We start from the raw sequence: 142,441 nt of genomic DNA, 5'->3' as shown, positions 1-142,441 counted from the left end.
CTAGCTTTGTGAAGCACTCACTTGATTTCAAATCATGCCGTTTTCAAGCAGTCACATTGACAAGACAAATGCAGTTTGTGGCCTTATCAAGATGACTTAAACCACTAAAAGAAAAAAAGGCAACTCATTTCCCTCCCAAGGTTTGTGTCACTTCTAAAAACCCAGTCCACCGCAGTTTAGACTCCTTTAATCTCAGTCCATTTTGATGATGGTGGCTAAAATGACTAGCCTAGAACTTAAATGCTGGACCATCTAATCTCATGTTTTCTTTGCTATTACCCCTACTGTCTGCTTGCTTTTCTCATTTTCAACTATACTCTGCTTAATGAGGCAGCCTAGCCTTTGGTGAAAGGTAGAAGAGCCAGTGGGATCCTGGCACAGGGAAGGTAGTTCATGGACATTTTAGCAAGAGTAGGATATATTAGCTGCCACAGCAAATGCACATTATGATGGGCTAACTGCAGCGTTTTAGGGCAAATGAACCACCCAGTTACTGGAACATCACTTGTTCCCAGGTCAGAACCATGGAGAGGAAAGAGCACATTGGCACAATGGAAAAGCGGCTCACAATCCACAGCTGCTCATGGGCAAAGACAGGGACCCAAATGCCACCCAGCTTCTCTGCACACTTGCCCACTGCGCAGTCAGTGTCCCTGACTCCACAGAGGAGCCAAATTTGCTGGAGAAGCTTTTCTGATTGTAAGAGTCGGTGCAAAGCAGTCCCTGTGAGGTGTCTGTCTGTCTGGCAGGCAAGGCCAAGGGTGGGTGCTCACCTGTGCTGTTTTCCTGCAGAGCAGGAAGCTCCATACAAGCTTTCCTGGAGCTTGCCCTTCTAGAAATCCACTTCTAAAACCTGTAGCACCTGGGTGGTGGAATGAAAAACCTCTCAATTGCTTCCATAAATGATCCAGTAAATGTAAATATTCTGGGTGGACTATTGGAAGTTTCTTTTTTAGGCTCAGCTCTAAAGCCTGGGAGGAGCAGCATGGGAATGGTGTTTTTATTCCCCCTCTCCCAGTTAACAAGTCTGCATGTGTGCACATACATCCAAGAGAAAGGGTGCATTCCTACCCATCTTTGGTGCTGAGGGACTTAAAACATTTGTCCAAAGCTTACATTTGACACATTTAGAGAACATAAGAATAGACTCTTAGCACATGCAATATTTCCCCCCACAAAAGGGAAGGGGGGAGGAGAACAATGTGGGCAGTTGGGATTGTTAGGGTTGGATTATTTTGCATCTTTTGTAAAACTGTAATTTTAACAGTGCCTTATTCCTAATAGATGCTGGCACTTGGGACACACACACACAATAAAAGACAGAACTAGGGAGTGTCAGATGGGTACATCCATAACACAGAGATCATTAATCATCATAAAGGAAGCTGTATTGGGAATGACACAGCTGTGTCAGAATTGGAAACAGTTCAAATATTCAACCACTAAAGCAATTTCCCTTCCACCACCTCCTGCCTTCCCTCCTTGCCAATGGTGCTGCCCAAGAATAGCTGCCTACACCGAGGCCTGTCACTGCCCCATTTGCTTTTGGCATTGTCACGTCCAAGGAGTTTAGCATGGTCACGCTTTTCACTGCAATCATGTTTTCCATGGGGTATGTGAATGCCAGTTATTTTGCTTTAAATGCACTTTAAAAAAAAAAAAAAGAAATCAAATCAAAGCTCCAGACTGTTTCAAATACATAGGGGAAGACAGTGCATATGTGGTTGAACCCAGTTGACTTTATCTCCAGTTCCAATGTACTCCATGCAGTGTGTATGTATAGAACAATGTGTATGCATACAAACACATGTCAACCTTAAAAATCAGCAGACTAACCTTTCTCCTTAAGCTCATGAAACCACATGCTACACAAACACAGCAGCAGCAGAGGAATTATGGTTGGGCTCTTGAAACAGATCACAAAAAATAAAAACAAATACTTGGTCCTTTCTGTACGTTCAATAATTACAGAAGGAATTGGGTTGTAACCAGAATAAAAAGGAACGGTGCTAAATGAATGAATGGGCAAAAAAAAAGAAAGAAAAACAAAAACTCAGCCCAATAACACAGTTAGACTTTTATGCTAATTTACACATTGGGTTGGTTAGGATTTTTTTTTGTTTGTTTATATGAAAATAAAATTGCATCTAAACTAAACTACCACAAAGATAACAACAAAACAACAAAGCAAGCAAACAAAAATGCATCCTGCCCTGAAGAAGCGCTTATTTATGGAGGATGTTAGAAATCTCAAAACTCTTGGCCTTGCTCTCACATACCACATGTTCAATCAGTCCTTTTTTTAAAATGTCTGAAACTGAAAAAAAAAAAAAAAAAGAAAAAAAAGGAAAAAAAAAAACTTTTTGAAGCACCTTATGTGGCTTCCCATTCCAGGAGTGGGAGCTGCCTTTTTTTCTTTGAGCACCTTACTGATGTGTTAATGCTATCTGCTGTCTTTTTGTTCCCCGTGGGCCGAGTGGCTGCTGTGAGCACGGGCAGGGCCGGGGCCGGGGGTGCTGCCATCCGCATTCCCATTGCTCGCGGTGCTGGCTGGGACCTGGGCGGAAATTTCTCAGATGGTCTTTGCTTTGTGGCGTGGATGGGAGCTAAATGGTGGAGGGGAGAGCACACGCTCTTGTGTGCGGATGTAAAAGGTAAAAATTGGACATTTTCTTCACGAGGCCAAAGGAATTCCCAGCAGACAACAGATGCCGAGTGAATGGGAAACTGCAGCCAGGTCTAAATCCTAAAGTCTTTATGCAGGCAATCAGTGACAGTGACCTCGGGCACTGTCCTGCCAAGGTGGAGACTTCAGGATTTGGCTGCAGCTGGCCGAGGTCCCCACGCAGGACATGGCTCTGCCCGTGTGATGAGACAGCCACCCACCTGCACAGCCCTGCACGCACCGCTGTGCACACACACACACACCCCCCACAGCTGTACAGGCATCTCTCCAGAAACATGGTTTGTGACAATGTGAAGAGCAGGTCGAAAGTTTTGAGGGGTTAAGTTCCTTTTTTTTCTCTCATTATACTCTGTAAATGGTATGTCAGTTATCAAAAACAAGCAAATAGAAAATTGTTTAAAAAAAATTACCTTGCATACGCCTTTTCTATCAAGTGCTTTAAAATATAGAATAAATACACACATCCTGCCAGTTTTTTCTTACAGTGAGAGTATCCTTACCTGCCATTTAATATTAGCCTCGTATTTTTCTCACGTATATTTACCTGTGACTTGTATTTGTTATTTAAAACAGGAAAAAAAATAAAAAAAGAAAATTAACTGTAGCGCTTCATTATACTATATTATTATTATTATTATTGTGACATTTTGGAATACTGTGAAGTTTTATCTCTTGCATATACTTTATACGGAAGTATTACGCCTTAAAAAAATACGGAAATAAATTTTACAAGGTTTCTGTTTTGTGTGGAAGAGTAATTGATGTTGCTAAGAATGATGTTTGTTTTTTTGTTTTTGTTTTTTTTAATGTTACCAGCACTTTTTTTGTAAGTTTCACTTTCTGAGGTATTGTACAAGTTCACACTGTTTGTGAAGTTTGAATATGAAGGAATAATTAAAAAAAAAGACAAAAGAATGTGGCAGGTGTCTTTGTGTGTTTCTTTGTCTGTGGAGAACATGGAAGGCGGATGGCAAGTGTCCTTTGGATTTCTCTTAGCTCTGAAGGGGCATGGCAGGAGTCCTGCTGGCCCCTGTCTGCAGGGTCAGCCACAAACATTGCCACGCTGGGATCATTGTCAGGGCTGAACATCAACAGTAGCTGATGTTGGGGCTACATGCCTGACAGTCTGGGGTTCTGGTGTCCAAGATACTGCTCAGAGATAAAATCACAGACTTTGCATTCTTCTGATTTTTAGCAGTTCTGCACCAAGTCTGTGAATGCAGGATATTCCACTGCCAGCCCACTCAGTACCAGAAATGTATTCTGCTGGTTAGTTCAGGCCCTGAAAGAGCAAAGGGCTCCTTTGGAGCAGTGGGATCCACAATCACTTTAAGGGGTCTCATGTGCCCTGGATTTCCACTTCTTGACAATGACTAGTCCTCAGTCTTCCAGTTTCAATATGTTTCTCTCCTTTCTATCACTGCAGCAAGTGCATTTTTAAGAAGTTACAGCAAAAGTGATGGGTGATGTGAAAACCAGGGCACAGACATTGCCAAGCTTGGGCTGCTGAGGCTGAGAATGATTACTGTTACACAAACCAGAACTGAAAATGCAGCTGAATGCCTTCTCGCTTCCCAAACACTGCTCCCACTTAATCCAAACCATGCTGGATCCAGAAAAGCCCCTAATTTTGTTTCCAGGTCATATACTACAAACAGTTAGGTTTACCTTAGGATAACCAGCTTTGTGCTTGGAGCAGAGACCCCTGAGAGGAGACCACAGTACCCTCTATTAGCTCTTTCTCCCTGTGAAAATTAAGACCAAATTTGGCCTTTTGTTTCCTGCAATGATCTTCTTCAATTTCCATAATAGATGAAGAACAACTCTTGCAACAGTCCTCTGACCCATGAGTGTTAGAAGGGAAAGGATCCTCTCCCTTGGGAGAAACCATGTTGGATAAACTGTTGCATGAACAGCTACAAGGGAAGTTTTAGCATGGAACTAAAATGCTGTTTGTCAGCCCCCATTAACAGAAATACCAAGTTAGCAGATGTCTAAGTCCTCACACCTCCCTCTGAGTCACGAGGGCAAATGCATGAAAATAAACTCTGGATACCAAGGTTTGCTGGGCCACAGGGGTCACAAGCCACAGCCTTCCTAGGCATGTCCCCTGTGTGTCCCTGGCAGTGATCACCCTGGGAGGGCTGAGACATCAAGAACTTGGGCTCAGTCCTACCTGAGCTCCTACCTGAGAGACCTTGCTGTCACCTTCATTTGTGACAGACCTGGGAGGAGCCAGAGAGGCCCAGGTACAACTCGTGCTAGAACAACAGGGCTGATCTCACGTTCACACACTGTCCCCTGTCAGCTTCACCTTCCTCCCTCTTCACCAAACCAGCCCAATTTTGTGGCAGTGTCTCCACTACTGACCAGAGTTTCAGTGAGTTTGGGAGATGGGTTGGTGTGACCACACCAAGGGTCTTACTATATCAGGAGGAGGTTTGGGATGGGAACTCAGCGTAACAGTAGGAAGGAAACGGAGCAGAAGTGATGTGGGTTGTGTCTCTATCCCAACCCCACAGGCTGGAGTGCTCCTTAGTGGTGTCACACAGTCCATGAGGGAGAAGCTCCTACAGGAAACCTATCACCACTCAAGGAAGAAATAGTCTCCCAGACTGTACCTTCCCATTTTGGTGAGGGAGAGATTGCTCCCCTGTGGCTTCTCTGTGGGACAGGGACAATGCAGCTGGATATTCCAGCACACTTAGACACACGAGATAAGCCTAAAATAAGAATCCCGACATGACCCTCTCCTCAGAATCATACCTGCAGTAGTAGCTGAGAGTGGGAAAACTGGGAAAATGCCTAGAAATAGGCTTCTGGAGAGCCACTGCATGTCCTCAGCAAACACTTAGAAGGATGTAAAACATCTCACATGGACACTTATGGGCATGCACATGTGGACATTCATTTCTGCCATCACAGAGAGGTTTCCCCAGGGGACCCTGAGTCATGGCCTCAGCTCAGCCCTCTTGGGGACTTGGATCTCACACCCCAGATTGTATCTGACAATGCAGTTGAACACAGAAGCACAGCATTAGTGTGGGTTCAATACCATCCTTCAGAGTTGCTAAGGTCAGCAACTTTTGGCCAGGAGACATTTATTTTAGTGTGAAATGCAAAACCAAGAGCCTGCTGACAGGGCTTAACTCCAGTTGTCTGTGAAGAGCTGGGATGGCAAGGTGCCACTCCAGGGAGAGCAGCCATGACTTGGGTGTGTTCAGCCAGGGTCTGGGCTGGTTCCTTGTCCCAGCCTGGGATGCTGGGTCTGCACCAGTTGTCCTCAGCATGTAAGAGCCACGAGGCTGCATGGGCTCCTCACCTCACCATGCACTTCACTCAGTCAGAGGCAGGTGGCAGATATTAGTGAGCCCTATATCCTTGTGTATTTCTTGATTTTAATAATCAGAGATGGGCTGGGCTGTGGCCAGAGCTCTCCCTTACCTGCTGAATGAAACAGTAGCCTGAATCTACCAGCAGTGCATATACTCCCTCTCCAGACTGCAAGAATGTCAAAGGAAGTGCAGGACCATTTTCCTAAGCTAAACACGGTCCCAAGTGCACTCCTTGCAGGCCTTTCCCTCAACCTTTGAGCTCCTTGAAGCCATGGAAATGGGCAGTGGATGTTATTTGTAGTGGCAGCATCTATTCTTGAAACCTCAGTTCCCCATGTGTGCCTGACACCAGGCATGGCTTGACAGCACCAGCCATGTGCAGGCCTCTCTGTGCAGATGCCTCCATGCAGGCTGCTCCATGCAGGCCTCTCTGTGCAGGCTGCTCCATGCAGGCTTCTCCATGCAGGCCGCTCCATGCAGGCCTCTCTGTGCAGGCCGCTCCATGCAGTCCCCTCCATGCAGGCTGCTCCATGCAGGCCTCTCTGTGCAGGCCGCTCCATGCAGGCTTCTCCATGCAGGCCGCTCCATGCAGGCCTCTCTGTGCAGATGCCTCCATGCAGGCTGCCTCATGCAGGCCTGTGTGCCCAGGCACATGCAGAAGGGATGGATGGCTCATGAAATGCAAGGGCTGTACACCCAGCCATAATAATGATAAGGCATGATAAGGCAGGGGCCATGACAAAGAACCCCCTCCAGAGTCGCCATAAGCAGCCAAGAGCCTTTCCCAGCCCACCAGCAGGGAGGTAAAGCTGCATTACAGCTGGCAGAGAGAGCTGAGCTCTGTCAAGATCAGTCTTAAGTTGCTGTTGTTGTTTTTTCTAAAGACCCCTCGTTGCAAGAATCAATAGATAAATTGCCCACACAGGAAAAATATTATTCCTAATAATGTACAATTGTTTACAATATTAAGAAAGAAATATGCAAGATCCATACCTAGAGATTTGTGGCACAATGCTCAGGCTACAGCACCACTCCCAAATCAGGATTTTCAGGAATGCATATTTAAAGCTTCACACTTGCATATCTCAGAGTACAGAAAACTGAACATAATTATTTTTTTTAAAAAGAAGAGGAAACTCATATTTTTTTGGACCAACATTCTCACAAAACTAGAAATGCCTCCTTGTGCCGAAACAAGGATGAATAATCCCCATAGAAAAATGTGGAAAGTGCAAGTAATTTTTATTAAACCTGCCACTTTTTCTAAGTGCTGATTAAAAAAATTAAATTAAATTACAGTCAAATTTCATTAAAAATAGCTTGGTTTTTTCAGGAGGGCTGCAGTCCTAATGTTCCTAGTGGATACCCATGGGATGCAGAACAGTTGCAAACAGTAGCTCTGATTTCTGGAGCCCACACTGATTTATGAAGTGCTGCAAGGCCAGGTCCATGGGGATGATTCTGTGACTCTACCATAGCTCTGTTTCAAAGGAGACAAAACATCCACACAGCTCCTCAGAGCTGAACTCAAACCCCTTTTGAAAGTGGGATGTAGCTGGTTTTGCCTTGCTTGTCATTGCTTTCCTGCAATTTTCCTTGGCTGACCTATTCACTGGTGAGTCTGTGCACTGAAACCCAGGGCTGAAGCACAGTAGGAGAACGAGGTATCATTTCACAAAGGAACAAAAAATGTGATTTCCTTCAGGAGACACATGAGGATGCCTTTACACAACTGTATAGAGAGAGACCAAACAAATATTGCCATCAGTGCCCCCAGCGCACATCTTTTTGAGGATCAGACATATTCCCTGTGGCCCTGGTGGTCAGGTTGACTATGCTTCAAGGCCTTGGCATAGGTGCTTCCTTTAGTAATGATCATTATCCTCATCATCATCAGTGACAACTCTGCGACTCTCATACAAACACTCTGCAATGTATCCTATTGGAATATGAATCCCAATATAACCAGTTAGATGGTGCCTGGGCCAGTTCTGACCCTCGCTGCTGGGCCAAAGGCAGCACTGTGGTGTTTTACCCCAGAGATACCTTGGCTGCTGGAGAGTGCAGCGGGGCACAAGACGCAAGTCCAGGCTTGTCAGGACTCCGTTTACCTCAGGAGAGAGAGCTTCTGGCGATGGTGAAGATAAGAAAGGGAGTGGATTCTGCTGGAGGGTTATATCCAGATGTTTATTCCACGGGTACAGAGGTCTGAGCTGGGGCAATTCCTCCAACAGAATCGAGGCCGCATGGTCTCATTAACCTTTAAAGCTCAGGGCAGGGGAAGGGGAGGGGACAGGTGAGCCACCAACCAGGTGAAGGGGCAGGGTCTCAAGGGACTAGGGACACCTATACGGGCCAATGTCCCCCAGGCCTGAGGGACCAATCACACGACGTCTTGCCGGTATGTTAGCCTGATTGACAGGGCACACTCAGCGAGGGGGAAGGGATAGGCACACCTGGGAAGGGACCGGAAGTTTAAAACAGGACATTGCAACACACCGCAACAGTATCTTGCAGACCAAGTCATTACATAATAAGGAAGACATAAATATCATTAATCCAAGGAATTCAGAGTATCTGTAGAAACTCAGCTGTACCAAAAAAGCTCTCTATGCCTTACAAACCAGCAGACAAGGGGCTCCTTACCCACATCCACTCCACTATGGGCTTCAAACTCAAATGTGGGTGGAGAAAAGTATTCAGCTCACATAGCCCTTCGTGCCATTAGAAAATTGTAGGCAACATTTTAGCACCTCTTGCACCTAGGGACTGTCCTTGTAGCACAGCACTGATGAACCTCTCTCCAAAGCATGGCTGAGCCTTTCCCCAGTTTTAAATTCCCTGGCTGTTTCACAGGGACTTCACGCCAGGCTTTTCTGCCCTAACCAGAAGAAATGCATGATAACAGCACTGACAGTATTGCTGACCACAGTCCCATCTCTCTCATCTTGTCTCATTAAAATAAGCAAGCAAAGAAGAATCCTGCTATTCAGACAGATTCTATTTTCCATATAGCCACATTGTCCATCATCAATTAGCCTGATGAATAAGGCACAGCCAGCTGTCTGGAAAAGACTAAAAACAAAGCAATCAAAGGAAAGAAAACAAACAATAAAACAACAGGAGCCAAACTTCCCCAGACAACAGCACAGCCCTCCTTTTTGTTTATTGCATGATTTTGAGGGCCTGTAGCATTAAGGGATGGACTGAGTGATAAAATCAACTTGCCCCCACTGCAGATGAACTGCAGCATTTCAGACAAACCCCAGGATTTCTCTCTCCCTGTCTGAACCCCAGGAAAGCCATCAGAACCCTCCTAGGACCACACCTGGACGAGCAAGCATGGAGGTGCTGGTCACACACCAGCACAGCCCCCTTGGCAGGAGCAGCCAGGCCACTCTGCCACCAAGCCATGAAAGTAACAAGCAATAGTTCTCACAATTCCCACTGCAGCAGACATGGCTATCATAGGAAAATATTTTAAAAACTGTTGCCTGAAATAAGCATAAACAAGCACGCCACCGACCTGCAGTCAGCTGCATCTGTCTGCAAATGCTTTTCTAGGCTCCAGTTTAGCAGTTACAGGGAGGGAGACAACCCCTCCTGTATTCCCTGTGGTGGCAATAAGCTGTAAGGAAATCACTCTGATGTTTTCCTGGGGAAGGAATAGTGGAGAAGCATCTGCAAGCTCATGTCTTTAATGATGATAGGAGGAAGAAAGTCTCTCAGCCCAACAGATCCTCATGCTCTGAAATTTAGGACCTGCCACCCCATGTCACAAAGCTCTGGATTTTGTGGCACCTCAATGCCCACCGCAGCTCCCAGCAAGGGCAGCTCTGCAACCCACTGGAGTTCAGCCTTCCCCAGGGATTTGGGCAGCAGTTGCTTTGCCTTTGCCGAAGTCCTGGCCCTATCAAGCTGGCAAGGCACCTCTAAAGTTTTCAGCTTCTTGTGTTTTCTTGGGCCTTGAAATTCCCTCAAAGCTTTATAGAAAAAAAGCTGTTAGCACGTCTCTGCTAAGTCAGTCACAATCTGAGCCTGAACACCTGTGGCAGCCCTTCCCAAGGCCTGTGCTTTGAGTCCTCCATGGAAAGGCTTGCTCCAGGTTGCCCAAGGGCAGCTTTTCCAGACTTTCAGGGAGTGACAACTGCTTTGCAGGATGGGCTTGCCAGCTGGGAGTTGTCCAACATCAGTCAAATTATATTTTTTCTTCACTCCAATTCTCAGTCTACATATCCTTTGATGCATTCACCCCTTCATGCTGCCAAATAAGCTCCAGGACAGGAGTTTGGGCAAAGCCATGACAGGGGCTCCTTTGGTCCTGACAGCAAATGCAGCTTGTGCTGCTCACACCTCTCACCACCTCCTTCTCCAGGCTTACCAGAGCCAAAACTTCACGTGCTAATAATCTTCCTGCTCTTAATTTTTTATCTCTAGCCTGCACAAGCTCCTTATAAAACCAGACAGTCTTGCCTCCAAGGGGATTTACAATCCAGCACACTGAGGTCAACAGCTTGACTTCAGAGCTGCTTTTGACTTCCAGGATGCTCCGTGGCCTTCACAAGCTGTGGTGTGACGGCTCAGGGCTGAGGTCTCCTAAGTGCCCCTTGGCTCAGAACTGCATTAGGAGCCTGAGCTGACCATAAATACAGGCTGCTGAGTTCACAATCTCATGCATAAAAGGAACTTCAATTCCTTTAAGTCCTGTTTCCTCTCCCTACGTTTTAGATGACAACCACCTGAATCCATATATTTTCCCACCCACGCTTTTTCATCAGACATTTCTTTGGTCAATTTTCAATCTGTTTACATGGCTTTTGGGAAGATATTTTAATGACTGTGTTTTATCACAGTGCCCAGGCTTATTTGGGTTTATGTCTTTGGACAGTCTCCAAAGGACTTCATTCAAGTGACTTAATTAGTAACCATTAATAAAATGTATAAACAGCTGCTTAGGAGAAAATCAGATCACAAGCCCAAGTATTTTAATAAGGCCATTAGTCTGCAATTATATGTGAGACAGAAAAGTGTTATGAAACCACCCTGCACCAGCCTGGAGTGATGTCTAAATAAACATCAGAAAAATTTAGGTGCTGGCATCCTCCTAAGTTCCTGGCACTGATGGCGGTACTGCAAAGCTGCTGCTCTTCTTGGTGCCCTCTGCACCTTCTCTCTCTTGAGTGTCTGGAGTTAGGATGTGTGCAGGGCCTCAAGTATTGCAAGCACACATTTGTCAGCTACATGAACGGTTCATAAGCCATTGGCCCTGTGAGGCCTGATCTCCAAAGCATTCCTCTAAAAAATATGACTGAGTATGCTTTGGAGAAGACTCTTTGGGAAAGGCCACCAAGAAATACCTCTCTTTTTGCACCTACTCTCAAACTATTCTCCAGCCAAAACAGCTATAGACCTATCTGGCAAGCCTATGAGAGTGGTCTTCATTTGATGTGCATGTTGAACTCAGAGCTTTAATTCCCCAGTTGCCCACTTGATGTATGTGCTGGTTGGAGGTCTGGTGAAAGCCATCAGCTTTCTCTTCCAGCAAAAAACCCAACAGGGCAGCAGCAAAGTGCCATGAGTTCATGGGGCAAGCTTGAGCCCCTGTTGTGGCAAAGTCCAGCCTCACATGCAGCCCCATCCCAGACAGGACCAAAGCACCAGCACCTCTTCCTGATGGCAACAGAAATGGGTCAGCAGCTTCTGCATGGCAGCATCCCATTTTCCCCCTTTGGAGGAGCGTCTCCTGAACCTAACATATATTTGTTATCTTTATCAACTACATCTCCGGTGGTTTCTAAAAGTTTGAGGTGAATTCTCTAAAGTAATATCTCCCCTTTTCTGTCATTACAAATCCGTGTCAGCAAATGACAGGAGACCACCCCTCACTCCTATGCACCAAAGCATGTATTTCCTTTACTGCAAATGTCCTTAGTGCTTGAAATAATTTAAACTTTCCCTCTAATAAGCTGACATACTTTCAGAATCTGTAGGGAAGCATACCGACAGCAAGAACTTTTATGGAAATATTTGGGATCCCAAGGAAGGCCCAGGCAAGAAATTAATTACCGTGCTTGGCCTCCAGTGACAAGCACTGACCCATCAAGACGCAAGTAGCTGGCAAGCAGGACAAGTAAGGGCAGTTTAGTTCTTTCCAGCCCTTTCCAGAATGAAGAACAGTGGTGCACCAGTGCTGCAATAAACTCTGGACATTTAGAAGTTTCATAGCCTTTAATTTTACTGAAGGAACAGCTCATGTGAAAAAAAAAAAAAAAGGGAAAAAAAAAAACACCCAAGAAATAAAGCACTGAGGTTACAGCCAGGCTTCTACTCTGGCATAGAGTAGGAACCTTGTTGAGCCCTGGTGTGACAGTCCCAGGCTGGGCTGCAGGACACCCCACGGCCTCCCAGCCCAGCTGTGCCCCAGGTCTCCTCACAGCTGCAGATGGTGGGACAGCTGTGACACTGGTGTGAAGGAGCTCTGACCCCTCCCAGAAGGCACACTGGAACAAACTCAGACACAGACACCTCTAATGAGGGACTGAGAAGATTAATGTTCTGCATTGAAAGAGAAAAGGTTAGAGAAACAACTAGTTCTCTCACTGCATTTGGTGTCTTGCCTGACTTTTTGGGATATATTTATAGTAAATCTATGTTGGAGCTTTTTTCCTGCGTATCTGAAAGTTTCCTTCCTTTGACTAACACATTCATTCCATCAGTGCAAACCTGCTCCATGCAAACACACTATAGCTAGTCCACATCTCACTTGAACAGTAACATAAACACAAGGCAACAGGGCAGGCATTGAGAAGCATTAATATCATTTTGTTTCTCTCCTATGCCAAAGGCAAAACCACACGAAACTAGCATTTTCATTTCCTTTATTCTGCCTTTTGGAGTGAAACTGTAATCACCCTACTCCAGAGCAGGAATTTAAACTGGGGCTTCAGCTTAGGGAACTAGATGATCTTTAAGGTCCCTTCCAACCATTCTATGATTTTATGGCCGCCTGGGAGGCTGGCTGATCTGCAGGCTGCTGGACAAAGTCAAGTGGACAAACCTGTGGGATGAGCAGCACCTGAAATGCTTTTCAGGCCCTACATTTTATAGAGGGGGCTGGTTCTGAAAGCACCAAAAAAGCTTGAGGTTATGTCCGCCAGAGACCAACCACAGGGAAAGTTTGTGAGTAGCCAGACCAGCACAGGATCCTGAATTATGGGACAAGCTGGTTTTGACTAGGGTACCATTAATTTTCTCCACAGTAGCTGGTATGGAACTGTATTTTGGATTTGTGCTGGAAACAGTGTTGCTAACACTGGATGCTTAAATTATTGCTGGGCAGCTCTTACACAGAGTTGAGGCCTTTCCTGCCTCTCTCACTGCCCCACCATTGAGTGGGCTCGGAGAAGACACAGCTGGGACAGCTCATCCCAAGTGACCACAGGGATGTTCCGGACCACATTTCATCATGCTCAGCATACAGTGCCAGAGGAAGGAGGAGGCAGGGGAGCCATTAAGAATCATGGTGTTCATCTTCCCAAAACATGTGAGGGATCCCTGTTTTCCTGGGGATTACTGATTACTTGCCTGGCCATGGGGAGTGGTGAATTAATCCCTTGTTTTGCTTTGCTTGCATATGCAGCATTTGCATTACCTATCAAACTGTCTTTATCTCAACCCATGAGTTTTCTTGCTGTTTTTTCTTCTGATTCTTTCCCTATTCCACTGGAGGGAAGAGAGTGAATGGCTGTATGGGATTTACTTTAGGCTGGGGATGAGCCACAACACAGCAGTGAATAAAAGACCCCTAACCATAGTCCAGTCATGACCTCTTAAGAGCTGTGCATACAGAGCCCATTCCTGATTATGCCTCTCTTTAGGGATATTCAGTGGCATTAATCTTCCCTCATAAGAAGACAGTGAAATTAAAAGGGAAAACACTCAGCACTGACAAAGATTGTTTTTTAAACACCATCATTATCCTGTGTGAGTCACTGCCACACCATTATCATTGCTACCAAGAAGGTAGATATTGATTTTTAAAAAAAAATACATGGTGTTTATATGAGTCAGAAGACTGTACACAGCTGTGTTAGACAGAGAAACCAGTGCAAGATACCTCTTTCTTTCCTTGGGGCAATGGTCATGAGCAGGATTAGGAACCTCTTCTGTAATTCTGCATTTTCTGAGTTGCCCCTCTTGCTGAGCCACAGGGGTGCTCACTGTGCTCCCACCCAAAGGACTGGGGTTTGCTCTAGGGCAGCTGCCAGGATACAGCAGAGGCTGTTCCTGGGAGCACAGCCCTTGTGTGGGGCCAGGCTGCTCAGAGCTTCCCAGTGTCCCAGGCTGTCCATGGGCTGTGAGGCCAGGCTGCTCAGACCCTCCCAGTGTCCTGGTTTGCAGCCACCTGGTTTGCTGCAGATTTTTTCACCACCACCAGGACGAGGCAGAGGCACTGCTCTAAGAGGGAATGGGGAGATGCTGCTCTAGGGCCACCCTCTGCTGTGGGATACAATCCAGCCTTGCCACTGGCAGGAGGGATAAAGACAGGAGATTGTATCAAACACCAGGGAGTACCTGCTACGTGGAAAATCTCTTTTCAAATACATTTCCAGAGCCATTGTGCATCCGTTCTCACTCTGAGCAGCAACACTTTGACTCCTTATATCCCACAGACAGGCCTGTGGGCTGTCATCACTGCTCTGTGCCACCACCCCATGTGCCCTGTGACAGCCTTCTGGGCTCCCCATCTCCCTTGCCACCAGCAGGAACAAAATCTCTGCCACTCTAGCTGCAGTCATCCTTTACTGTAGGTCTTGCTTGTATACTGGGAAATAGGTTCCTCTTACTCCAGGTATGCTCAGTGCCCAGCTCAGGATGGTGCTCATCTCAGCTGGCTCTCCTGGGAGCTGAAATAATCCAAGTGATCTGTCCTGCTTCTGCACAGGAGTCAGCAGGGCCCACAGACCCTCAGGGCTGGTCAGAGCACTCAGTCCCCAAACCTGCTCATGAGCTGTTAGCTGTATGTGCAACCTCAGCTCTGGGTTGGGACACATATGACTAAGCCCTCCCCAAGAAGAAGAGTGGCTCCTTCTGCAGGAATTCCTTGACAAATTTTGAGTATGAGCTCTAAATCATAGGAGATTTCAATTTTAAGGAGCAGAGTTTCAACAAAGGAATTTTGTTCCCCTGTGTTCTAGTTCCAGTTTAACACTTCTGAAAATGTTCAGCAGGAATCAGGCCACTGGCATGGAAAGTTGCTATGTGCAGCATAATTAAAAGGAATGAAGAAGAAGGTCATACCTTCTGCAGTACTGTTGGGCAAATCAGCAGTAAGTGCAGGAGGAGGACAGTGAAAGTATTACAGGTTTTCAGATGTTTGAAAGAATATCTGTCCTTCATCAGATCTAGCAAGCCAGATGTTCTGGGCTCTTGGCTTTCGGGCATTTTCCATGGTGAGATATTCTTTCACAAAACCTCTTTATTCCTCTTCACCAGACACCAGCCACAAGGAACCACTCCATGGCCCCAAGGAGCTGTGATGGCCCAGCTACCATGGCACCACAGCCCTGGGCCCACAGTACTCGCTCCACCACCAAGTCCTGGCCCCAAAGTTGAAATTAACTGTACACAGGAATTTCTGATTTCTGGCTTTCAGAGGCTTGGCTTAATAGAAATAAATAAATTAGCCTGGAGCAACATAACACTTGTGTGACTGCAAGTGCACTGCAGATGACTCTGATGAAGCTGTTGTTTGCTTCTTCAGGAAAAAGCATTTAGTGTGAGGTTTTAAAACCTGAGCAGCATGTAAATGGCAGTGAGACAGGAAGATGCTATTCTGAGAGACACCTTACACTGCTATGTGTATTCTAGTGAGCTCCAGGGATGCAGGGGAGAAAACCAGGGAAGGCAGCAGCACTTCTCAACATTTTCTGTCCCAGCAGACAGCCCAGAATAGAGGCTGGCATTGAAAAGTTCACAAGAAACTATAGGTAAAGCACAGTTCACTTTGATGAGTTACACTCAGGGCAGGTACTTGAGGGGGTGGAGGAAAGAAAGGGGAGGTCTGGAGGAGATAAGACTTCAAGGCAGACAGAAAGCAGAGAGACTTCGGTTCACAGCCAAGGAAATGCATAAATGCTGCATCCACCCCAACAATTTTCACTTGATATCACTTCATGGTTTGTCTGTATATAGCAGTTGAAAGCTATAATGAAGAGTACCAGAATGCAGCCTAATTTCTTGGCTCACTGTTGGGGCTATAATTTTGTCGGCCTTGCCCCAGCTCAGCATTACAGCGCTTTGAAGTAAAAATGGTTGAGACCTTTTTAGCTTCATTGCTCTTTGAAGGAAACATGACTTTGAACCATCTCAATCACACTGTAGAGAAAACTTTGAGCCTAGTGACCAAAGTCCGACAGGGGGAGCAGCAGCAAACCTAAAGAGGATGACATTACTCCAAGCCCCACACAAACCAGCCGCATGAGGAAGAAAAAGGCAGCGGCTCAGGCTTCTGGAGCAACAATTTCTGAAAAAAAGTGGAAATGGAATCTTCTGCTGTCTTTCTTAAAACAGAAACTAAATCTCCTGGAGTGTTCTTGCACTACTCATGGGTCATGCCTCCAGGCTAGAAAGTCAAAATTTGGCAGAGGCAACATTTTTGAGTGAGACTTAAGTGCTTGGTGTGTGTTGTGAGATACACAAGCATCTCGGTCAGAGGCAATTAAGACTGTCCAAGTCCATTTAGGAAGCTTTGTGTCTCCCCAGTGAGCATCCTCCCCAGGGACACAGAGGTCTGCTGCTCAGTCACACCACAGCTGGAAAAGGAGAGGTGGCCAGTGCCACTGCCTGGTGAGAGCAGTCTGTGGGGTGACAACACTGCCACACAAAGTGAGAGGTAACTCTGGGTGGACACTGGGCCAGAGGCCAGTGAGTAACAGGAGGGAGCCACAAACACCCCTTTCAACTCACCTGCATGCACATGTGTGCACACAGCCTCTTGCCTCAGACAGAAAAAGAAGTTTAAAGATGTGAGGTGAGATGAGCATATTCCTATCACCAGCTGTGAGAACATCCCTGAGCCAGATAGCCAGGTTGGAGCAGGAATCTCAGATGTTCAATAAAAAGCATCAGTATTGATGATGCCAAGACCACAGAAGCCCTTCGGGATAGAAGTGGTGGGAGGGAAGAAGAGGGACACGGACACCACAGAAGGAGCTGATGCTGCAGCAGACTGTTGCTAAGGAGGGATCCTGTTTGCTGAGGATCCTCAGGCTAAGGCGGTGGGAAGAAATGGGGGAAGGAAGGGCACTGGCTTGAGAAGATAATAGAGCATTAGCATTTGGGTTTAGCTTGTAGAACACCTCCTCCTGTCCAAACTGAGCCGCTGTTCCCACAACCAGCCTTGCCTCCAGGGCACTTTGCTCCTTTCCAGCAGAGCTGTCCTGTGCCAAAGGAAAAGAACACTCCCTTCCCTGCTCCCAGAGGTGTCTGTGGCAGGTGCTGAACCATAACCAGCCTCTCTGAGATGTAGGGCCACCTTTACAACCCCAGCTACTGAAGGGCTGTGCCTCACGAGAGGGGACAGCAAGAGCCCCAGCAGCACAGTTCTTCACAGAGCAGGCAAGATCATTTTCTGGGGAAGGAAGGAGGGACAGAGATAATGACAGCCCTGCTGCTCCACATGGCTTCTTGGCATGAAAATATGAATGGGTTGCTCCAAAAATCATAAGGGCACTTTTGAAAATTGATGCCCTTTTTCTCACATGGATATTTTTTTCTCTCTTGTCTCCTGAAACTGCTTCACCTGGATGAGCCCCTTGGACTCCCTGGGCATGGTGCAGTGTGAAGATTGTGGGGAGACACCACAAGCTGAGGCATGATATTATGATCCTCTGGCCCCCTCCACAGCCCTTCCTCTGTCAGATATCCCTGCAGAAGTTGCCCTCATCACTTAAAAACCCTCATCTCCCCTCCTCATGAGCAGCAGCAATTGCCCAATACTGATGCAGAAGAAAACGGTGGCAGGATCCTTCCTTCCAGTGACACGCTGCAAAACTTGTGTTCTAACATGACCAAAATTTAATTAAAGCAAAACAGAACCAAACCAGTAATTTTAGAGAGGAATTTGGCAGGATGCTGGCTTTATTCAGTCAGCCTGCTTTATGGGATACAGTGCCTGAAGTCACAATTCTGCCAGATAGAGGGAGCTCCTCTAAACCAGATCATGCCTGAGGTAAAGCAGAAGGACTTGGACCTGAAAGTCCCAGTCTAATACCTAACCAGCAGATGAGAGAGTTATTATGCTACCACCCACCCTTGGAGTCAGAATGTTTTGCTGTATAAAATCCATTGCAGATGTGATTTGCATGGCAAAAAATTCCCTGTGGACCAAACCCACATCTCTGTGGGCTGTGCAGGTTTGGGATGTGCAGCCTTTTTCCATACTGCTGGCAGAGGGGACAGGGAAGGTAAAGGCTGGGCAGAAGGGAATCAATATCAGCAGGATCTGAATCTCACATGAACCTTAACTGACGTGAGCTGCGGTAGCTTCTCCGAGGAGTCTGTACTGATGCTGCAAGCTGCTGTGCACAGATAATCCTGAAGCTGACTGAGCTCCATTTTGGCCACCACTGTGAAAACAGGTGAGTTTTGTAAAAAATGTAAAGCTACTGAGGCCAAGCAGGCATATCCTGCTTAGATGGAATGGGTATGAATTAAAGTTTTGTTGGAAGTTTGCAAGTTGTGCCAGCCAAAAAGGTTCTGTTTATTTCGCATCCAGCAGGTAAGGTTATTTTCATGTCAGTGTAGGATAACTCAGCTTGCCAAGAGTATGCAGGAGGTGTCTAGTCCAGCATCCTGCTCCAAACAGGGTCAGCCATGATGTCAAATTAGGGCTTTATGCAGTCAGATATTGAAAAACCCCATGGATACAGAGTATTTTAACAATACTGTCATGAGGGCACCCTGGCTTGCAGGAAGTAGGATGAAGGATTTATTCCACCTGAGTGGCACATTTTAGACACTGCACCTCAAATACTGGCTGTAGTGACAGCAACTGTGGTGTGAAATCACAATAAATACAACTTGCAAACAATCCTTTAAGCTGCAGGAGTGGAGGGCATAGCAACCCAGCCAGAGATGGCGAAGTGAAGAGTGAGAAGCTCAGGAATCAGCATTAGTAGGGAAGGACAGACAGGTTTGGGGACTGGACAGGATGCTGAGACTGTGGCTGGAAACCAAAGGCAGAAACACGAACACAGACTGGAGAGAGGAACAAGGGAACAAGAGTGCACAAACCCTCACTGGACAAACAGTACAGAGGAATGTCAGGACTGATAGCCAAGAGGTGGGGAAATATTGAGAGGGAACACTGGCATTTATCCAAGTTATTTGAAATTTTTACCAAAGATGATTGAAAAGGAGAATTAAGGAGTTGCTCTTGGAGGTGAATGCAAAGAAACAGGCTGGGAATTAATCAGGTTTGGGAACTAAGGCACCTCTCCCCTCTCTGCACATGGGACAGAAAGCCTGTGAAGGGGTGGGAGAACCAGGAGTTTCAGCAATGCCTGTTGGCATATTCTTTCATTTGGAGGTTCTAACAACTTGCTACTGACCTGTTTCTCTGCCTTGCTCCAGTGACACCATGATGTGACAACCAAGGCCTGCAACATGTCCAGTGTTTAACATGGGCAAATATACACCACACACTTGATTTTGGGGTAGGGAGGAGAGAATTTTATGAGAGAGACATTGCACTAACTACTGTATTAAAGAAGTTGTACTGTTAATAAAACCCACTGAAAATATCACAATCTAGATTGCTTATGCAATTTTAATTCAGCCTTGCCTCTGTGTGTGGTGCAATCTAGTCTAAATTAAATGATCACAAAGATTATTATCTTGCTCCACAACACCTCTACTGCAAAGCAGACACAAGAAAGTCATTAAGTCCCTTCCCCAAAGAGCTTCCAGTTTTGGGAAAACCTGACAAGGGGGTGTGAAGGGAGCCATTCCAGGAAGGAGGTGGGAAGGGAGTACTTAGGATAATGAACTTCAGTAGAACAGAAGCATTTACAACTAGATTATTTTTGGAGAATTACATTTGGACAAGAGAAGCTTCCATGAACACCTTGTAGAAGCCTTCCAGTGTCTAAAGGGGCCTACAAGGGAGATGGGGACAGGCTTTTTACAAGGGCACCTAGTGGCAGGACAAGGAGGAATGGCTTTACCCTGAAAGAGGGTAGGTTTAGATTAGACATTAGGAAGATATTGTAAGGAACTGGAACAGGTTGCCCAGGAAAGCTGTGAATGACCCATCCCTGGAAGTGTTCAAGATTGTTGATCTTGAAGATTGAGTGTTAAGGTCTCTCCAACCCAAACCAGTCTATGATTTTGTGAGTGTATAATTTTTTTCTTCCTGGAGTCGGAGTAATATTAAGAAAGTAGATAAAAATAATTAAAAGCAAGAAACAAGTTTCACAAGGGAGACATAACTAGGGGATCCACTGACACACAAGGCGAGGCAAAGGGAAAGTTTCAGCACTGGAAGATAAAAATATGAGGCAAAACAATGGTGATCTTGTGGTTATAGCAGTGCATTCCCCCTACTGCATCTCTCTTGCCTTCTAGGAGGGCCAGGCAGTGTCTCTTTATCGATCTGTGGTTAGCTGCTACATCAAACAGCTGCCAGCAGCAAGGCCCCATCACCCTAGAGCCAGTGTGAGCACTTTGCCAGCCACACTCCTTTGGGAATTGCCCACAAACAAACTGCATTTAAAAACTGCTAAAAGGAAGTTAAAATGCCTCCATCTCCCTGCCAGGCCCCCTGTGAGGAGTCACGCTCACTGGGCGTCTGACTCGCACAGCCCTCGCCAGTCAGGACGAGCATCACAGTGTGTGCTTTCCTCTCCAGCTTTAACCACACAAGTGTGGCTGTGTTGGACTCTTTCCAAGCTCACAGCCAAAAAGCCTCTGCTGGACATGGGTAGGAGGACTTCCCCCCTTCCTGGACTGCCCCAGACACCGCCAGCGAGTGCATTTCCCCAAAAGAGAGCAGTATGGTTCAGCTGGTGGCAGAAGTTCGACTGTACAAATGTAAGCACGGTAAACGTAGTCCATGTCACACCGTTTGGGGGCTCCCAAGGGAATGAAGGGGCTGGAGAGCCCTTCACGGGTCATTTGGTCTCACAGCCTTGCAGCTATATCCTCCAGCAGGACACGTGCATGTGTGGCCCTAGGGAATGGGCAGTGACTCATCACACTCCTCCAGTGCCATCAACAGCCATGGGGCAGTCACAGCCTTGGGTAAAGGCAGTGGCGCTGATTAGTCCCATCAAAGCCTGCAGAGGCACTTTCTCCATCCCCAGCCAGGCTAAAGAAGGTATTCTCACCCCTCACACCTGATGGGTATGAGGGCTTTCTACAGCACCTCTCCCTTGTACCACTCTCATACCACTCCCACAAATAGCTTAGCCTGCAAAGCTGCAGGCAGGAGAGATGGTCCAGGAAGTCCAAGTCTCAACGCATCATTTTGAAGTAAATTCTTAAAAGTAGGTAGATAAGCTCTGCTCTTCTCTTTTCCTTGCCCACATACAAGCCAGCCTGTGGCCACTCTGACTTGTGGGTGCATAAAGAGGAAGGGCACTTTGTCTTCTCCTGCTAGAGCCACAGGTCCTAGGTGCAGTGAAGGGAAACCTCAGCCCTGCTGCTGAGCCTCCTGTACCCTCCTGACAACTCCCTGCAAGCCCCATTTGCTGTGCCAGAGTGGGTGGTGGGCACAACCCAACCTCAAGAGAGAAGATCCACTGGCATCACACGTACCCCCGTGACCACAGTCTGAGGAGAACTGTGCCTCAGAAGATTCCATCTCAGACCTCAAAGGAAGCCACATCGCAGAGATGTGGCAGGGTTTGCAGCTGTGCCCTGGCCATTCGTGCTGTGCCTACTGGCAGTGGTCCCTGGAGAAGGATGCTTCCCAATATTAGTCTCCTTTCCAACTTCCTCTTCACTTACCCACACTCCTTCATCTCAGATTTAGGGCAGTTTATTTAAAGAGATATATTTTTTAAACCTCCCCCTTCTTAAAATCATCTCTGCCTTGATAATTTTTTTCAACTGTTTGTTTTTTTGTTTTTGCTTTTTTTTTTAAGCGACAACTTTCTGTGTGCTGGGCAAGCAGCCCCGGCCGAGGCATCTCCCCGCGCTCGGCCCAGCACCGGCGCCCCGGGCCCCCAGCTCCCCGCTTCGCCTCCCGGCAGGAGCAGCTCCATCCCTCAGCCAAGCACGCCCTTGCTGCGGACCCCGGCGCCAAAACTCGCCCAGACGCCTTCCGCCGCCCCTTGGGCAGAAGGGCAACCTGCCGGCCACCTGAGGCGGGCACGGCCCGGCCCCGGCCGGGCCCGTGGGGTCCCGGGGCAGGGGGCGGGCGGGAGGAGGTGGCCAGCCCGGTCCCGCCCCGCGGCTCCGCGCCGGGAAGGCGGCGGGAGGCAGCGGGTCGGGCCGGGAGTCGGCGGGACCGGGGACCTGGAGCGGGACCGAGCTCTGCTCGGCGGCGGCACGGCCCGCGGGCCGGGGGTAAGTCCTGGCTGCTGCCTCCCGCTCCCCTCCCGCCCGGCGCCGGCAGCCTCCTTTCCCGCAGCTCCCCGCCGCCCTCCCTGCCCGCTTTTCCCCAGCCCCCCGGGCACACGGCATGGCCGGGGCACACGGCAGCCGGGCCCGGGGTACCGCGGGGAGCGGCGCAGCTCCTGCTGCCCCTCGGGTGCGGGAGCCGCGGAACAGCGGGAGCGGAGCAGCACCCGCGGCTGGAGACGAAGCCAAAGCCACCGCCACAGCTGGAGCCCCCGCTCGGACCCCGAACCCTTTCCCGCACCCGGATCTGCCGTGCGGGCCGGGACAGGCACCCGGACCCCTCCGAAGCGGAGATCCGCGGGAGGAGCGTCCCTTTCCCCCCCTTTCCCCTCCTTCGGCTCTTCCCCACGGCTGCGACCCTTGTCCCCATGGCAGGTCGTCACCCCGTTAGCCGGTGGGTGTCCTGCCACCCCTCTCTCTGTGAGGGTATCCAGGTACGCTGGTAGGTGCCTGCACTGGCAGCACCCTGGCCAGGTGTGGAGTGAGCAGGACTGGCGGGTGGGGGGGGAATTGAGGACAGTCCAGGGATGAGGGACCTGGCAGGGCTGGGAGGGATCTCAGTAGGGAAGACTGACTTTGGGGTGAGAGTCAAAAATAGTGCTTGTGAATATAGGAAACAGAAGACAAGACAGGAAAACCACAGCCAAACTGTGTGTTGGGATGCCTTACGCCTTCTGGTTATGTATATAATTGGTGAGGTTTTGTTTATTCCCTGTTCTGGCCTTGCTTATCACCTAGGCAGCGGCTTTTTCCTGCACTACAGTACTAGCCTTTCCTGGCTCCAGACAATACAGAATTCCCAGAGTGGGAACTGTGTCTGTGCAAGGGACACAGTAAAATGAATCCTGTCTTTGGGTGGCTGCAGCTCAACTGTTTTATGAACAGTCCTGGACCCAGCAGCAGCGCTCATGCTACAAGAGAGCTACGTGATCCAGTGGAAAGCTTAACTTCTTTGTCAGGGTCAGGCAGAAGAAAGATAGAGGAGACAAGCACAAGCCACAAGAGATTGTTTCACCCCTGTTCTGAGGGATCTGTGTTTACAAGACATGGGGAAGTTCAGTTTCCATCTCATTCAACCCTTGCCCTCTCCCAGCTACAAATCATCAGGGGAAAGTAGCAACAGTTTTAAGGATGAGTTTATGCCAAGGGGTTGGAGCAATTTATACCCATTGTGCATCACAGATGCTGCTATTCTAGGGGTGAGGTGAAACAGAGTAATATTTATACCACTGGTATTGCAATGTTTTGTCCTTGCTTTTCGTACCTGTCATACTGATGAGTTCAGCAACAGGAGCAGTAGCAAAGGAAAAAGAAGATACAAGCCATTAAATGTCATGGAACAACCTCGGTACAGCAGCTTTCATATTTCTGGAAAAAGATCCTCCTCTTAAATCAAGGAAGGGTAGGTTACTGAAAACAGACTTGAATCTATTGTAAGAAAAAGAAATGCAGAGCACTCTGCAAGCATCCTCCCATTATTTCATCCCAAACATCAAGCTGGTTGGCTTTTCAGCACAGGAAGCATATCTTCTGGCCAGGCATGGAAAACAGAGCACCGTATGGATGGAATGGGAACAGCACCAGCAGTCAACCCTTTACAAGGCAGGCAGGGGTTGGGACATGCTACAGGAGAAGAGGAATTCTGGAGGTGGTGCTTGCTTTGCTGCCAGTCTGCCAAGCACTTGAGTGTGTGAACTTATTGAAGACATTTTTTGATGAGAGAAAGAAGGGGATACTTCCCAGAAGAAAATATATAAGTTCCAAATTTTGGCCAAGCCCTAGCATGTTTGGGTAGCTGTGTTGGGTCTTGCACATAATTTCAAATTGTTGTCTTTCAGGCTGCACTCTTGCCCAGCTGACTTATACTGTGCTGTGACTTTGGTGTTTTTCAAAACCATTGCCCACTTTCCATACAGCTGCATTGGTTGGTAAGATCCATCTTTCACATGCACACAGGAGGTGAAATCTTGTATTCTTCTCTTGGCTTAGATTCAGTGAAGAACGGAAAGGAAGTCTTTAAGCAAAGCTCTGCCTGTATATGAGCAGAAAAAATACCTTTCTGATTGGCTTGGAGAAGAATTCATACAGAAAGTATAAAAATCATCCCAGTACCCACAGGGGGTTCTGTTTTCCACAGTCATTACAGAGCTGTGATTTTCAGTCCTTTCTTTCTCTTTGCAGTGGCAGCCCCATGGCCCTCTTCACCAGAGCCAGCAGCCATCCTAATGCAACAGACCCCATTCCCTGTGGGGCAAACAGCACCACAGAGCCTGGGCTGCCCCATTCACACGCCTACTACGCCCTCTGCTACTGCATCTTGATTCTGGCCATCATCTTTGGGAATGTGCTGGTGTGCCTGGCTGTGCTGAGGGAACGCACCTTGCAAACCACGACCAACTACCTCGTGGTGAGCCTGGCAGTGGCAGATTTGCTGGTGGCTACTTTGGTGATGCCATGGATGGTGTACTTGGAGGTGAGTACCTCTCAGGAATGATCAGCAGAATTTACCCACACCACTGCATGTGTGCTCATGTTCCTAATGAAGGCTGTAGCAGCATTTAGACTGATCTGTGGGGAACAGTCCTGGAGCTGTCCTGCAGGCTGTGTACTGCTTGGGTGTGCTGCATGGAGTTATTAAAAAAAGGTATAAGAGTGTGTGCGTGTGTGTGTGTGGGAAGCCATCCCAGAAAGATAGAGTTAGACTCTTCAGTTTGATTGCAACTAAAAAATATTATTAAAAGTCAAGTTTTATTTGAGACTGGAATAGTCTATCAGCTCAAGTGCATTCCAATCCTTAATGAAATCACATCATGCTTTGCTTTAGAAAACACTTGGCACTCACTCTTGCTGTGGACAGGGTGGGACTGAGGCACATCTGTGGAGCAGCCTCTGCCCCATACAAAGCCTTGCTCATGATTTGTGAGCACAACAGTAGGTCCATTTCCTAGTTGTGTTTGTAGACCCATTCAAGACTAATTTCCGTCTGAGGAGCTTGGATAATCAAAGCAGCTGATGCAAGAGTCATCCAGACAACAAAGAAAAGAACTCATACACATCCCAAACCAAACTACCAATCCTAGCATTGCACAGGACTTCTTATAAAACTGGGCTGTAGGACTCCAGGAAAACTAAGATTTAAAAAACAGTCCAAAAAGCCCCAAAGTTTTTCAATATTTGCTGCTATTTATGGATCAGCAATGCCGTCAATGAAGCAGAGATGGCATCATGCTTCAATACACCATGAGCCTGGAAATTGCCAAAAAATCATTTAGTCCCTAAAACTGGGTAGAATACCTATTCATCTACTGAAGGTTTGCCAAACCAGACTTCAGAACTGGCCCTTATTTATGGAAAAGCTTAAGGTGGATAAATGCCTCAGATTTAAATGCTGCTTGTGAAGTGAGTGCTTTACACTCCATTTTTAGTCATCAGTGGCCATGAAATGTGTTATTTTATCAATCATGCAAACCAGAACTGTCTCTTTCTGAGAAATCTTTTGGGAAGGCTGTGACAGAGCAGCAACAGGAACATTTTATAGCCTCAAAATCCTCATCTCAAGGAGGTTTCTGCTCAGAAGTGCTATTTAGCAGTGTCTAGCAATCTTCTGGGGGCCAACATGTAGGTCTGGCACACCAATATTGCTGCCCTCTTCTTTACTGATCTCTGCTGCTGTGGCTGCTGAAGCTCACCAAGGTTTCCAGCACAGTGGCATCAGGGTACCCTCCCCACTGGGGTTTGAGGGCATTAAACACCATCATGCCATGTAGTCATTGCATAGATGGAGGAGGACATGCGGCAGCATGGCTGGGAACACCCTCCTCAGGCTTCTCACAGCATCCAGTTCTACCTCCAAAGGGGAAGAAAGCTTCAGGAGAAGGTTGTCACTGAGGTCTAGTCTGCTGAGTCTGTTGGGGAGTCACACTGTCCCTCACCTTGTCTCTCACAGGAGCAGTGAGACCTAAGCTGCTCTGTGCGCTCCAGGAGCTCTGCTGGACTGGTGTCAGAGGGAGGACAGGGCTGTGAGCAGTGCTGACCACACGAGTGCTCTCTGTACTGTGCAGACCCATGAGCAGCCATCTCACAGCTGCAGGAGCCAGCAGCAGCCCCGGGCAGCTCTCAAGCACAAAACCCTGCAGGGAGCCTGCTTAGATGCACCACTGCTTTCATGCCTGCCATTTCCTGATGCAACTTGGTTTCCTACTTTCCTATCCGTGTGCTCCTCAATGCAGCATCACCATTCGTATCTGAATTGTGGAGATTCTGTTCTTTATTTTAAGAATTCAGGAGAATTCTTGAAATAAGCATAAGTTTAAAAAAATAATCTTTGGGCATTCATTAACTGGAAAGCTTCTTATAGAGTTCGGAAGTTAAAAATAATAACACCACAATTTTGTAGATAAAGCAGACTGGTCGTCAAGGAAGATTAGGTGAAAACCTGACCTGAATAGTCTATAGGGATCTTGAGCACCGTGTTTGATAAGCCAGATTTCACCCTGGACACTTCTGCTGCATAAACTCTGAGTGGTAATGAGAGATTGTATCAGCTCATCTCTCTGTAGTTTGCTCTCATCAGCTGTAAGAGATTAATATTTGACCATCCACCTCACCCAGGCAGATATGAGGATTCATTCAATTAATACCTGGGATACCTTTTGAGATTCCTGGACAAAAAGCACCAGAGGGATAAAGGAGAAGTACCCTGCCAGCACATGAAAACCAGGAATGCAGACTAGCAGGTTCTTGCTGTTGTAGCAAAGATGATTAGAACAGAGCAATAAAAGGAAGATCAGAAATAGAATTTTTAAAATGTTGAACAAGGCATATAATAAAAAGGCTTTTCTTCACTGTTAAATTCTGGAATAAATTCTGGGTTCATATACCCCACAGGTAAATATTAACTACTTCACCAACTCCAGCAGAGCTACTCCCCATTTCAGAAGTGGCAGGTGGAAGTGAGAATGGGTTTTAAGCCCAGACATTTTGATCTGTCAAGCATCCTCTTACACAAGCTGCAGGGGGGGTGGTGTGATGTGATAGCATCATCCTGAGAGGGCTCACTTCTGAGCCATCCCCAACAGCACCTTCTTCAGTTTTAATGGTTCCCATTCTTGACCTCAGCATTTTAACATGCTCAGGACCTTGGAAACTCCCTCAGTTAAGTGCTTGTTCATCTCCTGGGTTAGCGGCAGCTGGCTTTCTTGTGAACACCTACCACTGGCTTGGTGAAATATTCTTCAGACTCCACAGCTCATAAAGAAACTGCATTGCTTTTTACCTCAAAGTGCAGAAACATCATGTACTGGGTCCCACTGCAAAGGCTTCCAGCAATTTTTAATGTGTTTTGAGGTGGTCAAGCAGATCTCAAAATATGAAACTAAAGTAAAACCAGTGTAGTGTTTCTTAGGAAGCTGAACCTACCTGTTAAGGTCCTAATCTCAGATGGACAGCCTTCAGACTGCATGTCTTGTAGCTCATCTGTGTAGAAAAGCTCAATAGTTTTGGTTTGACTTTTTCCTCTTTACTTACTTTTTTATAAGAAAACAGGAGCAGCTCCATTATCAAGAGAACTGGAAAAGAAAGCACAGTTCCCTTCTGCATTCTGCAAGCCAATTCCCATTTCCCTCCCCTGCATTCATTCAGGCTCAGAGGGTCTAATAGAAGACTGACTCATTCAATACCTGATTTCTTAAATGTAGCAGCTGGGTCCAGCAGAGAACACCCAAAAGGCACAGCTCACCTCAGCAAGTTTTTGTGCCCATGTGTGGGAGTGCTGCCACTATCAAATAATTTACATTTCTCGGGATTATTTCTTAAACAATTCTCACAGAGTGCATTTTGTGTTTGTACAAGTGCTTTTCTCTGCAGAGGGCTGCCTCTTTCCTAGGCACCAACACTTGCAGGGCTGACCCACTGGCTGAGAAGCCAAGCTTACTTGTGGCACCCTCTCCAGTATGGCTGGGATACTTCTTTTTGAATGGGTTTTGAAGAGTTCCTAGGATGGATCCTACGCAGACTTATCAAGCAACTGGCTCCACTGTATCACTGTCCCTGTAGTCAGAAAAGTAACCTTCATAACCAGTTTGCACCTTTCTTCCAGCTCATTCCTGTTGCCTCTTGTCCTCCCACAGCATTACTGCTGTCATTGCTGTGAAAAACCCAGCTCCATCTTCTTCAACCTTTTCAATATCCTCCCACTGCACCAGAGGGCTGTTAGTCTCCCACCCCTCAAAGCCATCACTTTTCCAGACTGAAAAAGTCCTGCTCCCTTAGCTGATCCTCACAGCTGCCCCGGCCCCTGTGGATTGTTTTCGTGGCTCTCCTCTGGACTCACTCCTGTTAATCAATGTTTTTCCTCTACTGATGCCTCAAAACCAGGTGCAGTATTCCAGATGTTGTCTAAATGTGAGCAGAGAGACCAGAAACTAGGGGCAGTTTCTGATTGCTTCCCAGGAGCCAGATGAAACAACAGGATCTACAGGGCTGAAGGCTAAAATCCAGGCTCTCTCCCAAGCATGGACTTTCCCCCTTTTTTCTCTCCTGCTCCCCCATTCGGCACAGGACTGGGTTTGTTTGCAGCTGAACAAGGAAGCAGCCTGCCCTCCATCTCCTACAAGGAGTGGGCACTGAGGCAGACCACATCCCTCAGAATCAGGCTGTCATCCCAATCCCAAGGACAGCAGGGCCACACAGTGCTTGGAACATGCTTGTCAATCAAAAAGGTCATTGTCAAGAACTTGGTGCCTGCTCCAAAACCCACTTCTCTCCATTGCTAAGATTGAGCTTAGGCTGTGGCTGAGCTTTCACAACTACACACTTCAGATTAAAAATTCAGAACAACCAGAACAGCTTGGTAACAACTCAGACCCCTTTATCTGAGTAGCTTGTGAGTTTGCATTCAGATCTAATAATCAAAATCTATAACTGAGATATGAATTCAAATAAGGTATTTGAGAAGCCTCAGTCTCAGATCTCGGTTTCATACATAAATGCAAAAAATTTGCAGCACTTTTCCAGCTCGCTGCCTGCAAGAGCACTCTGGCAGCTAAGCTGAGAAAGACTTTCAGCCCTTAGATTTTCTCAGATAATCATTAATCAAAGGATAAATACAGTGATAGCAAATTTAAATCAGTTTTTCATGCTAGGCCTTGAGAGAAGGGATAGCTGCTGTTTCTTCTCCCTGCCTCCCTCTGTAAGAGCATGTAAAGGATTGAAATTAAAGTGAGGCTCCTTCTCCACGACCTACTGCTGTGTTGTCTTGCACACAACACTGGTGCCTCAGTTTTCCTCTGCCCATCACTGTGGAACTCCTCCAAGCTGCTGAGATACCTGGAGGAGAGCAGCTTCTCACACATAACTTGTCAGGACCTGGTGCAGGGCAAGGCTGACAGTTTTGTGTCACTGGTGCAGGTGACCGGAGGGGTCTGGACGTTCAGCCGCATCTGCTGCGATATCTTCGTCACCATGGATGTAATGATGTGCACAGCCAGCATTCTGAACCTCTGTGCCATCAGCATTGACAGGTGAGACACGGCAGCATCCAGGGGACGGCTTGGATAAGGGGGTCAGCCCTGTGCCCCAGTGGGGCAGGGACCAAGAAGTGGGGTGAGCACAGACAGCGTCGGTGTCCTCAGGACAGCAAACCCCTGAAGGTCTGTCCCTGCCACCACTGCTGTTAATGTGGCTCTGCAAGAGGAGGCCTGCACTGGAGGGCAAGGAAACACAAGCAATAAAACATCCCCAGTAGATAGTCAACCACATCCTCAGGCTTCTTAAAGGCAGGAACCACAATTGGTTATCCAGCTCCCACTGAGTGTCAAATAGGATTTCTCCTTCTGGAGATCTCAGTCATGAAGCTTTAATAAACAAAATCCTGCCATATTCACAGACAGTGATGAAGATTATTGCTGTGTAATCTTGAGCTTTGCTCTGGTTTTCTGCATTTTAAAACTGAGCCTATTTTAAGCAATGCTGAGGGCTGGGAGCCAAAACCTTGTCACATGTGATCCTACTGGGACCAAGGAATGAGAGAAGGGAAAAATACTGCATGCTGTACCTTTGTAATGTGTAGTTCAAGGATAATAATGCAAGGCAGCTCTCAGTGCTGCTTTGGTCCGGTGTTCCTCCATGGGAATCTGTATCCGCATTTCAGTTTGGCTGTCTGCAGGACACAGCCCCCAGGCTCTCCTAAAGATGAGACTCCTGTACCTTCCAAATCCTTGCCCTGCTGAGCTGCATCTCCTGGAGAACCCCAGCAACTGAAGGTCCTTGACAACCTGCCCCCAGGCAACCCTCTGCCTGTCAGGGTAACACCAGACCAGGCAGCTGAGACAGAGTTTAGTAGTTTGTGGTTACTCCAGAGTGCTCTTTCACAGCAGTGCCCATATAACTCTAGGGCCTTGAGGGTCGGGGATTTCCTGGGTTTCTTGATCCATCTGGTAGCCCAAACCTTGTAGCTTTGCATGCTGTGAGTTCTGCTGAGCGTTTCTCTGCACTGCTGCCAACTGACTCTGATTTCCTCTGTTCCTCCCCCCAATGTCCCACTTACCATTTCTACAAATTGCTGATCCCATCATCTGATTTTCTCTACTTTCCTCTTCTCCACCACATTCACCATCATGTTCCCTGTGCTGCATTCACTTCTCCTTTTAAAAACCTGTTCCTTTCCCTCCCTCCTTCCTTCCTCTCCTCTTCCCGGAGCTGGTTTGGTCTGCAGATACACGGCAGTGGTGAAACCAGTTCAGTACCAGTACAGCACTGGGCAGAGCTCCTGCAGGAGAGTCTCTCTCATGATTGTGATAGTTTGGATGCTGGCATTTGCAGTGTCATGCCCTCTCCTCTTTGGCTTCAATACTACAGGTAGGTGATATCCTGAACAATGGCATGCAGGAGGGGTTGGCAGTGGAGCTGCCCTGTATATGGCCAGGTCATTTAACATGGGTCTGCAGATTTGCCAAGTTACAGGAAATTTTAAGGAACTGAAAACCACACTATGAAAGGGGAGAAAAATCCGCACATACTCAAGTCTATAAACTTGCCATTTGCTCAGGTAGACAGTGACTGTCACTCTAAAGGGCAAACCTGCCTGCTCTGCTGCCAAATCAGTGCCCATCAAGGTGTCCAGGTCTTCAGATTCCCATCAAACAATCACTTTGAGCACACAGAGCAAAACGTGCAGCACATACAGCGCACACAGACACACACAGACACAGACACACACACACACATATTTCATGGCATCTTGCTGATATCCACAGGTTCAGAAGCACAGTTTCAACTCTGATACAGAGCACATTTCTAAACAGGAAGGATTGCATATTAGCACTGCTTGTCAGAGACCTCCTTCCTATCCAGCTGGCTGCCTGCTTCCTTAACTAATCCTTTGAGGAGGGCAAACAACCTAGCCCCCACCTTGGAAGCAGGTTGGTCTTTTTTCTTTCCCTTAGCTAGGGCAGCACAGTCTCCCTGGAGGCAGAGGAGCAGGGGAGCCTTCCTTCCCACTGAGTCACAGGCAGAAGCTTCTGCCCCCATCCATCCTCTCTGGAGTGCTTGAGGCAGGAAAGGGATGGGAGTGGGAAATTCTGCTGCCCCCTCTGCCTGGTTCTGACAGATAGGAGTGAATGCACACTCTGCATCTAGACAGCTCAGAGGCCATCAAAGGAATAGGAGAAAGGGTGGGAATAGACATGAGAGAACAGCTGTTGGCCAGAAAAGCAGGCAGATGCATGCTTGCCAATGCTTGTTGGCCCTGTGTTGGGTTCATTTTAAGCATCGCTTAGGTAATTGGGTAAGACAGAGCATACTCTGCACTCCTTAGACTGCCTTTGCCCCCAGCCACCTTTTGTCTTGCTTTGCCAACACACCAGAGCCTCCTTGTACTAAACTGAAATCAGCTCAGCCACTCCTCTCTCTCTCTTCTCCTCCCCAGGGGATCCCAGTGTGTGTTCCATATCCAACCCTAGTTTCGTCATCTACTCCTCTTTGGTGTCCTTCTACCTCCCGTTCATGGTGACCCTGCTGCTCTATGTGCGAATTTACCTCGTCCTCAGACAGAGGCAGAAGAAGCGAACCCTCACCCGGCAGGGCAGCCAGAGCTCCAGCACCAAACCGTGCTATGCACACCAAGTAAGAGCCACATGAACCCACTAGGAGTGGTCAAAAAGGAGAGGAATGCATCATCTCTTCTCCTCAAAGGGTTGAAACGCAGAACAGAAAGCATAAGGAGGGACCTGACATGTTTTCATCCCATCCCTTGCTCATACACTATGATATTTGAGGCACAGAAGCTCCAGTTAAATCCTTTTCAGACCCCTAGAAAGAGGATATTCCCTGTGTACTGCCCTGTAGAACTGGCAAGTAGAAGAGAGCACAACCTACTTCAGTATTTCTTCAGAGCAGGGTTTTCTCAGCCATGCATAAGTCTTCATTTTTTGCGTAATTTCTTCATTTATTGATTTTAATGTCTTCATTTATTGATTTTTGCTCTATGAAGCTTCACTGTCAGGGCTTCACAGGCTTTAACATCTGTTATTAAAATAAAAAACCCTCTTCATCTGACAGACTTAAGAGGTCAAAATACTCATGGTGCATGCAACATTTGTTCCACTGACCTTTCTAGATGAAATATCTGCAACCATGGGAACCAAACAGTTTGAAAGGAATTACCTGGTCATGCATATCCACTCCTTTTACCCATTTTTGCACAGTGAAGCTACAGTAAAAGGGTGGGGATGCTAAGGGGAGCAGGGCCAACACAAAGATACAGATGGAAGGTTAGCAGAGCAGGTATTCCTTCTCTTGCTGTTCTCATGCTTCTCCTTGGTGGGATGGAGGCAAAGTGTTGCCAGCTGCTGGTTAACCCCCAGGTCAGTGCAGAGGACATGGTGCAATATAAAAGGCAAGTGAGGCTAAGGATAACTCCTACAACTTCCCTCATCATCCTCTGGCCCAACGAGCAGTTTGGATGGTTTCCAGATCCTCTGTGGCATCATCTTTTGCAGGAACACATGGAGAGGCAAGCTTTGCCAAACACATGCCAAGGCACCTTTTCCCCCTGTCTCTCGCTCAAATGCGCAGGCCAGGAGGTGTCCACAAAAAGGAGGCTGCTCGCTGTGTTCGGCCTGCAGCAGTACCGGAGCTTCTGCCACGAGGCATCCCTCACCAGGGCACAAGGGACTGCCCAGCCCAGCCACTGGGAGGAGAGGAGGAGGAGCACGAAGGCAGCAGTGCAGGTGCGGAGGCTCAGCAATGGTGGAACCATCAGCAGCTTGAGGCTGGCCCAGCAGCAGCCCCGGCTGATCCAGCTGCGGGAGAGGAAGGCTACGCAAATGCTGGCAATTGTCCTGGGTGAGTGAGAGCCATTCTGCCTATGGGGTGCAAGGGGTGGTGGTTTGGGACTTCCAGGAGCCTCCTAATACAGAACCTCCTAATATAATATTGAGATTTTTAAAATAATGCGAGCTGGGCCTTGGCTTCAGCTGTTACTGCTTCACAAACTCAGGATAGACAGTAGTGGAACATTTAGGAATCTAGAATAATGCTCCCAGATGTTGAGAGCCATGTATGTTAGTGTTTTATTTACTATGTTTTGTTACCCTTGTTTAAAATCAGTGGCCAACAAGCCGTGCTAGAGGGAGCAACAGCTAATACCTTTGCTTTTCCTTTTCCTTTGTTTTACTATTGCAAGGCTGGAACAATCCTAAGTTTCCATACATGCAGAAGCTCTTAAATCTGATTACAGAAAGGGAAACTGAATCAAGGAGCTACAGAGGAACCCAGGACACTGCTGTCCCTGTCACCTGCTGTGGTCACCAGATGCACTGTTCCCCCCCCCATTAACTCAGTAGTAGCAGGAAAATAAAGCAGCCCTCATCCTAACTGATTAAAGCAGCTGAGGCTTTCCCTCAAAGTTGTGGCCACTTGCTTTTGTCTGTCATCAGACCACTTCTGAAGCCCCATACATTCACAAACCTGGTCCCAAGGAGCCCAAACTTTTGCCATATCTCTCTATGTCAGGAATAAACGTGGCCTTCAGTGTTTGTGAAATACAGAAACAGTGAGGGGCTGGAGGGAGAGGTCACCCGTGCAGGCCCCTTTCCAAATAGTTGCTGCTCTAAACTCACGATTGTTTTCTGCCTCTCTCTAAACCCAGGGGCATTCATAGTCTGCTGGCTGCCCTTCTTCTTGATTCACATCCTCAATGCCCACTGCCCATCCTGCCACGTGCCTCCAGGGCTCTACAGTGCCAGCACCTGGCTCGGGTACGTCAACAGTGCCCTCAACCCCATCATCTACACAACCTTCAACACTGACTTCCGCAAAGCCTTCCTCAAGATCCTGTGCTGCTGACTGTGGGGCTGCACCGCTCTGCAGCAGCGCCCTGGGAGGAGAAGCAGCCAGGGACAAGGCAGTGAGTCCCTCAGTGCTGGACACAGCCCTGGGTGTGCAGCACATCAGCCAGCACAGGGCACCGCTGCTGGGCGCTGACAGGCTTGCAGGGCACACGCGACCCAAACGCAGATGGCATCCCTCAGCTCTGCTGCCTACGTGCTGGAAATGCATTTGCCCTCCCACAGCTGCAACCTCAGCCTGCAGAAGGCACCCAGCTCATGCACAGCAGTCCTAATAAGAGGACAGAATTTGAATTCTTTGATAAGGATCCTGATCTCTTCAGTCAGGAGCCAAGAGTGAAAATTGGACAACGAAACTTAGAAAAGGAGCACTGATGGAAGAATAACAACTTTCCTGTTGTTTCCATCAAAAGGTTTGCCTGTAAAACTGGGTCAGTCTAAGTGCTTGAGAAAATCGCCCTAGTTGCAAATGAAATCTTCCTTTGTGCTGCCAGCTTGTATTTTACTGCTGCTTGCAAGGTAGAGAGGTGCTGCTCTCCCTCTGGTAGGTCAGCTCCCATGACAAGTGCAGCATTACCCCAGGGTCCCCTCTCCTCCCGACCCAAGGACCAATGATAGATTGGCCATTACTTAACTACCACACACCCCAGTGATCTACAGGGGCCACCAAGAGAGACAGGCTCTTGATAGCTGCCATAGATTCAAACCTGTTTTTTCAGCTGGTTGCATGCACCCTGTCTCCAGACTTGTTCACAGTCTTCACCTGTGCTCCTCTCCTGACAGGAGCACTGCTAGATTTGGGGTTTGTACCACCTGGCTGCTGCAATAACTCCAGTTACAGCCCATATCTGTGGGAGAGCTGTTTCATAACATTCCTCCCAGTAAGAAGGGACATTTGCCTTGGGATCAGCTCCAGGACTCTCCCTGATGCCCCTTGCCAATACTCTTGTCATCACACATGGCATCTGTATATCCCAGCATCCAGGAGCTGGCCAAATACGGCCTGGCCATGGTCTCCTTTCCTAGCAGTATTCTACAAAGCCATCTCCAGTTCCTGGATGAAAAAACCAGAAAGTCCTGAGGTACCGTAAGCTGGTGTCGTGTCGGGGCATTCTAATGCTCTTCCCCTCATATAGACAAACCTGGCATGGGCCAGAGAGCCTCAGCTTGGTTCTCCCATTTTGCTCCCTTGCTGTACTGGATCAGAGGCTTCAGCTCCCACTGCCAGGACTTGGCTTAGTTGTGCTGTCAGCCATGCTCGTTTGGTAGCTTTGGGCATAACTCTGTGTGCTGCTCCTGCCTGTGTCCATGCCACAGCTTCTCCATCTGGGAGGGCCTTCCTTTCCTTCCTAATATGAGGCCAAGGCCATTTTTCTCTGCCTCCAGAGCACATGCCAGAGCTCTAGCTGCTGCTTTGATTTGTCTGGGTTTTGGGAGGAGGATCTTGTGGAGAGCATGTGTCATTTGCCTGGGCAGGTGCCCTCCATACTGCATTGTAACTGCCTTAACCCAATAAAACACAAGTGTAATTGGAAGTTTTGGTATCTTCATGATTAATGTACCTCCTTCCATAAGCCTTTTGTTATCTGTAGCCCTCTTAACGCTTTCCCTGTAAAAAAAACTTATCATCCACCCGGACACCTGCAAGAAGTCTTCATTATTACTTGCATTTTCCTTGCAACTGGGAAAGAAATCAAAGGCTTCTGTAAGCACTTCCAGCAGATGAAATACAGTCAGTTAGTTTCTGGAATTACAGTCAGTTAGTTTCCCAGCTACACCAGGCAGACGTGCAGTAGTGTTACTCCATCTGCTCAAAGATGCTGGATAGCACAGGAGGCACTCAGCACACAGGATGGAGGAGGTATGAATCAAGTGAACCGACCTGTGGACAGATTGCCACTGAAGTAATTCTCATTAAGATGCTTCATAACAGAGATTACCAGTCCAGTTGCTTTAAATAACAATTGTCAGAAAGGAGGAAATTAAAAGATCTTTAAAAGGATGACTGGGTCCCTTTTAAAATCTGGCCTGGCATCTCTCAGGGGTCAGCTTGATCTTACTTGAATTTGAAGCAGTTCTTCAAGGAGTGATCCCCAAGATGATTTAGGATAGAGGTAAGAACAGGAGGTGTGGCAGAAAACTAAGCAGCATTTTTGTGTCCACACAGCTATAAGGGATGGGGAAAATTCTGTATCTAAACATATGGTCCTTTCTTTACTAAGATCTGAACTACCAGATCACAGAACTGACTAGGGACAAAAAAAAAAAAAAAAAATACAGCACAAAACCCTCACACAATTACAAAAACTCAACTCAGAACCAAAACAATCTGCCTCCTCCCTCAAGTGCTGCTTGAGCACCATGCCCAGTTTTCCTCTGTCAATACAATCATAGGTGATCCTATAGAAAATGCCAAGGAACAGAAGCAATTACAGGCACAAGCAGTTGATGCCTCTCCAGCAAGCCAGAGAGATTGCTGAGGGCCCCCCTAAGACACACCCCCACTCATTATTTACAGCAGAGTAATCTGCATTCTTCTTCTCCAACTGCTCCATGTCTCCTACTAACCTTAAGTTTCTACATTTTCCTCCTTGGTGTTTTGTTTTCCCTGACTCCGCACCTGGCTGGGAGAGGTGAGCTGTGACGCTGTGCTCTGCGTTCTGTGGGGACTCATTTACATGCTGATATTCCCATTAGAAGAGCCTTGGGATAACGCAGAAGCCTCCTCTCCTGCAGAGAGGAGAGGGGAGCTCGGAGGCAGCCCCAGGTGCTGTGGCAGCTGGGCTGGGCAGGTGCAGATGCAGGGCTGGGCAGGTGCAGATGCAGAGCTGGGCAGGGCGCAGATGCAGAGCTGGGCAGGGCACAGATGCAGGGCTGGGCAGGTGCAGATGCAGGGCTGGGCAGGGTGCGTATGATGCAGGGCTGGGCAGGTGCAGATGCAGCACTGCAGGGTGCGGATGCAGGGCTGGGCAGGTGCAGGTGCAGCACTGCAGGGTGCAGGTGCAGCACTGCAGGGCGCAGATGCAGGGCTGGGCAGGTGCAGATGCAGCACTGCAGGGCACAGATGCAGGGCTGGGCAGGTGCAGGTGCAGCACTGCAGGGTGGGCTCACCTCCACCCCGCCCCAGCGGCAGCTGCAGTGGGGCACCTCAGGGCCCTGTGCTGCAGGACATTTGTGAACGAGAGCAGCCAGGAAGCAGCTCCACCGTGGCTGAGGAGAGTTAAGACCCTTTGGAGATGAAGGAGAGCCGGCAACACTCACTGGGAAGAGCAGCCCCACCCCTCACAAGGTACAAGGCAGCCATCCAAGTGCTGCCTGTCTAGACACATTTACAGCACGCCTGAGAAATGGACTGGAAAACACCATTTATCCCCTGCATCCACCATCTCCCAGCTCACAGAGCCATGGGCTGTGGCTCAGCTGCAGGAACCCAGATCAATGAGACACTGAGCCCACATATCCCTCAGTTTACTATTCCACTGTACCTGGGACTCCCCATTTGTGACAGATGTGCCACACGTTGCATGTGTTAAACTTCAGGTCTAGGACCAAAAATGCAGGTTACCCAAGTTACTAAAATCCTAAATGGTACCAGACACTGAACTGGAGCCATCCAGAGTTAAAACTAAAAGCTCTAATGTTGAGTTTTACACTGTAAAATACAAACAGAGAAGAAACCATGAAACATTCCACCTTGTCAGAGGCACAACAGGCACCAGACCATACAAGAATCTTTAAGCAGAAGAGCACAAAGGTCCATGGGGCAGAAGATAAAACAATGTTCCATGAGAAAAAAGCTGAGTTCCTGGAAAGGCAAGGAATTTATGGAGGAGGTAGGTTTCACCTATGGTCAAAGACCAGAGATCTGCAGGTGATACTGCTCAGTGAGTTTTCTGCAGGTACCTTGCTGCAGCTGTTGGACATGTTTTAACAGTCCCAGCTGCAGATATTAAAATCCACATTTGCCAGACTACAAGGACAAAGCAAAGCCTTGCAGAAAAATCTCAGTTCTCCAGGTAACCCTCCTTAGTTCTCTCCTTAACCCTCCTTAGGGGCTGGGCTGGCCTGGCCAGATACTCAGCCGAGCTCAGCTGGACCCCACTGTGGGGCTAAGCACAGGGAGCTTCCCCCTTGGGAAGGCAAGGGAGTTCACCTGGAGTCTGCCTCTCTGAGGGGAATTGGAGTGGCAGGGGGTTCTCTGTTCCCAGCTGGGGCCAGCACAACCTACTCAGGATGGCAGCTCCCCTGGAAGACAGAGCTTGGCTGCAGCTTATTGCTGTTGTGATGTTTTCTGAAGAATGTCTAATCAATGCCAGCATTTCAAGGCAGGATCAACAGTCTGCAGGCTGCTGATATGGTGACACTCAGAACTACAAATAGGAATTGTGGACAACCCAGAGGACAGCAGTAGCAATATGATTAGTTTCAGCTAAGTGTGTGATGATTTGGTCACAAAGGGACAGACCCTGGCTGTCAAATACACCTGGCTCATCTAACAAGAAGAATGGGCTCATCAGTTCTTTCTCTGACCAATGCAAGTATCCCAAATCTGCATGAGCCTTTGAATGAGCCACTGAAGTGTGTTTTTCCTTATCTAATGATAATAATGAATTCATATTGACATAACAATGTCATCTCCTGGCAGTATTTTGACACCTGTCCTTCTGCCTTATGAGCAAAGGAAGGCTCAGAAGACTGTAGGAATTTCAAGGTGTGAGGGATTCAAAACTGTATTTCTTCAAAGTGAGCATCAGCTAAGTACCTCTTGCTGAATGACATTGAACAGGATGTAGAAGGTGCATCCCAGACCAATACTGCCTTTCAATCTCAAAAGCCACTGATCCAGTTATTCTCTGTTACTCCCCACATAGTCAATCTTAACACATAGCAGTGACCTTTCTTGTTATGCCTTCATGGCATCACTCATGCCACCTTTCCTTGGTTCCTTACTGCCTCAATTGTCAGATCAGGAGCCCACCAGCTCTGATGCCAACCATACCTTTCTTCAACAGGGATAGATTTTCTCTGAGGCCCAGGCCAGGAATTCTCCTGAGCTTCCTTTGTGATTCTGGGAGTAAATCTCTTCCTGCCAGACACTGGTCTCATCCCTGAATGCCTCTGCAAATGTGAGGCAAAGAAAACCCCTGGGGCCAAAGAAGAAAATGAACATAATTAAAAATTAATTAATTTAAGCATCTCCGTGAGACAAGCATTAGGCTTGTTGTATCTTTGGTGATGTAGGGAACACCTTTCTGGCTTCCTGCCCTGGGGACTCCTGTCAGTTTTAATAAGTTTTACTGCACAGCTGTGAGCATGGCAAATTGAACAGCCCAAATAAAGACCACTTTTCACCGGACAGAAGCAAAACTACATTTCTTTCTGCCATCCCATGTCAGGGCAGAAGGGCTGTGGTGCAGGTGGACTGCTCACCTTGCTCTGCCTTAGGTGAGAGGCAGCAGCACTTCTGTCTCTCTGTGGGGATGAGGTCAAGGGACGTGAGCAGATGGTTGTTGCTACAGGACTCCCTTGAATATTTGAGATGGCACTGGCTGTGGGCAACAGGGGAGCCAGGTACCAGATTTGAGTCCAGCACTAGGTACCTCTGTCAGCCTCAGCTCTGAAGGCCACCAGCATTGCTCCGTGGCCTTCTGCCTTTTTGCATCCATTGCTGACTTCCCTGAACCACAACAGAATGCTTCTTCCTCCTCAAGATGTGCACAAAACAAGGGATGGAAAAAGGCACATACCAGTGGCTTCTGCAACTTGATGTTGGCAGTGCTACCCACAGACATACTGCTCAGCTCCTACTCCTTTTTTTTGCTGGCCTTGCCAAATCCTAATCATCCTGTTTGCCTATGTTCCTTCCTTCCAGACGCTCCATCTCCTGTTCCCTTTCTTGAAGAGGCTGCATCCCTTTAAAGGCTTCGGCTTCCTGCCAGTCTGTTCTCTCATCCCAGTTCAGCTTTGTCTGAGGAAAGCATCTGGCTTTCCTAAGGGCTGGTTTCTTCAGCTGTTTTTCAGCACACAGTACCACTGAAGTTGACATTACTTTGTAGATGGCTCCATTCTGGCCCAGGAAGGGCAGTATAAAAGAGTTCAAGACAGATTTGTAGACTCTGCTGACTTCTTGCAGGATGCTGACTGCATCAAACCTCCCCTGATTGCCTCATCAAGAGGCAAACCAGATGTTCTCCTGTGGAAGGAGGGAGCTGTGAGGACAAAGCCTTGCTACAAAGCCACCTTTGTGTCATGCATTGCAACACATCCAGGAGCTCAAGAGCAGAACTCTGGCCAAAGGGCCTTGGAACCCTCCTTTCTTTGTGGAAGTTTGTGCTGGGCCATTGCATATAAGTGCCATAGTTTTTAGGTCTTTTCTTGATCAGCACCCTGCAAATCAATAAACTCTGCAGGTATGGGCAGTAAGATACACTTGTCCTGCAGAGCCTCTGCATGAACCACTGCCATTGCCTCTCCCAGTGCATTGGCCACTCCCTTGAGCCAGAAAATGCTTTACACAGTAGCAGAAGCATAGGGAAGACAGAAAGCTGGTTGATCCTGAGCTGTCTGGCAGATGCAAATGCCTTTATTTACAATTCCTTTACCTTTGGTCCTCACTTAACAGATTCCTAGATTTTCATGCTTTAGAGGCTTAAAATAATCATGGTTAACCACATAACCCCTTCTCATCCAAAACTGCTTCCCAAAGAGCTCTGCAAGATGTTCAGACACACAGAGAGCTGAGAACAGAGCAGGCTTTCTCCAAAGATTTTGCAATGATGGGCAGTAAGCAAGGCCAGGAGCTGGAGGAGCTGTGTCAGCACGACAGAGCATCCCACTGTGTTGCTCCTTCACGTGACCAATGGAATTGAAACATACAGACAACAGATGGAGACTTAGCCAGGCAGTTCATCATCACCTCATTGTGAGGCAGGAAAGGTGTTGCTTTTCCAAGTCAATATGTTCCCAGGGAGGAGACTGTGTACTGTGACAGACACCGGTCACATTGGCAACAGCAACAGGGAAGCAAGAACATTTTAGTGCACCATTTTTGTCCCAGCACCAACTTTACCAGTCTAGATCCAACTTCTTAAAGGGATTTAAATTCATTCTCTTTTTGTTTGAAAAGTCCTGTCATGCCTACAGAATGTGCATAAGAAAGGATGCTAACATGCTTGAACATCTTTAAAAGTCCAAAGGAGTGCTGCATTACCAGAAAGAGATGAGGTCCCTAGTGAATTATATAGATCACTCCAGAGAATTACAAATAAAACCATTGAACTGGCCTGCACCATCATCTGTTTCATGCATGCCTTCCACATCACAGAGGAAACAGCTCTGAAATCACTGAGAGAACGGCTTAAACATTTTATTGGAGCCCTTTGTCTGCCACCTCACGTTGTGAATCAAAAACCAACAGGGTTTGGGATGAAGAAAAAATAAAGCTACTCAATGCTTAAAAGCACCTCTGAAACACACCTGGAACTAAATTTTCTATGCACATAAATCCCATGATCTGAAAACCCGCTGGACCTTATAGATGTAGAAATAAATTGAACACCCTGCCGAAACATTTCCAGTCTTGGGCAGCTCCTGTGATCCTGCGGAGCCACAGAGGAGCAGGCTTAGAAATTCAGAGAAGGCTGAATATACACTGTGTGTGTCTTGGACACTGTCCTAGTGATTTACAGGATGGGGTGGATAAACAGTGGGGGGCAGAGGGGGGAATTAGAACCCTGAAGGAAAGAAGACTGTTTTGTAATAAGACAATTTGATTTTTTTCCTTAATACACTTCAAAGCATACCTTTGAAACTGCTGAAGAGTCTGCAACATTAAAATAGCTCTGGAAGAAGGAAGTTACTGAGCAGAATACTGATGAAGTGGTCAGAAAGACACAGGCCTTAACATGAGGCCCTGACAGTTATTCTCATCAGCGTGAAAGGTTTTTCTTTATTAAGGGGAAGATTACACTAAAGGTTGCTAAGGAAAAGATATTCAAGGGTCTAATGTTTTTATAACACACCATCTCTTTTGTATTCTGCTCTGCTCTTTTATATTCTGCCCTTTGGGGATGGATGGCAGTCAAAGATGCTTTTGCAGTCTTCTGTGCTTAGTGAAGTTAATTTAGCACAGACATTTTTCCACTCCTTATTAATTTCAATTTTCACTTCTCCACGGGAAGTTTAGCTTTCTTCATGCAGTTTTCATCCCCATATTAGGGCAAGAATTCTGTTTTTGAAAGAAATTAAGATCTCTGCCTGGAAATAGATTTTAAAACTTTCTAAGTTAGCATGAAAAATGTTGCTGATTTTTTACGGTGTGAACTAAAGGGACTGATATGTTGAGAAGTTGTATAAATCCAACCCATTGAGATGGTTTCAGAGTTAGTGACGTTTGTGTTTGTTAGATACTGAAAGATGTAGCTGGTCAAATTCTGCCCAGTATGAAATGGTTTACTTTGTGCAGCCATGGTGCCCAGGTGCACACACATAAAAGCTAAGCAGAGAACTGTAACAGGAAAGCGTAATGGGTAGGACTGGGAGAAAACCATAACACAGCAGTATGGAAGGACTGGGAAGTCAGAAGACTAGAAGGGCTGTTGAGAATAGCACGTTACTGGCACTCAGTTCAGCAGGCCACTAAGATCCCAGTACAGCTAATGTTTATCTCCTGAGGACATCCAGGCTGGGGGATAAAGAAAAACTATTAAACCCAAATGATTCACAGAGACTTGAGTGATCACAAGTAGCCCCCAAAAGATATAAACAGCAATTCCAAAACTAGCAGTAAGGTTACCAACCTAAGAAGTATGCAGGAAATGTGAGGAGGACACAACCACCTGCACCCCTTGTCCTGTGTGTCATCACAGAGCATCCATGACTGACCTGTTGGATAAACCATCCTGGTGCCCGAGGGCTGGGCTGACTCGGGCGTTTCAGTGATTCCCTATGTGGATACAGGAGTGTCAGTGAATGAGAAGTTTCAAAATCTGTCCCCTCCCAAAAGATTCTCCACAGGCACTTGCAACGTTGTAGAAACAGGCACTGCAGAAACAAGCATTGCAAGGTCCACTACCACTGCATTTCTCTTGAAAGAAACATAAACCATTTTTATTTCATTAGAATTCTTGTCCTTTAAGTTAGGCAGACCTTCTACCTCACACTGTATACCCAGGACACCACCTCTAAGTTTCCCAGTGCTGTATCAATTTTATCAACCACAAAGTACTACTTGGAGTGAGGATGGTAATTCTGTATTTTGTCATTTCTGTGGCTGAATCATTCTCTGTAATCTGTCTGAAGACAACAGCAGAGCAGCATTTGCACCATTTCTTTAGGATCCTGTGGAACAGAAGCGTAGTTACTGCAACAGAGTGCCTAAAGCTGGAATGGTATAAAGGATTATGACAACCTTGTGTAGTTGCCCAAAGGGACAGGAAAACTAAAAACCCCTTATTCTCTATGGTAAAGTCATTCTGACAGGAGGTATTATAATCTTAAAGTATTGCAGAAATTGTGAAGAGCAAACTACAGATTAATCCTTAATGGCTTTAAGGCCATGAAGTGTAGTATTTTTTCAAGTGTAATTAAGGCAGCAGAGTCCTTATGGGGAGAAGGACAGGCAGCTCTCTTCAACACTTCCAAGTCTATTATGACATTCTTTTGAAATTTTTTCTTTCCAAATTACTTGGAAACCTGCTCCATGACAGGATACTCCCAGATAATGTCCTCCATCAGCCTGCTAGGTCAAGTTTTCAGGAGATACCTTCTTGAGTTCAAACTCTCTGGTACACCACCTCTGTCACACATTGAGGAGCCAGTGAAACAAACAATAAATGTATTTTATTGTTGCTTTGAAATATAAAACTATTAAATCCATGATTCCACAGTGAGGGACAGTAAAAAACCGCAACTGAGCAAGAGGAATGTAACATAACTAAGTCATACTCTGAAACAAGGACCCACCAGAATGTTTTCTGAAAGTCCTTTCTTATGACACTTCCCTTCCACAACTCCATTGCACAGTGACATTTGTGCAGGCTGCTCTGTGACCAGTGCTAGGGTGGCTGGAAAGGATGATACAGACATTGTCACCCATGTGCTAACACAGGAGTGAAATCTGAAAAAAGTGCACAGAATTAAAAAAAAAAAAAAAAGCCCTACAGCAGGACATGGATTAAACACTTTCTTTTCTCTCAGGCTCTAATGTTACTCAATGGGACCCCTTTGGCAGGGGTGGTCAAGGCCAGGCCGAGGTGGCAGACTTCTTCCAGGCCCAGGGAACATTCTGGACTGCGGGTGGCCTGAGAGAGGAGCACACACACAGTCCCTTGTGCCACAAGACACAGCAGCACTTCCAGTCAGCTCATTACAGGGACACAGATGCTGGCAATGGTTACAAGGACAGTATTTAAAGACTGAGGTGGGATTTCTTACTAAGGGCATACATGATGAGAGACTAGGACACCACTAGTTTTTTCTAGAAAAATAATTACTGCAGAGTATGGAACAAGAGTCCCAAGCAGCTGCTGAGTCTCCATGCAGCTGGATTAATTTCAAGTATATGCCCTGCTTTATCTGCACATGGGAAACCAACAGTGAGTATCTGAAAACAAACCATCCACACTGGTCTTACTGGTGAATCGTCTAGGCCCTTCCAGCCACCAAGAATGCACCAAGCCAATTAACCAGAAGAGGCGTTTGAACAAGATCATCCTTCCCCACCAGGAAGAGAAATCTCCTTCACACATCTCCTTCAGGTCCCTCCAGGAAGGAAAAAAGGCATTTTAAAGGCATTTTACTATGCCAGGTCCAGGTGATACAGTCCCACAGGACGAGGCTGCAGCCTGCAGGCCCCGCTGTCCTCTCTGCGCTCACTGTCTCTGCAGCGCCTGCCTGAAGACAAGCTCCTTGAGCTGCTCCAGCTTCCTGTCCCTCAAGGCCTCCCGAACAGCACTGAAGAAGCCAAAGTAGTGCTGCAAGTTGTGCATCATGAGCAAGACACCGGCCAGCAGCTCGTTGGTCACCAGCAGGTGATGCACGTAGGCACGGGTGTGCCTCTGACAGCAGTAACAGCTGCATCCTTCCAGCACAGGGCCAAAATCATCGTGGTACCTATGGAACAAGCAATGGTGGGTAACGTCACAGCCAAGAAGAGCCATCCAAGCAGTAAAGAGTTCCCCTGTAACCACCTGGCCTTTTGCAGGGATCTAAGCCTTAAAGTCCTGAGGTCCTTAATCCAGATTTGCTGACAACTCAGACCAGCACCACGGGCACAAAGGACATCAGGTATCAGAGGTGGTTTGGGTTGGAGGGGACCTTAAAGATCACGTAACTCCCACACCTTCCATGGTGGGGCCATGGCTGCTGAAAGCCCCAGGCCTTCTCATGCCAGAACTCACCTCAGAACCCAAAGGCCATACATTTAAGCCAGAATAACTCTGACTACATCACAGTTAACAGCAGAGAGGCCCCATCTGTGCCTTCCCTAGCAGAAAAGCTGCAGTGCAAGACAGCTATCACACAGTGTATGAAGGGGAAAGGCACCAAAACCACAGATTTAGAAATCCCACTATTCACAGAACAGTATTCCACTCCACTGTGAGATGCACCATTTCACAGGGAGAGCAAACACCACTGTCTACTCAGACAGCCTGGAAGTAGCTGTGACAAAGAGAAGGAAGGACAAGTGGTAACAATGGCCCAAGTTTTTGTGAAGTATCCAGAAATGGCAGAACTGCTCTGCAGCTGCCCAAACTGAGTCAGAGAGTAGAGGGTCTCCATAGTTTAAATAAAATCTAGTATCTCAAGACAACACAAGCTAGATGCGGAAGAACAAAGTGATTCCCAGACCACCTTTGTGAACCTATGGTCTTCCAGCTGAGACATAATTATGACCACATTTGCTGAATAAATGATCAGAAAACCCCTGGCTCTAGGTCAGGCAAAAGACAGAGCTTTCAGAGCTAGGCTGTTGCCTGATAACAAGCCAGAATGCTTGTCCAACACTATCTGCTCAGTGTCCAGAATTACTCTCCTCAACAGCTTCATGTTTTATGAAGTCTCTCATCCAGCTGCTGACCAGCTGCAAAAAAATACAGAGGACTGAAGTATCATATTTAGTCACACAGCTGCAGGTACCCTCCTCACAAACTCACATACTTTTTATCCTTCAGAGATATCTCAAATGGTGTCATTTCTGGGTCAGCTTTGGATACTTCCTCCTGGTCTTCTCGAGCACCATTCTTCTCCAGGTCCTGGATCCCATTTTGTGTTAAAACTGATGAAATTTAAAAAACAACAGCCTTAGAACAGAAAGCAAGAGCAGAGCAAGGGTAGCAACCTTACAGAATATATTTCTGCTGCTTCCTTGCCAGCTGAAAACTCCTGCCACAAGTTTCCACCTCTCTTTTCTAGAAAGCAGGTATTTTACTTTAATTGCTGTAGGTTAGTTAACACAAATACACTTTTAGATGATCAAAACAGCAAGAGACAAGTGAAAACTAATCAACTAGAACAAATCAAAAGTTAGAGCTGAAACAACAGTATAACTTTTTGCTGCTCTACTGAGCTGAATTCTTTAGAAAATGTCAAAAGTATTTTGTCTGAACTGCATGCTGAACAGAATGCTATCACCTGAACAAATGGATTTTATTGAGATTTTGTTAGAGTAGACAGACAACTCATCTGCATTCAATCATTCTACTTTCCATGCTGTGATAATCCAGGGATTTAGATGCCTCTTGGTTTGTTTTTAAAAAAAAAAAATGGAATCAAAAGAGGCTGGTAGCACTAATTCAGAAGAGGTGGGTCACATCTGCCTTTGCAGCATCTATCTGAAAAATAAAGAATTATCCCATGATTTTATAGGTTTGCTTTTTTGAGTTTGTTCTTAAGGAGAAGGAGATGTATCTTGAAATACCAATATTAATGTTTGCATAATCCATGCCTACCGTGTTTAAAACAGACATGGGACAAAACCACTGCCATTACCCAGAGCCTCATAATTTAAGAATAAAGACAAGATAAAGAACAACAAACAAAGAAAAGGGTTAAAAAAAAAAAACAGCCAGCATGAAGAAACAAGGTGTTCTGTTCTATTCAGCTGGCTCTGAATTATCCAGGCATGAAAAGCCACTAGGTGCTACCCAAGAGAAAAAATGTGAAATGTTTCCCTGTATTAAAAACATTTAATAGGCCAAAACAAAACGGCTGCTGGAAACACATTTGATAGGTGCTTTAATGGGTGATACACATTCCCATCTCACAGTATAATGAACAGAGCATTTTGGTTTTGATATAAACCTATGAATGCAAGGACAGAGAGGAAAACTGCCCAAATAAATGGGAAACTTCTGACAGCTAGAAAAAAGAACAAAAATATATTACTACAACAGACACATAATAATTTAATGCTAGAGATCACTTAATAGGTCCAGCCTTCACTGCTAACAGTAACATAAAATTTGCCAATGGTGTCAAACTAAAACCCCTCTATTCAGGAGGTGTTTAAGAAATATTTAATCATCATACTTTGGCTAATGAGACATTCAGAATCCTCAAGTTTTACTCAACAGATATCACACCAAAGCACCCTGCCTTCAAAAGCAACATGTGGTAGTGGAATCCCAGGTTTTCCAGTGGTCACTGCACTTATTTCAGGAACAAAGCCCTCAAATACAGATTGCTCCCAAGTATGAATTATGCTTACCACAATACAAAATGCTAAAAGTGTAACAACCATCAGGAAGCCTACCTGTTGCTTCAGGATCTGGATGGCAGTTGTAACTGAAAACCAAGGCACAGCCTCGCTCCGTCACTTGGAAGGGAAAGAAGCTCTCAAAAATGTCCACTCCCCTTTCAATGCACTCAAGCACCTCATCTGGCTTGCCTACACCATGAATGATTCTGTAGAAGACACACAGGAAGAAAAATCTACAATATTCTGAGTAGAAGCAAGCAGGTACCTGAAGGAAAAGACCTCCATGCCATGTGCAGCACATGTAGCTTATCTCTGCAACTGCTAACAGTCATCACTCAGAATTCCATGTGCTTCTGCTTCCCCACCTCCCGCATGCCCAGTACCCAACAGGCTTTTCATTATTTGCCCTTTGGAAGACAGGCAAAAATCCCTCATTTACTGTGGAAAAACCCCATTCTGTTCATTGTGTTTGAGGTGATTTGTATGTGATTTTTTTTCACATACACATAAATACCATTAGATTCATAACATCTGTGCCATAGAACAGATATTTTCCTTAATCATGTTTGTGACCCAATGAGCTACTAATTCCCAGACACATGGACCCTTTTGCTTGTTAGCTGCTTAAAAAGAGTCTCAACAGAGACAGCAGTAGATGGCTAGTCAAAGATACAATTCCTTCAGGTGACAGACACATCCTATAGCACTTGGAAAACTGCCTGGGAGAGAACATACTAATGAAAAACATTGTTAGAAAGAGAAAACATCCTTGCTTTAGTCTTCCCTTCTCTTTACACTCTAACTGCTCAAATGATTTACCCAAGAACGTGGGCTGTAACATCCTCTGAGACATGGCATTAAGAGCCAGGCTCTTCCTGGATTGCCATCAGTGGTAATAGAGATCCTGCTGGCAGCCAAATTTAGTTGGCAGCTTCACCGAGGGTGGGTGAAGTGTAAGAGAGTAGAGCAGTGCCTGCTCTCCTACAGGTGCATAGGCTGCAAGCAGTAGAAGTTAATGTAGGGCAATGAGCTAAACAGATAATTAGGAAAATACACATGGGCTGATAAATGAAGTCACAAGGTGCCATTTTTAGTCACTTTTCTAAGTACTCCAATTAAATTGATGAGCACAGATAAGGAGAGAAATTTACAGCCATGAGTGTTTTATGTTCAGGTTCCCATGACAGGGAGAAAATGAAACGCAAAAGTCAAAACAGTAGCTCTGCGTATATGATCAAAGCCTTGTTGAAACTCATCTCTGCACAGGTAAGGACAAGCATTTGTTCTTGCAAGGGTTCCTATGCTATTGGAAAGGAAAACAAATTTTATCAAGTGACTTCAGCCCCTTTAGGTGCATGAAAGGATTTTTTATAAAGAGTACACTCATAAGATCATTTTACAATCACACAAAAAGCAGCTACTTCTTGAGTGAAGCACAAAAACTGCTTGTCTTCTAGAGCATTTCATGCTGGGGTAGAACAGAGATGAAGAACAACCTCTCCAGCCAGAATGGCAAGGATGATTCAGGAGCAATGGCTGCCTGAAATTCACGTGAGGTACCTCCAAGACCCCCGGGGCTAACCAGCTCTCTTCCTACCAAGAGGTCAGAAACACCTGTCTTAACAAGACAAGCAAACTATCTGATAGATGAGGCAGATGCATGGGTAGACACTGAGGTTAGCTGAGCAGATTGGACTCTAATGCTCCCAGGGGATCTTTTAAGTAGCTCAACCAGACAGAATAGCAACAACACAGCAAGCCTCCTAATTGTCAGGAAAATTCAAACCCCAGGCACCCCTGAGCAAGAACAAGCTACAGCATCAGACACAGTGCTCTTGCACTTAATTTCCTTTTAAACACCATTAGGTCAGAGCAATGCTCTGCAAGCAGAGGGAAGCAGGAACACAGTGGGGCCTCAGTCATTCTCTTCAGGAAATGATGAAAAAAGCAACCATATTATTTCTGTATCAGTTGCTCTGGTAAGAACAATCCAGCGAGCTCAAACCAATAAAGAAACTCCTACACTTCTGAACCACTAGCAAATATTAGCACACATTTTCACATTTTCGGTTACTTTAAGTCAGCTATAAGGATTAACAAAGCTGCCACTCCTGTCCAGTCCTTGGCATGGGTCTGATGGGCACAGCTAACAACTCAGATAGGCAGTGAACCCCAGACTGTCCAAGAAGAGAATAGCACTGCTCTGGGCCAGCCTGTACCACCCTGGTAGCACACAGGCTCAGTGCCTCACGTACTAGGACAGAACTGGCTACCAAGATTGTGTAGCCAGCACTGGCTGGTTCTGCCAGCATCCCTCTCTGCCATCTGCCAGTTCAGACCAGAGACAACTGGAAAAATGACACTTTTACTGAGAAGAAGTCCCTGTAAAAGACCTTGATAATAATGTTTTTGTTTGAGATGAACTTCAAGTAAACCATGGCCTCCAAATGCAAGTAACCCTGATATATCCTACCCGTAACTTTTCCTAAAAACTTTTCCTCAAACCCACAGTATGAGCAAAGCCGGGTGCCAGCTGCAGCTAAAATCTGAAACAAGTGTTGAAGACTGCAGCTTGACAATGGTAAAATTTATGCAGCCTGGCACACATAAAGCTGTGCAATACAGTGATTATTTCCTACAGAGAAACTGCACAGCAGCCTGTAGATGCTCCTCATAATAGAACAGATGGATTTCTTGGGATGTTGCCCACACAACTTACCTTGGTTTATGCTCTGGCAGCTCTGCTGTGACAGAAGCTATCAGTTTCAACTTGGTCTCCTTGGCCATGGCACTTCCCTGGAAGCCATCTAGCAGAAAGCCACCCACAGGCCGCTTGGCAGTCTCCCTGGCTGATCTGAGCCTCTCTTCCAAGACATCTCCGCCTTCAATTGCCCCAAACATTACACTTCCTTGTAGTTCCTGTCCCAGGAGAAAGCTACAAGTGTTAGAGCATGCTCTGCCAAAGACATGAAAGGCATCTCACAGCCCAGACTTCAGATGCCTGCTGCTTAAGCCCCACATTCCCAGGAAATTGCCAGAGCCATGGGGTTTCATCTCGTGCAAGACTATTCCCCACACAAGTCCATGTGGCAGAAATGAGACTAGCAGAGGCAAGGTTCTGCTCCTTGCCTTGACACTAACTCACTGAGAGTTCTGATGCCACTCTTCCCACCTCCCTACAGAAGGCAATAAGCACACATCATTTTTGTACATGGCTTTTTATGGATAGGGGTCTCAGCAATGCATGTGTCAGTGCAAAATACAAAGCAGGTGCCATTATCCTGGTTCTCACAGACACCAGAGGTCACAGGGAATTCCTTTTCAGGAGACCCACACACTAACTCCTGTCACCTGTTTTCTCTTGTAGTGCAGACTCAAATAGTATGTCTCCTATCACTAAGAGGGAGGAAAGTTTCAAATCTGCTGGAAGAAATAAAGAATAGCACTTACTAATTCTCCCTCACTTGGAACCAAGGGGACTTCAGAGCATAAAGATGGGTTTTCTTAATCTGAACAAGAAGATCCCACTTTGCCAATACATCTAATAATAAGGTAAGTGAAAGAAATGCATCACAACCCAAAATCAGAAAGAAAAATCTTAAAATGTAGTTCTCCTCAACAAGTAGAGATCAGGGGTGATCCTGGTGCAGAAGACAATTTACTAAAGGAAGGAAGGAAAACTCACTGTGCTACTGGTTATACCCACTCTGGACTGTAAGCTGGGCATTCTCTGATTTACAAGTGACCCAACTTCCTACTACAATTTCCTGGGGCTGGTCCAGGACACAGCATGGACCAAGAAGCACTTGCAGTGATATTGCCTCAGTATCTTGGGGAGCTTACCGGTGATTTTTCTTGCAGCTGAAGGCATATATCCAAGAAGGAAAGTGACCTATCCACAGACTTCTTGGCTCTTTTTCTGCCAGCTTCCCCAGAAATGGTGTCTCCATCACAGATGCACTGGAACCAGTCTGGCTGGATGGCCCGCTGGATGTCCATGAACTTGGAAGCTGTCACCTCCATGCGCCCTGAGCTGCCCCACAGGGAGACCGTCTGCGCAGGGACAACAGGGACCAACAGCAGTTGCAAATGACTGCAAGGGTGTCTTAAGGGTGAGAGGAGAGAAGGAACTGGTCTGGTGACACACCAGCTACTGGAATGATAGCTCATTAGACAAGTTCCCCTGGAGCACGGCTCAGATAATCAGCTGCACTTGGCACAATGAATGAAAGGAGATAAATGACTGAACTGAAACTTCTACGATACTCTTTGGTGAAACCATCCCACTCAACACTAAGTTCTCCATATTTAAAAATCCAAAATAGAGCAGCTGGGCCCTCATCACACAAATTAGTGGCAGAATTGGGGGAAGAAAAAGCTTGAATTACCACCAAACTTGTTGTCAAGTAAGTAAAAGCTTATAAAAAGCAGCAAAGGCTGCAATGGCAAATACAACTTGCTAGTTTTCTGTACAAAATGCAAACCCCAGAAACTACTTTCTCTTCTGAGCACTGAAGTCACACAACACATGTGAATGTGTATAATGTGAATGTGAACACATGTGAATGTTTGCATTTATATAAACCATGCAGTCTGGGAAGAATACAAAAGCTTGTTAAACACTCAGTCTTAGAACCCCATGTTATTTTAGGTCCCAAATCCAGCAACTCTAGAAGGCTCTGAAATACCCAAACCAAGTCAATGTAAGGAATGGCTCATGAGGATTTCACACACGATCTTCCCTGTCTCTTCACATGCCTCCCATCATGCCAGCACACATGGGACCCCATCTTCCATCACTACTCCGTGACACCTTCAAAAGAATTTACAGCAAGACAAAAGCATGTGGACAGGGAGGGTATCTTACCTGAACGCCTAGCATATGTCACCATTCAATTTACTAAGCATTCAGATTCATAAAATGTTCACACTTTAGCCTATTTTGGAGAATCTGTGAGTGCAGCTTGGCCACTGCTTTGGTTGTATTATTGTTAGGCTTGTGAAACTGCTGCTCCAAAACTTTAAAGGGGTATTCAAGTAGGTTAAGTCAAGGGCTTGAGCCCTTCGGAAGTCAGCTCTTTTCATCTGCAATTCTGTTCATGCCGTTTAAAATGAGAAGGGATTTTCAGCCATCAGGAACAGCATATAGCTTGGAGTGTTATGGGCACTTTTTGGGGCCTGAGGGTATAAACACAAACTCCTAGCCTGTGCCAGACAGATTAAGCAGTGCAGTTCTCATGTATACTAATTTGCAAATTGAATTTCATCAGCAGATGCAAAAAATATGAGCAGAAGCCCTTTTTTTCTTCTGGGCTGGTCCCCACAAGTATACTGCACAAGTATACCACGTGCCTGTTGTCCATCCATCCATCCTGATTACTTCTGGCCTTATCAGCCAATTTCACCAAATTTGAATAAAACCAGAAGCCCCCAAAGCAATAAAATGTTTTGCAAATTTCCAACTAAAAAAAAAAAAGCACAACTCCAAAAGGAGTTCCAAAATTTGCATCTACAGAATAACTGAAACACAGCAGCTGTATGTTTTTCTGCAGCAGCATGATGTTCAGACAGTACCTGCTGACTCTTACTATGACAGCATCAAGGAACAGCTGGTGAAGGCAGGCAGAGGAAAGTCAGAGCTGTCTGAGCCAAAGGGCAGAGTGTAATCACATCTAGTTACCTTCATTCTGTTCTCGAGAGGAAAAAAGCTGCTTTAATAAATAAAATAGCCATGCAGCTTAGAGAGCTGAGCATTATCCTGTGATTATTTAAATCCAGCCAGTGCTAGGCTTTCTAGCACAGAGCTTTCTGTCCCATGGCTTTCAAAAAGCTTTCATAAGTATTTGTCAGCACAGATCCAGCTGCAGGAGGCCTTACAACAAGGTGACAGATATCTTCACCAGCTTATTTAAAAAACCCAAAAAACCTCTGAATCAAACTCCCAACACCCAGGTTTAGATTGCTGCTCTCACCTCAAAGCTGCACAACAGTGGGACAAGCTTCAGGTAATTCCTTCCCTGCAGAGGGACAGGGCTCAGCCTGGATCCCAGCAGCAAGGAATACACACTGACAGCTGTCTGGCAGGAGTTATCCTCCATCACTCAGTGACCTTCCACCAAACAGCCCATGGGACTGATGTGTGTGAGCAGGTGCCAGGAGCTCCAGCATGGAGCTGTGTCAGGCAGCAGGCAGTGTGTGGATTTCACAGCAGTGTGTGCCTGTGGGGTGGAACAGGCAAATGCCTGCAACTATGCACTCCTGGATTGCTGAGCCACCCTCCTGCAAAAATTCTGATGTCCTTCCCCTTTGTGGGCCTGTAGCAGGCTGTATCTAAATAAACACATGGCTTCAGATTTACTGCTTATCAGTGGCATAAGCACAAGCTTGTACAGCAAACATGCCAAAACACAGATATTTTCTTTTACCGCCATTTAAACCACAACAGCATGGTAGCCCAAAGTTCTCCTTTCTACCTGAATTGCCATTTAACTGCTCAGGAACCATCCAGGGAACATGCTGTCAATAAGAACATGTAAAGCTTCATCTAGTTGGAGGTATGAACATGTAAATGACAATCCTCTTTGTGCAAAGATTTATTTTGCTTATCTTATGGCTATCTGAGCACACCCACAAAGATGAAGGGAGGATTGGCAGATTTCTTTTGGGAACTTTAGGTGGACCCTTTCAAGTCTTTACAGCTACTGTACCTTGTTAGTGTTGTAGCCAGAGGGGCAGGGAGTGACTGGGTCATGAAGGGAGCAGTAGATCACAGCATCTGGCATACCTGAAAACAGAGAGACAGGTCCAGAGCAGAGTTTCACGAACCACAGCAAAGCTAAAACAAAGATGTGGCTTGCAGATCTGCAAAAGGGAACAGGGTATTGTCCCCCACACAAATACATCCATTCTGACAAAGAAAATACTGTTCATCTATCTCTCAGCACCAAAGAAGACAGATTTCTTCCCCAGCTTTATTAACTGCCTGGAGAAGAGTGCAGCAGCAGCAGCACAAACCATGAAACAACTTTTTGGTTCTGCAGCCTGCATAGCTGCTTTGGGATTTATTTACATTACTTCTTGATTAATACTCTACCAATTAAAATTTTCCAGATCCAACAGCTGACTCACTTGGCTCTCAACTGATAACTGCTGGAGACACCTGACACTTGACACAACCCAAACTAGCAACAATCCCAGGCCTAGAACTTTTAAGGAAGGACAAAGTAGAATCATAGAATGGTTTGGCTTGGAAGGGACCTGAGCGATCATGCCTCATGGGCAGGGACACCTTGCACTAGACCATGCTGCTCAAAGCCCATCCAACCTGGCCTGGAACATTTCCAGGCATGGGACATGCACAACTTCTTTGAGCAACTTGAGTGGCTCACCACCCTCACAAGAGTGAGAACAGGAGAGTTAGAGAATGTTTCAACTACACAAATGAGAAATTTATCATCCCTGCTGGACTGGAGGTTTCAAATGTCAGAGAGCTAGACAGTATGCCTCCATGACATACAGCCTCCTCTTCAGAGACAGTCACTGAAACTGGTAAAGCCTCCAGGAAGTTCCAGACAAATACATTTCTCAATTTTTCTTGAAGAAGTAAGTTGCTCCAAAGAGGTATGGTTTATTGAAATTTGGGTGCAAACTTCCTTTGGAAAACCACCCCATAATTTTTTTTTATACATAATGAAATGTATGTCCCAAAATTTTATGTGCTTTTTAAAAAACTAAAACAAAAAAAACAAGCCTAGGCAACTCATTTTTTTTCTTGTAAAATGTGCTAGATTCCATACACAAAGAACTGCCGGTAATTTATAGAAATTACAGACACATCATTACTCTGTTACTTGATTGAAGGATTTTTTGCCATAGTAGTGACAACATACAATTTCAAGTCTTCCTTAGTGCCACTTTGATTGAGAAAATCCCTAAATGTGCAAAGCCTACATCTTTCTGCCTACCATACTACCTGAACATGCTCTAGTGGGATCCACCTGCATCATCTCTCAGATATACAAGCAAGTACTTGTACTTTACCCATAAATTTTGCAGCTCCTTCTTTATACTCTTCTAGGACATCATGAATTTCTGCCCTGCAATCCAGATAGAGGAACACATTAACTAAGCAGACAACTGTCTAGAGAGATTGGTGGTTTCATAACTAAGGGTTTTTTCCCATACTTATGCATTGTCTGACACTGAGCTGGTATTTGCCATCCAGCTGTCAGGAAGTGAAGCAGGGCCAGATGGAATGAAATGCCAGAGTCACAGAGTTCTAGAATCACAGCTCACAACCTGGGGCACTCATAATTCTGTGGCAAAAAAGGAAAGCTTTCACCTGCACTGACCAGGGACCACTGACTTGAGGGAGAGCATGAAGCTATACTGTGATTTTCTGGGGACCATCACTAACGTGTTCACATCATTCAACAGCTGCACAAGCTTTACCATGTTATCTTTCCTTTTGGTTGCAATTTAACTAGTTTTGAGAGTTACTTGCTGCTCCAGTTTTACATTAAATATCTTCAGGTATGGGGTACCTACCACCTCTCTGGGCAACCTGGTCCAGTATTTCACCACCCTCATTACAAGAGATACCCTCTTATAGTTTAAACCCATTACTACTAATCCTACCACAGCAGGCTCTGTTAAAAATCTATTCCCATCTGTCCTATAATCCCCCTTTAGGTATCAGAAGCCTGGTAAAAGGTCTCACTGGAGCCTTCTCTCCTGCAGGCTGAACACCCCCAATCTCTCTGCCTATTGTTACAGGAATGATGCTCCAGCCCTCTGAGCATCTTTGTGGTGCTCCACAGGACCTGGTCCAACAGGCCCACATCCTTCCCATGGTGCGGGCTCCAGAGCTGGATGCAGCACTCTCGGTGGGGTGTCAGTAAAGCAGAGGGGCAGAATCCTCCCTCTCGCCCTGCTGCCCACCTCAGAACGATGACTGTGAAGTCACCACGATAGGTATGGCCTAAAGACGCTAAAAATCAGGCAGCCCTGCAGCTCCCTTCCCCTCACCTTTGCCACCCCGCTCCCGCACCGCCCTGGTTTGGGCAAGCGGGCCCGGTACTCACATGGCGGGCAGGGCGATGTGCGCCACGCCGGGCACGCCGCGCACCTCCCGCAGCGTGTCGTGGCTGAGGTGCGGCGCCGCGCCCGTCCGCGTGTACAGCAGGCAGCCGGGCAGCGCCAGCGCGCCGGCCCCGCCGCGGCCCAGCCCCGCCAGCGAGCCCAGCCGCCCGCCGCCCGCACCGAGCAGCTTCAGCCTCATCCCCGTCCCGCGGCGCCGGCGAGGGACGCCGGGCTAGGGGACGCGGAGAACGCGGGGAAAGCGGGGAACGCGGGGAAACCGGGGAAGGCACGGAACGCGGGCCGCCCCTTCCCGCCCCAGCCCCGGCCGAGCGTCATCAGCGGGCGCCGGCGGGCGGGCTCCGCCCTTCCGTTGCCATGGCCGAGAGGGGCTGGCGGCGGGCGGCGGTGCCCGGCGTGGCCATGGCCCTCTCGGGGCAGCGGCCGGGGCCGCACCGCGGGCAGCGCCTCCCGCAGGTAACGGGGCACGGCGGGGGAGCGCGGCCCGCTCGCCTCAGCGGCGCCGGGGACGGGACGCTTCCCTGGGATCCCGTTTCCTTGGGATCGCGGGCAGTCAGCACGGCAGGGTCAGGATCACGGATGAGGTTGCCCAGGGCCGTGCGGTTTGCCGGCGGGTGGGAAAGCTGCGCTGGGCTCGAGCGAAAGGCGCTGAAGCTGGCATTGCGAAACTAGGGTTCAGGAGGAGGCACGGGAGCTTGGAACGCTGTGGTTTTCCTTAGTCCCTGCCGAGGTTTGGGTAGCTTGGAACAATGGGTCAAGGCTGAATAACTTGCACAGTGACACTCAGGATCAGGTTAGACGGGGCTCTGAGTAACCTGAGGTGGTTGAAGATCACGAAATCATTAAGGTTGGAAAAGACCTCTAAGATCCTTGAGTCCAACCATTAATTCAGCACCATCGAGTTGACCACCAAATCATGACCCTAAGTGTCACATACACAGGTTGTTTGAACACTTCCAGGGATGGTCACTCAGCCTCTTTCCTGGGCGGCCTGTTTCAATGCGTGATCTCCCTTTCAGTGAGGAGATTTCCCCTAATATCCAATCTAAATATCCCATTACAAAACTTGAAGCTATTCCCCGTTATCCCGTCACTTGTTACCTGGGAGGACAGACCGACCCCCACCTAGCTACATCCTCCTTTTAGGTGGTTGTAGAGAGTGACAGGTTTACTCCTGAGCCTCCATTTCTTCACACTAAACAATCCCAGTTCCCTCAACTGCTCCTCTAGGCTCTTCAGCAACTTTGACTTCTGAATAGACACCTCAGTGTCTTTCCTGCATTTAGGGACCCAGAACTGGACACGGGACTCAAGGCAGCCTCACCAGTGCTGAGTATAGAGGGACAATCCCTGCCCTGGTCCTGCTGGCCACACTATTGCTGATACAGGCCAGGATGCCATTGGCCTTCGTGGCCACCTGGGCACACTGCTGGCTTGTGTTCAGCTGCTGTCACCAGCACCCACAGGTCCTTTTCTGCCAGGCAGCTTTCCAGCCACTCTTCCCTCACCCTGTGGTGCTGCCTGGGGTAGTTGTGACCCCTGTGCAGGACCTGGCCCTTGACCTTGTTGAACTTCAGTTGGCCTTGGCCCATCAATCCAGCCTGTCCAGACCCTTCTGCAGAGCCTTCCTGCCCTCAAGTAGAGCAGCATTCCAATCCAACTTGGTGTTATCAAAAATGTCCCTGCTCCTGTCAGGGAGGCTGGACTATATGACCTGTAAAGGTACCTTCTAATCCAAACTCTATGAAGAATAAGGTGTTGCTATGCATAAAACAACACAAAAAAACTTTTTGTTGAGGAGTGCTGCAGGTTTTTTGGGCAAGTAATAAGAGCTTTATCCCAAAGCACCGTGTCCTGCACCTGCAACCACCTGACATCAAAGAAAATGAATTCTAGGGTGAAGTTCTGTTTGTTTTGCTTCCTTGGGCACACCCATGCTCTCAACCTTCAGCCTGCTTCTTCGGGCAGGTAGGAGTGTCTATCTGCTTCCTCAGGCAGTATCCTGGGCTTCTGGCAGCAGCACAGAGGGAAGGAGCTTGGAAATCTGGACTGTCTGGTGCACAGGTGTTACTTGTGAAAACACAGTGACACGTCAGGGCCATTAGCATTTCAGAAAGATGAATATGGGACAGGTATTCTCTCAGCCTGGCTATGACAAAAAGTTGATATCAAATTTCATAGTTGCTTGTTGCTGGGCACTAGCTCAGCAAGTCTCCATCCAGCCCCCAGGGACTGGGTGTTTCTATTCTCTCTGTGTTCTCCAGTCTCTGTGTTTGGCACTAATTGCCAAATGACTGTTTATTGCCTAATGACTTCTAAGTCCAGTTTATGCAATCAAGCAGTTGTAGAAATGCATTTCAGAAACAATCTATTCTTTTATAACATGCTTTTATGTTACATTCCTGCTGATGTTTGCTCTCTGGAGGAAAAATGTGGATATAGGAAGTGTAAAAATGAATATCCTTAGAAATGTTTTCCTTTCTTTAATTTAAGAGAGTGGACCGAACCTCTGAGTATGCTGTCTCTGAAGCTTTTTCCCTTCAAAAGTCAAGGTGTCCACAGAGGCCTTGGGGTCCTGTGACAAGTTTGGAAACTGCAGAACGGCTGCAAGTTCATCGTGAGGCCTGTGAGGAAGGTGAGGTGAAGTTCTGCTTGCCACAAGATGTCTAAAATAAATTGTTCTTGATCTGGCTTTGCAGTTCTGACCTGAACAGGCTCTTGCAAAACTTGAGTTCACAAGAAACAGTTGATAGTAAGATGTCTTTCATCTAATGGAGAAAGGCATAAGAAGGATCAGTTGCTGGAGTTCAAGGCAGATCTTAAAGGGCATTCCTGAGAGAAGGATAAACTCTCTGTCTCCTGGAGATACCAGGGCAAGACAAGGATAAGAACTGCCCCTGAAGATACACTGTATGGTCAAAGCCAAGTTAGTGTGCTGCAGGAAACCAGGTGAAATCACCTGACATATTATAATAGCAGATTAGTTCTGGAAATGGGGTTGCTCTGTGTAAATTTCACATTTATGAATAACTGTGTGGTTTTGTTTTGATTCCCATGCAAAATTTTCCTTACTAGTTACCTGAATAAATATTTCTTTTGTAAAGCCTGCAGCCAAAAGTGCTTGCTGAAGTTTGAAAGTAAACCTGTGGTAGGTTTAAAAAGCAAAAAGGAGAGAGATTATTACCCATCAGTGCTAAAGTATGTCTGCAGCGTAAAAAGCTGATAGGAGACAGTATTTTAAAAACTGAGTTAACCATTCTTTTAAGAATCAAAAGTGAGCATTACAGAACAACATGATGACACATCTTAAGAGCGTCCACTTCAGTCCAGGAAGTGAGCTTTTTTACTTGTAAGCATCAAGGGTTCAGCTAACAGCATGGAATACACTTACCTGCTTACAGTGCCCTGTCTGAATGCATTATACAGCCAATGGCTCCAAAGGAGCTGTCTTTGCTGTGGTGAAGAGCCTTGTCTTTCTTTTGGTGGAAAGGTTGCTTGCTTTCCTCATGTGTCTTTGTTATTTTTGTTTGCCCTTTTCTGCTAGGATTTTCTTTTTATAGCTACCAGTCCCTCAGAATCGTTCCTAACTCAAATGAAATTCTTTTACCTGGAATCCATTGTTACAATACTTAATAGTAACTACACAAAGCTAACTTTGTAAAGAGAAGTGCCAGAAGATTTTTACTCTAGTTACAAGAAGATCACAAATCCCAGTGAAAAAAGTAACCCTTCCCCAAGTGGCAAGTTTTCTGCTCTTCTTTCTGTTATCAGATATATTTCCCTGTTCCTGATCTGGCTGGAGAGATTATGAAAGAGAGTAAAAGTGATTTGAAGGAGAACAAACATTAGATTTATGTTTTCTTCAAAAACTCACAATTTTCAAAGAAAATTTGAAAAAGGCTTTATTGCCTTACAAATACAAGGGAGCATCTTCCCTGTGTGTTAGGAGTGGATATGAGGAGCAGCTGCTTGCTCCTGTCCCTCGACTGTGGATCTCACACTGTGCCATGACTCCTGCTGGAGCGAGTGGCTGCTGAGGTCCCGGCTCTTTGCCCATCCTCACCACACAGATGGCTGAGGATGGTTCTGCTTTTCATGGGGCTGCTCCTGATGCCTTGCAGTTTACAGCCCTGTGTCCTGCTTCAGGTGCAGCTTGGCCACCCATGCAGCAAGGCCAGCTGGTTTGTTTTAAGCAGCAGACCCATGAGCTGACCTTGCTTTTGAGAAGAAATTCTGAAAAATTATTTTTTTCATTTTTCTGCAGAAAAGAATGGAGATGCAAACAGTCCATTGCAGGACTTCATACCCAGTTGTTCATTAGGCATTTGAGCTCACTGAGGAGTACCACATCCATCATGAGTGCATTCCTGTAGCTGCAGTCTTAACCCTGAGTCCCAGGTGAAGTTTGCCACCTGATAGACTTGTAATTAGACTCACCAGTTGTTTCTGTGGTACTTGCAAAGGGTTAACCTGTACACATGAAGCAAAAGTTTGTCCAAACTTTTGGTTCTTTTGAATTTAGCATATGACAGCCTTGGCTGCACATGTGGAAACCATCTAAGTGTCTGCAAGTAGAACATATGAAAGCTGTCTAAATTATGAATTACCTCATGTGAATTCCATCTCCTTGATAAATGCTAGAAAGTAATCACAAGTGATCTAAATGCCTGCGGAATCATAGTAAAAATGAGATGGAGAAGAATTAATTTGTGATATACGTGACAGGGAAAACATTTGCCACCTTCTCTTCCTGTTCTTTTACATATCAAGAAGATAAGAACAGAACTATTAGCTTTATCCCATTTCCTGTTGCAGATCTGGTTTCAGTCATTCCTAGAATACTATCCCAGACTATTGCTAGTTTACACTTAGCCATATGGTTTTTTTAAGTAAGTGAAGTCATCAGTCTCTTTCTTCATGGTAGCCCAGGAGCTGCTCAGTAACTGGATGAAGTCCCAACTGCAACTGGAGCTGAGCAATGAGGAAGTTGACTGTGTCCTTCAGGAAGAGCCTTGTGCAGCCCCTCCAAAGTATGAGCACTTTGATGGTGAGAGCACTGCAGAGCAGGTCCTGGTTTCCTCTGTGAGGCTGTGCTGGGGAAGGAGGTCAGGTGTCTCCACAGGGGCCCAGCTGGGTAACAATTAGCATTGCCTCCATGATTGCAGAAGGCTGATCAGTCACTTTATTCTACCATACTATATTATACTTACCGAGAAGCTCGTGACCCTTACAGACAGTCCCATACGGATTTCACCTAATTGGTCAATCCCCCCAATCACCATCCAGTGTCCAATTAACAAATCACCCTTTGGTAAACAATCTCCATAACACATTCCACATGTGCACAACAACAGGTGCAGCAGGTGGAGATAAGACTTGTTTCTCCTTCTTTTCCCTCATCTTCTCATGGCCTTCCCCAGGAAGATGCCTGGGCAAGTTGTCTGTTGCTCTCTGTGGCCAGAGAGCTGCTGCCACAGTCAGGTCTTATGGTTTGTCTGAAAGGCTGAAAGGTAACAGTTGTTTGAGGCCAGGACAGTAGAAACAAGACTAAATGTGATGATTTTTTCCCCCAGATCTTTGCAGCATCTTGCTGTAGGATATGTGCTGCATAGATGTGACTCATAAACATTCAATGTCTCCCTTTGTAGAAGAGATTTCTTTTTTCTTTTGTGAACAGGTATTTTTGAGGCCTGTCAAGTTTATACAGCCATTTGAGATGCGCAGAGGCAAGACTGTAAAAAATGGATGAAACATTGTTACTGCTCTAGCCTGTTCAGTGGGAGACTGATTAAGACTCTGGGGATAAATGGAGTGCAGTCAGTGTGTCTGCGTTCATCAGAAATGCATTCACAGTCTGGGGAAGTGATCCCTTTAATTACATTAGGCTTTGTGATCTGAGACAGAAGGGTTTATTCATTTCAGACTAGCCTGAGATAATCTGAATTTCTCATTTCAGACTTGTGCAGCTATCTGGAATGTGAAATGGAAAGTTCCTCTGTCCAGAAATACCTCCAGCATCTTTTGCAGAGTGAAGCTGTAAACTGTGGGATAGCGAAACATCTTAGACTTGAAGAGATCAAAGAAAAAAACAAACTTGCAGATCCACGAATAATCATGGAGCTCAGACACAAGCAGGTGAGCAGGCAAGGCAGCTCAGTTAAAAGGAATAAGGTGGAGGATTATAGGATTAGAGTAAATGCTCAGTGATATCTCCCCAGTATTCTCTCAGAGCCTGCAATAATCTCTGGCTTGGAAGCAACTACCCAAAGATACTCTTCCAGAGTTCAGCTGAAACTTTACTGCATTTCCATGTGCACATCGGCCATTCAGCAGTAGCTTGCATAGTCAGCTTTCACTAAAACTGTTCAGGTTTTCCCCCTTTTTCTGAAGACTGACAGGAAGAGCTGCCACAGCTGTCAGATCTGAGTTTGCTCCCATTAAGGAGTATTGATTTAATTTCACTCTCTCACATGGAGTGTTTTTCTGGTCAAGAACAATTCTCTCCAGTCAGCGCCTGCTACAGATAAGGTTTCTTGCTTAATGTGAAAGGTGGATTGTGACCCACCCTGGCAGTGTTCAGTGAACTTCAAATTCTTCAGCCTTTGGTGTTTGCTTTGACTTTTGCCAATTTTCTCCTGCCCAGGTGAAAGAAAACCGAATAAGGCATCAGAAGGCTTTAGAGCTTCAGAGACAAGAAGAGTCCCTGAAGAAAGCAATTCTGTCTGAGGCCAGGCTCCAAGCACAGGAGGAGGAGAGAAGGAAGGCCCTGCAGGCTAAGAAGGAGGAAGAGGAGATCCAGAGGGAAATAGTGAAGCTGAGAAAGGAAATGGCTGAGAAGAAGTGCACTGTGGCAAAAGTTTGGAGAATGTAAGGCAGGGTGTGGAGAGATGAAAACCACTTATAAGGTCCTTTTGTTAAATATAAGAGTAGTGGTGATTCCTAACAAAACAGCTGTTGCTGACTTTGAACTCTCCCAAAACCTTTTAGTCCTCTGTTACCAACCTCAGTGGCAGTTTTTCATGAGTGGGAAGGTGTGCTAAGGATAGTGTTATCCTCCCCTCGGCCATTATTACAGTATATGCACTGAATCACAGAGTAGCAGTGTGTTTGCACCACTGTGCATTCTCTCCATCAACATTGTGGCTACATTTAGTCTTGTCAGCATCTAATGCCACATGAAAGCCAGTACACAGAAAAAAATAAAAGAATAAAGTCTAGGCCTTGCAATACTTTCCCTACTATGAGAGAATAAAGAGCATTCTTGGCTGAAAATTCTGCAGAGACATTATTTTTTTCTTCTGCTCAGCTTGGATTCTCACAGAGATGTCCCTTTTAGGGATGCCATTTATTTACTTAGGCAGCCCTGATATCCTAAATCTTCTTATACAAATGCTTTAATGAAATATTTACTGGAATCATTTACTATTTTCTTCTGCCTTCTATGTTTAGGAAATGCACTGGACTGTTTAATCTCTGGGACCCCAAACCGATTCAGAGGTGGTTTTTAAGGAGGCTGAGTTAAAATAATCAGCAAATTTCTAAGCTGTAGAGGTGGTTCTCTTAAAATTGGCCAAAAAGAGAAGGTGTTAGATTGTATATCATGATATTAGATCTGTGTGTTTGTTCACTTTGCAGGGAGGGGAAGAAACAAGAAAAAACTCAGAAGCTGTCAGTGCACGAGGTGGCTGCTGTGTCACCACCCCTGAAGAGAGAAGAGCAAGAAGAGGAGAAACAGAGGAAAACTCAGGAGTTGCTTCGCAGGATTCACGCCAGTAAGCAGAGAGTGAGCATCACCCTTCTTTATCTGAGACTCTGAGCTACCTGCCTTGTCTACCATTTGCAAACCTGAAGTAAAAAGTCCTGGTTATACAGAATTTTCTACTTTTTCAAAGACTTCCTGATACCAGGAAAGTAGGGCCAAAAGTGTGTTACAAGACTATGAGCAAGAAATCCTGAGGTGCTGACCCCACTGGGCCTGTGCCTCAAGTGTATTCAGTGGGATGTTTCACTTAGAATTGTGGAAAAGACAGGGCTCTCAAGACAGATAAGACCATAAAGACTTCTGCAGTCAAGAAAGAAAGACATATACAGAGAAGGAAGTGAAGTGAGATTTATTTTCCCTCAAGGAGGGAAATAACAGGGGAAAGTGGCAGAAAAAAGGCCTGAGAAGCCCTTATTGTGTGCGTGGGAAGACATTTTAAAGATTGCCTTGCACACTCTAATTCAGAAGCAGGGAAAGGAAAGAGAAATGCTGCAACCTGGGATGAATTTTGAGCAGTGGCTCTGAGAGTTGATGCATGCCAGTACATCCACAGTAACAGGTTCCTCAAGGATCCCTTCCACTGGGTGCAGTAGGATATTCTGTGTTACTGCAATAGCTCTTTTGATGCAAACAGACTTAAATAATTCCTAGTAGGAACCCCTTTGTTTCACCTTCATTATTCTGATACAGTGGTCAGCTCTGGGTTAAATGTGTATCAAATATTCACTACCAAAGAGTGATCTTTTAGTACTGAATAATTTTTTATTATCTCAGCAGTCTTAGCAAAGGAAATAAATTTCCTGAGTGCAGGTGTGAATGCCATCCATCCCATAATGTTTTTAATGAATAGAGCAGTCATCATTGTTGATGTCTATATATCTACATCTAGGGGTTTTTTTCAGCAGATTTTATATTATATAGATTTTATGGTGATTCTCCTCACAGCTCAATCCATCTGTCCATCTGCTGAATTTGGGCTTGGCTGCTGTTTAGCAGTACACAACCTCTCTCCAGCACAATCTAAGCTGTGAAGATAAGCCTGAATGAAACCACAGAACAATTCAGGATTGGCATAATGTAAGAAGACACAGCTTGGCTGAGCTAAGCAATAGTGACATTTTGATTACTTTCCTAAAGCACAAAGAAACAGCTAATGCATTGACTTTTTGTAAGTCTCCATTTGAAGATTTCAGCAAGAGAGGAATGCAATTAACACAAGGCATTATGACAAAAGGGGAACAGCAGAGTCCTGTAAGTTGACCCACTTGGAGGATCAAAATGAACAGTATCTGCAGTGACAGGACTAGAATTATGGGGTAGATTAGACAGCAAATTGCTGCTCTGTACAATGTAAATTACTCCCAAAGGCAGCAAGTCTAATTACACAATAGGGGAAAGGTTTGGCTTCCTGCTGGAACAAGGATGAGCTGAGGCCATGTCATAAATTCACTCTAGGAAATGTCTTGATTTTTGTCTAAGTTAAAAATAATTAAAAAAAAAAAAGCAGCAGTGATTTACAGATGTGTTCTTACCTGTAGCATCTTAGACATTTTCTAGATTAGAAAATATTTTCCCCGTCTCTAGAAATTTTATGTTCCTCACCCATTTCATTCCTTCATACTTGGTGAATTAAGTGCATTTCACTCCAAAGCATAGAACCCCTTGATATGTCTCTTTCTAGACCCTTTCTGCTTTTTGTAGAAGACCTGTACATGCTCTGCAATACTTTTTTTTTAATCCTCGAGGTAATTATTGAAAATGAGGATTCTAAAAAGAATCTCAAAAAGGAAAGCCAGAATAGACAAAGGGCAGAGAGGATCAGTATTTGTGTGACAGGTTGTATCTTTCTCATTGGTTTTCTGGAACTCTCCCATGCAGTGCTTGCAGCGACATTTCTCTGCTTGGCTGAAAGTCATTCTGGAGCACAGAATTAAAATGGGAAAAGCCAGAGCCCTTGCTGACTGGAGATGCCAGCTGAAGGCCCTGCGAGCTTGGAGAAACTATACTTGGGCCCAGAAAGTAGAGCAGGAGACAGAGCAATTGGAAGTTCATCTCCAAGATCAAAACAGGTAGTGACCCTTTACTGTGGAATTCCTCCTACTGCAGCCGTACTTGGACAGAGCAGTGATGAGGGACTGTAAAAGGAGCTTGTCAGTTATCCAGCAGGAGGGAAACAGCAGCTTTCTGAGAAAATTGCTATACTGCCTGCAGGCTGCCAGAGGCATTGTGGCACAGATGAAAAGGAGGACAGATATAAACAAGAGCTTTAGCACTTTTCAACAAGTCTGTGTCTTAGTCTCTGTTGGTGTCTTTCCTAGAAAACACATCCTGGCTTGGTCTGGACTCCAGAGAATCTGTGTTGCCAAATTTATTCCTGATTAATATATTTGCTGTTTCAGTAGATGTATAACAGAGATGATTTTGGCCAGTGCCTTTCACTAAGGAGCTGTTGGATGAATTCCCTATCATCCAGAGAAAATACTTCCCTTCGCAGGTGTCTGGCAGGCTGCAGTGGTGAGACACTGTCATTTTGCCATATGCTGCTGGCCAGGGAACATGATACCTCTTTTGCAGCTGTCCTGCATCCCAGAGATGCCACAGGAAATTGCAAAGTGTGAACTAGTGAAACTTAATTCAGAATAGCAGGCATCCTTTCTACCCTCCTACTCCTTCTTGGAGGAGCTCTGTACATTTTCAGAGGGCCTTCAGAGTTGAACAGCAAAAAGACTGAGGAAGTGATGTGGCTTTGTTCCTGGGCAGAAGCCTCACTTCTGCCATAACACAAATGCTTTCTCATTCAGGAAGACCCAAGTGGCTGTGGTGCACAACCAGCGACGCCTCCTGCGCTGCTGCTTCCTGGCCTGGCAGCGCTGGAGCCGAGCGGAGACGAAAAAGCGAGAACTGCAGAGGAAGAGGGAGCAGACAAAGAGAAAGATGCAGCAGCTGCTGGAGGCTATATCACTGGGGACAGGTGAGGACAGGCCACTGGAGGTTAACAAGCCTGGGGCAGCAGAAGTAAACCATCATCAAGATTTACAGCAAGACAAGGTAAATCTTTCTCATGCAGTTTTGCCTATTGGCATAGCAGTATTCTTAGAAAGTACTTACTTTATGCAGTCTGAAATAAAGAGTACAGAGGAAAGCTTCTTTCCCAGGATGACCCCTAAATACCTCCCTGCAACTGTTCAGGAGAGAAGTCTAAAAATCAGAGGCAAATGTGAAGGACAATGGATGAGTTTTAAAAATAATCTCTAGTGCTGCCAAAGAACAACCCTTCATGTACTCTGAGTTGCAATGAGCATCCCACCCCCAGATCACTGTTACTGAGAGATTAGTTACATTTTTCATGCCAGTGCACTTTTCCTGCTGTTAACTATGGAGGAAAAAAAAGGTTGTCACTGGCTGTTTCAGGATAATGCACATCACAGGGAGGTAAGAGAGTAGAATCAGAGGTTACTCGCTTAAATTGTCATTTGTCAGGTTGGATCCCACCTTCCCTTCTGTCTATGAAACCTGTACCACATCAGTGCTCTAATGTCAGCATTAGAGCTCAAACACACATATTACAGGTCAAGCTTTCTGTTTGCTTAAGTGTAAGCAAATGTTGATTCTTTCAGTGCCTATACTATCCTAGTAGGCATGTATTTTTCTTCTGCTGCACTGGTAATATTTGTGCTCTAGGAATGGGACTGAATTTAGGGTTTGACCTAGGAATCAGAAAGCAATTTCTTATAGCTGATGCCTCCTCAGAGAATGACCATGTGTCAGAAAGGTGCACCCTCATTCCCCACTGTGCACCTGTTTTGTGGTAACATTTATCAAAGCTGGAAAAGAGGCATGAGGAAGCAGGACCTTGTAGACTTCTCTTCCATTTAAAAGGGGACTGTTCAGTAGATCAGCTGTGTAGATCACTTCAACAACTGGTTTTAATTTTATTCTCCATCTGAGCTCTGAGCAGGGACAACACAGTCCAAAAGGGAGTGTGCTAATTCCTGTGAAATGAGCTGTCCTAAGATGTGCTCCCTAACAAAATAGGCAGGATGTATTCCTGCTAAATCTCTTGTCTAATCAGGATTTCTTCCTCCTGGTGAAATGGCACACAGCTTCTTAAGAGTTCTTTCCCACAGCCTCCACTTTGTACATAATGGGGCCCCTCTGGCCTGACTGGATAAGGATTGCATAGCTGAGGTTACCCTACTTCTCAGGCATCTCGCTAGATTTGCATTTAAAAAAAACACTATGCAGGAAGGGCAGAAGAATGCTTGGTTTTAATCAATGCCAATTTTTCCTCATTTCTTTTGGTTTTTCCCCTAGCCAACTGAAACTTGCCTTACACAGAAAGAGCCTGATCAGACCAGAGACCAATCTTGTTGGAATATTGTTCACACATCTCATTTCTGCAGAAATCCCAAATTTGCCTGGGAGATTACAATTAAACATGCAGCCCTGAGTGCCCAGGACCAAGCTATGTACAGGAATCAAATAGCCACAGTGCTCCAGCAGTTTCAGGCACCCAGTCCAAGGACATCTCCTGCTTATGGTAGTCGATTTGAGCACCGTCACGCCTTCCAGCAACGTGTGATTGAGGAGCAGAGGCAGCAGCTGCAGAAACAGCAAGAGCTGATCCGTAAACTGCAGGAAAATCAGAAGCTGAGCAGAGATAAAGAAGAGGGAGCACAAGCTATGGCTGTAACCCACATGTTTAACAGTTCTGTTTCTCAATCCGTGGAGAAAAAAGAACCCAGATGCACAAATACAACCCCTTTGAGGTATATACCCTCTGTAAAGCAAGGTCAGTTAGTCATCATGTCTCAATCCCACTCAAGTTGAGCCAGAATTTGCCAGGCACATTTCAGTCATGCTAGTGCTATCTGTTGTTTCTCTCAGCTGTGACTTAGCCTTAAAGGAAGTATCAGACTGGCCACAGTTTTCTGTCCTTCTCCCTCCCTGCCTTGGCTCAACATCAGGTGATCCATGCAGGATCTACTTAGAAACAGCAACACCAGTGTCAACCATAGCAGCAGCAGGGATCTGTTTAGTTATGAATAAAAAGAGCATCATCCTCCCTTATTTCAGACCATGCAGGAGCCCTGGAATTCCATTGTAAGGGTGCAGCATCAGTTGCATTTCAAGCAAAAGAAAAGTGTATCAGGGATAATGCAACACAATGGAGAACAGAAACAAGAAGGCCATAGGTGGTAGGTGTGAGACATAGTTTGACCACTTTCACTGAAGAATTTCCTTACTCTTTTTCTTTCACAGCCCACCTGATTCTCATGGGCCAGAAAACACAAGGGCAGCAATGCAAGGCAGGAGGCCTTCCAGCCGGCTGACCTCACCTCATCCCATACTGAAAGGTATTGTTCTAGATAGCAAACACCGTTCCAGACCATTTTTCTCAACAGCTTGTATGGAAATGTCAGTCTTTGCCTCAAATTTGCTGGTTGATGATATGGTGGAAGTAAAATTCTACACTTTCTTTCTCAGCCTAACAGTGCTGTGAGAGGAGAGGGTGAGTTGTTTTCTTGTCTGAGTCAGGATCTGTAAAACCTGGGACACTGCAAGCTCCTCATGCCCACACTTAGTACACTGTTGTGGCAGCTGTTGCAACACCTGTGGTTGTGTCTGCCATGACAAGACTCAGAGAAGCTGTACAGGTTTTTTTGCCATCAGTCTCATTCCCTTTGATATGCATCCAAATAACACTTAAACTAGCCAGTCATTTTCATCCTACTTTTACAGAGGGAATTAAGTGCCTAGCCAAGGATTTGTGAGACAACAATAGCCAGGATGGAAAGGAACTCCACATCCCTGCCTTTTGTAAGATATCTCTCCTTCTCTGGCCACACTGGCACACAATAAACATGCAACATAGCCTTTTCATTAGTAAACTAGAATCAGGGTTCTGTTATATCCCTCAGTCATGTTCTTCTGTATGAATGCAGCCTAGGGTCAGTCTGCATGAAAAGTTGTCTGGAATATAATCATTGTGATGTTTCAATAGTTTGGAATCAGCAGACCTTTTTGGCCAGTTGGGCATTAATAGTTGTCTTTTACTACCTGTGTTCATCTCCAATGCTGCCTAGTCCAAGCCATCATTCATCCTGATTTGCCTGAACTCTGTACACCTTAGAGACAGAAAACATATTTTTCAGAGCATTCAAGTAGTTGTGTTTAAAGATCCCAAAAAAATTCAGTGAAGAAGTTATCACTGAATAGTTTTCCCTTGGCTGAGAATCCTGGGACAGCTGAGAGGAGAAAAGAATCTGAGGAAACACACTGTGGTCAAAACAATTCAATGCCTCCCAGTTATTGATTGCTCCAGCTTGTGCTTTGTTTGTAGCTGCAGAGGAAGCAAGCACAGGTTCCCAACTCCTCTGCATGTTCTGTGTGTAACACCTTTGCTGATGGCCAGCAAGATCACTGCATTGCAATTTATCTTCCGAAAGAAGCATTAAGCAGAAATTTCTTACTAGTGGGACCAAGTACCTGTATGTCCCTGTGACAGTGATGCTGTCAAGAAATTGCTTTTGAATAAGCAGTTAGAGCTTACTGGAGACCTCAGAGCAATTGCTGCTAAATCATGTGCCCTGAGCCTCAGGCAAGGCAGGGAGGGGCAAACCCTCTGAACGCTTTTCTTTCATACCTTGTGCCTTGTGGTGGAGAGAATGTAATTGTTGTGGTCCTGAGTCATCTCACAGATGTTTAAAGGTCCCTTGTTGATGACACTGCCAGCTGCAAGGGCCAGCAGGAAGCAAGTTCCTTTGTGCTGGCATTGCCAGGGCAGTGGGGGCATGGCTTAGATTGATGCATCCTTGTTCATCAAACTTCTGCCATAACATAGCTCATTTCCACTAAGCCTTATGTCCTTTGTTTCTGTAGGGATGGAGGAGAGAGCAATTCTGCGGGCAGAACAGAAGAAGAAAATAGAAGAAGCCAAACAACGAAAAGCAGAGGAAAAATTGGTAAGGGAAGCGGAAAATGAAACAAAGTGTCTTTCACATCATTCCAGTTACAAGAAATATTGATTTAACCCCAGAGTCAAGGACTGAGAAAAGGCCCTTTATCCAAAGCAGGAGTTTTATGACTTGTGAGAAAGCAAATATGCATCACATATCAAAAGAAGTAATTACTGCTGGTTTTGCAGCATCAGCCCTCCTGTAGCATAGACAGGTACTTCATCTTGAAGTTGCAGTTCTAGAAACAGCCCCTCTTACCACTCCCAAACACCTTTTTTCACACCTACCCCATGACTGTAGCTTGTCTTTGCTGAGAATGGTAAGGGTGGAAATGCACCCAGAGATCCACTTGATGGGACCTGGCAGTGGTGGGGTTCCCCTCCCTGCCTTTCCTCTCTGGTCACGTGCAGCTTGAGGACATGCAGTCTCACCTAGTAAAAATCTGCACATTTCTGGCAAATCTCTGCTGAAGAGGGGAGATACTGACAGTATTTGTATAGTTAATATACAAATTCTGTGATACACGTACAACAGAGGAGCCTTCTTCAAGTCAGGGTATTAAACTGTTACTGAAAATATTACTAGTAAATTGCATTAGGATTAGAAAGTGTGATCTTCAGAGTCTGGGGAAAGAAATGTTTGGGTACCTGTAATGCTGCTTTGCATGTAGAAATGAAACTTGAGAGCAGAGCCTAGGGATTCAGAACTGACTTCAGTTCTCTTCAGTTCTCAATAAATGACTTGGTGTATGGTTTACATTTTTTTTTGAGGAATAGTGAACAAATACTATAACTTAGGGCAAAGAAAGATATACAGATAGATAGATAGATAGATATGCATCTAGGCAGTAAAAAGGACAGCCCCTCCTCCCTGTCCTTTCCACAGTTCACTCTTGAGCACGGATCATGTCTAGTGTGTGAAACCTCACCTGCTGAAGTTTCAGGTGCTGGTCAATATTAGAGGAATACTAGGAAAGTTTAAAGATCTGTGTTCATGGAAAAGGTCACATGAAACAAATTGAATTTCACCTTTCTCCATTTCAAGGCCCAGCTGAAGGCTGAAGAGGAAGCACGACAGAGGAAGGAAGCTGAGGAAAAGGAAGCACAGCGGGAAAAACGCCGGGAGGAGAGAAGGCAGCAGAAGCTGGTGACCAAATGCTTCACCTGTTTCTTCCCCTTTAGCAGGGATAGGGAAGAAGTACCCACTGGTACTCAGTCAGCAGCCAGAGTAATGTGAAATGAAGGTCTTCATTGGTAGAGCGGAGTTCCACAGCACCCACAATACAGACTCACAGACTGCCCTCGTTCTGACAGTGTGAGGGGTAGAGCTGTGTCCCAAATGTGCTATGAAGTGTATGCTGTCTGTCTCCTTAGCAGGACTAGAAGTCCCAGCTGCTGGACATTCTCTGCTGAAATACAGCCACATAAGTCCCTCACAGTGGCAGCATGTTCAGTCTACTCTCAGATTCCTTCCACTCTTGTCACCCCTCCAATGTACGCAGTGATACCAGTCACAAACACATGATTCAGAAGTAAACGAGCCTGACAGTTATATCAAGGGCACCTTTTCCTCTTGGAGCTAACCTAGGAATAGCTACACTTCATTATTGTTACTTGGAAATGAGTTCTCCTAATAACCCAGATAGCGCATTTGAAATCCTACAGGAATTCAACTACAACTACTGTTCTACTTGGATTGAGTGTTTTAGAACATTTGACCTTCATTCCTGAGTATGAGTCAAAAGCAGTGTTAGACAGTTATGAAATACCCACATTCCTCCCCTGCTGTTTAGGCTAGATTAAGTGCATCAACTCGGAATAATTTTTGGACATGTTTTGGATGTCAAAGAAGGTTCCTGCTACATCAGCAGTTGTGGTAGCCACAGGTGACATGTTTGTTACATGATACACAGCCCAAGGGAGTGTCCAGGAATAACATCATCTCCCAGGAGAAGACAGATGCTTTAGGACACAGTTCTACTGCATGGGGTCATGTCTGGTCTGCAGTGCTAAAACTGATGCAGATCCCTAATTCCTGTCAAGTCAGAACCTCCAGCTCCAATATGATAATCTATTGCCATTGCTTAATATCCCCTTCATCCTGAGGGAATTAAAACTACTGCTTTTTGTATTGCAGAAAGAACTGGAAAAGCAGAGAAGGCTGGAGAAAGAGCAGCAGCTCCAGAAAAAGGCTAGAGATCACTATGAGGAGGTCCTTCTCAGAAAACTAGGAATAGTGCCATGGAAAAGGCTGAGGGAGCAAGCCAAGGAAAACCTAGTGGTAAGTGCTGAGGGTAAAGGAAATGACTGGTGCCATAGGAGGAAGGGAAAAAGTAGATGCAGCACTTAGCAGAAGCCTTAATAGGCTTTTAGGCCAGGTAGAGGTAGAAAAAGCAAAATTCTTCCTGCATACCCTGCCTTTTATTAGTTTTTAAATCAGCCCATCTGACAATAATCATGAAAAGCCATTAAAAACCTGCAGGGATGGCATCCTCATTTATAGCTGATTAAACAGCAAAAAGAAAAATTTTAAAGTCATATGACATGTGCCTGCCAGTTTTCTTACTCCACAGCAAACCTTATCAGTGAGATACCACCAATCAACTTTAGCTGCAGGAGTTAACCCCAACCTATCATCAGGGCTTTCACTCTCTATGAAGTTCCTGGTACTGAGTTGGCCACTGCTAGTGGCAGGACACTACAGGTGATAATCCAACAATCTATTCTATCCTAGCCCTATCCTGAGTGCAGAACAGCGAGTGGCAGCTTCTGAGACCTCGATGCAGGAATGTTGCTAAAAAAACATTTCTGCACATGACTGAGTCAGCATCCTTTATCAGGGAGAGACTGATAACACTCAGCTGTATCCTGAAAATGCAGCCAGAGCCCAGGGCTAAGTTGGAAAGCTTCCATTTAAGTCACTGGAACTGGAGCTACTCACAGTAGTTGACCAAATGCACGCAGGCCTCCAGATGGGAAGAAGTAGATGGATACAAGCTGTTCCGTATGTCCACCCTGCTGGTCGGCATTATGGACAAGCTTGGACTAAGGTGTTACACGCCATGCCTCTGCCCCTTCCACAATCAGTTACACTGGGCATCTCATTCAAAAGGGTATTCTCTGCAAGTGATGCAGCAGTGGCCTGGTAGAGAGACTGCACTTGTTCCTTATGCTGACCCCTCTTGGTTGGATCCTCTAAGTTATTCCAGCTGTCAGAAATCTGGATTTGGGTGGCCCCAGACAAGCTGAGATGATTTTCTAGTGCACTCAATTTTCTGTGGCTTTATACTTAGGTAGTCGCCAGTTCAAGTAACCAGCTGCTGTCTCTGCTGTCTTCACTCAAGGTGGCACAAAGGCACCACAACTTGGGCCTGCAGAGGAAATGCCTCATGACTTGGCTGCAGGATGCCCAGCAGAGTCTCAAAGAGAAGATGTCTCGGGCTGAGGACTTCTATTCCCATATGTTACTGAGATGGGGCTTCAGGAACTGGCTAAAGGTTGGCCTGCACCACAGTGGAGAAATGATACCAAGAGGGCTGGCTGCTGCCACACTTTCCTGTAACCACAGTGCCAATTCACCCACCTGTAGCACAGCCTTTGCCAAGTTAATGCTATCTCCTCATTCCAGCAACATTATTCCCTTTTTCAAAGACCTTCTCTCAGCTTCTCACTCTCCATCACTCTCTTCCACACAGAATTTTCTCTTACACACTGCTCCTTCACTATCTACTGTCTCACCCTGCTCCCTGTTGATTTTCCTCCACTCGTGTGCCCACCACCCTTCACTGCCACAGTCTCAGCACTGTTTTATTTATTGGGCCAGAGGTTGGGAGAGAAAAGAAGAAAAAAAGCCATTCTCACCTGTTTCTTTGTCCTCCTCCCCAGTACAAGGATTATCTCTGTGCTCAGGAGGAGAGAGCGAGTGCCTTCCACACAGTGTGCCTCATGAGGAAGTGCTTCTGGGCATGGTTTCATCATACCAGGGAGGAAAAAAGGGCCTTATGGGAGAGGCTGAACATTGCTGCTGAACACAGTAACAGGTGCATACCCTTACTAGCAGTTCTTCTTACTTTAGTTTAATATACTCTGTAGATTATTTTAGGGGCTACTTTTTGACAGGTAACCTTGTCCCCAGGAAAACATGGAACAGGTTCTGTACTGCTGGTGTTTTGCTTTTGTGATATGCACAGACAGCACCTGCAGAAGTTTATGCTAAGTTTCCACGCAGCTTGGAAAAGAAAGTGTAATGGCACCCTTCACAGGACTTCTAAATCTGAAAAAAAGAGAATACAGTGAAAGCCTAAGTAAGGATAAGAGGCTGAAACTTTCTAAGCTGATTAGCAGATCTGGCCATGCGGCTTCCACTAAAAGCTGCCTTAGGAAAATCTTTAAGTACAATTATTGCAAGCCAAATGATTGTGTAGGAATTACATAGTACTTTTTTGTCCACAGCAGATGATTTAGTTCACAAATCCAAAGTTGATCAACTAGAAATCCTACTTAAGGAGTCTTTATATTTATGCCATCACCAGTGTGACTTGGCAGCTAAAACTAGAGCAGTCAGTTCTACCAATCATGATTGGAGCTGGACACACCCAGTCCACTCCTTGTCCCATAAAATGCATTCCAGCAGGAAGAAAAAACTACTGTCAAAGTTCAGCAGAGAACAGAAGTCTGTTCACCTGCTTCGTCATGGAAGCATGGTAGCTGCATGCAGTCATGAATAGGCTGTGCCTGTGCACAGCCCCAACACTATCTGCAGCACCTTAGAGGAAGAATGAAATTAAATTCATCTCTTATGTGGTAGAGCAAACCTGTTCTAGCTTGCTGTGTCAGTAAGGTCTGAATAACACACAGTTTAGCATTAACAAGCCAGCAAACTAGAGGAACTAGGGGAAGGTCAGACCCAGGAAGAGACTGGATTCATTCTATATATGACCTCCTATTAAGAGCATAATCACCTGATATTCTTCTTTATCTCTTTCTTAACTTGCAAAAGGCAGTTCAGACCTTGCCATAACAAACTCTTCTTTAGACAGGACTGTGGTTCCCTATTGCCTGTATGGGAACCCAGGGCAAAGGCACCTTTGATGGGATGATTAAAATCAGGTAAGAATTGGAGCCCAATGAGCCCAGCTGCCTGCACTCCCAAGGGGTTGGTTTGGACCAAATGAGCCTGCATTTTTCCTAAAGAAACTTCTTTCAGAGGCCCTATTTATTCTTCAGAAAACCTCTTTCATCTTTAGAGTGCTAAACAAACACCAGCTAATGAATCCTGTCAGAGAGGAGAGCAGAATTCTCGGAGAGGAATAGAAAAGAGCAATATGTTATTCTTCCCTAGCATGATTGACATTTCAATGAAATGGTCTGCATGTAGTTGTTTAACATGTGACAGCCCTGACTAACAGCAGAAAGGACAAATCTTCAAGATCTAAATTCCCCCTTCAAACAGAAGTTCTCTTTTTATTGCCACTTATGTCATGTACACTTCTGCATGTTGACTCTTTGTTCCTTGTGTCCCTAATTTCTTTCAGGAGAATTACACTGCAGGCATTCAAGGCATGGAGGCAGTACCCACTGCTGATGAAAAAGGAAAGGGAAAGAGAAGAAAGAAGAAACCAGCTACGTAGGAGAGTAGCTGAAATTCTCCCCAACTTCCAAACATGACAGAAGAGAGTCAGATGAGATGGGAAGGAGGCAACAAGACCAGTGCAGTTCAGTGCTATCTCCCTGCTGACAGAAACAAGTCCAGGGGAAGGCTTACAAAGTGCAGAGGATCTTAGAGCCAAAGGGAGCTCCCTGTGGTCACTGCTGTTGTAAACGAAGCAGAGCTGGAAGCTTATTGGACAGTTCCATCAATTCCATGATGCACGTCATGCACTTAGTCCTTTTAAGCCTCTGTAGGGGTGTCTTGGCTCGTGGCTATGAAGCCCAGATAACCAAAGCCTAGCATTGGGTGTCTTTGAGGCCAAGGCCATTTCCACATGCAGAGCTAGCTACAGCAATGACATGAATCCTCCTCCATCCAAGGAAGCCCAGAACTAAACTGTACCTCTTTTTGCCAAAGCAGTAACCTGGTGCATTTCTGTTGGCAGTACTATGTAGGGTGACAGCTTGTCCAGAGGGCAGAGAGACCTGGCTGTCAGCTGACCCCTAACTACTGCTGTGAACTTGGCCACCCAGAGCACAGTTTCTAGCTAACTGTGCCAGGAAGGTTTGGATGGGAGGGGGAAAGAGAAGCATTTTTTATGCAAACCATATTTGTTAATGATCCAGATCATATAATTGGATACGGAAAGTCTAAAACCTGGGTTCTTTTGCAAGAGGCTGCCTTGTTTGCCCACTGGCCAGTTCATAAGCACAGTGCTTTGATTTTAGTACCAAGCAGTGGTCCCAACTTCATGAGTCTCAATTGTCATTTAAACACTTCCCAAGCTGTTTAATATTTTAGGGTGTATTGTGCAAGTCTTGATCCAGTGTTTCACTTGATCCAGTACTTCAAAGAAAAAAGACAAGACTCCAAGAAGGCGGCAGATTGTAGGTTTTACAGAAGCTGCTGACATGATTAAAATGGAAGTTCCATACTACTGCTAACCTTAACCTGCAGCATAATGCAGACAGGGTAATGCCATTCAGGTACACTATGTCTTCGTAACAACATAAGGCAGAAAGCTGGAATCATTTCCCTCACAGTAAGATAGGCAAAGCTTTCCAAAAGCATTTGGCAGTACAGGAAGTACTTGAGTAACACCAGAAAGACAACAGTTTACTGTTATCTTGTAACAGATCATTAGTAAAACCCATATATGCACTGGAAGTTTCCAATAAACCCAAATCTGAAATTAATATGGTGCAGATTGTGTCAAGCCAACTGAATGGCACTGGACAAAAGGCCAGAGCCAGGGACCTAGACCAGCATTAGGTGCTGCAGACAAAGTGGCACAGGACAGGGTGGGTGCTCAAGCACAGCAGCACACTCCAGAGCTTTAGCATCAGGAATTTGTCCATGTGGACACAGGGATGTGGCCAGGAAAAGGATCCTGCCCACAAAGCCAGGCTGTTGGTGCAGGTCTGAAGACAGCTGTCACTTGCAGGTACCTCCCACAGCCATCCTCTGCAACACCCAAACATTCCCCATCTCCCACAGGCGCGGCGCAGACCCGACCAGCATTGGGTCAGACGAGCGCATTCTCCAAGCACAGGGAGCTGAAGGTGCCTGCACAGAGCGTGGGCGAGCTCAGACCATCTGGCTGCACTAAGAGGCAGATTGTGAGAGGAAGCACAAGCTGGGAGAGGCTGGATAACACGTGTTGCGGGGAAGAGCAGGCAGCGTTTTTTGCAGGGGACTGAGCCAAACAGCCAGGGAGGAACAGAGCTGGGGCTGAGCTCCCAAAGTAATGCCCCAGTGCAGCCAACAACCACACCTGCTGCTAACAGCAATCTACTTGCTCTTGGGACATTCTTTCCTGTTGGAAGTCAGTGCCATGTAGTGCCCAATGAGCTCCTGGAACTCCTGAACCAGCCCTTATACTCCCATTTTTCTGCTGGAATTTTCCTCTCTAGCAGGGCTTGACAATGAACACAGCAAGGAAGGTCTCTGGCCCACCTTCCACCTGGATTTGTGTAAGGACAATAGTGACCCAGAGGACAAAAGGTGAGAGAGAGAAAGCATCTCCATCTGGAGAGAAGGCAGCATTCCAGCCAGCCAGAGGCAGGACATGCTGCAGCTGTAAGGGGAGGAACAGGAGTTTTTAGCAGAAGAGTGCATGTGCCCACATGCAGCCTGGAATTGACCCTAGTAACAGGCTGGGCATGCATTGAATTTACATCTTGCACAGCTAAAAAGGTGCCCCAAACCACTGGCTACTCCAGGGTGTATCCAGTTTACTAAACTGCAGATTCTTTCCCCAGCAATGCACATTTTGTCCTCAAAGCCCACAGCTCCCACTCATCTCAGTTCCCACTCACCATCCATGAAAATAATGCCTCTTATGTGGGGCTTTGTTGCCTCCAAAGAACTTGAAGTACAGTCAACACTTTGGAAACTGTCCTTTGCTTCCAATACTCTTACCTTCCAGGGTTTCCTTCTATTCCTAGTAGCTTTGAAAGATTGTCCTGACAAGATGCTCTTTGGTTAGACAGTTGCAGCAGCAAGAAGCCAAAAGAAGATCCAGGAGCTGTGCTTTGATAGCCCTAGCCTACTGCCAGTGCAAGCATGGAGCTGGAGCCTCTGCTAGATCCAGCTGAGGGACAGGGATGATCTTCAGGGATTGGGCAAATTCATACTGAACATGGTCTAAATCAAAAGGGACATGAGAAGCCCCTTGACTTCCTTACTGATGCACACTTGGCTGAAACAACTCCTATCTCCTTGGCAGAAGCAAGGCTGTGCCAGATGACGCACAGGATACCCCCAAAATCCCTGGCACCATGTTGGTGTTTTGCAAATTGGAGCTCCCACAGGAGAGTGACATGAGAGCTTGTCAGACCAAGGAAACAGCTTCAGCTTGCAGTTGTGCCAGAGCATTCCTCCTGCTCCAACACTTGGCTAGATGCAGATGTCAGTGCCTTAATGCTGGTCATCAGCCCACACTCACAGCTCAGGCACACTCCTGCCTGTCAGCTCCTTGCTTTTCTTAGCAAGAGAGGGAGGTGGCTGCACAGCCAGGCTTTCCTTCTCTTGCACAGGGGTGGGGGGAGGACTTTTACAGCAGTACAACACCAAATACAGAACCTTGAAGTGATTGCAAACTCCACATCCTCTAGCAAGACCCCTGCCCTTACAGCATTTTAACACAGCTTCCCAAAAACCTTAACCACAGAAATACCATCTTCTCATTAAATCTGTACACCAGTCACTTCCAAGTCCCCCAGGCCCTGCACAAACTGGATCTGAAAGGGTGCCTGAAATATTAAACAATTTCCACTCCTCCCCCCAGGCAGGGAGGAACAGTAGTTAGCCTGGGAGGGGTCCATGGACAACTGCAGTGTGATACACAGCCCACATATTTGCAAGCCTGTTACCCATTACAGGCACCTGCCCCAGCAGTGGACCTTGGCCTTCCCAGCACAGGAGCTGCCATTCCAGGCATGGCCCTGCTCTGCAGGGCCAGCACAGCAAGCTGCAACAGGGAAAAAAATAAAAGCTAGGGGGAGACAGAAGTGTCTTATGTCCCCATCAACAGCACTGGAGTTAAAGCTGGTCATGCTTGGGTGTACAAGTCTGACAACCTTCTGCAAACACCAGTCTCATCCAACTAAAACCCTGCTGGAAGGTCCTTGCTGTCAGCAGTGCAAAGTTATCTTCAAACAAACAGCTGAGCAGCAGACAGAAGTACCACAGCAAATCAAAGGTGAGCTCCTGAACAATCAAAGGCACCTGTGAATCTACTCATTAAAAGTTATCTTGACTTTCAGCACCAGTCCCAAGATACCAACAGAATTAAAGGTTACATCTCTTCCCACTATCTACAAGGAGAATATGCTATATAATTTCCAAATATGGCTTAGAAAAGAGTTCAAAGCAAGAGGTTGTTCCTTTTTGGGGTTCTGGGTGTATTATGTGGGCAGGCGTCAGAGGGAAAGCAAGACACAGGATAAAAAAGCCTGGAACCTGCTCAGATACTGATAATGCATTGCTCATAGGATGAATTGCTACCATGAGGGAATGTCTCCAGGATGCTGAGAACTGCCAGCAGGTCTCTCATCTCACCACCAACAAACCCAAAGGTCAACCTTTGCAGAACTGGACAAACATTTGTTTCCCAAGTTCTCCTTAGCCCTTTGCTCCCTTATTGCCAAGTCCAGCTCTCAGCTGAATAGCCATGAGGTAGTGGCAGCTTTTGATATTTCAGCTTGCCTGCATGTGTCAGCATAAATCAACAGGCCACTCCACAGATCATTTCCATTAATTTATTTTGATTCATTTGATACCCATTTGGAAACACTGAACATGATGCAAAATGGACATAAACATACACACATCAGTCTCTTCAAAAAAGCTCACAAATGTTTCACAAAATTTCTTCCTAAAACTCAGGTTTAAAAAAAAATACTTTCCACTTTCATCTAGAGCCCATCACTCTTCACATTATCAGTAGAGGAATTCCATAAAGACAAGATCTTGGGAGGCTGAATTCCCACATTTGACAAAGAAGCTCACCTGTCTGCAAACAGATTTTTGCTGCAGGATCTTCCTGGTAGTGGCAAAAAAGTAAATCCTAGGTAACTGTAGAATTTTTCACTGAAAGGAATACAGGAAAACACATCCATAATCACACACACTTCCTGTCTTAATGAGGCAATATACATTCATATAGGAGGAAAAAACCAAGCACATTATTAAGACATTAGGCAGTGAGGCAGTATCCATTTTATCTTCAGAAGAAATTTTACAGCAAATGGTTTCATTAAGACACTTGAAAGCAACCTACTTTGAAGGGGAAAAAAAGCACCATCATCGCATGAAGGCTGAAATGTGATTAGGAGTCACAAGCAGCACTAGCTCAGGCTCACCAGTGACTTTTGTCATTTGAGGACAAGTTAAATGGAGAAACAGTCAACGTGGGGACCTGTGACTCGCCTACAAAAAAGCACAATGCAGGAAGACACAGTTAAAGAGTGCCAAGCCACCACTTACAGGATGTATCTAATGATGCACTGTTCCTACTACAGACACCAAACAGTGGGGTGATGGCACTTGGACACAGAGGGCGTAACACTACAACACCAGCAAAACCAGAATCCTGGGCCCCTAAGAGCTGCCTGGTCTGCCGAAATCCACACTTTGTGAAACAACAAATGCCTCTTAAAAGGCCATGGGTAAAGCAAGATAAACTAACTTTCAAAGTCTGGGTGGAAAAACATCAGGGCTGGCTATTACCAAAATCCTTCCCTGCTCTTGGTCAGCTTTAGGTCCTCTCTTCACACACAGGGAAAATGATCAAGAGCCAGCAGGGTACTGTTTTCTGCACTGCCAGGCACACAGCTTACAGGTGAGACACTGGTCCTTGCCTGAAGGCCACACACAACCCACAAGTCCCCTGTCACATGCAGGCTGCTCCCACTGCTCCAACCCCCAGGCAGCATGGATTTAGGCAGCTACTAACTCAGGGAGCCCAAGGACTGACTCTGTATGCCTAGATTTTAACATTTTTCTACCAGCATGGTCAGTACCAAGCTCAACAGGAAATTACACAGAGAATAAACTGTTCCTGAAGACGCCAGATCATACAGTTCACCCTTGCAATAACTGGAAAGGAAGCATTACCCTCCAAGGGTCTCCTGCTAATTCTCAGGGATGTTAAAAGGAGACTTCCCACGTATGCATCTGAAGGGACTGAAACTCTTCCGCCCATTTAGATGCCTTTAAAATATCCCATTACTTTATGCTTCTCATCTGCTAATGCGTTCACAAAGCAAATCCTTTCAGGAAGAAGAGGTAAACCAATGCCATGCCGTTAAAGAAAGAGTCACCATTACTATGCAGATGACAGCCACCTGAACCTCCTGTTCACTGAGGAAACAGCACTGCATTTTCCTCCTAGAAAAACTCCATCCTTGCAATCTTTTAGTGCCCTGAATGGTTTCAGTTCCCCCTGGAGCCAGGGCAAAAAATGAAATTTACTTTAGCACTTTGCCCCCACTCTACTGGAGCATATTTGACCAAGGTATGGAATGGTTACATCAGTCTCAGGTCCTTTGTTCTGATCTGCAGTCCAAATTCCACACTGCCTGGGAGAACAGAGAGAGTCTCAGTGTAAGCAGCTCAGATGAAACCTCCCACTCACTAAGAGACAAGGGACAAAGCAACAGTGACAGACAGGCTGCAAAGGTGAAACCAATCTCTGCCTGTGGGAGTAAGTGAGCACCACAGGGTTAGCAGTGCCAGGGAAGCACCCTGTGATCTGCTCTGCTTTCTCCCAGCCAGGAGTAGCAGGACTCTGAGAAATCACTTATCTCAAACCTGCAAAAGCTCCCAGAGCTTGTTCAGCCTGTAGGTGCATGATTGATTCCTGTGCGTGCAGCACACAGAGATGGACAAATTGGCTGTCTCCACTGCAGGGGTTCATTTGGCCCAGGAGGTCCTTCTGCCTTTATCTTCCTCAGTGCCAGCAGGGTAAGATCTAAGAAGATCCTCCTAGACCACAGCATCCTTATCTCCAGGGTTGCCAAGCTTGACATCATCTCGGCAGGCATCACAATATACATATGTGCCATGGAAACATTTACAGACAACTCAAGTGGAAGCAACTTTGACTCAATTTGAACTCCTAGGATCATGCTTCAAGCTCCAAACAGAAGGTCATAAAGTAACACTTTGCACAGTCCAGCTGCATACTTTTTTATTCACATTCGAGTCAAGAAAGTGGTCAGAACTTTCTGCTGTGCTTGGTTGGAGGTAGGAAGCAAAAGAGCTGTCCCTTTACCTCCTTATAAAGAACTGCTTTACTGGATGAAAAGGGGAAGGAAATAAGGGAAATTCAGTAACTGTATAGCCACATTCCAAATGCAGCTGCTCCTTAATTATCTGCTGGTTATAAAATGTGCCACTTCAGGAAACCAAACAGAGCAAAAAGCAACACAGTCTTTACCTGAACTGGGACATATCATGAGAAGCACTCAAAAAATATGGCAGGGATCCCAACAGACAGCCCCTGCTTTCTTTTGGCATCATGCACCATCCATTTATTCTTCAAAGCTACTGCACAGCAGCACAGTGAATGTGCATCACTTGCCCAACATCCCCCAGCTGCCTGCCACGCCCATGCACTCAGGGGCAGGCATGACCCACGCACACTGCACACATCTGAAAACACCACAGCTAGGAACAAAGCTCCATCTCTGCTTTTGCAACTTAGGCCCAACCTGAAATTCTTGTGCCACAGTCCCCAGCTCTTCCAGCCAGACCTCTCCTGTTACTGCAGGGCCAACGGCATACATAAAGGGCTTCAACCAAAAAACCACAAAAAATCCCACCCTGAAATCCAGAAACCTGCCACCAAAACCTTGTTATTTTGGCTGAAGCTCAAGTCCAGGCCATAATACAGTTGCAGGCTGATGAGGAAAAAATGGCATTCTTGCAGAGCACATTTTAACAGGTTCATTTACCTGCCAGTACAGGTCATCTATCCCAAAAACAAACACCTCCAACACATCCTCCATCTCTTCCTATGTACCTTAGGGTTGATCTGTTCCTTGGCTTCTTGGCTTGAGAAATCAGATCTATAGTCAGGCAGCTCCACCGTAACCGGGCCGAGAGGAGACAAGATCACTGTGCCGACAGCAACACAACTGAGATGCTACTTACCAAAGCAGAACTGCCTACTCTCCCACAGACATAGGATGAAGGTAAAGCTACACTAATACCAGACAGACAGCACTCTTCTTTTGCCCTCAAAGTTCACTTCACATGTTGCTTCAAAACTCCTTACTTGGTGTATTTACCTGCTGTCACATGTCACAACCCATAATCAGAGCAGAAACACTTTGAGGGAGATGAGCAAAGCCTTCAAACCAATACAGACCCGGCTTGCAGAAAGAACAACGGGATCTCTTTTCACTCATTTAGACAGACAGGGATGGAATAACAACTTTAGGGGTCAAGAGGTGAAGAGATCATACAAAGTCCTACAGGAATGTAGCTCACAAAGGCACTTAATAGAAGCATGTACACAGCTGGATGGAATCAGAGATAGTAAAAATAAATAAATAAATAAATGCACCAGAGAGGAGAGCACTGCCCAGTGACTGCCTAGACAGTCTCCTCTAGCCCAAGAGACCGGTTTCTGCAGGGCTCCATCTGTTATCTGTGTCTTCTGACATCTCCAAAATGGCACACATAGGTACAAATCCAGGGATTCCTTAACCTTTGTAGGAACCAGTGCACTCTCTGAAGCCCAGCAGCAGGGCTTCCTCCTGATGCCAGTATTCACATCTAAGGGAAACTCAAGTTCTCAAAACCTTGTGCTCTTCTTGCTGTTTCCCACGGTGATAAAAGGCAGCAGGCTCCTCCTCTCCCCACCTGCACATATGGCTTACTGCTTTCTGCATCCTATTGCTGGCTGACAGCATGTGAAGAACCATTCCACCAGGGAAAACATCTGCTGTTGTCAGTGAGGGGACAGCCCACATAAAGACCACGAGGAAAGGTTGTGTGAGGAGGAGTCCTGGCGGGAGGGGCTGCTCCCCTGCTAAACAAAGTCAGTGAGCCATGACACAACGCCATCTGCAGAACGAGGGTGTCACACGATGTCCTCGGCAGAGCGCTGTGGAGGAGAAGCCCCCAGGCTCAGGAAGTGGCCCCAGTTGCACAGGAGTCCCCTGTTGTACTGGCCAGTGTCTATCACTAACCCACCCAGCAGCCTGCGCCCAGTGTTGTCCCGCAGAGCCAGCCGAGCTTCCCTCTCAGTCACGTTGTAGCTGATGTTCAACAGCTGGATAAGGAGGATGTATCCCATGCCAGCTGTTACAATGGCACAGTACCACACACAGGTGAACGACAGAGCAGAGCTTGAAGCAGGGAAAAAGATGGGAAGGAAGCCATTTAGTACAGGAGCAGCTGCTTTAAAGTGACTTTCCCTGGTAATCACTATCCTTTCAAATCCCTGTCTACATCTGCCACAGTGATCTCACTTTGCTGCTTTCATCAGATAATCCTTAAAGGCTTTCTCAAAATTAAAGCTTCAGGGTTTACTTAATGAGAGCTTTTACTGCTAGCAGAGCTACTCTTACACATTGCTGTCACACAACCTAGCTCTTCACTCTTTGTGTTGTAATGGTGCTCAGGCCTCACTTAAGGACCCCAGGACGCTCTCACTCTACAGGTCACGAGATGGAGTAGAGGAAGGAAGAGTCACTTGAGTACTATCAGTACTCTGCCCATCTGTGGTAGTGCTGTCTCTGAACTCCTGTCCAATAGCTCCCACCACCTTCACTGCCAGACAGAGCATGTTCTAGGCAGACAGCTTGGAGGACATTCACTAGATAAATAGTAAGGAATGAGAGGGAGAGAGAGAGAGCATGTGGATTCCAAGCTGTCAGACCATTACGTGCATCGGGCAGGGGCATAGATATCTAGAACTACATCTATACATAACACAATAAATACTTCAAATCCTAGCTCCTTCCACTTTTTCCACATAAATACTGAGCTCTCTCTAAGTCTCAGGCTGCCCACCTTGGCAAAAGCAGAAACACATCTTTGCTTTCCAGAGTATTTTAGGGAACGCTTTGTGATCAGGTCTGACAACCAGCAGAATGAGGGACAGGAGCTAAGCTGCCTGAGCAAGCCTGCTCCCACCACAGCTCTCCCAGACAGACATCTCACCTGTAGTCAGAATAGGCCCCGGGGCAGTAGAACAATGCCACAAACAGACTTCGGCCCCTACAGATGGTGTGCAGGGTCAAGGTAATCCCATACACAGAGGTGAGCATGAAGAAGGAGAGTGCAAGGATGAAAGCTTGATGGTTCTGCTCCCCTACGCAGCTGTTAATCCTCCAAAATGAAAGAAAAGATTACTTTGCTTAAAAAAAGAAAAGAAACAGTGTTCTATTTCTTCTTCCTCCCCCAGCTGTCAGAGAACCTGATTTCCAAGGTACTTGCAGTCGACACAGGCTAAGAACTTTGAAAAATGTTCAAGAAAACTTTATAACTTTATATAGAAAAGTTACAAACACAAGACAATAGACCTGTAGGGTAACAGCAGCAGACTGTTTGCATCAAGTTTTAAGCAGGGGTAGTATCCTTTGCTGAGATACATTACACCCTACTGCCCCCTTGGTTCCAGCACCACAGGAACACCCAAAAGGTAGCTTTGGGGTCCCTTGCCCCAGGAGAGTGCTAATGCACCTTAACTGCAGGATTACTAGTGCTCTACAGACCAAGTATAAAACAAACAAACAAACAAAAAAAAAAAAAACAAATCCAAGAAAACCCACAGCAAAAAGAATCCCAAACTGATGAAAAACAGTAGAGAAGTAAAAGCAATTCTGAAGTATGCTGTAGAAGCTTTCAGCTATCAGCTCAACCCACTTAGAATGAACAGTTATTCTAAATGCTCTTTTAAAGGGTAAATACAAAGCTTTTTGTATTTAAAGAGTGTCATAAGGTCTTGCACATAGCAAAAAGCAACTCTATTTGTCAGGGACTGTAAAAAAAGAAGCTTACTGTAAAAAGGAGGGAACTCGGAGAGAGAACACGGGGAGCCTCAGCCGTGCAAAACCTACCAGACACAGTGATGGTCCAGCCTCCTCACGCACCTGCCACAAAGCCGGCAGTGGCCTGCTCGGGCTGGCCTGACCAGCTGGCATTTAGTGCACCAGTCCTTCTTCACACCTGCTGGCTGCTCAGCTGACATGCTGCAATAACCTTTAGCCTCCCCATTCACAGCACGACTGCTGGCAGCACCTGAGATGCCATGGAGCCCGCCGGAGCTCCCTCTAATACTCTTGTTGTGCAAACCCTGGTGCGATGGCTTCTCGTTGCCTGCTGGGATGGGAAGGTAGCCAGGGTCCTTCTTGGCTCGAGACAGGGCTGCAAGCATAAGAATTAACCCGCACGTGAGAGTGACCACCTGGGAATGCTCCACGTGGCCCCGGGGAACCACCTCCCGGAGAAACACATAGTACATATATCCCAAGGAGAAGAGCCCCAGGCTCAAGAAGAACAGAGTCCGTTCCTTCCTCCGGTGGGTGAGGTAGTAATACCACAGCACCACAACGGGCAGGGACGTCAGGATGATGAGCCCCAGCAGGAAGTGCAGGGCGGCGACGTGGAGGAAGACGGGCAGCAGGACGAGCGGCGGCACGAGGCTGACGTTGATCTTCACGGCCCCCGAGAACCAGGGGACCCGCAGCCGGTCCGCGATGGTGTCGGCGATCCTCTCCAGCGCTCCCGGGGGCAGGGATCTGCACGTCAGCCACCTGCGAGCGCGGGAAGCACAGCGCCGGCTGGCACCGGGACGGCCGCGCTCCCCCCCCCCGCCCCGTCCCGCTCCCGCCGCCTCCCCTTTCCTCTCTCCCGACAAGTTTCCCGGGAAGCGGGGCGCGGCTATCCCGCCCTCAGGGCGGCAGCCCCGCGGGGACGCCGCCGCCGCCGGGAGCGTGTCCCGCAGTCGGCGGCCCCCGAGGGTCGCGGAGCCGGTACCTGTCGCAGCCGTCGTCCAGCTCCTCGCAGTCGCAGCAGCACGCCGCCAGGTGGTTGCGCCGGCCGCGCCGGTCCACGTACTCGCAGCAGCAGAGCGGCTCCTCCATTGCCGCCGCCCGCCCCGTCCCTCCCGCGGGGCCGGGAGCGGCTCCCGCCGCCGCCGCCTCAGGTGCCCCGCGCGCGCCACCGCCCCCGCCCCGCGGCCCCGCCCCCGCCGCAGCGCCCGCCCGCCATTGGTCGCGCGCGCCCCGAGGTGTGTGGGGGGCGGCGCCCCCGCCCGGACCGTCCACCTGACGGCGGCGCGCGCCAATGGGCGCGTGGGGGGCGGCGCCGCCGTCACGCGGGGGCACCTGCCTTAAAGGGGCAGCGCAACAGGTGGCGGCCGGCGGGGCGGCGTCGCGGGCCCGGGCCGCCCCCGCTGCCCGGGGCTGGACACGGGGCCGGGAAAAGCTGCCCCCCGCACCCCCCCCCACCTGTGTCTGCACCCCCTCCTCTCCCCACACCTGTGTCTGCACCACTGCCCCACGGGCTGCGCACCGCCCGAGCGAGCGCTGCCCTCCTAGCATAGCCCAAATTCGAGGGAGGGGGCCCTTGCATTTTCTGGGATTTTCTTTCTGTATTCATCTTCTTTCCCTCAACCTGCTTGGAAAACGCTTGAAGCACATGAAGAGGAGTTTCATCATCAGTGGGCACACCACGCTGAAGCACAGCCCTTGATAGAGGGAAAACACCGAGAGCTGAAATTTCTCTGGGAGAGCTGGAAACATATGGCAGAAGGCAGCCTGCCAAAGCTTGCAGTATGCAAGAGATCTCAAACCCTTTCCTGTTAATTAATCTTAGGCATATTCATCGTTAAGATGGTGACTTCTTTCACAAGGTCCCCATGGCTAAAAAAAGCCTATGAAGATCCTGTGGCTGTGAATCCACTAACATTCCTTTTTCTCCAAAACACTCTTCACTGATGGTCATTTTCCTACGTTGACATAAAAAGCTGCAATTTTGTAAGAGACAAGCCCAGTTCTCTGCCAAGGGTGTTTTTCCCTCTGAAATGTTTAGATCCATTCACCAGCAGTACAACTGCCCTCACTCACTCACCCTGGGATGGATCCAAGCACTCTGCACTGTTTGGAATTGAAGCTCCCCAGGGAAGAAGGCTGGCAGGAGAGACAAGACTGCCAAGCTATGGCAATGCAGAACCCGACTTACTTCTTCCACAAACCTTTTATTCTGTGCAACAGTAAAGAGTCCAGAGGAGACAGTTACAGTCCCTACCCCACAAGTCCTCACACACACATCTGTTCTTCCAGCATCTTGAATGAAAAGCTGATGTGGCTATTAACTCTCAGTCTTGCTGCTCTGTGTCCTGTTCAAGTGGTCAAAGCTTCTTTGGAGCATGGAAAGGGAAATCTTCAGCTGTGGAGATACAATCCACCCCCCCACCAATTACTTAAGTCAGTCTCCTGCATGGGTGAAATATCAGGAAAATAAAGTCTCCCTCCTCATTTTCTTTTAAAGATTTCATGTGATTTCCTCCTCCCTGTTTCCATAAACAGCTTACTGTGCTCTCCTAACAGCTACATTCTGTAGAGTTTATAAATACTAACAGTCCAGGATGATAAAGTCTTAACACCTCACCAGACAACAGCACAGATAAACCACTCCACTCATTTTTAGTCACAGATAATGTTCAGTGCAAATACTCCAAGGAACATGGCAGCACAACATGAATTTTCTTATACTACCTGACCCTCCTAGTGCATTTTGGTGCACAAAACATGTTTAGGTTATTGACAACTCTCAGAAAACACAAGGTATCAAGCATTAAGATGCTTCAGGACTTCCAGACAAAAAATGTCATTCTGGATGAAAAAGGTGGCTAAATTCTCACCTTTCTTTTTTTTACACTGTGTGTTCAAAAAACACTTAACACTTCAGAATTAGGAACTGTTTGAATCGTAAGCCGAGAAAATAAAAATGGCATGAAAACCAGAAAATTTAATCTCTAAAGTGAAACTTGCAGCTCTTAGGCTTTTTCAAGTTGTGATCAAAGTGGTTAATTAACAGATTAATAGCAGCTGTACATGCAGAGACACCTCTAAACAAGGAGCGTAAGAAATGGCTTCTTTTTCTAAGCTCCTTCAGTGGAGAAAATTGACATGGGTACTTTCATGGAAGAACAAAGAGCAAACAATGGAGAAAGGTACATGCGAACTCCTCCTTCAGCTTTCCTAAACTAATAATTTATTCCATCGCATTTCAAGATATAATCAATGAAGTTAAAATCAGAACATTCCTGAGTAGTAAGTAAAAACTAAAGCATGAATTTACTGTCCTTCAGGTACTGAGTTGAATTTTCAGTCTAGGGATTGTAAGGATTTAACAGTCATGGGCTTCATGATCAGAGACACACAACAATATTTAACCTTTTTTTTGTCTGTAGTATACAAGAGCCTGAAATTTTAAGTTACTGTGAAGGAGGATTTTCTTCTGTGGAGTCTCTCAGAAACATATGGTCTGCAGAAATTATTTATTTTTCACTGGAGATTAGGTGACCCCTTGATATCAAAGCTAAATGAAGCCCTTGCCAATATCTAGAGGAGTAGTGGGGAACAAATGCCAGGATAAACCTGAATGAAGAAATTCCATCGTAAGATGGGAAAACACTTCACAAATCTTAATATGAGCGTTCTTAGAAAAGGGAATCTGTTTTAAAATAGTCCAGTCTTTGCTTTGTCATGATTCAGAACTGCATTAACACATCTTCTCTTAAGAACATGACAAGTTTAAGAAAACTGACATGGATACTTATATCTTAGTCAAATAAGAAACTCAAACCAACAAAAAACAAAACAAAACAAACCCACCCACAAACAAACCCAAACAAAAACCAACCATCCAAAAAAAAAAAAAAAAAAAAAACCCAACCCTCCAAGAAACAAATTCAAAACCAAAGCGATCCGAAACATCAGAAACATAAGCACTGCCTGTTAACTAAACTCAAGCCTGGGGCAAAACAGATCAAGAAAACTTTATCTAGCACCAGACCACATCAAGCTATGATAACACAAGGGAGAAAAGATGTACAAGAACATCACCAGGATGTGCAAGAATAAACATCACCAGGAAAGATTTTCAGACCTACCTGCTCAAGCATTTCAATTGAGTCTCTTAAAACTCCCTTCACATGTTTAACCTGTTCCTTATCATATTGAGGTATCTCCTCTTTTGATACAATTTCTGGGGATATGCTGAAAAAGATTGAGATAACATCAGAAACATGAAGCATGCACCCCAATGCCTTTTTAAAAGCAACTGTTCTCTGCTACCATTGCTCTGCCATTGCTGAGAGCATCCTCTTACAAAAGCCACATACAAAGCTGCCTGCAGTTGAATTCCAATACCTGTCTGCTTGAAGCCAGTACCTCAGACCTTTACAGGCAACAGCCACCAAGAAAAAACTGTGCTCACATTATGTTTACAATGTACAGTCCACACTTCAGGGAGCAAGAGCCTTCTTAAGAAGAAAGTCGCGCTAACCAGTTCTGTCACTATGGGAGGTCCCCACATCCCTTCCAGACTCAAAATCAGGATATGGGTTTTAACTTTTTTCTTGATACTGTATTCAAGAGGAAGCAACATCTTTCTGCGCCTGAGTAAAAAAGGCACCTAACATGGAAATTTGTGAAGGAGAGGAGATTTAGGGGACTCACAGAGAGAAGCTAAAAAGCTAAATGAATCTTTAACATTCCAGTTGAGAACATGCTGGTTCACACAGGACGAACACTTCAGTTCTGTGATCAGCACTATGATATTCACAGAAGATGAGTCACAGCAGCTGATAAATGCAAACTAAGGTTAACATTTCTCCCAAAACAGCTTGTCAAAGAAGAAATTTATTACTGCAAGATGCAGTCAGACATGTCACTGGATTTCAGCATAGACCACAGAAGTACAGCAAGCCCCAGCCACTTCTGAAAACTTACCACTCAATTTCATTGTTTATAATTTATTTTTTAGATCAGATTCTCACATAAGCTGAAAAAGAAAGCAAGCAAAGATTGTGAACTCACTTCAAAGAGCTTTCCTCCTGAAGCTGGACATGATAAAGGGACTGAGCTGCATGCTCTATCTTTGAGAGTTTGAGGAACAGTGTTATATTCAGCAAGACCAAGAGCAGCAAACTGTAGATAGAAAAGAACAAAAATCAATTTTTCAACAATTTCATTTGCAATGCTACAAACACAAGATCATAGCTAAAGACAGCAAAGGAAACAGAATCCTCCCAGCATCCTGGGAGAAAAAAGGTGTGGGGCAGCACTATACTGAAAATTAGTATCTATCTGAACAATTCCTAGCAGTTACCATTAAGCTGGGTAATAGCAAAAAATAACAACAGTATCTCTTCTTGGAACTTTTAAAATTATGAATGAGTAGATTCTAGACGTTATTTTTTAAATGGATCAGACCTAAGTAAACCTGTAAGGTAGACTAGTTTGACAAGTCAGCATTTCCTTCCCACATGTCATTTCCAAGTCAATCCATTCCTCTTTTATATTCCCATGTTCCACTCAAATTAGTTTATCATGCTACATGCAACCTTAACATAAAAGTGAGGAACAAATATAGATAAAAACAAGATGAGCTTGAGTCAAGCAACACTTTAATGCAAGTGAGTACTTACAAGACACTCATTACTACAATGATGGTGGTGGTCCTACTTACTGCATCTCTTTTCCTTCCTATAGGGCAGGGAAGAGAAGGAGGTTAAAAAGTACTAAAGACTATTCCTAAAGGATGTCTGCAGATAGATACATGTCAGTGCCCAGCACTTCACACAGAACAGCCCAACAACTTCTGATGGAAAAAAAAATCAGGTCATGTAGGTGCACAGGACCACCTCCAACATTCACCAAGGCATTTTTGCAATCATGTCTGAGAAGCTGGCTGAACAGTTAGGCTCTTCCATCAGAATGCCCCCTACCCACTGTGCTGGGGAGAACACAATACTGGGCCATGGTCACATTAAACCTGAATTGCCTGAGAGGGTTTAAGTCCATCCATTACTAACACACAAACGTGCTGCTGGTCACGCACCGCAGAGACAGGCTGCAAAGCGGCTCTCCTGCTTGCGCTCCTGCTCACATTCATCTTTGTGACAACCAGTGTCAGTCACATTTTCCTGTAACTTGTCCCATCCTTACTGGCGTGGTTTATTTATTGTCCTGAAAACATCCCTTCGGGAGGCCACCTGCTGTTCTGCAGGCATCAGGGATCACACACTGAGGGACAGAGTGTGCCTGTTCTCTCCAAACCGAGCAGTTATCACTGTGGGCGCACTTATCTTTAAATATAATTGATTTTGCACATCCCACCCTGCACAATAGACATACATAAAAGCTGTAATACACACAGAGGCACACTCATTTGAAAAGGTGGAGCAACAGTAGCAAAATTAAGTAATTAGGAAGCAATTTCACATAGGTAGAGCCCTTTACACATGCTGTTGATCCAAATATTCCCTCAGTGCTATCTATACACAGTGTCGTCTCCCTCTTTAGGGAAGTGTACTTGCTCCTACCTCACAGTTCACAATTCAACTTCGGTCATGGAATCCACCACTCCCTAGTGCAAACTAGTGCACAGATGTTCCTCATCTCCCTAGGTGAAACTAATGTTGTATATGCTGGTGGCCAAGTCTGTCATGCCTAAGGGCAGTAGAACTGCAAGAAATACTTCAGTGACCCAGAAATTACAGAAGCATATGGGAAACATACTTCTTAACATTAAAAATCAATAGCCAAAACTGAGATGACAGGGCCAAGAGCCAAGTAGCAAAGTTCAACCAACTCATCATCTGTGTGTGTAGTTATTTGAAGAAAAAAAATTTTCAGAAACTTTACATGGATCAGGTTTTATTTCCCCTGATCCAATCTCATTTTCAAACCTGTGCAGGTACAGAGCAGTATTTAAGATTTTGGTTGATTTTTGTTTGTTTTAAAACTGAAGGTGATATTAGCCTTAATTTCACGAGATACTTATGATAAAAGTGATCATGCATGCTCCAAATATACTTTATGCAAGCTTGAAGAAGCTTGAACCTGTTAAAGCATTTGCTGTCACAGAAAAGAGCAATACATACACAAGTGCTACTCTTGCACTGTTTTAAGAGTTATGCTTTCTTGAACATACCTTTTGGAAAACACTTGATATAAAAAATTCCTACCTATTAAACTGCCCTGGGACTCTACTCCCAGGTCACCAGAGGAATGCTGGGAAGAGCGTTTGGGAAGTGATTCTGCCAAACCCCGGTGTAAAGTGCGTCGCCTTCGTCTCAGAGCAAGTAATTTCCCAGAGTCTTCTATGGATTGATTAATTGCATATTCCTCCATTAGGAGATCTGATTCTGCAGTGGAAAAAAATAAGGTTACCAAAGTGTCAAAAAGAAAGCTGAAGACAAATTGTGAGATATGCAAGGTGGCAGTGAGAGGAACAAGCACACCTTCCAATATATGAACTTAAAGCAGGTAATTGGCGAACTACACCCTGACCTCCACCCCTGTTCTATTTTCTAGAGGGCACTTGGAACACTCTGCAGAGGTGGTGCACACTCAGCACCAGGCAGGATTGTTCAATGCTATGCCAGACAGCAGTTGGAAGAGCACTGCAAGACACTGTTAGACTGAGGCTTGAAATTGTGTTAGACTGTGAGCCTGCAGCAGTGGCTGGCCAGGCTGTGAACAGACATCCATGGAGCCTGCCAAGTGCCACTGCTTCTCTTCTCATAGGCACAGTCAAGGAAATTCTTAGAGATAAGCACATCCAGCTGAGAATAACAGCTTTCCTGCTGCTCCTCTGGTTTCCTTCTGAAAGCCATTATGGCCAGGTATACAAGAGCCCCTTGTTAGCCACAAGGCTTCTTTCATACCCCAGAACTGGCAGATACACTGATCAGAGCAAGTTCTGTCTTTAAGACTGCTTAGGTGTTGCCTTTTTTTCAAGCCTTTCTTTGAGGAGCCAGGTTTGACAGACAAAAAAAAAAAAAGTACATAGCAAAGGTAGGCTCCTTACTCCAGCACAAAGAAGAAAATGCCTCACCAAGTTGTTTGAAGTTTTCCTGTATTCCTCCCCAGGTATTCTTCTCAATTACAGACTTGACAAGGCCCCAAGGCTGTTTTTTGTACTTCACTTCTGCAGAAACCCTAGAAAACAGAATGCAATAATGGAAAAGTGCTCTTCTAGGCGGCACAGGGATAGCAGAAATCTCTTATCAGAAGCAGCCTCCAGCTTATGTCTACAATCTGCAATACCAACTGGAACTGCCATTGCTCTCCAGCTGGGCAGCACTTTCATTGAAAAAATGCAAGAGACAGACAGTAGCAAAGACAACATCTCCAGCTAAAGTGTCAAAATCTAAATGTCCAAATTATGGAAAACATTTTGGAATGTTTTCCTTCAGGCTCAGACTACCAGATGATTTCTATCCTCTGAAGCATTCTCATTTTAACACATATTTAAAATAGGATTCAGGCTTCCAGATAATAAAGTAATGATTTTTATTTGTATGACTAACATGACATATTACATGGGCACTACAATAGCATAAAGTGAATTTCTTTATCACAACTCAAGTGCTCCCATCCTACCCTGAGTAGACAGAAATTGAAATTTGTCTTTCCATGAGCATGACAGAGGGGAAACCTACATTCCTACTGTAAATTCCCTGCATTCCTCAGGTAAAGCTAATCAATACTGCTTCCAGAATAAAAATGAATTGGACTAGAATCCTTCAGAGGCATGCTTTAACTGAGTGAATCCCAAAGCTATTAATAAAGGACAAAGTCCTTGATTTCAGTCAAGAAGACTGACCATCCTAGAATGGACTTTTTTCAACTTTTTAAGTAATCTTCCAAATCAACATAAGCCCACTGCGCATGTTATAACAAAACAACTCCTTTCAAACAGAGTTTCTGAGCCATTTTAAACACAGTTTAGTAAGGCCAGCTGTAACATCACCATGTGCCTTTCTGTTCTATACATGTACGCTCTGTGCACTACGTGCACCTAGGTTTTTGCTCTTATCCTTGGGCTGTCGCATGTCTCAGAAAAAGCAAGTCTAGGTCTCAAAGAAGAACAGCGATTCACTCAAAACAAAATCCAAAGCAGTCGTTCAAGGACCTTCATTCCATTCTCCCGGTAGAGAGGGAGTTTTCAGTAGCCTGAGATTAGCCAGAATAGAATCCAGGCTTGCTAACCTTTCCTGAGCACTGATTAAGTTCGAGAAAAAAGCTCTTACTAAAGACAGCACCACTTACATTGTTCTCAACAAATGGGAGAGGAAATTCCATATCTAGACAGAGTTCACTTGAGTACCCTCCTTGCAATATTAAGTACATTCTATCTTCTCTGCACATTCCTGTGAAAACATTCTCCTCTACAAGCCTTTAGCAAGGATGACTGGGAAACCTTCCAATAAAACATCTCAATTTTTTCCAATTTCTCCCATTCACACAGCTGCACTCAAAAACACAAGGCTGGTCAGGACCCAGTTCAGTCTGGGAGATGAGTTCTGTACCTCAGAGTCAACATCTCAGTTAATTTCTCACTGCATTAACGAGATCCAAGCACAGCTAAATAAACTAATAAACTAAATAAACCAAGCTTATTCTTCATAAAAGAACCCAACATTCTCTGTGCTGCTGGAAAATCTCAACTCAGAACATCCCTGCCTTGGCTTCTGCCCTCCCCGGCACAGCACACAGGCTCACCGTAACCGGCACTTGTGACTGGACGTGCGGCTGATGCAGTATCTGTTCACAGTGTAGAAATAATCATGGTAGGGGACGTCGTGGGTCAGGACCTCAGCATCTACCTGATAAGACTGACCTTTCTGGCTCTGCTTATGCAGGATCTATCAAAAAAGAAAAGACAATTAAGAAGGTATACTCATGGTACACAAATTTCTCCCACCCCCATTCAGCCTGAGTTCCTTAGGCTGCATCAACCAACTCCAAGTGAACTCAAGAAGAGAGAAAGCCTGAAGAACCACTATAAAAACCAGTTAAGAATATCAAGTATAGGTGAGGTTGGAAAAGAGAAGATGCCTCCTGCTAGAGCCAACATCAGCAGCATCAGGACTTCCCCACTGCCACCTCAAGTACCAGATACAAGGCTGGCCACTGCCTCATGACCACAGCTTTTCTTTGAGACCTTTCCCAAAGCAGAATTATAAGAGGGTTGAGATTGGAAGGCACCTCTGGTGCTTTTCTTGTCCAAGAACTCGGGCAGGACTACCTAGAGCTGGTTGCCTAGGTCCATGTCCAAGTGGCTTTCCAATACCTCCAAGGAAGGAGGTACCACAACATCTGTGAACAACCTGTTCTACTGCTTAGTCACCGTCACAGTGAAAAAGTGTTTCCTGATGTTCAGAAGGAATCATCTGTGTTTCAGTATGTGTCCATCACCTCTGGTCCTGTCACTGGGCACCACTGAAATCTGTGGCCTTTGATGGTGAGGGCCTGACTCAGAATTTTCTGCACCCTCCTTCAGATGCCTCTATAAATTTTAAGATGCCCCTGAGTGCTCTCTTCTCTGGGCTGAACATTTCCAGCTCTCAGCCATTTCTCACATGGGATGCTCCAGTCCTTTCATCATCTTAGTGGCCCTTGGTTAAGATCTTCACCTCTCATACTGGGGAGCCCAGAAGTGGACACTGAAAGCCTTCAATTGCACCTTTTCACCCCCCAGTTCCTAAGAGATGTTTAATGGGAATTTACAGACATCCGTAAAGGCAGAAAGCCTCTCTCATTTCATAAGCATTGGCTCAGTAATGGTGAGACACAGCAAGACACCTGAGAGATGCTTTGTTTAAACTGCAGATGCACACTCAGTTCACTGAACTTTAATCCACAGTGGGAACTGTGACAGACCACAGAGTGGATCTGTCCCTTGCTCTAAAGGGCACCAGACAGACACACACAGGCACACAGTACCTGCTTCTCCGTTGCAGTTGTGAACTTCCCACAGAGGGGATTGTTAATTGTTACAGTGTACGTCAAAGTCCTCAACTGATTGCCATTGGAGTCTCTATTCCAAGGGGTTGATACAGCATCTAGATGAGAAGTTATACAAGATCTCACATAAAAAATTACCCATCTTATCATGTTTTAACAGTTTGAGAACAAGAGTAGGGGGAAAGACAGAAAACTGGTTCCAATTAATTGTGGGGCTTTTCCAGGAAAAACCATACCCATGTAGTCTGCTAATAAACAAAGGTGAGGCTGTGGATAGCTGAGCCTGAATCTACTGAAACAGGGTTGACAAAAGAGTAAGCAATTAAATGAAAAGATGTCATTTCCCATTTGCTTAGAGTTGCATAGATTCTTTTAGCATTATCAAAAGCTTTTGCCACATTGCCTTCCCAGCTGACACTGAATAAATATTACCCTTTTTGACTTGATTTTCTGTTCTTATGGTCTCAGTGAATAAAATTTACTCACCCAGAAAATTAAAGCCTGTGAGTATCGTTTAGGAGGATGCAATGATTTTTGCCTGTGTACCAGCCATACAAATTTCACTATTTCTGGGACACAATGTAACCAGAAATACCCCACAGAATGCATCAACTTAATAACCTACTCAAAATTCAGGAATTAAGGTGCAATTTTGTGGTGCACTGAAATGAGGTTTTTACTCCAAAATGTGTATACCTAGGGAAACAATAGTCTAGCTTTAGATATCCTCTCTCATAGTGAAACTTAAAAGCTTAAAAATTCTTTTAAAGCAAGTAAAAACTTCAAAAAAATTCAACTTAGCCCTATTTAGCAATTCTCAGAGGTAAAAAATTTCAGGGTAGCTTGTAACAGACAGAAAGGAGAAGAGTTTATTACCTACTATACTCCTGGAATTAAGAAACCTCTGCATGAAGTGAGAATTGGTGAAAAGGATTTCAAACATCTTGTCTGCAGTGATGTGGAAAACTCTGTTTATAAAAAGTCTCCCATAGAGATCATTGTCAGAGACAGTCTCCTTCACTGCTAAGAAAGACAGAGATCAGGTTAAGAACAGTATTACACATAACCTTGATAGCAGTCTAGGTTTTATTACAGCTTAGATCTCTCCCAAGCTTGCATCAGCATTTGTTTCTTGCTCTCAGAAACCCAGTAAGGATAGCAGCAAATGACCATGGATAGGTTGCCTTCAGGAACAAAGTCCAAAGCTGATTTTCAAATACACACCACTACCACCACTTCCCTGTGTAAACTGATAAGTTAACAGCAAAAGCTACCATCCCTTTAATTTTGCTTTCAGTATTCTACTAATCCTGCAAGAAACACTGGGGAAAGAAAGTTAGCATAATTTTCATTAATATGTGTGTCTATTGTACAAAAGACAAGAAAGAAGGACAGTAAAACCATAACAGTTTTCTTCTTATGGCTGGTTCCAGAATTCTGCTTTTAGCAGTTGTAATACTGGTAATGCCCACAGTCTAAAGGATCAGGTAGACTCCCAAGCAGTTCTTCCCTCCACACCCATTGAACGGGAACACAAGGGGCACCCTGCTCCATTTTGCAGTTCCCAAAAATGCATAGAGAGGCTCAAATGCCACCATTTATTTCAAAGCCACCGAGCATCCCAGTGGCATTCTGTGGCTGCAGCACTGATCTTTGCTATTTCTGCTTTTTGGTGGTTGCTGGCATGACTCAGCTTTTGTGGTTTTCTCAGCCACGCTTGCAAGAGATAAGGGATAGAACTATAATCCTGGAGGGCAGGCAGTTTCCTGTGCCAATCCCAACTCAATCTGCTTATGCTTTAGAAAGAAGTCAATCCTAAACTATAATTACCAGCAAGACAAACAAGCCCCCTCCAGCACCACACATCACTAAAATGAAACAAGCAGCCCAAAAGCAAATCTTGCAGCAGACAGACACAACCTTTCAACTGATACAAACGAATGCTCAGGGCTAGGAAAGGTCAGTGCCAGCCACAAATGCAAAGGGAGCCTGAATATCACGCTGTAGTTCACAAGCTGCCTGCAGGCTAAGGTTACAGCACTTAAAACATTACTGGCTTGGTAGCAGTCAGTATTGATAAGGCAAATGCACTGATTGAACAACCACAGCAGTCCCCAAGAAAAGCCAGTTCTGACTGAGCAGACTCCCTCTCTAGTGCTGCTCCTAGCCTGCTAGAACATCTGCCTCCAAAAAAGCTCTCCTTGATCTCATCAGACTTCAAAGGACCCCAAAAGAGAAGCGTGAGTGCTGTGTTTTTGTGCTTGCACAAGAGGTTGACTTCCTCTCCATGCCGTATTCTGCTTATGCAATTGTAATTCCAAACAATTATGAGATGGACAGAAAGCAAACACACATTTCAAGAGGCCTATTTAATCAGTCAATACACAGTCATTACACGTAGAATATTAATTCTGCTGTGCTGAAACATTCTGCAGGAAGCCAGAATTTCAGCCTGAGTTTTCAGCTTTTACTCACTGAATTTTCTCTCCTAACTGAATCTAACTCTAATAATAAAGGCAGGCCAAGTGAACTGTAAGTCTGACCTAATTTAACAAGACCTCAACATTACAGATCTCTCCTTTCAGAGTGCACTAGCCACATCCTCTCTTTTGCTAAGAGACAGGAAGTTTCAGATACTGATGCTGTCCTCCCCCACTCCTACTGTGCCTCAGCTACCAGGCAATACACACCTAGTTACTGTGGTTGAGTGTTACTCAGCTGGACACTGACATGCCCAAGGAATCTGCTACCACTTAAAAAAAAAAATAAAGACACCAAGACACATGATCAAGCCACCAGATAAGCATCAGATCGGTTTTGTCAGCTCCTTGTATATGTCTTAGCAAACACAAGATAACACAAGTTACCTCTGCCCCCGTGAGCCTGAGCTAAACAACTCAACTTCGCATTCACCTGCGGAGGACAGCTGTTATTCTTCTGCTGGTGCAAGGTAATTTGGTATGCCAGGTCAACTTGTGATATGCACAAAGCCCATACTTTACTACCTTAAGGTGCAGATCTTGCTACCAAGCTCTATTACTCAGTCTATCCTCTTTCTAGTGAGTTTGAACAAAAAGCACCCACAGGTCTAAACAAAACTTCCCCTAAGTTAATCTACCTACACTAGCTCTATATGGTCATGTCTCTAATAAGGAATAGTCAATTAAGTGCCAATGAAGTGCATGAGCACCTATTGAGAAATATGTTTTCTATTTACAATCCTTCTCAGCTCTTGAAAGAAACAAAAGAGGTTTTTTAATGTTGTTAGCACATACGGCAGTAATTTTCAGAAAATCCAAGCTAAACCTGGGTTTACATATCAGGCCCATCAGCTGCTTTAGATGCTGGGATTCAAACAGCTGTTCTCCAAGAAAACTGTAAACTTTCTGGACAATGAGTCTGGAAGGTGCATGTGTGCACACATGCTGTGAGTTCCACATCTGTAGCAGGATACACCAAGAACTTGACAAGCTTCGAGTCACTTCCATCTGGGCTTCTCAAAATTTATCTGTGGAAATTCTAATGAAGCAGTGAGCACAAACAGTAGCATAGCAATGAATAAGCATACACTTTATACATTTGTCATTTGAACAGAACAGGCAGCCTTAACCACTTATCTCTGCTACAAGTGAAGGTGCATTTTTGTCTATGGTTTCATTTCACACAGGTAAACTTGCCTTTGTTTTTCTCACCAGTAGGGCAACACAAAGCATTTTACCCTAAGAATGGCTTGGAATGCTCTTTATTAACAAAGTATTTTGTGCAAATAGAGAGGTATCAGTTTAACTCCTTCACTTTGAAAGCTGTTCTAACCCCTCAGCAACATATAATTATCAACACTAACTTTCTTAACCTGAATAGCTAAATTGGAGCTGTCTACTAAAAGAACATGAGATTATTCTGACTTTAGGTAAGGATCACTAGGGACCCAAAAAACACAGAAGTAAGCATATTACCCAGAGTGTTCTGATTCAGCCTAACGACAGCAAGTCTATTCCCTCCCCCACTACTACTTTGCACTTCCTAAGGTCATTTTCATCACTGCAAGGCAAGCTGCGAAATAATATTTGAATATAATACCATTATGCAGCAGAGATGGTAGAGGTTTAAAGACATCTGCAGTGCAAAAAAAAGAGACAGAAAATGGGGGGGGGGATGGGGCAGTAAGAAAACCACTGTTATTAAAATTCCCCTCAACAACAAACAGCAAAAAGTTAAACATACCACACGCAAATTAAGAAAGCTGAACTGATAAGAGCACAGGCTATCAAACAAATTAGTAAGAAGGCTGATTTTCCACTCCACAGAGTTGGGGGAGGATCAGGATTTTAAAAAGTATGTATGCAAATCTTGGCACTGTTGAACATTTCTATACCGCTGGGAATAGGGAAAAATTACAGGCTGCATGAAAGATATGTAGGTAGAAGCTTTTAACCAAATAGACCTGAAATCAAGTGAATAAAACCAATTCCTAGAAGTGAACATGTTCCAGACATCATCTATTTAAAGACTGTACCAGCAGTATTAACCATTTTCAGAGAACTCTCCTATACTTGAAGTACAGAATTATCTTGGGGAACTACTAAGTAAGTATTGCACAATGCTAGCTTTTTGCAGTCACAAGATAAAAGAACCTCACCAATTTTTGCCTTCAGGTGACTTAAACATATATCCTCCAAACACCAAAATAAAGAATTTTGTTTTTCAACAAAGTATATCCTTTCAGTATTTTAATTAAAATGCCAATAAGATAACAGGGCTACTCTTCCTTACATACAATGCATATCCAAAATTTTGTATTGGGGGGAAGAGGAGGACAACTAATACAGGGCTGAACCTAATTTCAACTGTCCTGTATTTTAAATAGAGTTATGCCCTCTACACCAGTATCTGCAAGCAGTCAAGCCTCTGCTGTGCCCATCCTGCAGCACCATGGTGCAGTCAGTTATGCTCTCCCGCAGGTCACACATTTAAGGTGGTTATTCGTACACATAGAAACAACACAGTAAGTCTGTCATGTTACACAAGGAGAACAGAAATGTGTGATCTCCCTGCATACAGTAGAGCCTTCTAGCAGAAAATACTGTTTTCCCTATATCCTGCTTCCCCCTTCTTACTTTGAAGTACTTCATGCCAAACATGGTCATGGAAAACAGACAAACAAACAAACTATACTAAAGAGTCTTGAGGAAATCACAAAGATCTCCTGGCTCTGGGTTAGAAACACGTATTCTATGCTTGAACTAAAATCTGTTTTCTAAAATTCAGAATTCAGGCCACAGATATTAATGTTTAGCTTAGCCAAAAGTTTGTCATGGCTCAGGATTTATACTCTGATTTACGAAAATGGACAAAAACACCAAGATGCAGGTCAATAGGCCAGTGGTGCACAGTGGGATGCAGACCCCCATCCCCAAGGTGAGAACTGCTTAGGACAAGGGAATTATTGCTGTGAAGAACAACAGTCTTGAGCTTGCCCCTCACCTTATTTGCCAGGACACCTTCATGGGCAGCCTGAGTATGAGCCAGAGGACACAAGAGAAATTAATCGCATGGGTAAACCTTTGCCATGTAGGAAAGCTAGTTTCATTTGCGTGAAGGAATTCACCTTGTAAGAGTGGGGGGCAACTGCAACAGAAAACAGACAGAGAAACAGAAGAAAAAAATTCTAAGCATGAAGATTCTGAGAGAAAAGATTAATGTTGTGAGTCTAGAAAATCCTGCTCCGAATAAAAACAGACTAGTCTTGGGGAAGGGAAGAAAAATAAGAAAGGCGGCATGAAATCAGTTGCTTTTTATTAAAGAGATATCTCCAGTTTAATATGCTCTATTTATTCAACATCATTAATGCAGACATGACAGGGAATATTTCCTGCTATTGTTTAGGCACTAGCAGCAGGAAAGACGACAGGACTACTTTTTAATCAGTTTAACTGGAGACCTTCGCCATAAAAAATAAAATTCAGAGACAGAAGAGAGATGTAGTAATAGAAAAATAGGAAAGCTGCAAAATATCTAAAACATCTAAAAGCCAGAACATTCTGCTGCTCTAAGAGATACACCTGTGAAAGAGTAAATTAATTTTTGAAGCTTGTTAAGTGTGTAGGAGTATGGCACAAACAACAGCCTCTTTAAGTAGGTATATTTACAAAAATGATAATGCCTGACATACATTGAGTTGAATCTGAACTCAAGCCAACACAGAAGCAGTATGAGGGAGCAACAGCAAAGTTAACTGAATATAACCATATCCCCAGGCAAAAATCACAACCTGAAGGCAGCCAACTCAAACTGTAACTCTGAAAGCTTTCCTGCATACCTCAACAGTCCCCCCGTAACAACACCTGCAAACAACTTCAGTTGTTGGCTCTGAAAACAAGTCACAAAATTTCTCAGTGAGATTAAGAACTGCCTTCAATTAACTAAACTGTTCTATTCCTGCCAACAAGTGATGAAGTAAGTTCTCTTTGCACATGAAAGAAATATACAGTTGCTTCTGAGCACAGTACTACTGCTGAGGTTTTCTGTCTTTTTTTCTCACTACCATATAACCTTGGAACCAATACAGGTTGTGCACACTTCACATTAAAAGCATTTACAGAACCCAAGATTCAGATATTACAGAATATCCACCAAAGTTCAGTGGGCTGTCTGAACAACTACAGCCCTTTGGCACAGAAAACCTCCCCAGGGAAAGCGAAAATCTCATCACAGAAAGTGAGAACTTGTCAGGGGCTACTGTGGAACCACAGCACAAGCACCCACAAATCTCAGCACAAGCACCCACAAATCTCAGCACAAGCACCCACAAATCTCAGCACAAGTCTGTCATCCAGGTACCTGCGCTGTTTCTATCTAGTACTGGGTAATGAGATATCCGGTTGGTATATTAGGATCCACTGTTAGCACAGAGAGTGAAAGCTGCTCTAAGATATCCATTAAGGTTTCTCATTTTCAGATCAGACTCAGAGCATGCACTATACTCTCCTGAAACCATGGGCTTTCATTAAGTTCCTCAGCTTACTCCACCAATAACAATGAAGTCCATAAGCCTTAAGCAAGTACAAGTGTAAAGAAGGGGGTTGGGGGAAACTTTCAGAAACTTAAGTACAGCCTGAAACGTTTCCCCTCAGTTTCCCAGAAATACAAACAAATGAAAGAAACATCTTTGAAATTAGCACCACCCCACTGTCAAGAAACTTTTAGTTTAAGCTGTTGGCAACTCTCTCCCCACCAAAAGAGAGAAAGAAAACCACAATTTCTTTGTTTTCATTCTAAACACCCAACAACTTTTTCCCTCACAGAAACAAAGATTAAAAAATGCTTTTGCTGCAATTCTGTGAAACAAATAAGCAAACGAGTTTCATAAGATCAGAAAGTTCTCTAACTTTCTCCACAAGTGAGATGGAGCACCAAAGTCATGTTGTTTTCCAGATCCCAACTGTTAAGAAAGAGATTTATACCTTCTTCACTATCTGAAGCACTGCTCTTCTCTGGAAGATTTTCATTCTCGTTAAGGTCCAAAGACTTTTCTAAAGACCTGCTCCTAACTAGCTTAGCAGGTTTTCTTTCTGAAGATGGAAGAGGACTCTTTATTTGCTTCTCACTTGAGGACTCCTCCACCTGAAACAACCAAGAGCAGAAAAAAATACCAGCAATCAGAGACCATTAAAAAAAAAAAAGAGAGAAAGTTACTATAAAAGAAGACAGCCATACAAAGTAAGCCACAAGTTCTATCTCCTCAATTACCACACAGTCAAGCACTAATCTCCCCCTTGTTCCTCCACCCCAGCCAACCTCTCTTCCCTTTATTTAAATATTTCACTAAACTCTGGTAACAAGAAACAGACTTACTTATATGTACTGACGGTACCAAGAGCTCCCTTAAATGGGACAGTTCTCTTGCACCCAGTTCTCTTGCACAGTTTGGACCCCTTCCCTGCTGCTTCAACACTAGCATTGATAAATTAATTAACCTTACACAGATTTACTTTACATTCATCAGGTCAGTTTTTCCTAGCAGCCCAGAGGGGAAGCACAACGAAACAGGCAGGGTGCCCCTCTTTCAGCACGATTAGATTAACCCAATTACATATTTGAAAAGTTCTTATTTTGTAGGATACCATCACCCTCTGAAAAAAAGAAGTTTTACGATACTGTCTAGAGCCATCCTACTTATAAAATATTACTTCTCACAAACAAAGCAATGGAGTATCATTTGCCAACTCCAATATGTAAGCAAGAAGGAAATCCCTCTGAACATCAGTCACTGAATCAATGATGCAGCTCTTCACCTTAAACAAGAACTGTCAGCTAAGCATGTATGCCATTGCACACTTAAGTAAGTAAATCTCCAGGGAAACTATATGGACAAAGTTTGTGTATCTAAAAATGCCACCCAAAAAGTTTGGCTACCAGCTTTGAATCAGTTTTCATTCTAATCCTCTCCTCAAGGCCCCACTGCCACCAGTGGAACGTGCGGGATGAAGAGCAGCACGGCCCTGGAAGAGCAGTGTGTGGACCACAGTAAATATGATCAGGCCTCCCCAGCTGAGTTGTTCTGACTCATCTGCAAAACCATCACCCCTAAAGAGTATTCAGCATTGACTCAAGAAAGCAAAAGCATCCACTGCTTGAACAATCATCATGTACTTCCTGTACTTCTTGGGTATTTTAAAAAATAAAAACCTGCTACTTTTCTTGTGCAACCAAGGGCTATTAGGTGTGGGTGGCTGGAAAACAGAGACAGGCATAAATCTGACTGCAGTATAAGCAGACAAAAGTACTCCTTCGGGGTCAAAAAAATATAAAGGAAGACTGAATCAGAAAAACACATTAGTTAACAAATGCTCCTATTGAGAGAAGCTGCCATGTAAATTATACTCAGTCACATAACAGGATCTAGGACAGAACCAACATTAAATGTCAAAATACCAATAAAGATGGAAGTCCAAAAGGAGCTAGTTGCAAAAGAAAAGCCTAAAAATTGACACTCTGATCCAGCACAAACCCAAGGAACTCTCATAGCATTTTGACAACAATCACGATCTACTGAAGCAAGGTTCTCACCAGCAGCATAAGAGCAGCCCACTACCGCACAAGCAGAGCAGGGAAGCCAGGCTCAAGTCATTGGACAAAAGCAACAGCTCTTGGGAAAAAAAAAAAAGCTTTTCATGTTGTCATGGAAGAAGAGATTCAAGCTGGGGCTTTTGTAATAACTGATTGAGTTTAACACAGATTTCATGGGGGTTTGGGTTGGTTTGCATTTTTTCCACACTAAAGAGTAAAGATTTTTAAGATCTGTCAGCTGGAATTAGAGATGTATAATTTATTGCCAGTTGTACACGTATCTCCTGAGCTAGTCCAGTAGTGCTAAGCTCTGTGCCAAGGGCTTTTTGGTTTTCAGCCTGTGAACAGCAAGATCTGGGACTGGAAGGCCTCCCTATAAAGGGAGGAGGGAAGATGATGGTTGCAAAAACAGGCAACAAGGTGGCTCCCACACTCACATGTACTGAGAGGGCAGGTAAGCCACGTAAACTTGTGTCAATCAACGCAAGACAGCCATTAACAATATTTTTTTCAAGATGGGCCAAATACTAGACCTCCACTATTCAGATCTTCATCTTAGGAGAGCTTTGGGCCTTATTTGTCTATCAGAGCAGTAAAGGGAATTTAAGCCTGTTTCCCTCCAGTCTTTGGAAGGTGGTTAAGTGTGCTTTGTGTCATCACTGACTTCTGATAAACACATTCTAAGCACTACTGCCTCCTCCGACTGCCCTTGTGGTTCTACAAAATATGCTGCAATCCTGGGGCTGTGGAGAGAGCATGGATATTCTTGAGTAATGCCAAGTGACACATACAGCTAAACAAAATCATTGTGCACTTTAGCTACCCTGAAACAGTAAACAGTTTAGTTACACATTTATCAAGACCGCACTTTAACACTATAATTAAAAGACTTTTCAGAGGCAGTTTATTCAAAGCAGAAGACTGGCATTTTTGCAGACCAAATCCCCAGGCATTCCTCCTTACCAAGATGCCAAATCAGATTTAGCACCTGCAAGAGACATCTCGGGGTGTGGCTTCTTTTCCAGGCACAGCAATTATCTTTAAATGGCTTGTTCTTGCGCAAGTAAGATTTACAAGTGCAAACTAAGGGTACCTGAGTAGATTTTTAGTTATCCCAAACAATCCAAATTCCAGCAGCATCCTCAGTACTCTCAGGCCTCCCCTACAACTCTCCAAAAAACTTGTTTCATACTGCTTGAGTGATGGGTACTCCATGAGGAGTACCCATCACTCAAACAACTATGCTTTTAACATCTGAGAAACACCAATATTCTTTGCTGGATATGAGTCTCTAGCCATTAACTCGGATCTTGGCAAAATTATTTAAATCCTACTTAACCTCCAGATCAGTTTCAGCAAGTGACAAAAGCCAGAAGATTTAAAGGTAGGGTAGTAAAAACTATTAAATTAATCTCCTTTCTTCCTTCACATATTCTCCTAAGCAAAACTGGCAATAAGTGCCCAACCCTAGTGAAGCTTATAAAAAATGCATTAGCGGTTTATTTTCTTTTCCAAGACCTTTGGGACACCTAATAACCAAGAGACAATATCTGCAACTTTTTAGGACTACAGCTGCACACAGGAGCCCCAGTAACTGTGCTAGACACTGTGCCCATCTTATATCACTACTAATGCACTTGCTGCTCACACTAGCCAAACACATTCACAAATTCATACAACATGAGTGAACATGAATGAGCATTCATGCTTGGTAGTTGTACTAACCCAAGGCATCAAGGTCAAGGTAAAACTCATCCTTATTATAGCAAGTGGGGGGACTTTCCCCTTCCTTCTGAAGCATTAAAAAAGGTTTAATATATTCACAACAGCAGACTGACCATTGAAGGCAAGGAAGACAAAGTGTAATTATCCTTTAATAAGCCTTATATATAGGAGATACAATAAGAGGAGATATCTTTTTAAATGACAAATAAGCACAAGCAAGAAAGCATTGGAAGTAAAAAAGGCATTACTTTCAAAAAGCACTTGGATAAAACACAAATATGGTCCCCTTGGGAACTGGATAAGAAAAACCAAGATATTGCTTCTAAAGGGAAAAAAAAAAGACCAGGGCATAAGCCTCAGCATTGTAGCAAGGCTGCGCAGCGAATTAGTGACAGAGCACTGCTGAAGCTCATACCAACAATATTCTCTTACACAGAATTTTGCTCATTTTCAAATTTAAGAAACATTCTTGACTTCTCAAAGCCTTCCTTGGAAGTTACAATCTCCATTCAGCCTATGTTTGCAGACATACACGTTAAGCACATATGCTTATCAGCAAGAAAGGCTGTGTCAGCACTTACTCCTGGCAACATGTGTCTGTTGAGTGACTCTCCTTCTGTTTGAAGTGTGGGCTCACGAACTAAACCAATCATTTTGGGTAGTTTTTCATCCCTTTCTCCAGAATCATCACAAATGCTGGATCTGTCCAAAGCAAAAAGAAGATATCTTTGGAGATCTAAGCACTGAGAAATCTGAGAAAGCATCTTGTGGGATTTTTGCATTGAAAACATGGCTGTTCAGATAACATTAAAAACTACCAAGTCATTCTTCCTACATACAGCTCATTAATATCAAGCCATCTTCCTCATTTCATCCACCTCTCAGAACATTCAGCTTTTGATCATAAGATTAATGACATCAAAAAAGTGAGTGCTGTGAGAAATGAGGAAACATACAGCTTGTACCTAGTTTGGAAAGAAAAAGCATTATGAAAGTGTCAGAAAATAATTTTTTTCCTGCATAGCTTATTCCAAAGTTGTGACTTTCTAACAGAAAAAAACCCAAAACATAACAAAAAAAAAAAATCCAAGCAAACCTAAAACAGAAACCAAACCAATCAAACAAAAAAAATCCTCAAAAATACTTAATAGAACATCTTTTGAAGCCTGTAATGAACTCAAGACATTTTTCTCACAAACATACTCAGGTAACACAGGATTAAAGAGTCAAATTACATTGTTCCGTTTTGGAGAGTCATACTTATTTACACAGAGGTATGTGAAGTGCTGTTATTAGATTGACACTGGCAGGTCATAAATCAGTTCACATTTGTTCAAAAAAATAAATCAAGGAAACTTTCAAAAATCCACATCATTATTATTACAACTATTCTGACTTGTTATATTATTATTCCTGTTTCTTAATTCAAACTGAGGACAATACAAAAATAAGCTAAGACATCAGATATTGGGGGAACAAGGCAAAACAAGTATTTCAGTCTCCACAGAGGACGGGAAGAAAGAAAGCGTCTGAACCATAATATAGCTGCATTCTATGCAAACCTTCCAAACTGCTGAAGGGCATAAAGGTGCTAGATGGACTAGGCACCATCATGCAAAAAGGCTCCTATTTAAGCTACCCTATACTGGTCCCCAAGCAGGTCTAGGGATAGAACAAGGTGTTCCTCTCTCCTCTTCTAAGGGGCCTCAGCTTCACTGCTACTATTTTAGCAAATTCACACAGTTAAGTTTTCATGCACACTCAGTCTATGCAGTTCAGACCTTTGCACCCTTTTACTACAGGCTCAACCATTCTGGTAAGGCTACAGCAGCTCTTTAGAAACTGAGTTTCTAAGAAAGAGGACACTGCTTCTCCCCAGATGTTTCAATAGGCTGTTCAGCCTCTCCTTACCGAGACTGCCCGTTGTCCTCTGACGATGAGTGGAAGCTCTCCATCTCCTCGCTGTTCAGGCCCAGCTCAGAGCCATAGCTCTGGTGCACCAGCTGCCAGAATTCCTGCTTGGTCAGCCTCTGAAACAAAGCAGGCTAGTCAAGAACCACGGTATGGAACAGTAAGGCACTGGAGGAAAAACAGCAACAAGTTTGTATTACGCCACAGCCTTTAACCTCAATTCTGACAAGGACCGAAAGCATTCAGGTATCACGTTCCGAGATTGGGTTTCAGCATTTTGGGCAACTGTACTCCTGTCTACTCCACACTCCCACTGCTGTTCAACCAACCATACCAGGCGTAAGAAAAATCATCATTTTAAGAAAACACACATTTGTAGCTATTACTTGCTTCTTCACATGTCACCAATATTTTCACAGGTACCTTCAAGGTACCTCCCTCTTGAACTTCACTTGATATGGCACAAGGTAAGTAATTACCTCTTTGATTCTCAACAAACTGCTTAACAGATATCCACCTGTTTCTTGAGGATGCTCAGAGTACTTTACAAATTGTGGGAGGCTAGCATTTCAGTCACTACACTGGTGTCTAGGTCAGCCAAATGTCCACTTTGCCAAGGTGGGACACTTTGCCAAGAAGGTCCTCACTTTGTACCACCAGCATCCTCTTAATGAAAAGTAGTTGCTTTTCTTCAGGATTACCTTGATTGAGGACTAGCTAAGTCTTCCCCTTCTTTACAATATCTCTATCCTGTTCCAAGAATTCCCACACCTACTGAGACATATTTAAGTTCTCTTAAATTGTCAGGAAAGCTTGGAGGTGAAAGTAGTATGACACACTCATATCTGCAAAGTAAGCAATGAGTTTCAAAGTCCACCTTGGCTGTAAAGAGCTTGGGGGGGAGGGGGTGTGAAAAAAAAGAAAGAGAAAGAAAGGAAATAAAAGTTTTGGTATTTAACAGAGCTCAGAGAGAAATACTAGCGATCTTAAAACAGGAGACACCACACTGGAAAATGTGCCTCGGCCACCATCCATATTGATCAAGGGAACAGAACTGTGCTAATGAGGCAGTAACACAAGTAGCGCTTACTATTTGCATGAAATGATGACATTAAATACCCATGCATTATTTAAAAGGCCTTTAAATGATCCTCTCTACCCGCTTGCTTCACCTGAAGAGTGTTAGTTACAGCACCCGCAATTTTAGACAGGCACGGAGGAGCTGACCCGCGCTCAGGATGTAAATTCGCGCCCGCAGCAGCCCCGGCGCTGCCCGCGCCCCGTCCCGCTCCGCGACCCACCTGGCGCGTCCCGCGGGGCAGCGCCGCTGCCGGGCCGGCCCCGCTCCCGCCGGGAGCCGCCGCCGCGCTCCCACTTCCTGCTGGGCGGCGGCGCCGGGGCCGGGGCAGCGCCTCGCTCGGCTGCCGCCGCCCGCCCGGGGCGGGACAGAGCCAATCTCGGCCGCCGGGCCGGGCCGGGCCCCGCGGGGATCCCGCTGTCGCCGCGCCCCCGCTGCGGCATCCCCGCGCTGCATCGCCTCGCAAGGCACGGGAACCCGCTCCCCCCAGGGCCGCGACAAACAGCCCAACTCGGGGGCCCAGGAAGGGTTTTTCCCTCGGGTATTTTCCAGCACAACACGGTTTCGGGCTTTTCAGAAAGCAGCTGGCAACAAGAACCCTATTAGCAGAGATCGGTTTCAAGGTATTTAATCCTAGCGAGGGCAAAGTAAACATTAAAACACAAAACACACAGCTATAAAGCAAGGGTCATAGCAGCTAATGCCAGCCTCCCTCTGCACGCGGGTTTGTACAGAGCAATGCAGTGCTGAAACACATGCATCCACTTACAGCTGGCCTTACTTTCCCCAGGCATTCTGTCTTCTGAAGCAATAAACTCATAACCACAAACAACTGCCTACAGCTGTTCTTATTAAATGGCCAAAACCAGGGGCGGACATCACAGGTTTTCAAAATACGACTGAGGTGAATCTTTAGCTAGCACACCTTCCACCTAGGAATCAAAGGACAGAAATAAAGCCATTCTCATTTCTGTTGCCCAATATTGCCAATGCCTTGATTCCCAGTCATAATGGCACAGAGTTAACGTTGCTAATTAAATTGGCCAGTATGTTTTGTCTATGGGCAAATCAGTCTGCCCTTTTACAGTCAGCTCAACAGTTCGAGGAAAGCAGAGAAGCTTTTCAGCTTCTATAAAGGAATCTATAAAGCTGTTTCCTGTTGTTTTGTAAAAGCAATGTTACAAACTTCTGCTTCTAAAACAGGATTCTTCCATTCTGCTCAATTATTCCTAGCTCAGCTAGATATACTAAGTTCTTAATGGTCACAAGCCAAGATCAAAGGAGACTTGCTTTATTGTATCAGAACCAGTCAGTTTTGAAAACAAAAAAGGGCATAAATTTTCTGGTCAGACTTCTGCTTCTGAGAGATGCCTTAGAGAAGCTCTGAAGCTTGAAAGGCAAAATCTAAACATTCATTACTTTGCCTATTCAAGGTGATGGTCTACACCGCGTTTTTCCTCAGTTCACTTTGTATACAAAAACAAAGGCTACAAGAAGCAGCTGGGATACACTTTTGTCTTTTCAAGCAGAGCACAGATCATCAATATTTTGCTTAATGCCAGACAAACCAGTGTCATGGCACAAGCAATACTACAGAGTACCACCGACAGAAGCAAAGCTGATGATTTTTACCCTCTTTGGACAAATGCAGAAATAAGAACAAGACCTGCCATACATGTTGACTAAAGAGACAGCCCTCACCACACAGCACACTTCTACCACAGTCAACTCTGATACAGAACTCTGTTTGCAGAACAGGGGAGGGAAACAGCAAACTCCCTCTCTAATTGCCTAAACATGAAGCTCAGAATCAAACCAAGTCTTCCTTCATCTCTTAAATTAATCTTGTTGTACACAAAGGTGCAAATAAACATCTCTCTTTTCACAACCTTCCCTGAGAAACTGCTGGGGAAGGCAGAACTGCTGTCCTGGAAGATGTTACCACAAGAAGCCCAGGTGATCAGAAATTCTGGTCCCTTCTCACACCTCTAGACTTACCTGCTACAATGTCTTCGGAGACAGGTGCAAATCTCTACCCAGCAAAGCATAAGAAGAACAATAGGAAAATAAATCCAACTCTAAGGCAGAGGACTCATGGGAATTAAAACCGATTAAGTTAAGATCTTGTTCCATTAGAAATAAGGAGCGCTGTGTTTGTTTGGGATTTGAATGACCTGCCTAATTACATTTTAATTTGTTCCTTCTCCCTTAAACTTGAAGGATATTTGACACCTGTAAGGTTTAGGAAAATAAAGCAAAACTGTGAATGGCACTGCTCTTATTGTCTATAGCAGCCATGAATAAATTCCTTGTGCCAATCTGGAAAGCCCACTGCAAAATAGGATTTTTGGCTGATTTTAGAAACTAAAGTATTATTGAAAGCTGCAGTGGATGTGGAAGCAGCTATCTGTTTTATCAAGACCGGTGTCATGTCTCTTCCAGACCTGCATTAATGATTCCTTATTTTCCATGATGCTGGATCATTTAAAACACAATGGCAAGGTAAAAGCCTACAAGACTCACTCTGCACATGTTTTGCAACAGGGATGGAAAAAAAAATAAAGTGGAATTTTCTTTCAAAGAAAAAAAGTCTTTCCATGGACGTTTAAAAATGAAAAAGCCTAAGAAAGACCCATGTTAAGAAGAAAGTACCCACTGACTTGCAGAGGAACTAGAGTTGAAGGGCACCAAACACACTATAGTGTATTCTGAGCAAGGTCTGAAGAAGTTACGAGCTACAAAATTGTAACTGAGCTGAAGAGGCCTAGGAGTCCTGTCAGAGCAGTGGTGCAAAGCTGGGGGAAAGCATCTTGATGGATGAAGTAAGTTTGGGCACAGAATAGCAAGTAACCATTTGCTGGTTCTCTTGCACAGTGCAAGTCACTTCTGACAGAAAGGCAGACTTGTCAGAGCACTACTTGTTCAACCACCTAGGACATGCAGTATTTGGGAGGTACAAGGCAGAATGGCCACCAGATGGAGATCTGGGAAAGGGTATGAGGCTGACCCCACTGACAAGTTCTGCAGGTGGTGAAAGCTTAAGGTGAATCAGCTAAAGCAGACAGGTCACTCCTCAGAGGTGAGACTTCATAGCACAAAATCTGTGCCCAGAAGTGCTGAGGAGGCCAGGGACTAAAATTTACCTCTGTACAACCATGATTTGAAGCAAATGTAATTCCAGTCCCCTGGATCCAAATCCTGAAAATTGGGGATTCTTCACTGTCAGGTGGTGCAAACCAGCACTATGATACCTAAAGTAAGATTTGTACTTTTGATGACAACTTTATTTTGTAATTTAACTGTTGGATGTCACCTCCAGGTCTAGAAGATGTGCTCCAGAATATAAACAAGCTATTCACAGGCTTCAAAACATTTAGCTATTGGCAGAGGAAACATTAAAACCAGCTCCTTTTGGAACTGGTTCCAGAGTGACATTTGTTTTTTGTCAAAAGCCATACAAATTCTGATGGCATCCCTTTGATCGCTGAAGCCGGGAACACCAAACTCCGCACGCTCAGGCGCTGCGTACCATGGCAGGGCTTCAGGTGTAAGGGACATTTTCCAAATGTATGCGGTTCCTGACATTGGAGTGCTGGGGAGAAAACAGCAAAACTGCTTGAAAACACCAAGGGCTCTCTTTTACTACTAGTTCAGTAGACAGCTGCCATTCTAGTAATGTCAGTGGATCCAGCTCCAGCAACTTCAGTTTCTACATTCAACTCCACAGTGCCCCTCTATAGCTTGATCTAGTAAAGAATATCATAAAGAAGGCTGACAGGTGACTCAAACACATTCTAGCAGAGAATCAGAAGTCCTTACTACGTTTCAGAAGTAGGAGCTCAACCTAACAGAAATCCTGTTTCAATAATAGTTCTAAACATAATATATTAAAAAGCCTAGATACACTTCATTACCATGCTCCATTTTACAACTAAGAAGCCTAAGCAGAAATTCTCATGAACAGGTTTATCTTTTAACATACTGCAGTGAGGATGAAAACAAGCTAACAGCAAGATTTGACAGAAATAATAAGGATAGTTCCCAAGCTACTCTAATGCACTGGTTCCTAAAACCTGCTGGCTTAATTCATCTCATCTTGCATGTATTCCATGCCTCCTGCTTTCTTATCTATCCTTTTGCTACTGTTCTCAAGTGAAAATTTGATCCTAACGTGACACTCATTTCAGTGTCAGAGAAGAAACACACAAGATATTTAATACTGAACAGCACAAAGCTTGTTATCTCTGTTCCAGTCCTAGGATAGGTTTGTATACCTGAATGTCCATACATTGACCCTCCAGCACCACAAACTAAATAAGTGAATAACATAAGTGCCATTTCTGACAAGCTCTGCACAATGAAAGAAAGCAAGGTTACTTCCAGTTGCTCCTTTCTGTCAAAAGGTGACAAAGTACATTGTGGCTGGATTCAAGACAATTAAATAGTATTTGATTTGAGGGACAAGGGATTTGCAAGAAACATTGGTTTTGCTTTAAATAGCACTTGCCTTTATTTTCAGTGCTTTTTTTGACAAAAGGTGCCTCTAGTCTGCCCTAAAATTCATCCAACAAAAAGAAAAAAAGTGTAGCTACTATGTGTAAGTAGTAAAACAGCTTTAAACCTTTGGGGATCATTGCAGTGTTATATATGGATATTTTGGTGTGTAATTGCAACTGAATTGAAATATTTAAACCATGAGAGACAAACAGGAAGGAACTGGTTTAGAAAACTGTCTTTCTTACAAAAAAAATTGTCTTGTCTGTCTTTCATGATGTTCTGCAAATGTGTCAGTCTATTTTTAGAAAGATTAGTTCAAGTATCCACAAATTGCAATATAAATCAAGCTAACTAGCCAAAGTTGCCAAAATACACTTCCATATCATACAGCCTGCTTTTATTGCATTTATGCAAGGTCAGCAGAGTTGTAATGAGTTGGCTGGCAAAGGTTCAGCTAACTTATCTAAGAAGGAGTTTCGGCCTCTTTTCCTTGAAGTTTGCACTGAGAAAATCTCTCGCCTTTTTGATCACAAATTAGGCATAGAAAATGTGAAGCAAATGCATATCAATTTAGTAACATATGCTTGAGCTCATAGTGAAGAGAAGCATGCAAACTATATGGAAAGACAAAATGCTCCTTCAACAGCAGAGTTGTAGGTGGCAGTCTGAGAAGGAAAAGATGAGAATTTTGTCTGTGATCTAAAGTACAAGGAACCAAAGCAGAACATCAGATTAGAATTCTAAGTCAGAAAGGAAAAGCTAACTTCTAGTCTCTTATTCTCCAGAGGTACATCTGTCAACATTAGAAAAAGTTGATTTGGCTGCTTAACCACAGGTAGTGTTGCAGACAAGCTTACCTTATCCAGCAACACATTCTGCCACAAACGGAAGATACTGAGGTAGCTTCTGTCTCTTGCACTGAATGATGTGAAGAAAAACTGCAGAAAAAAACAAAGTAAAACATAAGCTCACATGCAGCTATTTTCAGGAATCCCAGAATGCTTCCTTGTATCTTGAATAGCCCAAGGTCATCAGTAACAGCTTGACTCATTTCACATTCAACAAACCTAGGGTCATATTCCTCAGGTTCCACAGTTTGAATCACTTTCAGTGATGATTTTCCCCAATGTCCACACAGTAAATGAAGACACATGCTGTTCTGGCCATGTCACTACCCTTGGTATAAAGGAAGAGCTCCCTCCTCAACTTAAACACACCTAAATTTTTCCCACAGAAGGTTGAACAAATCAGAAACACATATGCCTGTTTCTCATAGGCCACAGCCACAGCTATTTCCATTCTTCTGCCCCATAAGCCTTTTACTAACTTTTTCACACAAGATGATGTGAAATTAAAATAATTAAAATAGGAAATCAAATTATATGCATCATTTCAAGTATTAGCATTTTTCCAATTGGAAAGCTGGGGCTTTTTTAGCAGAGAGGTCTATCTTTCTTGTCAATGAAAGTTAATGCTGGATGAATTGAGAGGGAACAGCCAAATATGATGAATCACAGTTGCTTCCCAGAGAACAGCTCCAGGTTCACAGTGGAAAGCTCTGTTCTTTGCCAAGAATTATTATTTTTAAAGCATTTACAGAAGAACCAATCACAAAGTGTATTACACATAAGACTGCATCATGCTTTTCAGTTTTTCAAATACACACCTAAAAACTTCATTTCCCAGCACATGTTCTGGGGTAAATTTCTCCATTACTCAAAACCCATGACATCACAGTCCTTTTGTTTTCAGTAGTTTTCTTCAAGGAGTATTTGAAATCCAGTGACTTTGATATTTTTCCAGTATGAAGAATACACCTTCTGAATTCATGCTTTGAATTAGTTTTCCTTTGAATAGGTGAGACAAACTTTTACTTTCTGGTTACTGCATTAACACCACTAAGGGATTCTGCAGTCAAACTGGAGCTGAATTAGCAAGCAAACATGCACAGGGAGTAAATCTAAATCTGCCTTCTAATCCAAATCACATTTGAACATTTGACAGGGAAGTACTTATGCAAACATAGACTAGAACAAGTACTGTGTTCAGGACTCTATCATTTAACAAGAATATATTTAAAAACAGATTTTTACCTTCTCTCCTTTTGTTGCTATTTGTATGGCATTTGGAATGAGACGAGCAGTCTTCTCCTTTGTCATGAAAGTTATATCCTTCAAAGCAATAGAAATCTAAGCAGAAACACATTTAATAAGACATATTAAAAATAACTTATGACTAAAAATTTAGAAGTTACAGAACATGCAAGAAGAACTCAAACTAACTCCAAACTCTGGGATGCAATTCAGGTGAGATCACAAAGGCAATTACTGTCTCCATTTGCTGCTTTAACAGCAAGCGTTTCAAAGTAGAAGCTGAAGTGACTTAAGAGTCATCTCCTCTTCTTTCAGACTGGGGCTAGGGAAGTAAGTGGTACTTTCTGCTTTTCTTCCACTCCTCCAGCCACAATCCCAACCAAACACAAATCACAGATCTGAAAGTCAATCCCAATCAGAATGCTATACATAAAGCAGGACATAGTCTGTTACCTGATCTCTCTCATCTATCTCACAGATGTTTACAATATAGTCAATTTTCAAAATTTTATTTGCAGTCTTGTCACTGCAAGAAATTCTGCCTTTCTAGGCACATTTGACTTGTGTATTAGTAGTTGAAATGTTTCTGTTTAGAAGAACATGGTCTGACTGGCTGCAAGAAATTCCTTCCTTCCAGCCTACCCCCCCTCTTCTCTTGAATATAAGGCTGTGCTGCCATTCAGCATTGAGAAAGGAGGAAGGTACAGCTCTAACTTGTTTTTTCCTGTGTGAGCAGGAAGTTCTCCACTTACTCCCTCCCTCTTTGCAATAACACAGCCTGCTAATGAGGTCCCAAACTTGGCTCTACCATGATGAGCTCAGATTGCCTAAAGCTATTGCTGAAGATATCACCCTGCTAAACAGGCAGAAACAGGTTACCAGGATGTATGCTGTTTTGGATTAAAAAAAAAAGCCCGATCAGCCTTTGAACAGATTATGTATTCAAGACTATAGTTTATTTTTTAATTAATTTTACATCTAAAATAAGACATATTCAATCATCAAATCTATCTGATGAAATTAAGCTTGGTTTTCAGTTAAGTATTTCTACAGCCCTTCACGGGCTTAAATACACAAGCTATTTTTTGTTTGTCCTGCATATTTTAGAGCACTCAAATATGAGATACTGACTTAAGTTATGAGCAGTCTCATAGTTCACAGAACATTTTGACCTGTCCATCCTGTTTGCTAGGTTATCTTCATTTTCTTCTTCACTGTTTCATGCAAGTTCTGCAGCAGATGCAACAACTGCATCTGAATGAATAAATTTAAACTCATTAACCTAATCTGATAGAAATAAAGGGCCAACATATCACAAATACCTATCTACCTTTGCTTGTACTGTTCAAAAGCCATAGACCACAATATGAGAACTTGCAGAAGTCATTTATCTATTCCCTTCAGCTATTTTTAGATGCTGATATTTACATGTAAGGCTATGTCAAGTAAGGTTTAATACTGGAGAGTTCTGAATAGGGCAACGCCGCGTACCATGCCATGCCCCTGGTCTTACAGTAGGAGGTTATGTGTTACGTTCCTTTATAGGACAATTTTGCATGGTAAGGAAAGGCAAATTGTCATTACCAGAACTAAAAAGCCAGCTTTAGATAATTCCTAAACTTCTTATGCTGAATGGCAGACTGAACAGGCTTACTTCAGCATTCAGATGCCTCCCCTGCTACTCTTATTTTACATCATGGATTTGAATTTCCACTCAGGGATGCAGGCTCTTTCTTCACAGCCCAGAGTTACTAGTATGATATCTGAGAGACTCTAATCCTATATCCTGAGAGGATAGGACATGGAAAAGGTGGGATTCAAGTGAGCTAAGAGATCTTACTGTGGTCTCCCATCGGAAAATGTTGCTGTGGAAGCAGAGCCAGTTTTCAGAGAGGTACAGGCGTCCTTGCAGCAGGATGTCCTTCTGGAGCGCACAGGCGTAATCTGTGTACAGAGAGCAAGAGCAAGTTACTCACCCACTGACTGCAGCACAGCTGACCCAAACCTGTTAACTGAAATGAAATGGGTATTACAATACAATAAAAAGCCATTTCTTTCACTTTTAAGAAGTCTACAAGGGCAGACTTGTACTGGCTTGCATCCAGACCATTGCTCTGGGAACAGCCCAAAGCCAGAGTTGATGGTACATCCATGTGAGGACAGCATTCCATCTATTATAATTCCCTCCCCTGTGTACTATCTCAGGTTTTCAGAGAAGAAGTGTCAGACAAGACCAGGAGTAATGTCAGACAAGACATGGGAGAAGTATTCTTTAGTCAAACTTCAAAGCATCTAAACAACAGAATACACAAACATTTTATAGTACAACAGATTATACTGTTAACTCCTACGTAACAGTAGTTCATGTTGCAGCAAGATAATAGTTTTCTACTAAACAGATCCTATCACTAGCTAAAACTATCTGCAGAGTGAGACACTAACAGGCAGATTGAAGCTATCCACTTCTTGAGGCAGGGGGTATTTCCTGAAGCTGAGTATCATTTTTATCATTCTATCTCTGACTGAAACACCCCTATTGAGAAATGGATTTCATCCACAATGTAATTACCCATAATCAGATACCTGCTAAATAAGAACAAGAGCAGAGGATTTAGTTGCATTTCTTAAAAATCTCAGAGCTTTCCCAGTTTCAGAGCCTGAAGATTGAAACAAAAGGAAGTTTCAGAAGAACTGCTGCTAGATAATTAAGATGGACCTCTTTGGGAAGGTCCAACCTAAAGAAGGGTCCCTAATGTACATAAAATATGCAGAATGTATGTATTGATACAATATATATTAGTGATTTTGCCCTTAGAGGTATCTAATACCTTTATATCTGGTATTGTCTGAGCCAAAATTTTGATTTTGTGCTCTACAAGAACATAATTAATACAGTTCTCGTTCAAAACCCAAGAATTTCAGGAGTCCCCAAAATCCTAACTTCAAGCTAAATCTGCATTTACAGAAGCTTTTATTATGATTTTTAAAATTCTCTAGCATTTTCCTCCTCAAATAATCAAGCAGAAATAAATTTCCTTATAACAAGAATGAGTCATGTATACAAGCCCTTGGAGATGTAAATACAACTAGAACTACAGAAGCCTAAATCTAAAGAACTAAGTGCATGCTTGAGAACTGTCAGATACCAAAATGCTACAGGAGTTTGAAGTTAAGGACTTGAGGAGAGCATTACTAAGAAGCTTGCATCTGACTTATACGTTTTTTAGGAGAGGGATTCAGATCTACAGAGGTTATCATTGGGCAACTGATGAGCAATCCCACTCTGACCTACCTACACAAAAGAGAATATCAAAAGAGATGGAAGAGATTAGCATTTCTCCTTTTAAGTTTTCACAACCGTAACTTAATATGCTGCTTGAAAACAACATTTTCAGGCACATTATAATAGCACTCCTTTAAGCTCCCATTTAGAAGGTTTAAGTAATTCCCTTCATTTTAAGAAGATACTATTTTCTATAATATTCATATACAGTGGTCAGTACAGTGGAATAGTTACTTAATTTTAACAGTTGATTTAAAAACAGAAGCAGTAACAATTCTTTTAATGAACAGCAGCAAGCAGTGGTTTCTTGGAGCACTGCAAAGCCTGGACCAAGTTTCTCTACACCAAGCAAAGGAAGAGCTCCTTGCTCGGAGGATGCAAAAAGTCCTTTCAAGGAAACACTGCTTTTTATGGGGTAAAAGAAATTTATATGAAAGTAGTGGCTTTGCTTCTTATGGAGCAGATTGAGATTAACCTGTTACTAAATCTTTCTCTAAATCCTACGCAGTCCCTTTGAAACTGTGCTTCAGAGTTTGCTCCATGGCTTTCTGCATCAATCCAACAGGAGAAACATCAAAACAATGCTTTGAAGTAATATCCTTTCCTTCTGTTTTACGTCCCTACTGAAGTATTTTAAAAATGCATAAGGCATTTCAGAGGATAACTGCCTCTTGAGACTGGAAATTTAAAAAGGGATTTAACTGCTTCAGAGCTGTTGCTTGCATACTCCAAGCACACATTAAACAGCCTCTCAATATTCACTTCCTTAAAAGTTGCATAAAATGAGAGATGAACTTGAAACAGTCACAATGCCACTTCTGTATGAAAATATACAGTGTATTTGTTACATAAATACAACACAGGCGGTGATGAAGGGAATAAGGTGCATCACTATGCAAAGGAGGTAGGGTTACATGCTTGCCTTCTTTGGATCCTGCAGTGGAGTGGAAGAGAGCTGGAAAAGGAATATTTCAGTGCTGAGAAAAGTAATGCATCACAGTTTGATTATTCTCTGACACCTGCTTCTTTCCTCTCCCATTCATCTGAAAAATAGTCTTTTAAATTACAACCACCCACGTGTCACTCTGTCCCGGGAGTCACATTAATCAAGGTGCCTTGGGAAAGGGTATTAGTTCCAGGGAGAAAGGGGAAAGCTTTTTCTAAAGATGATCTACCTAGTTAACAGGGTCTCAGAAACAACATTCCTTTTTTTATTTTTCCCACAAAGCAGGCAGTAGAAGGGAGGAGTATGGACCTGGCTTTCCTTGAAAGTATTTTTTGCTAGTTCAAAGACAGGAGAAAAGGGAGTTATCACCTGTAGTCAGAATTTGCCATTAAAAAACCACAAAATGCTTTGACATGACTGCAATCTGAAGTCACCAAACAGAAGACAAAGACTTTCTGTGATTACTTCTTACCTACTATGAGTCTCTCTGAGTCTGGCAGATGAGAAAACTGTCTCTTGAATTCCTCACTCCTATATTTGTAAGTGGAACTTGAGAGCTGCAACAAAGAACAGTAAAAGGTTATGCAAACAGATTTATTTTCAGCCATCAACTGTCTTCACACTGGATGTGTAATTTTATCTTGAAGAACAAATGAACCTCAGAAGAGCAATAAAGAATAGGTGGTATCTAAATGTGATCATCACTGTAACTTTATGCTTACTTATGTAAGAGTATTTATTTGGCATGGGCCAAACTATTCCCTGTATCAGGCCAGATGCCAGTCACAAGGCATTACAGTGCTATGATAGCAACCTGCTCCCCCTGTAAGGGGATGAGAGCCCTTTTGGGACTAAATATTCTAGCACAGACCAAGGGAAAAGGCAGCAAGGCCATAACACAGAGGTGACAGAAAAAATCAAGCCCTCATGGAGGCCAATAGAACAAAAGGACCCAACAGAGAACGTCAATGTCTGCTTGGAATATTACTTCCGGAATACTTCACTGCACTGGATTTTTCAACAGTTGCTGTAACTAGAACTGTAGGAACAAAGAAAATAGTTTCCTCCAGTAAGAATGAATAGCAGCATCACCATCACTCCTTGATTTTCTGTCATGTTCTACAGCTCACCCCATTTTAAAGAGATCATTGTCTAGGATTTTCTTAAGATTCAAATTGGGCAGTAAACTCACAGCAGAGGACTATCTCAATGGACTTTAACTCCTTACTCCTATAAACCAATGTACCTGCTCCCATACAAATTAAGAGATTCAGCACCTTCTCCAGAAAATATTCTGCATAGAAGTCCTACTATTCATTTTCAGTTGTAAGAGGATCATTTTTTTATTTCCTTAACAGATATTGGACACTTATTTTAGAGGCAGTCTTAACTAAATGCTGTATAAAGTCATGACTCAGCTGGACTAAAACTATTACAGGAAGAAATCACTTTTAAGTGTTCCTAGAACCAGGTATAAATATACTACAAAAGCCTCTTTCACACTTTTTTTTTACCTTTCTAAAGATCTTAAGCACATGGATGCTATTCTCTGCTTGAGCCCCTGCATTACTCCAAAACTTGACATTCACCATTAAACCATCTCCACCACAAGATTAGTTGCTATTTATATTTAGGATGGGGGAAGAAGGAAGAAAGGAGGCAAAGAACTACTTTTGACTGCATGACCTTACTTTAGACACACTCCTGCAGCATGTTAGTTGGCGTTATCCTTTCACTATGTTTGTGCTTGTCCAAAAAACACCCAGGACAACCCCAGACTTATCTTCAGCTTGATGGCCTTTTAATAAACTAGAACAAATGCACTGCTCCCACCTCCTCAAGATTCCCACATTTTGCTCTTTTTCACTGAGGACATTCCTGCTTCTTGCAGTTCAAAAGTTCCCTGAACACCACCCTACACTTAGATCTTACAATTGTCTGGCATCTTATACTTGAGAACTGAGCTCTTAGGCCACAGCAAGTGCAAGTTCAAGTGCAACCTCAAAGTCAAGTGTTCAAGTGCATGTAACATGTGAGAGAGCAAAGTTGCTCTGACACAGATCAGCTCTTCAAAAATAAGTCAATTTACCTTCTACACCATGAATAAAAGGAAGTCTATATGTTTGACCTCTGTTTGAGTACATATTTGCTGTCCACTGATATTCTGAGCATTGTAATGCAAAAAGACAGCAAGGGATGGTGACAGAAATTACATCCACCCCTCCCCTCTTGAGAAAAGTAAACATGAAAGGTTTGAGTGTAGCTAAAGAGAAACATGTTAGACATGTCTCCTCTAAACTGTAATGCCTCCAGTTATATTTCAGTTATTTCTGTGATTATAAAAACAACATTCTTGGAAAGCATGTAATCTGCTGAAGTAGGTGGGCTATGATTTCTTGGCTTGCAACATCCAGCCCTGAAATGCACACTTTTAACTGATCATCCAAAAAAAACATCCAATATCTGCACTGCTTTGAAGAAATCTAGTTCTTTGCAATTACTCTGGAAAGAGACATAGGGAAAAATGAAAAATTAACTCACACCTGTCAAGTTTCCACCTGTAGTTCGAGTCCCTATGGTTTACAAACAGTCCTACCTCAGCTGACTGAAGTCTGGACTTGCATTGCCAACACCAGCATACAGGGAATAAAAGAATTAGTTTGCCATGAGAGGAAAACAAAAATCACAATTTGTGAAGTCATGATTTAGGAAGCAATGCTTTTAAGGAGAAATGTAGTTTCTCAAACATGATGTATACAAGAGCAAAGAGCTACACTGAAGTTCAGCATCTTTGTGGTTACAAGACAAAGGGAATCAAAGAAAAGGGGAGCATCACAGTGTCACAGACTTATTTATATTAATGCATTAATCAGCCAGTTCAACAGCTCCAAGAGTCCAGACTCAGCATACTGAGTTTTACTTAGAACTGAAATTTTCTAGAGCATAAAATGTGTTACAGCTTGTCTTAGAAATCCTTGCTGGCATTTAGAAGCATTGTCATGAGTGACTGGACTATAAGAAAACCTTATTAATGGTAGATTTCTACTGAGCTCTTAGGACACTTAGGCAGAGTCTGCTCTGAATCCTTATCTCATCAGCAGAAAAATGAGAGCACATTGAAACGTTTGAACCTTATCTTTTCCCTCCTTTGCATGAAAACTAGCTCACTTAAATATGCACTTTTTACCTACTCAGTAGGTGGCTTGGTGATTGAGAAGAGATCCCTCAACAAACTTGGGAAACAAGAGGGGCAATTTTAACACTGTTGGCAACTTTAATTTCCTTAAAGTGAAGAAAACAAGACATTTCTATGAATACAGCATCTCTCCTAATCTCTACTATAATGTCCAACATGTGGCAGTATTTGAAGCAGATTGCCACCTCTGAGTTACGAAATATAAAACATAAAAAGAGGAAAGGCATAAAACAGGTTGTAGCATGGCACTCACAAGATGAAAACAGCAACTTGTTTTTAATACATACACATTTCTAAGTTTAATTATAAATCATCAGGCAAACACTTGGCCTGAGGATAATCTTAGGCATTTATGGTCATGCTATATTTAATCACCAAGGAAATTATTAAGTGCAGCCAACAATTTATTAGCATTTTTCATCTGAAGCCACAATATAAACCAGAAACCTGTAAAACAGCATCAACAGAAAACCATTTTCAGTGACAACCAAGAAGTTTTACAGAAGACAGTTATGTAAGAACCAGATATTGGAGACACATAACCAAATGATTCTCATACCTTGTTTGGAAATGGACGGTTCAACTATATAAAGTCATGTTCCAGAAAAACACATGTAAACTTAAATAGAACTAAGCTGAGTTATTTATAGGATAGAAGCCTGGTAAGAAAAACAGATTCCCTGCACATTTACATCTTCAAAGTGTAGCCACTGCAAACAATTTGAGCCATTTAGCAAACTGCAGAGGAAAATTAAGCAACAACTTCTCCCAGGAGTACATAAAAAAATCCTAATCATTAGGAAATTATTTGATTGCAGATATCACTAAGCATGCAAATAAGCAATCAACTTCAGAAGAATGGTGTGCACATTTTTTAACAATCACTAATGACAGCAATAATTCTGCATTTGTTTTGTTAGTGTTTTCCCGTTGTTTTGAGACATCACAAAACCCAGGTAACCTGGAGGTTTGCATTCTACAGCTGTGACATGCAGCTATGAATTCAACAGCTGAAATCACAGGTAAGTTGACCTTTTCAGTAGGGTAATAACTCTCATATCACCACATTTGAAGAGATGCCTCCCACTGAGCTTCAGCTTCAGAATCAGTTATCACCACAGGCTCAGGGTCCCAGAATCAAACAAGCCTATAAGGAAGCTGTCCAAACTACTATTTCTTTTATGCTCAGAAGCCTCACTTAAATATTGCCCATGGAACTTAAAGCTTTGCTCCTCTGTCTAATATGTAAATCCAAGCCACTAACCCTAAAACCCCAAACAGAAGATCATCTGACTATTCCCCAAAGACCTGTACTTTCCTATGACATTTCTAGACATGGTCAAAAACAAATTTGGAGGCATTAGTGAGGTTAGGATAAAAGTACATTTTAACCTTCCATAAGCATATTAAAACAAACATTAAGTATTCTGGCAAAAGCTGTTGCATTTCTACTGAATAATAAAACCCTTCTTAGCATCAGGAGAAAGAAAAAGAACACAGTCTCCAGAAAAACAACACCCAGCCAGAGAGAAGTCTGGATTTTATACAGGACTCCTCTATACTGCAAATGTTTTTTAAATGCATCTGATTAGGGGAAAATAGGGATGTAAAAGTAGGGAAAAATATCAACCCAAAGCCTACCAAAAACAAAAAACCAAAAAAACCCCAACAACAAAAAAACCCCAAAAAGAACCTAAACAAAACATACTAGAGATCCCACTTTCAGTGAAATTAAAGACTCACTAGGGGAGATGAGAACCAAGTTAACAGCCCTGAATAAAAGCCTCATTTAACAGTGTAAGGGAGACAAACTTGAGACTTCACATACTCCAGGACAGATTCAGGCAGACTCCCTTATTATCACAGGAACACTTTCTATGGCACACTGAGATGATCTCTCACCTGTAAAAGGTACTAGATCTGACAAGCCTTTCCATCACAGAAATGTTGATCCCACTGCAGCCATTTCTCCAGTCCACAAAAGTTCATTAATCATACAATCTAATCTATAATACACAAGCCACAGCTCTCTGGCTTTAAAAGCAGAGCTGCAATGACCAAATTTCTCTTTGGAAAAAAATAAAATATATATTTTACCTTTTTTAATTAAAAGTTACTCTGGATGGAAAAATCCATCCTATCTATGGATAGTTCTTCTGCTAGTATATTTGGTTAACTTCATCTTTACTTTGTGAATTATTTTTAGATGGTAAGCAAGTTACTCCATATCTCCTTCTAAGGTTGGAATTAAGCTTCTCAAGTCTATCAGCAAAAAGATTGTTCTTTTTCAGATTTATTCTTCTGGCTTTTCTGAATCCTCTCATTTTCAGTGTCCTTCTTGAAAGCTAGGTATAGCATTGCGGGAATTACCACAAACATAAATCTGAATCACAGATTGCTTTTAGGCACAGAATCACAGTGAAAGCTCACATCCACATGACTGCCAGTCTGCCTTATCTTTTTGCAGTTACAGGGCACAGTTTCCCAATTCTGTTGACACCAAGCACTAGGCTGTACGTTGGAAGTGTCAGACTTCTTCAGTTCATCTTGTTGTACACAAACAATTCAGATCTACTCTGTTACAGTGATCTACTTTCACTAACCACTTCTTGAAAAAAAATTACAAAAAAACCTGTTTAGGAGCAATTTTCAATCATTAAGTACTCAAAAGCTTTACTAGCAGTGACTTCTCTTCTCTCTTGAAGGACAAAAGCATTTAATTTACATGGGGAAAGAACCACTCACAGGACCATGACATTACTTAGGGTGACTTACTGTCTACTTTGGTTCACTTTTGTTGGTTTTGGGAGGGGTGTTGTGTGTGTTTGGGAGTTTTTGGTTGTTGGTTTTTTTTAGTAAGGAGATATTTGATCACATCTGCTTATCCACACAGTTGTATTTAATTGATAGGTCATGAGAAGCATGTCAACCGATTAAAAAAAAAAAGAAACCAAGCAACTTTTGCAACTGTTGCCAGGGTTTGCTCAGCCATTGTATTCCTTAGAAGTCTGCTTTTCAAAAGTTCCCATGCTCTCAAGGAAATGTGAACAAACTCCTTGTCAAAGTGGGAGGGGGATATGTTTAGGGACCTACAGCTATTTTCCGTACATTCATTATATGCTGTTTTTCCTTCACCCTTACCTGCGGAGGGGGGAAGTCTCATAAGCACAGGGCCACTGGCAGGCACAGGGCTGTGCACTAAAGCCATTATGACCCCACTCCTGTGGCCCAGCCCCCCTCTTCTTTGCAGAAGCTGAACGAGAAAGGAACTCTAACATTTCTTATTGACTGAGCAGAAAAACAACAGCATTCTCCTTCAGTGGCACCCAGAAGAACTTTGGTGAAAGTATGTCTTTCTTCTGCTGGAAATACAGTTTGTATAATTTAAAGAAAGGGATATTAAAATACAAGTCACTGGCAAATACTCCAGCTACTGTATCTTCCAGGGGTTAGTTTCATTGGGGGTGAGGAAAGTTGGGGTGAATAGAGGAGTGAGGGGTGGTAGTTGTGTTTCTTTAAGCCTACGAGACCCCATAAACAAGGCTAAAGACAGATCCCTAGTTCTCCCAAAACAAGTGTTACTATTAAATAGTTCTCACAATTCTCACACAGGCAGGCACACTGAACATGTTAGGCAGATTATGCCTTGCCAATAACACCAGGAGCTTCCAAAAATCCACACAGATGGAAACTCCTCAGAACTATTGCATTATGGAGAGCTGCTGAAATACTGGATGCCACTCAGAAAACATTTGACACCCAGTGACAAGGAAGTGACTGAATGAGGTGCTTCTGAAAGGAAGACTATTTCCATTTATTTTGTAGACTGGGTAGAACACATCAAAGCACTGTGTCCCACAGGAGTAGCCCAGCTCTCACCAAGTGAGATGGACACCAGTTTCACCAAGCCAGCATTGACCCAGCACATGGTGAAAGCCTGTTTTCCTGAAAAGCAGTTCTGGTCAACTACTGACCAGGGAGACCTGATCACAAATGTTTCCCCATGTAGAAAATGAACCTGGCTGAGCTGGAATAATGCTTACAGAAGGCCTGGTCATTTCCCACAGTCACAGTGTTCCTTCAAGAGCAGAAATGAAGGTCTCATGCTTCAGCTTCACCTATATGACTCTCAAAACAGCCTAGAAAATCCACAACCAAAGTTGTTACAGTTATGATTTTGACAGACAAGAAAATTTAACATCTTATGAAATACTATGCTGCTAACATCAGGTTATATAATTATAACAAAGGTAACATTTTTGTGAAGAATTTTAAAATCTGGCATCCTTCCCAAGAAGAAAATTAAAAGACTTAGTGTTGAAAATACAAAGGTATTTCTTCAGAGAACTTTGAATTGCATAACCAGTTAGAGATTACATTTTTCATGTTCTATAAAAAAAAAAAACAAGGGAAAAAACCCAAAACAAATTTTTAAAAAATCAAAACACCCAACAAACCAAAACAGTAGAACAGACTGGGAAGAATTTTGTAACAGAGTATTTCAGTTTAGAACATGTGAGGAACTCTCACAAATTTCGCCTTCAAGGTCACACCAGAATTAGCTCATTTTCCCATTTCACTGAAACAGGGTTCAGCTGAAAGTGCTTGGGAAACAAAATTATAACATTCTTATCAATTAAAAGAAAACCTCCTGCCATTACTAGTACTATATCTTTTTTCCTGAAAAACAAGACCTTGGATTGAGAATATCCTCTGCTTATTTTGAAGCAATGGTTTTGTAGTATTCAGTCCTGTTTTTTTCTGCAAGTAAGTGTTTTAAAGCATTTTAACAGCGAAGCCAATGTACTTTCATGATATCTCTGATTTGGAGATAAAAATCTCAAGCTTGCCATGTACAGTGCAGAGCAAAGCATATGCTCCATTTCAGAATAAAACTGACTGAGACATGAAGCTAATGTAAAGTCAGAAGACACACACCCCCTACACATACCTCCTCTAGCTGCCTGCAGCCTGTTCCAAACCATACAAATCCCTGGCCAAAGCCTCTGCAGCTCCCCCCTCTCTCACCCACTTGCTCAGAGCTGGTGCTGGCCACCCTCCAGCAGTGCTAGCTAGCGCTCTGCCAGCCTCTGCTTGCATGCTGCCTTGGAAAACAGGCCGAAATACCCCAGCCTTGCAGAACAGGCACACAAATACTGCAGCAACTGGACAGGGAAAACTTATGCAGGGGTGACATTTAAGAACTGCCCAGCTCCAACCTAAAACCACCATCACCAAAACTGATTTTGGGAAGCAGACTGCAGTAGCATAAATCACTTCAAGAGTTCACAGAAGTCCCAAAGGGAACAGCAGAGGAAAAGTACTATCACCAGGGAAACAGCAGCTTGGAAAGAAGCACTTAATGCCTAGCACCCTCTCCTCTCTGCATTGTTGAAGGCTACAATCCAGGAACCAACCTGAAGAGTACATCTGCACCTGGCAGCTCAGCATGGAGCCAAATCAAAACTCAGCCACTGTTCCCTGTTTTAAGTTAGGCTGAGGTTCAGAGCAGGAGCTCAGGACATCAGGGCATGCTTCAGGTATACCCAAATTTCCCAAAATTGTACATTACCAGCCATGCAGAGCTCAGCTCTTCACAGGCACTTAGAGGCAAGGGATACAGGGCTCTGCATGCCCAACAGATCTCTGCCTCCTCTGAGAGGGGAACAGCAGCCATGCTCCTATTCTGCTTTCTTTGCATTGGCTCTCCCTTTCCACCTGCCTTACCTGTCTGCTACATTTTCACAACTAAATACACGGAGTCAGCAGCAGAGAGCCCTCTCGCAGCACAGCCCTACTGAGGAAACTGACAGAAGAAACAGAAGAATGCACGTCAAGGCACTGTAATCACTCAGATTTCAATCTGAAAATCTGAAAGGAGAAGATAATGGAACAAAAAGAGGTTGTATTTACAGTCATTTTGCAGCCCCGGCTGCTGGCTAGGGTAAGTAGCTGTCTGTGCACCTAGCTGGGTGGTGGCTTTGGAGGACCTGCAGTTCCGCTGTCAAGATCAGCTACATATTTAAATAGCAGGAACTGGTTTCGCCAGAAAAACAAGGTAACTCTTCTGCTTTCCCAAAGCAAAGATAGGATATATCACGGGGAATCTTCCTGTTCTGAAAGGAATAGGAGAATATTGGGAAGTATATCCATGCAGAAAAATATTCACTGACAATTTATTTCCATCAGAAAGCCAGTGAGAGGATTCAAAGTGATCTCAGAAAGGCCTTAGCAGAGCCTGGGTACCAGTGTGACTCAGGTCTCAAAAATAGCATTAGCACAGACTGTTTTAAGTGCATTTCCTGTTTATAAGAGAACACCATCTGCAGCTGATTGAACACCTGAGTGTGGACATTGGCAATTAGCAAGGAGGCTGATTATTTCAGATTCAAATAGAATTATTTATATAACTGCCACCAAGCACCTATGAGTTTGGATGAAACAAACACTTAGATTTTAAATACAAAAATTAAGTAAAAAGTTCAAGAGCTTTGGACACTTCCATGGACAAACATCTTCCTCAGTTCTGAATTAGAAATTAAACTGCTTTTAAGAGCTAAGGTGTCCCAATCTCAGATTTACTCAGCATCTTCATCAACGTCTCCCTAGCTGGCAATAACATTTTTGAAACTGGTAGTAAAACTATTCCTATAATGCCCCTCACCAGAAACCACATCTCATGTTGTCTCCCCAGAATTAGCACAAGCCAAGTTCACAAGGTTCCTTCCTAACTGTCAAAGTCCTTCTCATTTTTTAGGGGAAAATTGTGGATCTGTATCTATTGTCTTGACTTAACAAATGCAGCACTCAAGCATTCTTTTTCTTCTATTTTAGTAGTTTTGTCTACCCCATGAAGATTTACCCAAAAAGATAAAGGGTAAATCAAAATACAGCCACAAAGTCCTGTGATACACCAACTTCTAAAACAAACTTAATACAAATAAACCAAGTGTGTTTGGATGAACTCTGCACTACCTTAACACTTAAAGTTAAGCGTACTTGAAGGGAGTTTGTCATCCTCCAGCAAAAAGTTACCCTTTTGCTCAAGTCAATCTGTCTACTCCCCAGGCTAATTTTGAGTCTTGTAACTATGTTGTCCAGCTTTCAACAGCCATAAGTGTACTAAGTATTATGATGCAATGGCAATTAAAAGCCCAATCAAGATGATTTCCTTTTGGATAACAAAATACATTCCTTTCTGAACAGCAGTTTCATCTGACTCACATTTGTTTTTCTATCACATGTATGGAACAAGTAGCCAATGTTATTGGTTAAGAACATCTGTTTTTTCACCTGATCTTCCGCTGCACGCTGCCGAAGTAATACAAAAAAAGTTCAAACTGCCTGTCTTAAGACTTATTTGATCCATTTAACAGAGACAGGGAAATCCAGATGTTTTGAGGGTGATGAAAAATGCCTTATACAATAAAGAAACTACAAGACTTAACTTCTCAACTCATCTTCCTTGCCTGCAACAAAGTCCCACCAAGAGTATGTGATGGCAAAGTAGACAAATACAGAGGCAAATGAACAGCACCCTTCAGCTGAACATTTCCCTCCTTACCCTGCCAGTAAAATCTGTCTCTCTGTAACTGCATCTCTGATCTATATTTAAGTTTAGTAACAGTGCCCAAACAAGGATCAGAAAACAACATCATGAAGGAAACCATCACCATGGTAGTAATTCCCCTTGGTGCCGTTTGGTTTTCAGCAACTCATACAAGGAGACATAAATACTTTCAATCAGGACTACAGTGAAAACCTGAAGGAGCATATTAAACCACAACACTACATGGATAATAATGCAGGAATGACTGTGGCCAATTACATAAACTGCTTTGCTGTAAATTACTCTGGTCATCTCATTAAGCCTGCCAGTAGCCCTGCTGCATTTGAAATTCTATGGAAAGTGGCACTCACCAAGCAATTGCCCCAAAACTTCTCCTGGCTGCTGCTAATGACAATATACCACAAAACAATCACATCTTGCACAATTTTATCTACCTGTCCTCTTTCCTCTCCTTATATACAAGTGGTTCACCCATAGCACACCTGAAAAAGACAGTGCTATGCTACACCACTACCAGTTTGCAGAAATACAAGCTGTAAATGAACAACTAAGGCCAAAATAAAACTTTAAAAAATCTTCTTTCCATCTCCTAGAGTTGACTTTTAAAGTTCTCATTCTGCATTAGGGAGTTCCCTTTCATTAAAAGGATATCCATGCAGATTTCCTGAACCATGTTGCCTTATGGTTTTTCTCCCAGTGTCTAGAAAAAATTAAGTGCATCACACAAATCTGAAGTATTTTCTTTCGGACCTTTTATACTTAATCTTTAGGTTCTAGACTAATTTATATGTGTATAGCAATAATTAATATTATATAGAACTATCTACTGCTGCAGCTGGCAAAAGCTTATTTTGACAGGGAAACACTGGCAGTCTTTGCTTAGAACTGGTTGAAATTTTATGTCAACCAGATCTACCTCAGTGCTCAGTCTGGAGCTGCATCAACAGCACTAAAGACATTCCCAGCACCAAAAGAAGGGAGAAAACCCCTTTGGCCTAATCACCCATGTTCAAGGGTTAGGTAGAACTGCAGTCTGTCCTCCTACCAGGTTAAAACACTGCTGCTGTATAATCAGGCTACCACAGGGCTGAAAAAAGGTACCTGTTTCTGGAGATTCCAGGCAGGTAAACAAACAACATGACAGTCCTACAACTACAGCAAAAGGTATTTGTACTAAAGCTAGGGCATTAAAAAAAAAAAAGGCAAATAAACAAATGCCCGACCAACAAAACACCAAAATGCAGCATTAATGCGCCTAAAGAATTTTATTCTCTTTGTAGACCTATAGCAATGAATTTAACCAATTCTCATCCTCCTTAGCAGACTGCTTCATACCAGCAAATAAAGAGGCCAAAAATCCTCCTCCAATGTCAAGAGAATTGATTTATCTCCTCCACAACCCAAACATTTGGACGCACAAATAAGAACAACATATCAGGTATATAATGTAAGAGAGAGCCACTGTCAGAAGGACTTAAATATCAACCTCCACTTCAAGCAGCCCAGTAAGCCATTCCAAGAATGGGGTGAGTCATCAGAGAAAGATGGAAGGAAGATTCAAACAACTATAGATACAATAAATATTTCCTACCTGTCTTGGGCCTCAAAGTGCCTCAATTTGTATCTGTGCTTCAATAAATTATCTTCCAAATTGTGATACATATCTGCATCCCTCCTTGTGCAGGTTTGAGTCATATATGCTTACTGCACTCTTGCCATACATATTGTCACACACTCACAGACTAGCTCTTTCTTGCAGAAACCAGATCCAATGTAAAAATTCAAAATACTTTCTTGATCTTGTGCAACCTCAGTTGCTTTTATGTTATGAAAAGTAAAAGGCTTATTTTCACTGTATCAATTATTTGCCTCTATTTTCAAACTCCTTCACACTGACCAACTCTTTAAACTGACATCCAACTTGCACTCCAATCAATTGCTTTTTTAAGCCTTTATTATCTTTTTTTCAACGCCTCCTTGATAGCTCACATTTTCAAATTCTTAAAGAAGCCTCCCAGATACAAGCAATTTTCTGAAATGCTCATTTGATTTCCATGGATTCCACCTACCTTTTCATTCCAAGGGAAGGACTTACTTTTTTAGGTTTTTTTTCATGGGCATTTTTCTTACTGTGGGCATAACATGAACTTTCTTTGACTGTTCATTAATACAAACTGGAGTTCCCAGACACAACATCCTCACTTTTGATGCAAGGATCCTTTCCATTAGCCTCTTCATTCACCTTTACCTTTTTCACTATGGTAGGAAAATAATTAAGGCTTTCACAGGTTTTTTCTTCCAAGGATATTAAACTGAACCGTATATCAGTATGAAGGGCATAAAAAGATGAATTCAGAATCCTGAGATAGGGCTTCCAGACATCATAATTTCCAATCATTGACTTTCATCATCCATTTGCAGTTGCCAAAACTAGGACTATTTAATCAACTGGAGATAAAAGCTTTACAGTTTCCAGCGGAGAGAGAAAGCCCTGAGATTAAGTTCGTAAGCAATCTTTTTTTCTTCTTCCAACAAGTTTACAGAAGTCCAGCTTTGTCCACCTCCAGGTGGGGGGAGAAAAAAACCCACAAAAACAAAAACCAAAAGATATCCCATGATACACCACCAACATTAAAAACAGCAGTCAGTAATACTATCAGTTTAAGAATTGCTTACAGTAACAGAGAAAACTAATTTCTCAAAATTATTCAATAAAGATACCCAAAGTGTTCTTTTTTTTAAGAGATAAGAAAAATTCCACATAGTAGGATATTCCTCTTCCCTCCCTGATAGTTTTTTGTCTACCCTTCTTTCTCCCCACTCACCATAGCCAGGAGAGAGATTGTGTCCCAGAGGCTGTCAGCCCCAGCCTGCTGCTAATTACATGTGCTCACAGCACCTATTGAGCATGCATGATACCTGGCCTGACTTCCAGAGGCATGGCACAACTGCCTACTCCCACTCAATCCATGAAAAATTGAAGTCAAACCAGCCAGGCTCTAACAGCCACATCTGGTTTCTATCATCAGCAAAACAAGAGTATATCACCCTCAGAAGAAATGAACCCTTGGAGCAAATCTAAGCTGCTGGAAACATGCAGCCTCTCCAAGCAAATAACCCTGGCAACAAAGCTGATCCCTGGATGCCAGTGAGGCTAGTCCTGCTGTTGTAGCAATTCCTCCATTCTACTGACTCAAGAGTGAGAACAAGCATAACAGGTCCCCACCTGCCACAGGACACTAAGATCACCTTTGTCAAATGTTAGTGACACATACTTCACACACTGCCTTCCATGCTGTCACCTACACATTTACTGTGACTCAATTCAGGGAGATTTAACAATTTGGTTTAATAGTCAGCAGTTGATCATCAACCATGTTATTGAAACATCTTCTGTCAAGAGCAAGGAGAGATGCCAATGGCATAACATTTTAAATGGAATTAATTAATTTTCATCTTGAATTTGTGATTTCCCGGTTCTTGCTGCTTTACAATTCAGTTGCCTTGAGGCTGAGAAAATAAGCACCATGGCTTCCTGCAAGCAGACTGGTACAGCTTTTAAAACTAATCAGTGACAGACGGTAAGGCTACAACATTTCCAGCCACAGCATTATCTTACAAGAGGGAAGTATTTGCACAATTACTTTGTTTTAACTGCAAGGTCATGTTTGCAGAGCCAGATAAACACCAACATCAAACACATACTAAGGTCTTGCAGTATAAATAAGACAGAAGATAATCATTTAATAATAGTGAAAAACACCTCACACAGCAGCTGCGACTGCACTGAAGGATCCCACTCTCCTGAAGAGAAACTTCAAGCCTCCAGCACATGTCTCAAACCTAAGAGTGCAAAGCCAATAGCACATCTACATTCTCCACACAGAATACTCTAATAACTTTATTTTAAATCACCAGGCCTATCAAGGAAACACTGGATTGTTAACTGCAGGTCCAACAGCCTGGCACCAAGATCTGAACAGCTTTATTCCTCTCACAAAATACCACCTGCATTACTGGCTCTATACAAACCAAGCTTACACAATCCAATTTGCCACCTAACAAGAACATAGCTGGCAGTTGCACTGTCTGCACAGCATGACTTCCTATGGACTCAAGTACCAACACACAGCTGGGCACAGGCAGGACAGCCCTGGATAATCCTTCTTTCTGCAGGGATAGTGAAGAAAATACTGAACACCCCAAGAACTCACTCTAGCAACATAAGTCTATGACCTGCTGGGATTTTATTAGTCCTGTCCCATTCCATTGGCTTCAGATTAGTACTGCATTTTTAAGAGTATACATGCATTTGGAAGGGATTTATCCTATGGCCTGAGGTGCAAAACCAGATGTCCCGATCATTAGAACATCTGCTTGTGAAGAGGAGTGAAAACATAAAAGCTAGATTTATAAACAAGGAGTTGGAAAATCTGATCCCCTGCTTCTGCTCACAGCTCTGCCATGGACTCCTTCTGGCCTTCACTAGTTACTCAATCTTTCACTGCTAAGCACAATGAACACTGTGATGACCCTGTCAGGAGAAGAACACAGTGGACCAGATGATGCTCTATGAGCTGAAGCACAGGGATGTACTGAGGACACCTGATACAGAACCTGAGTCAGACTCCCTCCCTCACAGCTCTGGCACTCTGTGTCTCCCACAGGATCAGCTGTTACCCTGCCTGTGGCTCCATGCACACGTGGTCTCCTTCACTATCAAACAATAACAATCCATGCACCAAATTAACAGCAAAACATACACACTCCAAGTCTAGACACACATTCATCTTCTCTCAAGGCATTTAAAAAAAAAAATCTACCAAAAGAAAAGTACTGAAATAGGCACTTATTATTTATTACACACTATGCTTTCAGTCAGGCATTTCCCCAGAAAGAAAAAAAACCAAATTACTTATTTTCTGCCTTTTTTATTCACAAAGTCAATTCTTACAGAAAACAGGAAGTTTATTTACCCTTGTGGAAAACAAATATGCTTACTTGACAAAAATGAACACTAGGAATGTAATTCAGAACCACCAACCACCAAGAATCAAAATTCAGTCCTTATGCTTAAAAAGCATCAGAGCATCAAAAATGTATTTCTATAGGCATAAGAAACACTGGCATGGATTTTTCAGGACCTGAGAGACAGGACTGGGCATAGAAGCCACAAGATCTGTCACTAACTTGATCTGAGACATCAGATAAACAACTTCACCCCCTCTCAGTCTCACCTTACACTTCAGTAAGCCAGTAATGATAAAATTACCTGCCTCACTACATGGGTGGAGAACACTTTAGTAATTCATGACTACAAAGCAACTTGAGAACTGTGGATATAAAACTTGTACATATACACACATATGCAAATTAAAACAGACAGGTATTATATTTATAAATTAAAGCCAAGTTAGCAGAGATTACCCAAAAGCTCCAGTCAGCACTCCAGCTATACTGAGCAGGACCCTGCATTTTCTCTGTGCATGAATTAAGAGTCTCCTCTGAATCAGCAAGTAGCTGGTTAATAAGACCATGATCCACTTCATGAACTTCCTGTGAACAAAGAAGTAAGGTATGTAATCCAGCAGTGGTGGAGAAAGGTGAAGCAAGATGGTTAGTCCATTTAACAGCTGTATATTAAATGAAACCTGACATGGTAGTTTCACCAAGGTGAGTGGCATGGAAACACTTCCACGGACAGCTTTTTCATTGGTTTTATTTTGTTCCCCCTAGACTACACTATATTTAATTATATTTCACATTTTTTTATCAAACTATTTTATTTCCAGTGCAGCCCCCCCACCCAACTTGCATGTTGAAGCTGCACAGATATTTAGAACTCAAATTATATCAACACAAGACATCAGTGCCTAACATGCAGCACATCTCAGGAACCTGTGAGACCTTTCAGAACTTGAGAAAAGTCATACAGGTGTAGCATGTTTACCAGAGTACTGACATATACTATTATAATACTGATACATCAAGTGTTTATACTTACTGTTAGTTACACTATAAATTGTACAGAAATACAAACACCTCAGAGACAAGTAATTTGACTCATAACACTATTAAGATAATAAGCAGCACTGTTTTCCAATTCTGTAGCACTCTCCATTGTTATCAGTATTCTTCACTTTGGAAGTCCGTTGTACTTTATGAAGGGAAACAGCCATGAATGTCACTTGTGCCATCCCACTAGCAAACGGTACAAAACCAGCCCAGGGCCCTAACCAGTAACCCCGCCTGTAGTACCGGATCCGCCGGACTGAGGTAACGCCGGGTTTCAACTCCAAACCAGCTCAGAACCGAGACGGTGTGGGGCCACCCCGCCCCGCGCTGCCGGGGCCGCGGCCCGGGCTGGGGACAGGCTGCGGAGGGGACAGCGGAGCGAGGCAAAGGCACAGGCACTCCGGGCAGCGTGGGCTGAGAGCAGAGCGGCCCCCGCGGGGCTTTTCCACGCCAACACCCGCACTCGCTACAACCTCCACCAGTTGCTGCCCGCCCGCTCCTCCCCACCAAACGCCGGGGCTCAGCCCGGCAGCCCCGCGGCCGCCTCCCCGCCGGCTCTCCCGGGAGCCCAGACCTTCCCTGCGGGGACGCGCGGGGCGTTCGCCGCCCCCCTCATCGGGGCTCCCCGAGGGCCTCCCTACCCCTGGCCCCGCCTCGCCCCAAAAACTTTGGGGAGGTGGGTGGGGACGGCGGAGCTTCCCAGCGCTGCCCGCGGGGCCGCGCCGCCGCCGCCCGTCCGGGGCCCGCCCGTGCGGCTGCCCGGGAAGGGAGCGGGGCTGCCGCTGCCCGCACCTACCTGGGCGGCCCTCCGCTGGCCCGGGGGGGCGGCGGGGCGGCGGCCGGGGGCACGGAGCCCGCCGGAGGGGCGGGCGAGGAGCGCAGAGCGCGGCGCTTACCATGGAGGGGGGCGAGGGCCGCGCTGCGCCCGCCAGCTGCCTGCGCGGGGCGCACGGCGGGGCCGCGGCCGCCATTTAAAGGGGCCGGCGCCGGCCGCGCTGCCGGCCCGCGGCGGGAGGAGGTTGTCAGGGGCGAGCGGCGCCGCTGCTCCCGAGGAGGGGGAGCCGTCATGGGGGGCGGAGAGCGCTGAGGCGCCTACGGTGCCCTCCTCGCCCTGCCGCGGCAGCGCCGCTGCGGCTTCCGCACGGGTTAACTGGAAAGCCTCCGCGCCGGTGGAAAGTTTAAGGGCTGTAGTAGGAAAAAACTCCCGGCTGCGGGGAGTGAGGGGGGGCAGCGTTCGCTGCCTCCTGCCCGAGGAGAGCCCCGCGCCTTCCGCCCTCCGTGAGCGCAGCCGGTTAAACAGCGCCCGGGCAGCGAAACGGCTCCCAGATCCTGGGTTCGTGGGATTCCACGGAAAACACTGCCGAGAGGCCGCTCCCGGGGACTCCTAGGG

At 44.5% G+C, this 142,441-nt stretch overlaps 5 protein-coding genes across 11 annotated transcripts; 2 read left to right on the top strand and 3 right to left on the bottom strand.

Annotated features, from left to right (window-relative positions):
* The first annotated feature begins 22,479 nt into the window (after positions 1 to 22,479).
* Positions 22,480 to 36,663, top strand: DRD3 (dopamine receptor D3). Its single transcript, XM_064722009.1, has 7 exons — positions 22,480 to 22,593; positions 24,829 to 25,120; positions 30,055 to 30,167; positions 31,361 to 31,503; positions 32,573 to 32,769; positions 33,645 to 33,990; positions 34,796 to 36,663. Exons 2-7 carry the CDS (start codon positions 24,839 to 24,841, stop codon positions 34,990 to 34,992), a joined length of 1,278 nt encoding a protein of 425 aa, XP_064578079.1. The 5' UTR covers positions 22,480 to 22,593; positions 24,829 to 24,838; the 3' UTR covers positions 34,993 to 36,663.
* Positions 36,664 to 44,796: 8,133 nt separating this feature from the next.
* Positions 44,797 to 58,074, bottom strand: QTRT2 (queuine tRNA-ribosyltransferase accessory subunit 2). The gene is made up of 8 exons (XM_064721996.1): positions 57,777 to 58,074; positions 56,734 to 56,789; positions 55,401 to 55,477; positions 52,537 to 52,746; positions 51,413 to 51,612; positions 48,748 to 48,899; positions 47,154 to 47,271; positions 44,797 to 46,106 (listed from the first exon to the last, which is right to left on the bottom strand). Exons 1-8 carry the CDS (start codon positions 57,971 to 57,973, stop codon positions 45,866 to 45,868), a joined length of 1,251 nt encoding a protein of 416 aa, XP_064578066.1. The 5' UTR covers positions 57,974 to 58,074; the 3' UTR covers positions 44,797 to 45,865.
* A 75-nt stretch (positions 58,075 to 58,149) lies between these two features.
* Positions 58,150 to 79,345, top strand: CCDC191 (coiled-coil domain containing 191). 3 transcript variants are annotated; one of them, XM_064721965.1, is made up of 16 exons: positions 58,150 to 58,248; positions 60,286 to 60,427; positions 62,717 to 62,839; positions 63,749 to 63,927; positions 64,436 to 64,659; positions 65,428 to 65,575; positions 67,433 to 67,623; positions 68,356 to 68,602; positions 69,869 to 70,323; positions 70,817 to 70,911; positions 72,437 to 72,519; positions 73,558 to 73,659; positions 74,650 to 74,793; positions 75,857 to 76,009; positions 76,398 to 76,552; positions 78,047 to 79,345. In XM_064721965.1, exons 1-16 carry the CDS (start codon positions 58,150 to 58,152, stop codon positions 78,177 to 78,179), a joined length of 2,673 nt encoding a protein of 890 aa, XP_064578035.1. In that variant the 3' UTR covers positions 78,180 to 79,345. The 3 variants fall into 3 exon arrangements, with proteins under 3 accessions (XP_064578035.1, XP_064578054.1, XP_064578045.1); XM_064721984.1 differs by lacking the exon at positions 58,150 to 58,248 and having other exon boundaries at positions 60,321 to 60,427; positions 62,717 to 62,822; XM_064721975.1 differs by lacking the exons at positions 58,150 to 58,248; positions 60,286 to 60,427 and adding an exon at positions 62,113 to 62,190.
* Positions 79,346 to 82,432: 3,087 nt separating this feature from the next.
* On the bottom strand, positions 82,433 to 89,800 carry ZDHHC23 (zinc finger DHHC-type palmitoyltransferase 23). Its single transcript, XM_064721951.1, has 4 exons — positions 89,659 to 89,800; positions 88,740 to 89,435; positions 87,841 to 88,008; positions 82,433 to 87,023 (listed from the first exon to the last, which is right to left on the bottom strand). The coding sequence occupies exons 1-4, from the start codon at positions 89,763 to 89,765 to the stop codon at positions 86,756 to 86,758; spliced, it is 1,239 nt and encodes a 412-aa protein (XP_064578021.1). The 5' UTR covers positions 89,766 to 89,800; the 3' UTR covers positions 82,433 to 86,755.
* Positions 89,801 to 90,860: 1,060 nt separating this feature from the next.
* GRAMD1C (GRAM domain containing 1C) lies at positions 90,861 to 142,075 on the bottom strand. Of its 5 annotated transcripts, none has more exons than XM_064721904.1 (18): positions 141,948 to 142,075; positions 140,464 to 140,592; positions 124,743 to 124,827; positions 121,882 to 121,985; positions 120,042 to 120,137; positions 118,806 to 118,886; positions 112,374 to 112,492; positions 111,044 to 111,164; positions 107,132 to 107,291; positions 100,545 to 100,691; positions 99,648 to 99,766; positions 98,424 to 98,566; positions 96,754 to 96,857; positions 95,882 to 96,061; positions 94,340 to 94,397; positions 93,729 to 93,839; positions 92,801 to 92,906; positions 90,861 to 91,071 (listed from the first exon to the last, which is right to left on the bottom strand). In XM_064721904.1, exons 1-18 carry the CDS (start codon positions 142,020 to 142,022, stop codon positions 90,994 to 90,996), a joined length of 2,016 nt encoding a protein of 671 aa, XP_064577974.1. In that variant the 5' UTR covers positions 142,023 to 142,075; the 3' UTR covers positions 90,861 to 90,993. The 5 variants fall into 5 exon arrangements, with proteins under 5 accessions (XP_064577974.1, XP_064577984.1, XP_064578001.1 ...); XM_064721914.1 differs by having other exon boundaries at positions 100,545 to 100,688; XM_064721931.1 differs by having other exon boundaries at positions 141,848 to 141,978.
* Between the last annotated feature and the right edge of the window lie 366 nt (positions 142,076 to 142,441).

The sequence above is a fragment of the Zonotrichia leucophrys genome, chromosome 1 (genome assembly GCF_028769735.1).
Source record: "Zonotrichia leucophrys gambelii isolate GWCS_2022_RI chromosome 1, RI_Zleu_2.0, whole genome shotgun sequence".
In the NCBI taxonomy this organism is placed as follows: domain Eukaryota; kingdom Metazoa; phylum Chordata; class Aves; order Passeriformes; family Passerellidae; genus Zonotrichia; species Zonotrichia leucophrys.
Note: the sequence above shows the minus strand (reverse complement) of the source record. Positions and strands in the feature narration are given on the sequence as shown.

Coding starts and splice junctions, on each gene's coding strand:
- DRD3 (XM_064722009.1), top strand. CDS start 24,839: ATGGCCCTCTTCACCAGAGCCAGCAGCCATCCTAATGCAACAGACCCC. Junction 31,504..32,572: donor CTTTGGCTTCAATACTACAG/GTAGGTGATATC, acceptor TCTCCTCCCCAG/GGGATCCCAGTGTGTGTTCC. Junction 32,770..33,644: donor AACCGTGCTATGCACACCAA/GTAAGAGCCACA, acceptor CATCTTTTGCAG/GAACACATGGAGAGGCAAGC.
- QTRT2 (XM_064721996.1), bottom strand. CDS start 57,973: ATGAGGCTGAAGCTGCTCGGTGCGGGCGGCGGGCGGCTGGGCTCGCTG. Junction 52,747..55,400: donor CTGGCTACAACACTAACAAG/GTACAGTAGCTG, acceptor GTCCCTGCGCAG/ACGGTCTCCCTGTGGGGCAG. Junction 47,272..48,747: donor TCCAGATCCTGAAGCAACAG/GTAGGCTTCCTG, acceptor AAATTTCATCAG/TTTTAACACAAAATGGGATC.
- CCDC191 (XM_064721965.1), top strand. CDS start 58,150: ATGGCCGAGAGGGGCTGGCGGCGGGCGGCGGTGCCCGGCGTGGCCATG. Junction 63,928..64,435: donor TGGAGCTCAGACACAAGCAG/GTGAGCAGGCAA, acceptor TCTCCTGCCCAG/GTGAAAGAAAACCGAATAAG. Junction 76,553..78,046: donor GCTGCTGAACACAGTAACAG/GTGCATACCCTT, acceptor AATTTCTTTCAG/GAGAATTACACTGCAGGCAT.
- ZDHHC23 (XM_064721951.1), bottom strand. CDS start 89,765: ATGGAGGAGCCGCTCTGCTGCTGCGAGTACGTGGACCGGCGCGGCCGG. Junction 88,009..88,739: donor CTGGACCATCACTGTGTCTG/GTAGGTTTTGCA, acceptor TTCATTTTGGAG/GATTAACAGCTGCGTAGGGG. Junction 87,024..87,840: donor GGGGCCTATTCTGACTACAG/GTGAGATGTCTG, acceptor CCCTGCTTCAAG/CTCTGCTCTGTCGTTCACCT.
- GRAMD1C (XM_064721904.1), bottom strand. CDS start 142,022: ATGGCGGCCGCGGCCCCGCCGTGCGCCCCGCGCAGGCAGCTGGCGGGC. Junction 94,398..95,881: donor GTCCCAGGGCAGTTTAATAG/GTAGGAATTTTT, acceptor CCTGCCCTATAG/GAAGGAAAAGAGATGCAGTA. Junction 92,907..93,728: donor CAGGAGGAAAGCTCTTTGAA/GTGAGTTCACAA, acceptor AATCTTTTTCAG/CATATCCCCAGAAATTGTAT.